The 144,179-nt window shown below is 37.3% G+C and overlaps 1 protein-coding gene across 1 annotated transcript; it reads right to left on the bottom strand.

The window, feature by feature from the left end:
- Positions 1-4,973: 4,973 nt before the first annotated feature.
- KLHL4 (kelch like family member 4) lies at positions 4,974-99,919 on the bottom strand. Its single transcript, XM_080653355.1, has 11 exons — positions 99,032-99,919; positions 52,142-52,309; positions 49,468-49,604; positions 45,915-46,111; positions 35,208-35,420; positions 32,113-32,299; positions 21,224-21,448; positions 19,489-19,651; positions 16,397-16,609; positions 8,301-8,472; positions 4,974-6,708 (listed from the first exon to the last, which is right to left on the bottom strand). The coding sequence occupies exons 1-11, from the start codon at positions 99,451-99,453 to the stop codon at positions 6,649-6,651; spliced, it is 2,157 nt and encodes a 718-aa protein (XP_080509481.1). The 5' UTR covers positions 99,454-99,919; the 3' UTR covers positions 4,974-6,648.
- Positions 99,920-144,179: the final 44,260 nt, after the last annotated feature.

Consider the following 144,179-nt stretch of genomic DNA (forward strand, 5'->3'; position numbering starts at 1 on the left):
TGAGTTGAACTCCATCTATCTTATGGTGTGGCTCCACTCATGCTGTTATAACAAAATACCACAAACTGAGCAGCATCTAAGGAACAAAAATTTATTTTTCACAGTTTTGAAGGCTAGGAAGTCAGAGGTCAGGTTGCCAGCATAGTTAGGTAAGGGCTGTCTTCCAGATCACAGATATCTTGTATCCTCGCATGGCAGAGTGAGGCAAGGGAGCTTTCTGGGTTTTCTCTTACAAAGATATTAATCTTTGCTCTCATGATCTAATTGATGGGGAACATAAAAATACATTTTTGGGAGGGAGTTAGCAATCTGACTCTATACCTAGCTAATCAGTACCTTAATGCACATTCTTGTTAGCCAATAATTAATTCACTGCCCCTTCCTTAATTATCTGGTCTTGCAAGACCTATTTACCTAAATACTCACATTTTACAGAGTTCATAAACCATGAACAATACACAACCCCCGGAGGGGGTTAGTGCTGGCACCAGGCCAGGCCTTTAGGTGTGGTCTCACACCTGATCAGAGAACCAACACATGGGGCTTTTTGCAAAGCCTGTGAAAGGTCCGGAATCTGATCCATATTTGGGGGACAAAGAAACCAAAGGGTATAAAGATAAAGCTTCTTCCATATTGGCTTGCTCAGGATTTGGAAACAGGCTCCCCTGAGTCATGGTACTAGTACATCTGGAAACAAATGGGTTTTTCCTGTATCTCCGAGTACTCCTGTGTGTATTTTCCCAGTTTCCTGGTAAATTCTGTAACATAATAACCTTCAAAAAGCCCCACATAATAATATCATCACATTGAGCATTAGGATTTCAACACATACATTTGAAAGGAACTAATCATTCAGAACATAGAATCATCCAAAATGCTGAGTTTGGAATATCGATTTTTTTCAACCCATTCACTCCCCTGCTTAAAGCCCAGCCAATACCCCGTGCCCCTACTCGGTCCAAGTGAAAAATCTCTTCCACTCCCAGCTACAAAACATATATTATCTACCAGTTGAGTGTTATAGGTCTTCATGTAATTTAGTTAAGTTGTTTCTTCTATATTAAGTCTGCCTAGAGCCACATGAATCATCCAAAAGTGCCCTGATGTGATCAGAATTGGTTCTACTGTTCCCAAAATGAGGAGACATATTAGTGTGACTTGGTAAGATTTTGATTTGTTTACTGATCCTTTATCATTCAATTTCCCTCTTCCCTTCTCCTAATACATGAAAGCAAGTTAGCTTTCACTGCCTTAAGAGAAAGATGTGGCAGGGAACAAAGCAGATACAAATTGAATTTTTTTCTGATCTTGGGATTCTCAAATTGTAAATTCTTAGGGCAGTAAGCTGGAAGCTGGAGTAGGTGAGGAAGATGCTTGCTGCCCAATAGCTGAGTATGCTTTAAGGACCATGGCTGCTATATATGCCTGAAGCAAATGAAATGCAAATTTGGAGAAACTGCTATCTCAATGCTTGGCTGAATTAAGCACGTAATTAGGATGGTTTGACAATAGGTTAGAGTAAGCAATTGGTACTTTGATCTAGGAAGCCACATGGTTCATCTCAAAGTATCCTAAGGAAACTCCGCATTACTTTATCTCTGACCTAGTCCAAGAGTTCAGTTTCAGATTACCAGCCCTATAACAGAATGGAGCTCCAGTAACCCAGGAGAAGCTATAATAACATATTTTGCTGTTGTTGGATTGTTGGATGGGTAGCCAAAGAAGAATGTGCTCAATAAAACGAAGGACACAGGTCAGGTCAAGGCAACCCCTTTAGGATGACCTTTCTTTCTTTGAGAAGCTCCCAAGCAGGAAGTTTTCCTTACCAAACCTATCTCTAGAAGAGCCTCAAGTGAAGACACCACTGGCAAATGAGGAAGCACTACAGAAAATAAGTGCTCCTGAAAATGAACTTGTTGCTCTCCGAGCTCTCAGATTGCCCTGCAAGAATATTGACCCTGCAAGAATGGGCAAAATCTCACTGTAATAGATATATTTTTAAATTTTTAAATTAAATTTATTGGGGTGACATTGGTTAATCAAATCATAGGTTTCACCCTAGCTGGGTACTCATTTGGAGCATGGTCCCCATACACCAAGGTTTCGGGTTTGATCTGGGATCAGAACACATACAAGAATCAACCAATAAATGCATAAATAAGTGGAACATTAAATTAACATTTCTTTCTCTTTCTATCTGTCTCTCTAAAATCAATAAATACATTTAAAAAACTGATAGATTTTAAGTTCAATGCAGTTGATTTAGATTCTACCACATCTGTTACTATAGTGCCACCCTCTGTCCTGCAACCTCCATTTCCTCAGCATTCCACTGAAGTATATCAGCCATTGATATGATCAGAGAGCCAAGAGAGAAAAACAGGGATGGAAAGACTTTATTTATTTACTTTTTTTCTTATGTCCCTTACAGGGGTGGGGAACATCCGGCCTGTGGGCTGTATAATCATTTGGTCTGGCCCTGCCAAGGCATTAGGAGTGAGGTAATTAAATGTTTGACCAAATATAGCAGGTTAATTTTTAAGTTGATAACTTTGTATGGCCTGAGAATCATATTATGAGTATCCAAATGGCCGTTGGCAGAAAAGGGTTCCCCACCCCTGGTCTCTCTCTGCCCCCCTCTCCCTTCCACTATCTCTCTCTCTAAAAAATGTTCAGAACAATATATAAAGCCCAAGCCTGTGGATGCTACTGACACTACTGCCCTCATAGAAGAGGCTCTGAAAAATAAATTTGCTTACAAGTATTGTAATGATAACCAAGGAGAGGCTGAAAAAGGAATTCCAAAGTCTGCATCAGAGGCCACTTCAGAAACTGTTGTTTGGGCTACACATGTTGAAGTCCACAGGAAAAATAAAAGCTTTAATTGAAAATGTTTCAAATTCCTAATATACAAGGAGCTGAGAAAGACTATCCTGGTTCAGCTGTTGGTTTGTTAGGACTGTTTGACTAGTAGAAATCACACTACTTATCAAATACCTGAATTTAGTATTCATTAGTCTCCTTTTAACTCTCATTAGAGGATTAAGCAATAGCAAAAGTGCTCTAAGTTTGTGTTTGCGTTTTTGAGGCCAGTTCTGAAGTTTTCCAGAACTCACATGTATTCTGACACACTATGTTTATTTAAAACAAACATATTTTTATTGATTTCAGAGAGGAAGGGAGAGATAGAAACATCAATGATGAAAGAGAATCATTGATTGGCCACCTCCTGCACGCCCCCTACCAGGGATTGAGCCCGCAACCCCGGCAAGTGTCCCAACAGGGAATCAAACTGCATTTGATTTCCTGGTTCATAGGTTGATGCTCCACCACTGAGCCACCACAGCCAGGCTGACATACCATGTTTTTAATGTGTAGTCAGGATGTTTAGGTTTCCCGTCTTCAAATAATTATATGCATTTCAGAATGAAGAAAGGACATTTGTAGAGGTAATTTTTGTTAACACTAATTTATCTGTATAAATGTTCTCTGCGATATATTTAGATATAAAGCAGTTTATGTAAATTACATAATGAGGTACTGTTATCATTTTTTTTCACTGATCATTTACTGGTCAATGATGGAAGAGCTGGCACAACAGTTTTTTGGAGTGAATTGAGATTGGAGTCTTCTCACCTTGAATAGGACTTTTAGATTTTCTCTCACATTTCTTTGAGATGGGGTCTGAGAAGGAACTGAAAAATGCTCACTGCTGAGACTCCATAATGCTTTCCTTTAAAAAGGACAGTCAAGGATCATGAAAGCTGCTTTCACCTCAGAGCCATCTAGTGCTGAGTAAGAAAATGTAGTTTGCAAATAGGGAGGACTCAAATCATAGATTTAAATCTATTTTTAAGTGAAAACCAGAATGTACAATGTAGGTTTTCTTTCAGTTTAATAAATGGCATTATAAAGATGACATGTTGATAAGTTAATACTTCTAGAAATTGTTGGCATAATGAAGTTTAAATTTTTTTAATACTGGACAAATTACTAGCTTTGTAATGGAACATTGAATAGGCAAAATAATTTCTTGTAAGTTGTTCATCATTGGTCAGAATGCTGTTCTGCTGAATTACATTATGCAGCATAAACCTTAGGTGTTATTAGAAAGTGGAGAACTGCTCTTCTCATCTAGGGATTATAATGAATTGCTATAAGTGATCATTTTTAAATACGTAAGAAATCTTCATGATTTTTAAAATTTCTGGTAAACGTAGCTACAGTTAGTTCCAAATCTCCTACTATGAGTAAATAGTTGAATTTATTATTTAAATCAGTTTTAAAAAATTGTATTACCTGAGGTGGGGTGGGAGATGAGAAGAGTTGATAATCAATTTTAAGGTATTGAAAATATATGCAATGTTCTAGCTGTTAGCAAGTAGTAGTTGGGGTAATTTTACATGGTTTGGTTATTCAGCTTAATTCTGAACTTTGGTTTATTTTACATATACTGTTGATGTATATAGTTTCTAACTGTTTTATATGGTTTAAACATTCTGCCTGGTTATTCCTGGATTATTAACACTTCAATGTAGATACATAATCATAATTTAAAATATGTTGATCTACAAACCACTGGATAACTGGAAAATAATTGTACTTACTCATATTCAGTTCCAATTTCCTTCCTAGATAAACATGAAGACTATTCTCCCTTACCACTTTCTCATTAATGGGTGAAACATGACTGGTTGTATTTAATGAAATATGAGTGTATGTTTCTTCTCGGCTAAGGAATTTGAAAGTCACTATGCTGCTCCACACTCTCTCTTCTCTGGTTTTAGTGGTCTTGGAGGTCACATTTTGGGATATTGGTGTCACAGGATGTAGAGAACTCAAATCTCTAAGTCACAATATGAAGGAAAGTCCATTTCTATCTTCAACCCATGCTAACACCCCCTTTTCCCCACACACACAACCTGAATCAGACTTTACATGAGTGATAAACATTTGCTCTGCTAAGTCAATAAAATTTTGAGGTTTCTTTATTGGCACAGCCTTGTTTCAGCCTATTTTGATGACTGTAAATATTGTTACAACTTCATCCTCCAGTGGCTGATGAACCAGATTCTGCAAATTCCTTGGGCATACTACCTTTTTTTGTCCAGAACATTTTTATGATGCTGGATATTAAATTAAAAGCCTCCAGAGGAAACAATAATATGTGACCAATCATGAGCTTTACTAATTAATGCTTGTGTCTCATTCTCTATTTCTCCACAGTCACATTAAGATAATGAATCTCTTTCAGGAAGAGGATTATGATATTCATGTATCACGTTTATGTGCTTTGGATTCAAACAAATATGGCTTTACAGTAGTAGCTGTGTGGTTTAAGACAAGTCACTTCACCTTATTTTTCCAGTTGTCTCATTGTTGGTTTCACATACTACAATACAAAACCTGTTTAAAAGAATATATTGCAGAAATTCTAAAATTGTACATTTACTTGAAAAGTTGCTTTCATAAAGAAGTTTTTTCAACATTTTATCTTAAATATTTTTATAATGGGATAAATGCAATAAAAATTTAAAGGTAAAGTACAACCCAACTAACGGTTTTGTGTTTTTTTTTTAAATTTAAAAATGTTTATTGTAGTATGCATATCCTTAACATTTTCTACAGGATTAATATAACATTAACAGAAAAGCATGTATTGCTACATAAAAGATAAATACAGAATTTGCCAAGGATATCAAACATTTTTGTGTTTCCATGTGTTGATATTATAGAACATTTTCTCAGTTTTATTGTACTTCAAAATTGTTTTTAAAAACTTGTTAAAATTAATGGTAGTTGTTGGCAGAGTTCACAGAAATGTTTGAGGGGAATATTACTTTCTAAACAAGTGAGACCCTGACATTTTACAGCAGAAGTCACAGGTAATGTCCATATGATAAATATTCACTATTTTATTGTATAGATTTTGTATATAAAATTACCGTAATATTTCACTGGCAACAAATCCAACATGTTAAGTAATACCAAATTTATATGTATGTTCTGGAAGATGGTACTGGAAAAGAGTAAGTTTGTGAAAATTTTAATATATTGTGATCACCATAACAAATTATGCCAATGAGTTTTTCATGTTTTTTTTTTTTTCCTTGTCAACACAGTAAAAGCTTCCCATTAATATATGTAAGGTATTATTTATTTATTTGGGGGTATTGTTTGAATAAGAGAAGGATGTCCTACTGAAAATCAGACTATATTTTAAGCTTTAGAGGTTCTGTTTATATTAGTTGTGGTCCAGATAATAGAGTACCTTTATTTGAAATAGAAAACATTTTTAATTTCTCAGACTTTTAACTTAAAAATTAACAATGCTTTTAAAGCCTTTCATACTTTGGCCACTATCAATTTCTTTTAAACATCTTAAAGTAATGAGGCTAAATCTAGATGAGCAGATTTCCATGTATATTATCAGCTGTAACACCACACAATCTTAACACCTACTTGTAATTCATGTTTAAAAGTTGATTTGGTTTCGCAAATGAGAGCAATCATAACTACATATTAAAACGATGCAAGAATTTTTATGTTTGATTACTAATTGAAGGAAAGAATACGTTTCTTCCTCCTCTCTTCTTTCTACTTCATTTCTTAAAATTATCCAGTTTTTCCCCATTTGATGAGATAGCTTTATGGTAGCTTCACCACCACAACGCATGCACCAGCTCTTCCAATGTTAACAGGAACTTCCTAACACAGGAAACAAAAACAGGAAAAGAACTGATGTTCAAGTGAATTCTGTATTTAGCATAGTATAGCATATTAGATTTGATAAAGTCCTTAGCTATTCTGGTCTAACCTTCACCTTGCATAAAGACAAGGGAAAATGTAGCTCAGATAACAGTCCAGTGTGGTAGAAAAAAAAACATAGTGTTTAGAAAGATGTACATATGAGATTGAGGAGCAGGAGATATTGAGTAAATTTCACCTCTCTGGTAATTTTCCTGCTTGAAAAATTACAGCAAATAATACTTATCCTTCAAGGTTTTTGTTAGAGTTAAGTGAGATAATAAATGAAAATAATTTGTCATATAGAAGTTATAACTCCATTATTTGTTCTCTTTCACTCTTTCTGACATCACACAATGAAAGAGTGAAAATCCAGGACAGAATCTAGGCATCTTAAGTACTGGCATACAATTTTCAGAAAAGTAAATTCCATCACCTAGACAATCATTTTGATTATTGTATTTGACCTAACTTCTTTGCTAAAATATTTTTCCATTTCTAGTTGGTCTTAAGCATTGATACAACCAACATGGAATGATTTGAATATTTTCAAGGGTCTTAATGAATCAAGTTGTTGAAGGAACGAGATAGAGACCCATTATCAGGTATCATTGCATTAACATATATTTAGAACCGTAACCAACACACTATGTAGAGTACAGAGCAGCAGGAAATCAGTATAAGGAAAGGTGAAATTAGATACCAAATACAAGGTTTGCATGTTTGTGGAAATGGTGAAGAGTTAATCATATTTCATTTTTATTAACCAATTATTTAATTAACAAACCACCATTAGGTATTTTGGAATAAATCTAGAGCTATCCCTAGAAAAGCTGTCACAAGCATCAAGTTTGCCTTGAGCATCCTCGAGATGTCCTTTCAGTGCCCCAGCTTATATACTGTCCTTATAATTTCTTTTGTTAAATGCCCAGAACTTTTGAGAGGATTTAATTCCAGTCTCTTACTATGCACTAAATTTCTTGAGTGACTGATTAAAAGTTACGACTATTGCAGTTTATGAATTTCTATAAGGAGGAGATTGAAATATTTTCCTTCTTGGGCACCAGTGATAAGAAGGGGCAGATATTTATGGATGAGGACGTTGCTCTTTGGTTCTCAAGTCATAATATATACATAGGAAATTGGCCAAATAGTAAAGCTCTTGAATTCTGTATTTAGCATAATATAGCATATTAGAGTTGATAAAGTCCTTAGCTATTCTGGTCTAACCTTCACCTTGCATAAAGACAAGGGAAAATGTAGCCCAGGTAACAGTCCAGTGTGGTTGAATCTGATTCACTATAATGTGAAAGAAATAATTACATAATGTCAAGTGACTGACTTTCATATAAATACTGATGGATCCTACTAATGATCAATTAGATCATCTAGTAGTTTTCTATAGCTTAGATAAAGCATGTTTTACAAATTTCATGAAATGAATCTGGTTAGACCCTAAAGATGAAGAGAATGAAACTAATTTCAAACATATTTTAAAATATATTTTATTAAAACTTGAAATATACCAATTTGAATACTTTTAATAAGAGTACCTGTTTCCATTCATCTTTCTGTGCATCATATGACTCAACGGTATTCAAATAAGAATGTCCATCATATCCTCCAACCACAAAGAGTTTGTCTCCTAGAGTACACACAGCGACAGCATCTCGAGGAACACTCAGAGGCGCCACAGTTGACCATGAATCATGTTTTGGATCATACCTTAAGAGGTTTAGGAATACAATTGAGAAGGAAAGTCCAATATAGTATTAAAATAAAAAATAATAGGCTTTAATAAAACGTATACTTATCTAATATAACAAATTAACATACCTTATAAATATCAAGTGTGGTCTAACTAGTAAATGTGAAAGATAAGTACATGACAAAACTCTCTTCAGCCACCAGAGGACACTCAAAGCATATAAAAATGTATTTTCTTTCCAAAAAGAGCATGCATTTCTTTGGTTGGTACTTAGATTTTCTATGAGGAAATTTCACTTATTAGTGTCTTAAAGTGTGAAAACTGTTCCCTCTCTCATTTATTATGCTGGTCTCATTTTTCTCTTATTCTTTGTATATCAAAGTTATAAATGAGATGCCTGATCTTGCTTATATGAGAGTTCACATTTTAAGTAAATCTGAATATAATTGTTTATTTAATTTAAATATATTTTTATTGATTTTAGAGAGGAAAGGAGAGGGAAAGATAGAAACATCAATGATGATATTCATTGATCAGCAGCCTCCTTCATGCCCCCTACTGGGGATCAAGCCAGCATCCCCGGGCATGTGCCCTGACCTGGAATCAGACTCATGACCTCCTGGTTCATACGTTGATGCTCAAACACTGAATCACACTGGAAGGACTGAATATAATTGTTTTTTAGTTTAATAGAATGTCGTACCATGGTTTTAATACTATTTTTGGCAAGAGTGGCCACAGCCTTATTCTATATTTTTCCCCTTTGAGAGTTCCTGTTTATCTTTGCAGGAGCCTAGGATTATTTCCATTTTAATTTGAAGTTCACTTTTTATCCCAAACCTTCCTCTAAGCAAAATGAAAGATAATTCAGTAAGTAATATCAATTAAAATCTTCACCAGGAATTCTCTCCTAAAATTTGAAGTCTATATTTTAAAAATACATAATACAAAAATCTAAAAGAAGTGAACAGTAAAAGAAAACTCCTATAATTATACATGAAAATGCTCTTTGATTTTATATTGGTTTATTTGTAAAATTTAATAATAAAGATATATTTTACAAAGAGACATTAATTAATTAGCTTCCACTAATTTCCTTATATTTCTATTACCCCTCTTATTAGTTTTTAATCTCTTTAATCATATTCTAAACCATCTTATTCCAGCTTCTATTTGATCTGACCTTATGTCCAATAATATTTTTACTAATGTCTGAGATTTTCAATAATTAAGATCACCTCAATGTCCAGAGCATATTTTTTAGTATCACGTAGCATATCACCTTAAATTCTGATGTTATAAACCCAGAACCAGATAATCCATAGCTGTGAGGTTTAGCTAAGCTGCATCTTCAACACAATTGCTGTTGTTATACTCTGAGGCTGCAGTCAGCATAAGAGTACACACATGTATGAATGGTGAACCAGGAATCATAAAAAGATTTCCTTAGAGATTTGCAACCAAAACCCGAGTGTCATGCATATGCATGATAATTAATACTAAAAATATGGCTAATGTTAATATTATCTGGATACTTCTTAATTAAATAGAGAAATTTGGGGAATGTTGAATCTTTCGAAGAAAAAAAATTGTAATATGGTTACTATCTGTAAAGACACACAGGAGATATTATTAAACCCTAGAGGCCTGGTGCATTAAATTCATGCACTCAGGGAGGGGGTGGGGGGGTCCCTCAGCCCGGCCTGCACCCTCTTGCAGTCCGGGAGTCCTTGGGGGATATCTGACTGACAGCTTAGGCCTGCTCCCCATATTCTTAGTGCTGCCACGGAGGTGGGAAAGGTTCCTGCCAGCGCCGCTGCACCCATCAGCTGTGAGCCCACCTTCTGGCTGAGTGGTGCTCCCCCTATAGGAGCACACTGACCACCAGGAGGCAGCACCTGCATTGAGCGTCTGCCCCCTTGTGGTCAGTGCCTGTCAGAGTGACCAGTCATTCTGCTGTTTGGTAGATTTGCATATTAGCCTTTTATTATATAGGATAAAGTTAGTCATGGCATCTCTTTCAAATTAAAATAGCATAATGTCTTTCCCTTTTGTTTTTCCATCTCTCCTTGTAGTGGAACTAAAATGGATACTGAAGTGAAGAGAAATAGTTATAAACTTATTCCTCCACTAGGATAAATGATGTTGGGAAGTTGGGCAGATACATGCAAAAAATGAAACTAGACCACGAACTTACACCATACACAAGAATAAACTCAAAATGGATAAAAGAGTTAAATGTAAGATATGAAACCATAAAAATTTTAGAAGAAACTACAGGCAGCAAAATCTTAGACATCTCTCATAGCAATATGTTTGGGAGTACATCTAGGGCAAAGAAAATGAAGGAGAAAATAAACAAATGGGACTATATCAAAGTAAAAAGCTTCTGCACAGCAAAAGAAACCATCAACAAAAAAACAAGAAAGCACACTGCATGTGAGAACATATTTGCCAATGATATATCTGGTAAGGGTCTAATTTCCAAAATATATAAGAAACTCATACAACTTAACAAAAGGAAGACAATCCAATTTAAAAAAATAATGGGCAAAGAACCTAAAAAGACACTTCTCCAAAGTGGACATACAGATGGCCAAGAGGAATATGAAAAAAATGTTTAAAGTCACTAATCATCAGAGAAATGCAAATTAAAACAACACCTCACACCTGTCAGAATGGCTGTCATCAATACATCAACAAATGACATGTGCTGGTGAGGATGAAGAGAAAAGGGAGTCCTAGTACACTGGAGGTAGAAATGTAGACTGGTGCAGCCACTATGGAAAACAGTATAGAGTTTCCTCAAAATACTAAAAATGGAACTGCCATTTGACCCAGTGATCCCACTTCTAAGAATATATACTAACAAACCCAAAACACCAATCAGAAAGAATGTATACACCCCTATGATCATAGCAGCAAAATTTATAATAGCTAAAATCTGGAAACAGTCCAAGTGCCCTTCTGCGAATGAGTGGGTAAAAAAGTCGTGGCACATTTACACCATGGAATACTATCCAGGAGTAAAAAGAAGGATCTGTTATCCTTTTAGACAGCATGGAGGGACCTTCAGAGTGCTATGCTAAGCAAAATAAGCCAGTCAGAGAAATACAAGTATCTCATGATCTTACTTATATGTGGAATATAATGAACAAAATGAACTGATGAACAAAACAGATCTAGAGACATAGAAGCATACAACAGACTGGAATCTCAGCTGGAAGGTGGTGGAGGAGATCATCTAAGGAACTTGTATGCATATATGCATAACATATGGACACAGACAATAGTGTGCTGAAGGCTTAGGGCAGGGGGTGGGGTGGGCTAGAAAGGGTCAATGGAGGAAAAAAGGAACATATATAATACTTTAAATAATAACAAGATATATAATTAAATTAATTAAATTTTAAAAAAGATAATTAGCAAATTTATCAGCAGAGGACAGAAGGCAATGGTATAATATATATATATATTTAAATTCCTGAAAGAAAAATCCTGTCAACTGAGAATTATATAACCAGCAAATCTGTCCTTCAAAAAGAAGGGAAAAATTAAAGCATTCCCAGGTGAACAATAGTCAAAAGAGTTCATTACTAGTAGATCTATTTTACAAAATATTCTAAACGAAGTCCTTTAAGTTGTAATATACAAATATTAGACAGTAACTCAAAGTCACACAAATGCAATAAATTTCTCTGCTAAAGATAAATACATAGAGAAATATAAAATGAACTAGTTATTTTGGGTTTGCATTTACATTTTTTATTCTTCTATATGTCTTAAAAACAAAATCATGAAAATAATTATAAAAGCATGCAAATGGTTACACAATATATAAAGATACAATTTGTGATGTCAATAACATAAAGAAGGGGAGAGGGCAGAGCTGTAAGAATAGAATGATTTTATGCAATTAAATTAATTTGATACTAATTTAAAATATATTGGTAAACTTTTAGGATGTTATATGTAATCCTCATGATAACCACAAAAGAAATAATTATAGAATACACAAAAAATAAATTGAGAAAGGAATCAAAGCTTGTCACAAATAAAAATAAACCAAACACAATGAAGGCAAGAAGAGAGGACTAAAATACAAAACAGGTATGACATGTGAATATAAATTAAAATATGGCAATATAAGTCCTTCTAAATAATTAATATCTATCAAAGGCATACCTTGGCAGAAAAGACTCTTTTTATAAGAGATTGTCTACAAGAGACTCACTTTTGATATTAGGAAATGTATAGGTAAAAAAGTAAATGGATGAAAAAAGATATTCCACACAAATTGTAATCAAACGTGAGCAGGAGTGACTCTACTGATATTATACACAAATAGAGGCCCAGTGCACCAAATTCGTGCACGGGGGTGTGTGTCCCTGAGCCCAGCCTGCACCCGCTCCAATCTGGGACCCCTCAAGGGATGTCCGATTGCCCGTTTCGGCCCGATCCCTCTCACAATCCAGGACTGCTGGCTCCCAACTGCTCTCCTGCCTGCCTTCCTGATTGCCCTTAACCGCCCGCTTCTGCCTGCCAGCCTGATCACACCCTAACCACTCCCCTGCCAGCCTGATTGATGCCTAACTGTTCCGGTGCCAGCCTGTTTGCCCCTAACTGCCCTCCCCTGCAGGCCTGGTCACCCCTAACTGCCCTCCCCTGCAGGCCTGGTCCCCCCCAACTGCTCTTCCCTGCAGGCCTGGGTCCCCCCCAACTGCCCTTCCCTGCAGGCCCGGTCGCCCCCAACTTACCTCCTCTGCTGGCCTGGTCACCCCTAACTGCCCTTCCCTGCAGGCTTGATCGCTCCCAACTGCCCTCCTTTGCAGGCCTGGTCCCTCCCCACTGCCCTCCCCTGCAGGCCATCTTTTGGTGGCCATCTTGTGTCCACATGGGGGTAGGATCTTTGACCACATGGGGGCAGCCATCTTGTGTGCTGGAGTGATGGTCAATTTGCATATTACTCTTTATTAGATAGGATAGAGGCCTGGTGCACGGGTGGGGGCAGGCTGGTTTGCCCTGAAGGGTGTCCTTGATCAGGGTGGGGGTTCACTTGGGGCATGGGGTGGCCTGGGTGAGGGGCCTGTGGTGGTTTGCAGGCCGGCCACGCCCCCCGGCGATCCAAGCAGAGGCCCTGGCATCTGGGATTTATTTATCTTCTATAATTGAAACTTTATAGCCTTAAGCAGAGGCCAAGGCAGGCCAGGGCTATGGAAAGCTTGGCTTCCTCCATCACCAGGGCAACTCAAGCCTCCTGCTCTCTACAGTTCTGTGGCTGCCGCCATTTTTGTTGAGATTTATTTATCTTCTATAATTGAAACTTTGTAGCCTTGAGTGGAGGCCTCGGCCTGCCAGGGTGTGCGGAAGGCTTGGCTTCCTCCATTACCAGGGAAACCCAAGCCTCCTGATCGCTTTGTGGCCACAGCCATCTTGGTTGGGTTAATTTGCATACTCGCTCCTGATTGGCTGGTGGACGTCGTGGCTTGTGGGTGTAGCAGAGTGATGGTTAATTTGCATATTACTCTTTTATTAGATAGGATTAGTGGCCCAGTGCAGGAATTTGTGCATGGGGGGCGGGGAAGGGACCGCAGGAGGTTGGCCCAATCTAGTTGTGTAGATGTGCTGAGGTGGCAGCAAGCAAAGACCACAGAAAGAGCATCCCAAAATGGCCTGAACACCAGCTACGTTCTGAGGTGGAAATACAGCTCTGCTTCATTGCCTGCACTCAGGCCACCTCACTCTCCCCAGGGTGGAGTTGCTGACAGACAGAGAGGTTTTCTCTCCTACCTCAGCAGCACAATTTCTCGGGGTTCCACCCCCAAGCATGATAGGTAGCTGACTTCGGCCAATGGTGGCACACTGCCATAGGAGCGCTAGCCAATCAGCAGTTGGGAGCCTGGAAAGGCACCGGGCTGAGCTAGAAGTGGCTGATGGGTGGCAGAAAGGTGAGCGGCGCTGTGCGGTAGCAGAGGTAGGATGGCAGTGGTGCTTACTTTACATCTTTGTAGTTAGGCTGCTGCCTTGCCCCTTCTGCCCCCTCCAAGCATCTGCTCTCTCTCTATCAGTGTCACAGTCGCTCTCCTCCTACAGGCTTCCCAGACCCAGATTCTCCAGTGCCCAGAGCCTTAGCTGGGGGGAGGGACCAGCCAGGGGGGGAGGGACTGTGGGTGGTTGGCTGGCTGTCAGGGAAAGGGACTGTGGGTGGTTGGCTGGCTGTCAGTGGTAGGGACCAGGGGAGGTTGGCTGGCATGGGAGGTTGGCTGTGGGAGCGCACTGACCACCAGGGGGCAGCTCCTGTGTTGAGCATTTGCCCCTGGTGGTCAGTTAGCATCATAGCGACTGGTTGACCGGTTGTTCTGGTTGTTCAGTCACTTAGGATTTTGTATATATAGATAGGCTTTAAAACGAAAACTGTTACAAGAGAAAAGAAACACATCATATAATGATAAAAAGGTTAATTGATAGAGAATGTGTAACAATTATAGACATAAGAACACCAAACAGCACAGCTCCTAAATATATGAAGCAAACACTGAAAAAATGGAGGGAGAAATCACTATAGTAACAATGAAAGTGCTCAGTTCTCCACCTTTAATAATGGATAGAATAAACAGACAGATCAGTAGGTACATGGGAGACTTGAACAGCATTATTGATTAATTGAACCTAAAAATATAGATATAAAATATTCTACTCCCAAAAAACAGAATACACATTTTTCTGAAGTAAACAAGGAAAATTATCCAGGAGAGACCACATGCTGGGCCACAAAACAAGTATGAATAAATTTAAAAGAGTTTGAAAACATGCAATGTGAAATTAAACTATAAATCAACAGCAGAGGAAGACTGGAATATCTAAAAATATATGTAAAGAATATAACACATATTTAAACAACCAATAGTTTTGGTTGTATTTTTCCCTATACTTGCAATCCCATCCATTCTTTTGTATGCTTACAAACTATAAATTCTAATTACTCCATGAATTTCTTTAGAGGACACCATCCCATACTGATCTCTGTCTTGTGAATTATGATAACTTTAGTGACTATAAGTTTTTCATTTGGTCTTATGTTAATATTAGAGGCCCGATGCACAAAATTTGTGCAAGAGTAGGCTTCCTTCCCCAGGCTGACGGCACTGGCTTCCCTCTGGCACCCGGGACCCAGGCTTGCCTCCGGCACTCGGGCTTCCCTCTGGCCGCTGGCACCTAGGACCCGGGCTTCCCTCCGGCCACTGGCAGGCACCCGGGACCCGGGATTCCCTCACAGTCCTGGCTTCATCTGGAAGGTTGTCTGATCTAATTAGCATATTAAGCTTTTATTATTATACATTATTTTACTATTATGTTTGCATATAGGTACTCTGTCTTTAAGGAGAATGTAAATGATATAACTACAGTCATGTGACTGATTTTAACAAACATATATTTTATTCATTTAAATAAATGTCTCCCATTCAAAGAAGTTACCTTTGGGAAAATAAATACTTAAATACTCATTGTTCAGAACATTATTAACAACACCATTAGGAAATTCTTTCTGTATGTTATATGGTGGTAAGTCTTTTTCTTTTGATAATTGATTTTTTAAACAGTAAAGTTATTTTGATTTGAGCTGGTGAATAGTTTGAGTGATATAGCTTGGTGTAAAATTAATTTATTCTTACATTCCTTTTGTCTCACTATTTTATAGGGTGACTATCAAATAATAAAACAGCATATTCTCTTTATATATTTTTTTCGTGGGTCTAAAACACATAACGAGGAGGATTTCTTCAAAATATTTTAAGCCTAAAAGTAAGTATGCAATTTTAAAATTGACTGATCCTCTGAAATGATTAATACTTATTTGGAAAACTATATTCTGGCAGACTATTTTTTTCTAAAAAAAAATAACCAAATAAATACATATATAAATAAATATAAATATTTTACCGTTCCACACAGTCAGAAAGCCTGGAGCAATGGTTAGAAGCCGGGGCATCATGACCCCCAACAGCATATAAGAATCCGTTGTATGTTGTAACTCCCACACCTCCACGTCTTTTGGACATTGGAGCACACAGACTCCACTTGTTAGTGTGTGGGTCAAAGTATTCCACTGATTTGAGGCAGGAACTTCCATCACGTCCACCAATAGCATACAGCCTAGAAAGAAAAAATACAGAAATTTGTGTTTTTCCAATTCATGCATAGAATGAAAGTGAAAGAACCTTGCACAAACCATTTTAAGTTTCTGACTATACAGGGTAGGCAAAAGCAGGTGTACAGTTGCTCATATGGAAAATAACAATAATATAATAATAAATAACAATACAAGAATAAACTCTGTTTTGCGTACTCACAACTGTAAACCTACTTTTTCCTCATTCTGTGTATTCTGATATCCTAAGATTTTCTAGCAGACAGTCTGAGTTTTTGAATGGAAGGCACAATAAGGTCTACCACTCCAAAATTGTGGAAGTTACTTTGAAATAATAGATCTACCCTACTCCAAACTTGTGAAAGTTACTTAGATGTAATAGATTAAAAGATCCCATGGGAAATTATGTACAGAGAAAGAAGGGAGATAGTAAAAATATTCTTAATATTTGTCAATTATACCTCATTAAATACAACCTTACAATTTTACCTAGGTTCAATTGCCTAGCATTAAAATCCCTGTTGTTTTTATTAACTACTTTATTTAGTAAAAATATATATAATTGTCACTAGAAATATGTTAGCTTGATAAATGACTAAGTGAATAGAATAGAACCAAGAAAAAAAACTTTTTTCCCCCATAAAGATATAGTGGCTTTAACATTTCTTCCATAAACTTTACTAAGCCTTATGTCTATAACTGCCATTCATGTTCAGTTGTGATAGGTGGTAATAAGTAGGAGATTGTTACTGAGTCACCTGATAATCATTCAGGTCAGTCCAGGATAAACAGATTTCAGAGTATTTTAAGCTCTAAGACACTCTAAGGCTAGGTCTCCCCTTAACTATAGACATTCCCTACGTTTTCTTGCATAAGGTTCTAAAATCCATCTACTGAGCCCATTTATGTGAGGTATTGGCTTGACGCATGGTCAGTACAAACACACAAGGCTGTCTCCTGCCACTTGTTCCAGCCTGATGTTTAAATTTCTCTTCATTCAAGTCCCTCCTCTATGCTGGTCATTGTCTCCAAAGGTCTCTTGTCAAAAATCACATATGATTAATTGAAATAAATAATAAATTCAAGCTCTTAGCAACCTCTAACATCATTGGATTTTAATATATTAACTTGTCCTTATAGGCAAGTAATCAGGAAGTAGGAAAGATTTAGAAAGATGGAACCAGATGTAATTCTAGAGTTGGGAAACCTAAATACTCAAGACAGTATATGGTAAAGAACAAAAAATAAAACTTGCCCTATTACAAAGACAACAAAGTATTGATAAGTCAAGAATAAGTTATTATGTAATAAATGGAGGCTTCTTGAAGGTAAAGCTGGGATTGGTTTGAATGGAATGCAGAAGTGCTTCTCAAATTTAATGAGCACACAGAGTCACTTGATGATCTTGTTAAAATGCCTATTATGATTTGAAAGGTCCAAAGAGGGATTAGGATTCAGCATTTCTAAATAGATCTTAGGTGATGCTGACACTCCTAGTTCCAGGACCACATTTGAATAGCAAGGGATTAAAGAATATTTAATTAAATTTTCATTTTAGACAAGTATTTCCATCATAATGAAGGCAGAATTCCAACAAAGGCCTGTTATTATTCTTTTTCTCTTTATTGTTGAAAGTATTACAGATGTCCCTTTAGTTTATTTGTTTGTTTTTCCCATTGATCCATCCCACACCTGCCCCTCCCAGGCCTTCACCACTCTATTGTTTGTGTCCATATATGCATATAAGTTCCCTGGTTAATCACTCCCGACCCATCCCCTATCCTCACCTTCCCTCTGAAATCAGTCAGTCTGTTCAATGCTTCTGTGTCTCTGGATCTATTTTGTTCATCAGTTCATTAGATTCCACATATGAGTGGGATCATGTGATACTCATCTTTCTCTGATGGGCTTATTTCACTTAGCATAATACTCTTCAGGTCCATCCAAGCTGTTGCCAATGGTAAAGTTCTTTTTTTATAGCTGCATAGTATTCCATTGTGTAAATATACCATAGATTTTTATCCACTTATCTGATAATGGGCACTTGGGCTGTTTCCAAATATTAGCTATTGTAAATTGTGCTGCTATGAACATAGGGGTGCATATATTCTTTCTGATTGATGTTTCTGATTTCTTAGGATATATTCCTAGAAGTAGGTTCATTCTGTCAAATGGGAGTTCCATTTTTTATTCTTTTGAGGAAACTCCATATTGTTTTCCACAGTGGCTGTACCAGTCTGCCTTCCCACCAGCAGTGTTCCAGGGTTCTCTTTTCTCCACATCTTTGCCACTACCTGTCATTTGTTGATTATTGATGGTAGCCATTCTGACAGGTGTGAGGTGACACCTCATTGTCATTTTAATTTCCATCTCTTAGATCAGTGGTCGGCAAACTCATTAGTCAACAGAGCGGCAAACCACGGCTCGCGAGCCGTGGTTTGCTGACCACTGTCTTAGATGATAAATGACTTTGAGTATTTTTTCATATGTCTCTTGGAAAAGCCTGTTATAATTGATAACTAGGATATTCTGGTCATTTGTAATGCTTTTTTTTTTTAAATACTCACCTGAGGATATTTTTTCCATTGATTTTTAGAGAGTGGAAGGGAGAGGGAGAGACAGAGAGAAACACTGATATAAGAGAGACACCTCAATTGGTTGCCTTCCGTATGCCCCCAACCAGGGCCAGGAGCCTGCAACCGAGATGAGATACGTGCCCTCGACCAGAATCGAACCCAGGACCCTTCAGTCTACAGGCTGATGCTCTATACACTGAGCCAAACCGTCTAGGGTCTGGGAATGTTTTTGATTGATGGATCACATCAATGAAGTGCTGTAGCACATGACCTAGGAGCAAAGACCATGCACGTTTTGGGTTACTCACTTGTTGTTTAATGCAGCGACAGCAACTGTGCTTCTAGGAATTGACATACTAGCCACGTAATTCCACTGACGTCCCTCAGGGTCCCATCTCTCTACAGTATTTAGATAACTCCATCCATCATGACCACCAACAGCATACATTGGTCCTTCAAGTGTGGCTACACCTAAAGAATAAAAACAGCATGAGGACTCACCTAGGTATAATACATATAATGGCTATTATATGCAAGCAACAAACTGCTTAAAATTTGTTTTTGTTTCTTAAATGTTTATGTGCACACATGAATAATTACTGATCTTGATATGAAACTAAATATGGTATTTTAACCCAATAAAATTTTCAGGCATAGTTACCATTATCAAGGGAACATATCATTGTTGTCATACTGAAGCCAAAGGAGGTAGTGGAACACATCATTTCTGAGGATGTGATAGATAAGGGAAATCAATTTTTCTGGCATAATTTCAATGCCATTTTTAAAGTAAGACGTAGATGAGATATGACTGAATCTTAGATAAATCTTAGAAATGTAGCTAACTGTTGTCTTTCTAATGCCTGTTCTTGATTATAGGGATGAAAAAGGTTCTCATCAGATAACTAAATAGGGTTTTTGAGGAGTATTTAAAATTGTGTTATATTAGATACTATAAATACTCCCTTTCTAACTGCTTCTCAACTGCTCTGGGTATACATGAATTCCCTCCACACCCATCTTCTTTACCATCTCAATGAGCTCTCAGGTATATCCGCATCACCTAATCTATCTCTTTAGTAACATCAATATATTTTAAAACTTGCTCTGATTTCTCTGTAACATATATTTTCTAAGCTGTGTTTTTGAATCACTGACACAACTGAGCTGAATATAATTAATATAATTGAACATTTGAAATAGACTATTTATCAGATAATTTGGGGGCAAATGATACCAGACCTGGATCTGCCACTTTTTAGCTGTGTAAAACTAGATCTGGAAGGTAGGGGAGGGTGGGGGTAAGGGGGAGAGATCAACCAAAGGACTTGTATGCATGCATATAAGCATAACCAATGGACAAGGACACCAGGGGGTGAGGGCATGAGCGGGGTGTGGGCAATAGGGGGATAAGGACACATATGTAATACCTTAATCAATAAAAAAAGTAACAAAGAAATTATTATGTTTAATTTTTTCAAAAGACTTTATGATATTGAAAATGTATGAAGACTAGTATGAACAAAGATGTACCCTAACAGATATTTAGGAGAATCAAAGTTCTCCACTGTTCTAGATGTCTCCACTGCATCTTTCCTAAACTTTTTTATAAACTCTGGATTACATATAACTTAGAGCTGCTCTCAACTGAAGTGGATTTTCCCTGCCTTGGATCTGCATCATTGGCTTTTTGCTGAAATATAGATTTGCCTATTATAGAAAGGAACATGATTCATCTAGCTAGAAACACATCTCTCCATTATCAAGTGCTCTTTCCTCTAAATTGAGTTTGGAACAAAACTCTATTGTAGGTTTGTGTTCCTTAATAATATAATCCTTCTCAAAGTTTTTATCCATTGTAATAAGTATGACATCTGAAATAAGAAAAAAGTTTTAAAGGCTTTGACTATTTGCTTAAGCTTTTAAGCATTTTGGAGACATTTTGACTACGGGATTTGCTATCCCAATAATATGCAGCTGAATTTAATTTTTAAATAGTCTGTGAACTATACATTCTTTATAAACCATATAACAAATTCTTACCTAAGCCATGCCTATGTGTTGACATGGGAGGCATCACACTCCAGATTTTGCCAATTGGATTAAAACATTCCACAGTATTCAAAGTCTTTAAACCATCTCTTCCTCCCACGATATAGAGCTTATTATCAATAACTGAAACTCCAAACTGAAGCCTACGGCCATTCATGGTGCCAATATGTAACCAGGTATTGGTCCTGAGGTCATATTTTTCTATTGTAGTGGTACCTGTCAGAGGGATATTGAACAATGGTTAAAACCAATTATATAGACACCTATACTCTTCAAATTACTCCAAAAAATTCAAGAAGAGGGAAGACTTCCAAGCTCTTTTTACAAGGCCAAAATTATCCTAATACCAAAACAAGGTAAAGACACTATAAAGAAAGAGAGTTATATGCCAATATTCCTGGTGGACATAAGATGCTAAAACCCTCAACAAAATATTAGCAAATCAAATCCAGCAATAAATTTAACAAAATCAAATACCATCATCAAGTAGAATTTATTCTGAGGATCAAGTTTGGCACAATATTTGCAAATCAATAGATGTGATATATTACATAAATAAAATGAAAGATAAAAATCACATGACCATATCAATAGATGTAGAAAAATCATTCAATAAAATCCAGCACCAATTTATGATAAAAACTCTCAGCAAAGTGCGAATAAAAGGATCATATCTCAACATAATAAAGGCCATATGTGAAAAACAGCCAACATCATACTCAAAGGACAAAAACTAAAAGTGTTTCCCTTAAGATCAGGAAGGGATGTCTGCTTTCACAACTCTTATTCAACATAGTACTGGAAGTTCTAGTCTTAGCGATCAGGCAAGAAGAAGAAATAAAAGTCGTCCAAATCAGAAAGGAGGAAGTAAAGCTGACATTATCTGAACATGACATGATATTGTATATAGAAAACTACTAGATCTAATAAATGAATTCCACAAAGATGCAGGATACAAAATCAACATCCAAATATTGATGGCATTTTTATACACTGATAATGGAATATCAGAAAGATAAACTAAAAAATCAACCCCATTTACTATTGCAATAAAAAATAGGGTTCCTAGGGTACCTAGGAATAAATTTATCCAAGGAGGTAAAAGACCTATACTGTGAAAATTATATGACATTGAAGAAATAAATTTAGGAATATTATGCTGAGTGAAATAAGCCAGTCAGAGAAAGACGAATATCACATGATCTCACTTAAAATGGAATCTAATGAACATAATAAACTAAGAAACAAAATAGGTCCAGAGGCATGGAAGTTTGGAACAGATTGACATATCTCAGAGGGGAGGGAGGCTTATGGATGGAAAGAGCTTAACCGAAGAACTTATATACAGATATGAATAACCAATGGACATAGACAATAGTGACTTAAAAGCCTGGGGTAGGACAGGGGCTTGGAGGAGGGGGATTAAAGTGGGCAAGGAAATTGGGGGATATCTATAATACTGTCAACAACAACAGATCATAATAATAAAATATATAGACATGCATTATTCACAATGAAAAAAATTAAGAAATATACAAATAAGTGGAAGGATATCCAAGTTCACGGAGTGGAAGAATTAACATCATTCTCAGAGTCATAAAAGCATGAACAGACTGTTGAACCTCAGAGGGAAGTCAGGGGAGAGTGGATGGGAAGAGATCAACCAATTAACCTGTATATATATATGCATAATCCGTGAACACAGACAATGGGGTGGTAAGGGCCTGGGTGGGGGGTGAGATGGAAGTGGGCTGGAAGAGGTTAATGGGAGGAAAAGGAGGACCTATGTAATAATTTCAACAATAAATATTTAAAAAAAGAAAAAAAAGAATTCACCTCATTAAAATGTCCATACTACCCAAAGCAATCCATAGATTCAATGCAATTCCTATTAAAATACCAAGGACATATTTCACAGGTATAGAAAAATATTCCAAAAATTTATATGGAACCAAAGTAGACCCAAATAGCCTTTGCAATCTTGAGAGAGAAGAACAAAGTTGGAGGTATTACAATATCAAATATCAAACTATACTGCAAGGCCATTGTAATGAAAATAGCCTAGTTCTGACATAAGAATAGGCACATAAACAGTGAAACACAACAGAGAGTCCAGAAATCAACCCACATCTTAATAGTCAATAAATATTTGACAAAGGAGGAAATAGCATACACTGGGGTAAAGGTAGTCTCTTCAATAAATGGTGCTAGGAAAATTGGACAGATACGTGCAAAAAAAAAAAAAAAAAAAAAAAAAAAAAAAAAAAAAAAAAAAACACCAAAAAACAAAACAGATCACCAACTGACACCATACACAAGAATATAATGAAAATGGATAAAAGATTTAAATTTAAGTTGTGAAGCCACAAAAATCCTAGAAGAAAACATAACAGCAAAGTCTCAGACATCTCTGGCAGCAATATTTTTGCTGAAATATCTCAGAGGGCAAGGGAAACTCAGGAAAAGATAAACAATTGGGAGTACATAAAGCTAAAAAGCTTCTGACCAGCAAAGGAAACCATTAACAAAATGAAAAGAGAACACACTATGTGGGGGAACATATTCACCAATGATACATCTGGTAAGGTGTTAATTTACAAAATATATAACTCAACTCAACACCAGGAAGACAATCCAATTTAAAAATCAGCAAAGGACCTGAATAGACACTTCTCCAAAGAGGACATACAGATACCCAATAGACATATGAAAAATTTATCAAGGTCACTAATCATCAGAGAGATGCGAATAATTAAAAGAACAATGATGTATCACCTCACACCTGTCAGAATGGCTATCATCAACAAATCAACAAATGACAAGTGCTGGCAAAGATGTGGAGAAAAAGGAACCCTCTTGTACTGCTGGTGGGAATGCAGGCTGGTGCAGTCACTGTGAAATACAGTATGGAGTTTCTTCAAAAAACTAAAAATGGAACTCCCATTAAACTGAGTGATCACACTTCTAAAAATATATCATAAGAAACCCCAAACTGCAATTACAAAGTACATATGCATCCCTGTGTTCATAGCAGCACAATTTACAATACCCAAGATTTGGAAATAGTGCAAGTTCTCATGAGCAGATGAGTGGATAAAAATATGTGGTACACTTGCATAATGGAATATGCAAGTGTACCACAAGGCTGTAAAAAAGACGGAACTCATACCATTGGCAACAGCATGGATGGACCTGGAATGTATTATGCTAAGTGAAATAAGACAGAGAAAGACAAGTATCACATGATCTCACTCATATGTAGAATCTAATGAACAAAATAAACGGATGAACAAAATAGACCCATAGACATAGAAGCATGGAATACACTGAAGAATTTCAGAGGGAAGGTGAAGGTGGGTGGGTGAAGAGAGATTAACCAGGGAACTTATATGCATGTATGCATAGCCCATGGACACAGGTAATAGTGTGGCGAAGGCCTGGAAGGGATAGTTGCTGGGTGGAACGGTTCAATGGGGAAAAAAATCAAAGGGGATATCTATAATTCTTTCAATAATAAAGGTAAATTTAAAAAATAAACAAGATGCGTGCATCTTCTGGAGGTGCTTGCAGCATTGCAGGAGTGGAGACCTACTTATATCAGTTAGTAAACAGTAGAATCTTGTCATCTACTGAGATAATTAAGAGACGGGAAGTTTTACATGTAGATGGAGAAATCCAAGGACTTCAGAGAAGTTGCATTTTGAACAATGCTTTGAAGAATACTTTATCCCGGTCGGCGGTTGAGTGTCAACCTATGAACCAGTAGGTCAAGGTACAATTTCTAGTCAGGGAACATACCCAGTTTGCGGGTGTGATCCCTGGTGTGGGGTGTGCAGGAGGCAGCCCATCAATGATTCTCTCTCATCATTGATGTTTCTATCTCTCTCTCTCTCCCTCTCCTTTCCTTCTGAAATCAATAAAAATATATTAAATAAAGAATACTTTAGACTTAAAAAAAAAATGGACTAGTGGGAGATTTAGAGTGAGGTTGTTACAGTAAGAGAAAGTGGCAGGCATGGTAATTAGTAATTGTGCTTCCATATCAATCAAGTTATGGTAATTAACATTTAATTTATTCATACATATGTATATATCTAAGTAACATGGTGTACTTGCCAAATTTAATATAAATTTTATTTTTCTCTTATCTCCTGGTACATGACATTTCAGAATAAAGTTTTATGTTAAAAATTATCTTAAGAGTCTATTATTGATGGTCTACACATCCATTATGATTTTAATTATCTATGACCATTCAGTATATTAATTTATGCCCTTTTATTCAGTTTGGTGTGTGTGTTTCTGTATGCTGATTCAAAGTAGAAATGACTAAAGAAACAAGAAGAAAAAATTCCTTTAAATGGGTCTTTGTTGTTCATTCACACAATTTTCATGGTGTTAACACAAAGGATTATAAGAATATTATTATTTATTATAATTAAATATATTTCTGATGTACTATCTCCTTAATGCATTAATATATGTACTATCTCCTTAATACATTCATTTTCTACTCAATTACTGGAATATCAAAATTACTACCATAGTATACTGTCACTACTATGATAAACTGTCACTATTTCATAATAAAGTGTCATTTTTGTGAGCAATGCGTTTTACCAGTCATTCACAATAGCTGCTGCTGTTTTTTTTTAGTAAAAGTTGATGTTGCACAACAGGGAAGTTTTTGACTAAAAACCAAGATGCTAAATAAAATAATTATTATTTAGATATGTGGTGTACTTGTTATAAGACAGCTTATAACAGGCTTTGGAGATTTCATCCCAGTTTTACAGTCAACCATAAGAATAAATACAAAAACAAACACTTTCAGTTTTGTTCTTCTAATGAGAGATTTGTGGAGAAAATAAAATCAATTAGTTACACTGAAAATACAGTTAGCACATGAAACATTCAGTGGCCAATTATAAATCAGCTAGAGGTCCAGTGCATGAATCTGTGCATGGGTGCAGTCTCTTGGCCTGGCTGGCAATTGGGGATGATCATGGCTGGCTGGCTGCGGGGAGGTAGAGTGGGAGATTGGCTGGCTGGCCCCAATCAGGGCTGGCTGGCTGGGGGGAGGGACTGTGGGAGGTTGGCCAGCTGTGGGAGGTTGGCTGTGGGAGCATACTGACCACCAGGGAGCAGCTCCTGCATTGAGCATCTGCCCCCTTGTGGTCAATGTGTATCATAGCAACTGGTCGACCGGTCATTCGGTCGTTCAGTTGCTTAGGCTATTATATATATAGATGGTATGAGTTCATATCATGTCAAAATGTAAGCAGAGTTTTTCTGTGTATATTGCATTCGTGGAAACAGTGTTTCTTTTCTCTAATTTTGAGTATTTTCTGGTGAATAGTAAATGGTAAGTATTTCTGTCTAAAGAGTTTTTTTTTAAAATATATTTCTTTATTGATTTCAGAGAGGAAGGAAGAGGGAGAGATAGAAACATCAACAATGAGAGAGGATCATTGATCAGCTGCCTCCTGCATGCCCCTTACTGGGGATCGAGCCCGCAACCTGGGCTTCTGCTTCTGACTGGAATCGAACCTGGGACACTTCAGGCCACAGGCCGATGTTCTATCCACTGAGCCAAAACAGCTTGGGCTATCTCAAGAGTTTTAATTTTTATAATAAAAGCTTATGAATATACAGGTACGGATTTACTCTTTCACTTTAATCCCTGCATCTTTTAATGAAAACAGATTATTTGGCTAAATACTGATTTACAGATCAGCAATTGCTCTACTAACTATACAGAATGCTGAGAACTCAAATAACACACCTAGCAGACTATCAGTTTATACTAAATATTGCTGGATTATACTGTTAACATGGGAATATCTACAAACTCACAACTACTTTCACTCTGTCAACTAATTTTCTCTGAATATTTTTATCTTTCCACTTCCTCATTCCAATTTTCCTAAATCTGGCTTCCTATCCTCTTTTTTTTTTTTTTTTTTTTTTTTATATATTTTATTGATATTTTTACAGAGAGGAAGGGAGAGGGATAGAAAGCTAGAAACATCGATGAGAGAGAAACATCGATCAGCTGCCTCCTGCACACCCCCCACTGGGGATGTGCCCGCAGCCAAGGTACATGCCCTTGACCGGAATCGAACCCGGGACCCTTCAGTCCGCAGGCCGACGCTCTATCCACTGAGCCAAACCGGTTTCGGCTGGCTTCCTATCCTCTTATTCCTATTTTAGTTTTTTTATTTCAAACTCTTCATCATTGGAATTTACTAAAGAGCCAATTTAAATTATAAAATGAAGGCTAGGCTGCACTAATTGTTAATATTACATATACTAGAGGCCTGGTGCATGAAATCCGTGCATGGAGGGAGGTTCCCTCAGCCCAGCCTGCACCCTCTCCCCTTGGGGGATCAGGCCTAAACCTGCAGTCGAACATCCCTCTCACAATCTGGGACCACTGGCTCCTAACTGCTCACCTATCTGCCTGCCTGCCTGATTGCCCCTCACTGCCCTCCCCTGCCAACCTGGTTGCCCCCAACTGCCCTTCCCTGCCAGCCTGATCTCACCCCCAATGGCCCTCCCCTGCCAGCCTGATCTCGCCCCCAACTGCCCTCCTCTGCTAGCCAATTTGGTTATGATTGGTCAGTGTCTATGCCAGTCAGCGTCAGAAGCTCTGCCTCCTAGGCAGCCATTGGTTCTTCACAGCACCCAGATTTGGTTCTGATTGGTCGGTTCCTATGTCAGTCAGCATCTCTGGGCCTATCAACAGGACCTGATAAGAAAGGCAGGGCTGATCAGCAGCCCTGGTGGAGGCCTGGAGAGAAATGGAGGCGTGGCTGCTGGCCAGACTGGGAGAGAAAGAGAGAGGCAAGTGCTGATCAAAAGCTGCCACAGAGGCAACAGATCAGTCCCTGCTTCTCTCTTCAGGCCTCTCTCTGGTCCTGATTCGCAGCCCCCTCAGCAGTCAGTGCAACACAGCGCTGACTGCAGGACTGACTTCCGGTTGGTCGAGCCTCGGTTGTTACTGGTTGTTACAACCCAGGGTTTTTATATATTAGGATGTTAATAATAGTGAAGTAATTAGTCAGGACATTGTACAAGCTACATTAATCAGCTATATATAGAATATTTAAATTGAAAGGAATAGAAAAATCTGCTTTATGTCATGGTAATCTTTTTGGCATTAGATTAAATATAGCAGATATATTTATCCCACATCTCTTATTTGCATTTGCAAGCATATATGACTGGTAATTCTGTATTTTGAATTTTGAAGATTTCTTCAACACATTTCCCCACCTCCACTATTGCTCCAAGTAATCAAAATGTAAGTCCTCTAGCTAGCTTAGTATGGCAGGTCTATATTTAATGGGACCACTAAGATTTTTTTACTGATCTCTCTCTTAAGGAAGCACTTTATAATTTTTCTGTATAAATTAAGCTTCTACCCTAAAACATTACAAGTATTATTTCTCAATTCATTTCTAAGCTCCTAGTCAACCCTCATTATGATTCATTCAAGAGGGAACAAACCAATCAAAACTTGTAGTATTGTTGGGAACAGGATAGTTCCTGTAGTTGTGAATATATCCTATTTAGTAATTTCCTCCATCTATTTTTAAAATAATCTAAAAATGGCTATAGTAGACTTTAATGTGTCCCCTGTTTTACTCTCAGAATTCATTGTTTTAATAAACAAAATATTACTGAATACCTTGTATGTACAAAAGCCCAAAGTTTACTGTTTGACAATTTTTAAATATTTATTCTCTGCTCATACAACTTTCTGATGATTCTTTTGATATACATGGTAGGAGTTATAGTTAACCTGAGCCACTTGTGTGATATCTATTTTTAACAACTAATTTCAAGTCAATTGTAGGAATCAGAGAGGAAATTAAAGACCGAGGAAGTACTGTATTGAGGAAGTACTGTATTTCCTAAACATCAAAAGGTGAAAGTTCAAAGAGTATCTTTAAAAAAATAAATGAAGCAAGACATTGTAAGAGAAAAAAACATAATATAAAAATTATTTTTATAGTTATATGAAATAATGTGAACAGGTACATTTTCTAGATGTAATGCTGATTTACATAAATAAATGCTACCCCTTAATGTTTTTGCTATACTTAGTTTTTTTCTTTTTTTTCTCCCTTTCTTTAATTTTTCCCCTTAAGTGCTCACCCTGGTTTTCCAATAGATTCTAAGACCTGCAAAGAGAGGGGTCAATTTTGTTGTTGTCATTCCTCATTCTTCTAAAATAGTGGCAGTATGGCAAATAGGGACATACTAATAGAATTTGAGTAAGAATTCCATTTCCAATATTCCTAAGTATTTGTCCTTGAGTTGTCTGTATAACCTTAAAGAGCCTTAGTTTCATCATATGCAAAATTGGGGTAATAAAATCTATCTTGTAGCATTGTTGTGAGGATTACAAATGATGTTTATAAAATCCTAATCAAGAATCTGGTACTCAAAAATAGTAGTTTTTACTATAATTATAGTTGTCTGCAACTTCCCATACATAAAGCCTATTATATCTCCATATACTAGGTACTTAAAGAATCTCAAAATGATGGCCTTACTTCCTTCCATATGAAAACATGTTAATGGAGTTATGAGATTATAGGCATACATTTCACTCATTTTTAATGTTTTTTAGTTTATTGATTTGAGAGAGAGAGAAATATCTATTTGTTGTTCCACTTATTTATGCATTCATTGGTTGATTCTTGTATGTGCCGTGATTAAACTAACAACCTTGGCATAATGGAATGGGACTCTTAACCAACTGAATTGCCCAGCCAGGGCTTCTCCATAATTCTTATAAAAACAGTTTTATTGAGATAGAATTCAAACAACATACAATTCACCTATTTAAAATGTGCAAGTCAATGGTGTTTAATATATTTACAGATACAAGCAACAATTAACACAGTCAATTTAGAACACTTCATCACTTTGAAAAGAAACCCTGTGTCTTTTAGCTACCACTCTCCATGAACTCCCATCCCATCAGAGCTAAGAAATCACTAATCTATTTTCTGTCTCAATGTATTTCCCTATTATGGACATTTAATATGAAAAGTAACATAATATATGGCCTTTTGGACTGACCTTTTAAAAATTTATTTTAGAGAGAAAGAGGAAGAGACAATAACATTTATTTGCTGTACCACTTATTTATGCAATTATTGATTGATTCTATTATGTGCTCTGACCTGGAATGGAACCTGAAAGCTTGATGTATTGGAAGGATGCTCTAAACAACTGAGCTACCTGGTCAGGGCCAATTTCACTCATTTTTAGAAACTAAGAAGGATTTATAGATACTACTATTTATTTTTTAAATTTTAGTATAGTTTGTATACAATATTATATTTGTTATATTAGTTTCAGGTGCACAATATAGTGATCTGATATTTTTATACCTTAAAGTGTGAGCATCCACTAATTCTAGTTATCATCTGTCACCCTGTAAATTTATCACAATATTATTGACTATTTTCCCCTTTACCTTCTTTATCTATCACCCTACTCCCTCCTTTCTGGTAAGCATCCTTTTGGTCTGTTTCTATGAGTCTGTTTTTGTTTTGCTTTGTTTGCTAATTTGTTTTATATTCCACATGTAAGTGAAACCATATAGTATTTGTCATTCTCTGTCTGACTTATTACCATTTTTTGTAACACATTCACTTATGAAATGTTAACTTAAACAGGATCCTGAAGAAGTAACAAAAATAGAATATAAACAAAGAAATAAACCCCAAATTTTCCATTTCTCACTTTGCAGGTTAGTTGTGTTTTTTTTAATCAGAAACTAAGGACAATTATGCTTGTATTTTATATTTAGTACCCTTTTAATTTAAACATGAAACAAGACACATTTTAAAAGGTGGCTATTATTCATTCTATTCAACAAAATGCAATAAAATATCAAGTTGTCAGACTTGAAATTAAATATAGGATCTCATTGTATTTGTTATTTTCTGATGTAGTTTAGTTCTGTGAAGATATTGTACTACTTTATAAATAATTGCAAGCTCTTGTTTTATAGTTTTATGATTAACTATTGTATTTCCTATATAGTCTTCCAATTTCCAGTTGTGAGCATGATTTTATATATATATAATCCGTTTCAGTAACACAGAACTTTGATCACAGAACTTCGATTCTTGAATCATTTCCTACAGGCATCAAACATATATATGTGTGATTGGCAAATTTTAAGTGGATTGGTTTTATTTCCTACACAATCAACTTTTAATTACAAAACCCTTGCCTCATTGTTTTGGTAACATGGGGCTACTACAGACTGAAAAATCAAGTGCAAAAAGGTAGGACTATAGAAAAATTGGTTCTAAGAAGGGTTCTTGGTAGATATGTTGGCTTCAGAAACTGTTCCCTATTCTGTTTGATAAAATTCTTATGTAAAACCATTCCTTTATTCCAGGTTTGAATTTCTGATCTTGCTATCATTACATCAAGGTTCTTTAACTTATCTTTGAGCATATAACAAGAAATTGACAGCAAAGAGTTAGGGACCAATCTTCTATTTCTTTCAGAAAAGAAATTTGGAGTAACTCAACCCTTTTATAATACACTTTAAACAAGTTTTCCCTGACAATGTCTTATATTGCAAAGCGAGTACTTAAATTAAAAAATTTTCCGCCATCAAAGTTTCTATTAAGAATTTAGCCAACACTAATTAAAGGGTTTTATCCCATAAGGTAAGAAAAGTAAGTTATAAAATTACATAAAGTACCCTATTTATGAAAATTAGCTTTAGATGCATACATTTAAATATGACTTTAATATTACCCTCATAATTTGGAGGGTGTTGCAAATATATCTGCTTTTTTGACTGATACTTCCTAAATTAATTAATTTATTTCTGTTACCTTTCATAGCATCCATGCCTCCCACAGCATAAAGTGCCCCCACAGTTGATTTTCTAGGCTTTGTCCGAGGGCTTTGCATCATAGGTCTTCTTTCAGGTAAGAGATGATATTTCATAGCTTCTATCAGAAGTTTCTGACATTCAAGGTCACCAGTAAGTATGGAACTATTTTCAAGATCTGCCAGTAACTGAAAAGTAATGATACATGGTATATGAGGTGAAGAACCCACCATTAGAAAGGACATATTTTTGTTTATATAATTTTGGAGAAAACTCAAGCTAATTCAAATGTAGATCTGTTATTATTTAACATTTTAACTTATTTAATAACATATTTTATGTTCACTTATTATTTAAAATGATTTAAAGCCTCATGGTATTATCTAATGATCTATGAAGATTTATTTGACATATTCATCTTTTAAGTATATATGCACATAATCTCAAGGAGTGAAAGAGCACTCATAAAATGTGTTATTGAAAAGCAATCAAAGAGAATGGCTTTGTATGCACAAAGCAAGCATCTCTCAGTCTACGGCATGTAGCTAGAGAAGCAGTCATGTTTTTGGTGGATTTAAGGGAGGTGGTACAAACATGCCCAGTTAAAATAAAATAATATTACCCATAGGAGGTTGCATCTTTATCATTAAATCACTTTTCTAAAGTATTCTGAAAGTAGATCTTTTTTAAAAATTATTTACACGTATATGTATAACATCAGTAAGGTATTCGTGTTAGTAATGTCAATAGCTAATACATTAGCACTATTAGGTGAGTAATACTTCTAAACATTACTCCCTGGCAGTAAATAAAACACTTATTGAATGGGATAAGAGCTAAGTAAATTATTTTTCCTGAAATTAGATGAGAAGTTAAGCTTTGTTTCATTGAATTTTGCCAAGGGTTATTTAGATTAATTTCTTTGAGTTTTGGGTCCACAGTGTCATAGGGAGGAATAACAAGAAGATAGTTGGAGTGGAAGTGCTAACCTCACTCCATAAAACTTCACAGAAGTTTCCTGTTCTGTACTGGTTAACCCTAGCTCTGTTCTTGCTCCACCTGTCATCTCTGATGGATCCCTGTTTTGACTTAGTTAGTGAGACCCCAGGCATTTCCTCAATTCATACACTTCTGAAAATAGGTTTGAAAATTGGGCTATATAGTTGTTGCTTTTTTCAAAAATATTCTTCAGAGATTTATGACCATTTAAAAATATATTTAATTTCTAGGGTACTTGTTTAAGGACACTTTTAAACTTGTTTTGGAAGTTTATATTCTGTATGCTATTGCCCACCACTACCATCATCAGGAAATGTTTTCAACGACCATATTTTAGGCATAAAGCCTACTCAGGGGCGGGAGGCCAAGGCACCACTGGTTTTGTGTTTGGGCTGGAAATTTTCCCACTCCAATAAAGTAAGGGAAGTTCAAACTAAGCATCTTGCTGAAAGAATATCATATAGACTTACAGCATTGTACAGTTAAAGGGTTCTGATCCTTTATACCAGTGCATCTTAAATTTTTGCATGTTTTAAAATCATCTGGAGAACTTATTAAAACAGATTCCTTGGCATCACCCCCCCAGAAATTATTTTGGTAGGCCTGTTGTAGTGGACTTGAGCGACTGAGTTTCTAACAAGCTCCCGGGCAAGGCTATGTTTCTGATTCAGGGACATTTTGAGCAGCACTGCTTTAGAGAATCTCGTAAGTCAAATAGACCATATCATGAGAATAACACACACACAAGTGTATATACAATTACAAGAACACATAAAATTTCTATAGTTTCTTTTTTTTTAAATATATTTTATTGATTTTTTACAGAGAGGAAGAGAGAGGGATAGAGAGTTAGAAACATCGATGAGAGAGAAACATCGATCAGCTGCCTCCTGCACACCTCCTACTGGGGATGTGCCCACAACCAAGGTACATGCCCTTGACCGGAATCGAACCTGGGACCCTTCAGTCCACAGGCCGACGCTCTATCCACTGAGCCAAACCGGTTTCGGCAAATTTCTATAGTTTCTGAACCTTGGGTCTAACATGAAATATATATTTTAATGTTTCTCTTTTTGATGTTACTATTGCCTTGCCCTTTGGATAATGTTGCTATACCCAGGAGGGTAGTCAATGTTCTTTCATTAAATACAGACAGATTCTTAAGAATAAATATGTAGTTCCATAGGATTTAGTTAACAACTAAAAGTTAACAAGCTAGAGAAACCATAAGTTCAATATTAACATTTAATTAGTAATTTTTTGAAAATAAATTAATTTTAATATTTATGAAACTACTGTCTCACTTAGTAACGATAAGGTCCCTGTTTCCAAAGTGGATGATATTTGAGGACTTTAGCCACAGTCTATACAGTATATGAAGTGTATATATGTGTAATATATTCATGAATATATAATATGTAAATGATATATACTATTGGCCAATTTGCTACACAGAAATAATTGTGATTATCACCAATGGTAGAATTATGTAGAGAGAACTGCACTCTAACATCATTGGATTTCACATACTAAAATTCAATATGAGGTGGGTCAATCCTGAATCTTATCCAAGGGTGTTTGTTTTTAGAATGATTTCTGCTATGAGCCTTCAGCATGCATGTGGAGATGTCATCATTATAATATTGTTTTAGTGCATCTGATACTACTATATAGTACTCTTTCGATCCTTGTAGCTAATTATCCATGTTAGTAGAATCTAACTCCTTTCTACAATCCCCTCTGGTATGATCTTGCACTGATTATTATCACCTTGCCTAGAAGGTAGGCAGGGAAAGAAAAAGTTAGCCTAGTCATTTTTCCTGCTTGTTATAAGTTCTGTTTGGTGAGAGGAAATTGAAACTGATGAGGATGCTCATTAGATAATGTTGATTATCTGTAGTTTTTAAAAATCTTTGTTTCCTCTCTCTTCAACATTAATATTTCTCATTGAAGACTGGGTATGTCCTTCTGCCAAACAAATCCTGCACTTTACAATTACCCAAATTTCTCTGAATAAAATAAAAGGGAAAAATCAGGAATGGATTAATGCCAAGTGGTAGTTTGAACTATAATTATATTACTGGTAAATGTTCATACCTGTGGTGGAAGTAATGGCAGTCTGATGTAAGTAAGCAGCCTGGATAGTTCGTGTTGCCTAGTCTGCACATCATGCCCCACCCAGTCCATCAGAGCATGGAAAATGGTTTCTTCATCAGGCACGTTAATATCGTCACTGCACAGAAGTTTGGAGATTTCATTAGCTGGAAGCAGGAGGAATTCTTGGTTCTTTATTACATCGATGAAGTGTTCCTAGAAAAGAGAGGTCATCTATTGAAACTTTGTTCTTTAGAAACTTCTTTTTTTAATATATTTTTTTAAATTTATTGTTTTCAGAAAGGAAGAGAGAGGGAGAGACAGAAACATCAATGATGAGAGAGAATCATTGACTGGCTTCGTCCTGCATGCCCCCACAACCAAGGCATGTGCCCTTGACCGGAATCAAACCTGGGACCCTTTGGTTCCCAGAACGATGCTCTATATGTGAGCCAAACCAGCTAGGGCTCTTTAGAAACTTCTTAACAAAATAAGCATATCAAAGAATTTCACTTTGAGAAACTTCACAAAAAGCGTGGGTGCTGAGAGAGAGAGAGAGAGAGAGAGAGAGAGAGAGAGAGAGAGGTGCATTTATAACATGCAGGTGCTGTTGCTACCAATGGCAAGGGGCATGCGGGAGGCTTCTGAAGCTGAGGAGGCAAATGCTTCTACTTGAAATTATTTAAGAACCCAGGAACGGCCCTAAGCACTTCAGAGCTCATATGGATAGTGTCCAAGTTGATAAGAGTGCTTTTCTCTTTCAGCTGTTGTAGGTCAATACAGCTTATAACTCCAGATATGACTGATGTCACACTGGCCTGTTGGTCTTTAGCAAAAAACCTTAAGAGAAAGGCTGAAAATTTTCGAGTTGGAGGCATTTTTGGATGCTTGGGAGAAGTAGGTCTGGCTGTCAACACAGAAAACAACACACTGAATTTCTTTGAGATGAAACAAAAGATTGATGAAAAAATATTTTCTCCTATGGAAAAGCATCCTATCTAATAAAAGAGTAATATGCAAATTGACCGTACCTCTGCTACACCTACAAGCCATGCCCACCAGCCAATCAGGAGCGAATATGCAAATAATCCCAACCAAGATGGCTACGGTCACAGAGAGCAGGAGGGTGGCTTGGGTTTCCCTGGTAATGGAGGAAGCCAAGCTTTCCGTCTGCCCTTGCAGGCCTAGGCCTCCACTCAAGGCTACAAAGTTTCAATGATAGAAGATACATAAATCCAAGCAGAAATGGCGGCAACCACGGAGCTGGAAAGAGCAGGAGGCTAAGGTTGCCTGCGGCAATGGAGGAAGCCAAGCTTCTGCAGCCCTGGCTGGCCCAGGCCTCTGCTTAAGGCTGCAAAGTTTCAATTATAGAAGATACATAAATCCCAACAGAAATGGCTGCCACCTCGAAGCAAGCAGAAGGCTTGGCTCCGCTCCAGGCTACAAAGTTTCAATTGTAGAAGATAAATAAACCCCAGATACCAGGGCCTCCACTTGGGTTGCCAGGGGGCGTGGCCGGCCTGCAAACCACCACAAGCCCCTCGCCCAGGCCGCCCCACGCCCCAAGGGAACCCCCACCCTGATCCGGGACACCCTTCAGGGCAAACCAGCTGGCCCCCACCTGTGCACCACGCTTCTATCCTATCTAATAAAAGAGTAATATGCAGATTGACTATCACCCCAACACACAAGATGGCTGCCCCCATGTGGTCAAAGATCCTGCCCCCATGTGGACACAAGATGGCCACCACAAGATGGCCGGCAAAGGAGGACAGTTGGGAGGGACCAGGCCTGCAAGGGAGGGCAGTTGGGGGGGACCAGGCCTGCAGGGGAGGGCAGTTAGGGGTGACCAGGCATGCAGGGGAGGGCAGTTAGGGGCAAACAGGCTGGCAGGGGAGCAGTTAGGCATCAATCAGGCTGGCAGGGGAGTGGTTAGGGGGTGATCAGGCTGGCAGGCAGAAGCGGTTAGGGGCAATCAGGAAGGCAAGCAGGCGAGCAGTTGGGATCCAGCAGTCCTGGATTGTGATAGGGATGTCCGATTGCCCGTTTACACCCGATCTCCGGGATCGGGCGTAAACGGGCAGTCGGACATCCCTCGAGGTGTCCCAGATTGGAGAGGGTGTAGGCTGGGCTGAGGGACACCACCCCCCACCCCGTACACCAATTTCATGCACTGGGCCTCTAGTGGTCATATATTTACCAAGGCAAAGGTAACTTTTAGAATGGATAACAATCTACAGTTTCCAAATAATATAAAAGGGTCTCCCATGTGTTGTTTTTTTTTGAGGGTGTGGGTTATCTTTCAATTTTTATATATTATACCTCAATTTTCTCTTCTGTCAGTGTGTTTTCTTGTATTTTGTCAAGCATCAAATTTTAAGCAGCTGTGTTTCAATTTACTTTTATTGAAACACCACTATATATTTTTTTATGATTCATAATGTTATATATTTTTCTTTGACAACACAATGATTGTTTCCAACTAGTAAAGATCTCAATTTTTAAATGCAATGAAAAATGCTTCTGAAATGAAGATAAACATGTCTAGTTGGTAATTTACATTTTACAATAAATATATACTATTCTGGAAGCAGTTTAAGACAGCTTATGAGTAGCTGGGGGAACTGGATAAATCATATCACTTCCTCAGCTCCACTCTGAGTTTAATCATTGTGGAACTGAGTTAGTCTAATAGCACTCTTATCCATACAACAACCATCAAGTTTGACAGACCCATCAAGAAGCTCTGATACCATAAATGCAAGTTAACTTGCCTATTTAGACAAACTTCTCTCTTGTGACTAAGGCAAGCAATTCAGAGACTCGGGTCCTTATATGTAGCAGATGACCCTGTCTGAAAAATCTTTAACCTATAGCAAAATAATGGAGCTAGTTTTACAACTAATACATTACACATGTATAACACTTCAAACTTAATGGATTTCTTTAAAAAATATTGTCATCACCAATGTGGTCTTCTGGGGAGTGGAATTATTCTGATAGGAAAACAAGCTGTGTGAATTGTTTGGTCTCTGGTGCAGTAAATGTCAAAGTATAGGCATATCTTGGAGATATTGCAGGTTCAATTACAGACCACCACAAAGAATTGAATATCACAATAAAGTGAGTCATAAAAACCTTTTGGTTTCCCAGTGCATATAAAAGTTATATTAAACCACACTGTAGTCTATTAAGTATGCAATAGCATTATGTCTATAAAAACAATGTACATACCTTAATTAAAAATACTTCATTGCTAAAAGATGGTAATCATCATCTGAGCCTTCTTTGAGAAATAATATGTTTGCTGGTACAGGGTCTTGCCTTGATTTTGATGGCTGCTGACTGATGAGGCTGGTAACTGCTAAAGGCTAAGTGGTTATGGAAATTTCTTAAAATAAAAAAAACACTGAAGTTTGATGCATTAATTGACTCTTCTTTTTACAAATGGTTTTTCTGTAGTGTGCAATACTATTTGATAGCAGTTTACCCACAGACCTTCCTTCCAAATTATAATCATTTCTCTCAATCCCTGCTGCTGCTTCATCCACTAAGTTTAGGTACTATTCTAAATCATTTGTTGTCACATCAACATTCTTCAGTCTTCACAGCATCTTCACCAGGAGTCGATTCCATCTCACAAAACCACTTTTTTTTTTCTCACTCATAAGAAGCAATTCCTCATTTATTAAAGTCTTGTCATAAGACTGCAGCAATTCAGTCACATCTTCAGGCTCCACTTCTAATTCTAGTTCTCTTGCTTTTTCACCACTTCCCCAACTACTTCCTCCAATGAAGTCTTGAACCCCTCAGCGTTATTCCATGAGGGTTGGAATCAACTTCTTTCAAAGACTTAATTTGATAATTTGACGTCTTCCCATGAATTGGCTCATGGTGTAAAACCCACTCAATGGTTAATGTGGGTCATATACAGTCAATAAAATTGAATTATGCCTTGAGAAAGTTAAGAAATGATTAAAATGGTTTATATGGTGGTCATATTTAAATATATCTAGAAATTAGATTTTTTGATAGACTTTGTTATGGCTTCAGAGTGGCTGCCTGATGCGATTATTAAAAATAGCCTGGTGATATTGAAGCATCCATCTTATATAAAAACTGCTGTTTGAAATTTTAACCCTGCTATTTTGGCTTCTGTAAACCCTTGCTTACTTAAATAATAAGGAAAATAAGACTACTCCCATTCCAGAGAGGCCGTGGACTATGCCCCAGACAGAGTTGTCAGTGCTGACACCAGGCCAGGCCTTGAGATATGGTCTCATGGCCCCTTCCCAGCATGCAGGCCTTCTTTCCCAGAAGGCCCAGAAGTTTCATTCCAAATTTGGGAGACAAAAGAGCTAGGAAAAGTATAAATAGAAAAGGTTTCCTCCATGTAGGAGGGCCCAAAATTTGAAAGGCACATTTCTCTCTGGCCCTGCCCTTAATAAAATGTAACTCCCTTTCTCTAAGCATGGCTTGTTTTTTCTCTGGTCTTCGGTGGCCTGACTGAAAAGAAGGCTAAACATGCTGGTCTTTTGGCCTCCGGTGAGTGGACTGGGTTTGGGGCCTGGGGGAGCTGGACAGGCCTCTGGGAGGCACCGCTCTGCTGATTTAGCAGAATTGAACCAGGAGACTCTCTGCACTCTCGGACCTCAGCCTAAGACCCTGCCGGCAGCTGCAGAGAGTGGACGGACACTTCTGGACCTGTCAACAGAATCGGTAAGGTAGGGGCCCTATCAGTCAGGCCCACTCAGAGTGAGTGGAATGGGGAGCTTGATCACCTCTCCAGAAGTCAAGGACTTCCTCAGGCAATTAATCAGGAATCAGGTGGACTGTTTAAACTCTGAGTAAATATCTGGTAGAAGTCAAAAACTCAGACTGTCTGGTGTATAAATGTAAGTGTGAGAGTCTGTGTGAAAGATAGTGCAAACCCTGCTTTAGGGGGAAGACAGTAGAGAACTTTTAATTGCTTTTCCTTGGTTTATAATTTTGCTATGTTAGTTTAAAATTTTGGAATTCTAGGGTTAATTTAAAGGTATAAAATTTGTGAAGGTTGCCAACCCAGAGAAGTTTAAACAAAGGCTTGTTGGGTTAAGATTAGTCATAATTAACTGCTTTGTAGGCTGCCTTTTTCAGCCCTGCTAGCAAACAGAGAATCACATGGTCCTGAGAACTGCAACCTGCCTGCCCTTCCTGATAGATTTACAGTGGGTCTCTGGGGGAGGAAAAGAGCCGAAAACTGCTCTGGAGCAGGTGTGAGAAAGGGTAGAGGCGGTAGAATTCACTCTCAGCCTTCTGAGATAGATAAGCCCTAAGCTGGGGGACAAGGGGATGGTTGGAGATATCAGAAGTGGTGAGGTTGAGATCTTCTAGGGCCTTGAAGTAAAGAAGGAAAATCTAGTAGGGAGAGCAGCTGTTCCTTAAGTGTAAAAAGCCTGTTTATACAGGATCTTAGACCGCTTGCCTTATTTCCCCTGCTAAGGGCAGAGTAAATGGTTAATGCAGAAAAGGGGGGAGCGTCGGTGGGGAGAGCAGGGAGAGATAGGTTTTTGTTGATTTTGCTGGCTACAACCCGCTCTGCTGGCATCCTTGGTTTCTTACTTATCTGAACTATGCTAGATTCAAGGCTTTCTACAAAACACAGTGGATCTTCCTCTGCACAGTTTTCTTCTTTTTATCCCTTCCAATACACATGAAGAAAATCTCATTGTCCGAGCCTGTCAGGGTGGGGTTACTGGGTACTTCTTGGGTGGTGGTGGAATATTCAGCAAAGGAACTTTAAGATATAATATCTTTAATGTTACAACTAGTTTAAGTTTTAAAAATCTCTGTCTCTCAAAAAGAAATATTTTTACCTACTCTTAGTTTTATCACAGAAGGTCTAAGTCATAAATGTTAATCTAAGAAATTCTGGCTGTTTACATTTTAGGAATCATTAAAGGATTGAGGTTTCAAAGAATAAGGAATACTGAGTAGAAGGTCTGAGGCATGGTTATGCATTTTTAAAGGACATAGAAAGAAGGTTTGAAGGCTAATTTGGAAGTGTAAAATTTATAAAGGTTGTGTATATAATAAGAAGGAGAAGAGAAATGTTGAAAGGAAATCAAATAATACAGGCCAGTAAGCCAGGAAGAGTAAATAATTTACATTCTGCCTCCCTAAACAGAGGGTAAATAGTTGTGCCAAAGTACTTAGGGAGGGACTGATAAAAGAAATCTAACAGTTACTGTTTTGTTATAATACATTCAGAAAATATTACTTTGGAAAGTCCATAAAAAGGACTGGCAAGGAAAATTCTATCTTAAAGCAGGTCAGTATATTTTTCTTCTTATACAATTCCTCCAAAATTTGGCAATACTTGATAAATAAATCATGGCAATACATTTCTTTGCATAAATTCAATAAGACCAGTTTCCAATAGTGGTTTTATTAACCAGAAACTTTGACTGGAGTATCATGTTTTAAAGAGCCCTGCCTGAACTCTGAAGACTTGAAGCCAATAAGAGTGCCATGGAGAAAGTCTGGTATCCTGCTTGGTAGCCCTGAAAATAGCTGGTGCTGGAGCATCAGGCCCATGCCCTACCATCACTGGCAGTTGGTCAGAGTACAAGGGGAGCAATAAGGGCGCCTCTGCATGCCTGCGGGACCCCCACGCACTCTAAGTTGCGACGAGTAGGAGGGCTGAGATGGGCCTTGAAGCCTAGGGCATGGGCCCGGGTAGAGCCACTACAGGTGAGGACTTCCCCTAACTCAGCAGATACTTCAGGCAGGCCTGACGGCAGCTGGATGGCTTGACTTCCTGGCCCTACGGGGCACATTAAGATTCAATCATGAAATTCTGGCAAAGGTAGTCAGTTACCATTCTTGTTATGTTTATGCAAACAATCAGGCCAAATTAAATACAATAGATAAATTAGTCTTGATTTGGCTCTTTTGATAAACATGGGGCTAATTTTAAGGAGAAAAATTCTATTTCAACAGAAGTTATTAAAACTGAAAGGTTTTCTTTCCCTTCCACCAGACCATTTGTTACAGTTTGTCTCCGCCAGGTCACAAGCCCACCTCCTTCTGTTCCCAGGCCTCATTGTCCCTCTGACAGAAAGCAAGGATCTCTTGGCTCTGAGAGAAACCTCTGACCCGCCTCAGCAGGAAGTAGCTAGAAGAGCCCACCGACGTCCATTTTCCCTAAAAGAATTCAGAGCCAGGATCCTTGAGGTAATATATTAGGTAGTTAGACAGATATGAGCAGAGCAAGGATGATGGGCCAACTAGCACTACCAGATGTAATTAAGTCTTTCCATCTCTACCTATGTGAGACAAGGGGACTCCCCAGGAGCAAGAGGGAACAAGGCTGCAGATGAAGCAGCCCGGGAGGCTGCCCTAAAACCAGTGGGGCCTCTACAGATTCTAGTGACTCTTCCAAACCCTGACCTACCCACCTCACCAGCTTACATGGAAACCCAATCTAGAAAAGCTGAAATCCATAACCAATCTTTACTCAAGTTCTTACAGGCTTTACAGTCTACCCAGAAAGCAGTCCAGAAGCATGTCCAAGGTACTCTGCCTATACCAACTTCTGATCCGGTCTATCCTTCCACCCTGGTGACTCTGTTTGCCACACAACCACACAAAGACTGACTCTTACCTGGAAAGGGCCACCCCCACAGCAGTCAAGGTCGATGGGATCCCGACGTGGCTTCAACACACCTGGCTTAAGACAGCCCAGGCAAAATAGAGAGTCCAGGACACTTCGGACCCTCTAAAGATTAGTCCTGGCTCTCATTCCAGGCCCTTATCTTATAAACAGGCCCACTGACTTTATTCAGCAGAGAATTAATTCTATCAAGCTTATAGTCCTTATGGGTCAATATAACTCCCTCACCAACAATGACCCAAAAGAGTCAATGATTTGACTCATGTACATAAAACCAGTGGGGAATGAAGCATCCATCTTATATAAAAACTGCTGTTTGAAATTTTAACCCTGCTATTTTGGCTTCTGTAAACGCTTGCTTACCTAAATAATAAGGAAAATAAGACTACTCCCATTCTAGAGAGGCCGTGGACTATGCCCCAGACAGAGTTGTCAGTGCTGACACCAGGCCAGGCCTTGAGATATGGTCTCACGGCCCCTTTCCAGCATGCAGGCCTTCTTTCCCAGAAGGCCCGGAAGTCTCATTCCAAATTTGCGAGACCAAAGAGCTAGGAAAAGTATGAATAGGAAAGGTTTCCTCCATGTAGGGGGTCCCAGAATTTGAAAGGCACATTTTTCTCTGGCCCTGCCCTTAATAAAATGTAACTCCCTTTCTCTAAGCATGGCTTGGTTTTTCTCCGGTCTTCTGTAACAATATAGGTAATTAGGGTAAATAAAAAATAAATTTACTGGTTTGAATTATCTAGATGTGGCATTGGAATATACAGTACTATAGAGAACATCTAGTTAAGCTTAAAGATTAATTTTATATTGTTTTATGTTGGAATTATTTGCTCCTAATTTCAAGGTAATACTTTCTTCTGTGCTCATTCTTAAGAATATTTTTGTACATTTGGTTTGATATTCATTTTTTAAATCTACATTTATATTGTTGAAAACTTATTAAATAAATTTAGCATACTTGCTGAATGTTTCATAAATGTAGATTACTGTTTATATGATTGTGGTGGTTAATTTATGCATCAACATGACTGAACCAGGGAATTTCTAGACTTTCGGCTAAACATTCTGGATGTGTCTATGATGGTATTTCTGGGTTGGGCCCATACACATTAGGGAGATTAATCTGTTTTACGTAGTCTGATACAAACAAATGTAATCAAATCGTTATAATCACTTTTGTTTTTATACTATTAATACAGTATTATAAAAGCATTATTATAACAAGAGCTTTACCTATTTTACTCCACTTATAATATATACTAAAATAGCTAAAGAAGAGGAATTAAAGAAGAGAACAATATTGTTTTTATGCACATCCTGTTTTAAAAATCACATAATAAGAAAAGGAAGAGAAGTTGGTTTTGAGCAACAAAAATAATTCAAGCTGTTTATCGGCATGTGTTTTGTCTGCAAAAGTAAGATACCAGCCAGGAAGCTGCTAATATTAATTCAAGAATTTAAGTAATTTATCAGGAAGTTTTCCATGTTTGGTTTTTAAGGTAGGATTAACCTTTAAACTACATAATTGCTGTTCTTAAATTTATGTTGTATCTATATCTATGATATAGTAATATAAATAGCATAACTAAATGACATATGTTAAAACACCAATCCATTATAATTATCCACATAATGTCATTGCTTCAGGAATATGTTTGAAACTTCATATTTTCAAAATTGACCAGAGATGGAAAGATGAGGGGGAGAATTTTACAATAATTTTTTAGAGGATTCAAATATTAGAACTTTGGAAATTTTAAGGTCCTTATAAAACTGTAGAAAAATAATCTTTATTTATATGCATCTCAATCCTCTCAATCCTAAATTTTAATGTTAATGTTAATTTTATCTTATTCTTAGGCATAATTTTCTCTACTGTTCACTTTTATGTACGTGTCTTTTAGTACTGAATCTTTGCGTGTTTTTTTTTTTTCACTGTAGCAATTTCCTTAGCCTGAAATATTTATCTTTTGATTGTCACAGAAAGATCCATCTCTTGTGTTGTTTCCTGCTTCAGAGGTTAAAAAGTTGATTTTCTTTTTTACATTAGGCAATTTGTATCCTGATAATGGTAAAAGTATGTTTACCTCATGTCTACTTTTTCTTGCCTTGCTACAGATGATCAATCTTTCATGTCACTGTCACTTGTCTGAATAAACATAGTCTTATGCCATGCAACTTTCAAAGAATTAGCATATAAGAATGTGTTTATTCAATTTATTATGATTAGTAATAGAATTTAGAGGTGGTTTAAATTAATTAAGTTAAGGGATTGGACTACAAATTGCTTTTAACCAAAATATGTTTTCATTAAGACATAAAAAGTCCATACAATAGAATTGTCTGAGTTACTAATTTTATAGTTCTTAAGCATTCCAATCAGTATTAATCCATTAATTTTTTTCTTTATTGAATATTTTAATTACAAATCATAATTTGCACAAACTTAAAAATTAAAGTTCTAACAGTGCAAAATATTGGGAAAATTATATTTTCTTAATAATGTGGATTTGAATTGAAATATACTTGTAGAATTTAATTTGGGGCAATATTTTCATTTCTTCAGGCTTTGAGATTCCAGTAAACCTTTTTTAGTTTCAAGAATGAGAAACTTGATTGAGTACAACTCAACCAGTCACATATTTTAATCTAATGTCTATTATTTGAAAGTCAGGGTTAGTGAGGGACGGCCAAATGACAGAACAAGCAGGCTGCGTGGGGCAACCAGGCTGGCAGGGGGGTTGGTGAGGGACAACCAAACGACTAAATAGCAGGCTGTGTGGGGCAATCAGGCCAGCAGGGGGGGCAGTTAGGGGTGACCAGGCAGGCAGGCAGGTGAGCGATTAGGAGCCAGTGGTCCCGGATTGGATTGGAGAGGGTGCAGGCTGGGTTGAGGGGGACCCCCCCACACCATGCACAAATTTTGTGCACTGGGCCTCTAGTGTATATATATTTATGTACACATATACATAAACATATCAGCAAAAAAAATCAGTAACTTAGATATTGGGTTAATACATTACTATAAATTAATTTGAATCAGTTGATTTTACCATTGTGTATTTATGTGCCACACTCAGGAGCTCTGTACAACCCTGGGCATCTCCAAATGATCGAATCCCTAAGCAGTTTGAAGGATGGAGCTGCTTTATGAGAAAATTGGAGCAGACGTCAATAACTTGAGTCAGTTGCAGGAGACAAGCTGCAGCCAGCAAACTTTCAATAGTATCTTCTTTCAGTTGCAGGACACCTAGATGATTTGAAAAAGTAAAGAATGATTACATGTCACATAAAGTAGGACAGAAATAAGCTAGCTAGTTGAAATTTTCATTTTATCTCATTAGTGAGGCTATATTTTCAAGAGTACAGTAACCACCATTTAAAACCAACATATACTAGTACAAAAGAGTTTGTATAAACGCTAATAAGATGGCTGACGGAGGCCAGACTAGATTATCCAAAACCACTGTAGCAAATGAACATTGAATACTATCATTGCAAAGAATAGAAACTTATTTATTTTAGTCCTGCAACTAAATCTTAAATAAAAAACTGTTCATATTATGACTCAAGGAACATAATGCAATCTTCTATAAGGGTAATACAATTGGCCAAACAGGTATCAGTCATTTGTGTGGAAAAAATCTTGGTACATAAGAACATTGAGCTTATGTGCCATTTTTTCATCTATATTTATTAGCTAAGAAGGATAACTTGGCCCAAATATTAAACCTGGAATTGATACCTGATACTGTCTCAAAAAAAAAAAAAAAAGAAAAAAAGAAAATGTTGCCAATAGTCTTTAAAATAAGAATTGCTTATATTATTATTTCATTAGATATAAGAAATAGGCTCTATTTTAAAAATATATATAAAGAATCTTTAAAAATTAAATCACAGAAATTAAACTGTTTTATTTATATTGATATATCTGTATTATTTTGGATCAAATATTATATGAATTATTACAAATGTTATGTTATTTTGATAAGTTAAATTGCCACTTTTTTTGTTTAAACCAAGCTATAGGTAAGTTATAAATAATGATATTTCATATGGATTTTATAAATTGTATAAACCGGCCTTGTAAAATACCTTAATATTGTTTCTATATGTTGCAAAACCATAAAGAAAAGAGTAATACATACCGTGAGATGCTTTATATTTAGTTTACCCTCTAAAATATGTTATAAAGGAGTCAAGTCCATCAGTAGACTTTCTTGTGTTGTTTCTTGTCCTGGATTTTGAAGGAAGAGCCCTGCCTATATTTCATGAGACCCAGAGAAGTATGAACTATACTCAGTTTCAGACCTAAAGATTCACCTGCTATAGACATTGAAATCTGGCCTAGATATTAGGATATTGATTTATAAATAAGTGAAACTCTTAGGAGAAAGCATAACAAAAAAGTTCCTTGACAGTAGTGTTGGCAATAATTTATTAGATAAGACACCAAAGCATAAGCAAGAAAAGCTAAAATAAACATGAGGAACTACATAGCAATGAAAACAAAAAATAAACTGAAAAAACAACTGATAAAATGAGGTAAACTATTTGCAAAACATATACATGAGAAGGGGTTAATGTCCAAAATATGTAAAGGATTTATACATTTCTATAACACAAAATCAATCCAATTAAAAATGGGCAAAAGGCATGAATTGACTTTTTTTTTTTCAAAGAAGATATACACATTGCCAATAGGAACATGAAAAAGTGCTGGACATCACTAGTCATCAGGGAAATGCAAATCAAAACTACAATGAGATATCATCTCACACCTGTTAGGATGGCTAATATTAAAAACAGAAGGGATGCCAACATTAATGAGGCTTTGGATAAAAGGAAACTGTTGTGTATTGTTTCTGGGAATTTAAATTGATACATCCATTATTGAAAACAGTAAGAAGGTTCCTAAAATATTTAAAAAAAAAATAGAAATATGTATGATCCAGAAACCTCACCCAGGGGTAAATACCTAAAGGAAAGGAAATCAGATCTTGACATATCTACACTCTGATGTTCATTGCAACATTATTCACAGGAGCCAACATATGAAAACAACCCATCTTTTGACAAATGAGTTGATAAAGAAAATGTGTATTTATGTAGATAGGTTTATATATGTAATGGAATATTATTCATCTATGAGAAAGATGGAAATATTGCCATTTGTGACAACATGGATGAACTGGAGGACATTATGTTAAGTGAAGTTAGCCAGACACAATAAGTATAGTATCACTTGTATGTGGAATTAAAAAAATGATGATTTCAAAGAAAAAGCAAGTAAATTGGTTGGTGCCAAAGGGTGAGAGTTGGACAAGGTAAATGTAGGTTAAATGATACACTTTCAGTTATAAAAGTTCTGGGGATATAATGCACAGTATGGTGACTATAGTTTATGCCAAGAGTGAATCTTAGGTGTCCTCATCACACACAAAAAGAGTTAACTATTTGAGATGATATATGCATTAAATATCTTGATCTTCGTAATCATATATACCTCAAATCATCACACTGTAAATTGACAAATTTAAATAAATACAATTTGTCAATTACTCCTCAATAAATTTAGAATGAATGAATGAATGACTACATATATAGATGAACACACATACATACTATTGGGTCCCAAAACACATCCTGTTATATCTGTTTTATAATTTGAATACACATAACTTAAATATTTCAAATGAAGAGACTGTACAAATTTCAAATGTATAATTAAAATATCTGACTTCTAGTCTCATTTTTATAAATGAGAGTATACCCATATTGTGAAAGAGGAGAGAGAGAGAGAGAGAGAGAGAGAGGTAGGTCTATTCTCTTATGGTCATATTTTTTAATATCATATTTCTTACCTCTTGCTCTTTTATAGTATACTAGTGGCCTGGTGCATGAAATTTGTGCACTCGGGGGGGGGGGAATCCCCCAGCCTGGCTTGTGCCCTGTCACAGTGTGGGAGCCCCGTGATCCATCACCCCAAAGAGGTAGGTCCCATCCACACATCTGGGGCTCTTCAATGGATTGCCCCAAAGAGGTAGGCTGGAGCCGGGGGAGACCTGCGGATCCCAGGCTGGGCCATGGCAGAGGCCTGTGGACCCTCGGGGGTGTGCCCGCAGTGGAGGCCTCCCTCTGCGCATGCCTGCCTAACCCCTGGCACAGGCGCGTGGAGACGGAGGCTTCCCTCTGCGTGTGCCTGCCAAACTCCCAATGCAGGCACGCGGAGATGGAGGCCTCTGCCTCCACCTCGCCCCCTGGCCAGGCTTGTGGCAGAGACCTCCTTCTGCGTGTGCCTGCCTAACCCCTGCCACAGCCCCGCCCCTGTCCCTGAGGCTGCAAGGCCCAGCCCAAGTGCGCCTGCTGTGCATGCCGCCTGCTGGGTGGTTGTGACATTGTGGCATCCCGGACAATTTGCATATTCCTCTATTATTATATAGAATTGAATTTAAATCCTGATTCTGCACCTTATTACTTTAGAAAAGTTACTTAACTAGTCTATTCTTAATTTTTCACTTGTAGAATAGGAATAATAATAATGTGGGTTATATAATATGGTATTATTGTAAGGATTAATTGAGTTAATATATGTCAAGCACTTACCTGTGTAAGCATACTGCACCAAGGAATTAAGTGCATTAGGATCAACTCCTTCCATCTTGACCTCTTCTTGCTTAGCTTCAAGCAAATCATTAGTAAACATTGCAGCAAAATAATCAGACATGGCACTGAGAACCAACCTGGAAATAAGAAGGTTTCACAGGAAAATAAATCAGTCCATGATCTTATTGAAAAACATGAAATGCAGTCAGAAAGTTTTTAACACTGGTGAGACTCTTTTTTTCTATAAAACTTACACAGTTCAGTAAAGCTAGTGAAATTAGAAAGGAAAATAGTAATTTGATATTCTTTTAAAGGATTTGTGATGTTTTTCTTCATCAATTTTTCAAGTTTATATCTTTTAAATATCCCACAGGAAACTGAATAATATACGGTAAAGCTTTTGGAAAAAATGTATCTTTATTGTTGAAAGCATTACAGATGTGCTCCTTTTTCCCATTGACCCCCTCCACCTAGCACCTCCCTCCCAGGCCTTCAACACACTATTGTCTGTGTCTATGAGCTATGCATAAATGCATATTAAGTTCCCCAGTTAATCTCTCCCCACCCACACCCACCCACACCTTCCCGCTGAAATGTATCAATCTGTTCCATGCTTCTGTCTCTAGATCAATTTTGTTCATCAGTTAAGTTTGTTCATTAGATTCTACATATAAGTGAGATCATGTGATGCTTATCTTTCTCTGACTGGTTTATTTCACTTAGCATAATATTCTCCAGATCCCTCCATGCTGTCTCAAAGGTAAGAGATCCTTCTTTGGACAGCTGCATACTATTCCATGCTATAGATGTACCACAGATTTTTTATCCACTCATATACTGATGGACACTTAGGCTGTTTCCAAATCTTAGCTACTGTAAATTGTGTTGCTTTGAACATAGGGGTGCATATATTCTTTCTCATTGGTGTTTCGGGTTTCTTAGAAGTGGGATTACTAGGTCAAATAGCAGTTCCTTTTTTAACTTTTTTTTTATTATTTCAGAGAGGAAGGGAGAGGGAGAGAGAGATAGAAACATCAATGATGAGAGAAAGTCATTCATCAGCTGCCTCCTGCATGCCCCCTACTGGGGATCAAGCCCATAACTGGGGCATGTGCCCTTGACTGGAATCAATCCTGGGACACTTCAGTTCGCTCTATTCACTGAGTCAAACTAGCTAGGGCCCTTTTTTAACTTTTTGATGAGACTCCATACTGTTTTCCATAGTGGCTACACCAGTCTTCAATCCCACAAGCAACGCTCTCATTCAACATAGTACTGGAAGTCTTAGCCACAGTGATCAGACAAGAAGAAAAAATAAAAAAGCATCCAAATTTGAAAGGTGGAAGTAAAGCTGTCATTATTCGCAGATGAGATGATATTGTACATAGAAAATCCTAAAGAGTCCACCAAGAAACTACTAAGTTTAATAAATGAGTTTGGCAATGTAGGAAGATACGATGCAAAATTAGCAGGATACAATTATTAATACCCAGAAATTTGTCATTTTTTTCACCAATAATGAACTCTCAGAAAGAGAAACTACAAAAAGCAAACCCATTTACCATTACAACAAAAAATTAAGACACTTAGGAATAAAATTAACCAAGGAGGTAAAATATCTGTAGTTGGAAATCTATAGGGTGTTGAAAAAAGACAGAAAGGAAAATATAAACCAGTGGTCATGGATTGCTAGAATCAACATCATCAAAAGGTTCATACTACCCAAAGCAATCTATAGGTTCAGTGCAATCCCCATTAAAATACCAATGGCATATTTCACAGATCTAGAACATACACTCCAAAAATCTATATGGAACCCAAAAAAGATGCTAAATAGCCTCTGCAATCCTGAGAAAGAACATAGTTGGAGGGATTACAATACCAGATATCAATTTATACTACAGAGCCACTGCAATCAAAACAGCCTGATACTGGCACAGGAACAGGCATATAGATCAATGGAATAGAACAAAGACTCCATAAATCAACCCAAACCATTATGCTCAATTAAAATTTGACAAAGGAGGCAAGAACATAAAATGGAGTAAAGATAGTCTTTTCAATAAATGGTGTTGAGGAAACTGGAGAGATACATGCAAAAAATGAAACTAAACCATCAATTTATACCATACATAAGAATAAATTCAAAATTGACAAAATGACTTAAAGGTAATTCATGAAACCAAAAAATCCTAGAAGAAACCATAGGCAGCAAAATCTCAGACATCTCTTATAGCAATATGTTTGCTGATACATCTCCTAGGGCAAGAGAAACTAAGGAGAAAATAACCAAATGGGAATAAATCAAAATAAAAAGCTTCTGCACAGCAAAAGGAACCACCAACAGAATGAAAAGTGAGTCCCCTGTGTGGGAGAACATGTTTGTCAATGATATATCTGATAAGGGGTTAATTTCCAAAATATTTAAGGAACTCATACAACTTGATAAAAGGAAGACAATCCAATAAAAAATGGGTAAAGGACCTAAATAGACACTTTTCCAATGGGATATACAGATGGCCAAAAGATATATGGTAACGCTTTTTAATATAGGATGATAAAAATCTATTTTCCTCAGTGTCCAATTTGTAATCAATGGACTGATTATTTTTCATTCATGCTTGTTCATTCATACTCTAATCACCAAACATTCTGTCTGCATAAGGATACTTACCTATGAGCTGGGATTCGGAGGTGTCCAACAATGAGGAATACATCACATAGTTGTTTCTCTTTCAGGTAGTTCTGCATTTTATGGAGAGTTTTCTCTGCATGATTTACAGCATGGAACTCCTCCTCAGGTATACTGAGATTCATTTCTTCAGGGTGTTGTGTATGTAATCTGAAAGGGGGATAAGAGTAAATATATGGTTTATTCTCCTAGTGAGTGTGCTAATGTACAGTGGAAATTTAGGCACATCAACTTCTAAAAGAAATATTTTGGAGTACAGGAAACTAAACTTTTCACTTTAAATATTTTACTACGATTGTTGCCTAATCTTCCATTAAAGTAAAGTGTGATGGTTAGTGTTTATATCAGGAATTGAACCATACTATGTATGGTGCAGCTGCAGGGCTAGTATTAATTGTCATATACACAAACATAAACTTCAAAATGCTAGCATATATCTTTAATTTTTGTTGGTATTACGATAATGATAGTAGGCATGACATTGTAGGCAGGATTCACAATATGTTTCAGATTTGTTTATGACTTGAAGCTTCTTCATGGTGTACTCATTTAACATTAGAAGTATTTATTGAATAATCTTAAGCTTTAGAGTTTCATAACATTCTTTATAATATGTTAAACCCCTCAAGAAAATATACATATTTCCATCTTTTATTTTTCTTTACCAGCTTTATTGATATATAATTAATATAAACAGTGTGTAAGTTTATTTTACTTTTTATATACCCTTTTTTAATATTCATGTGAGGACATGCTTAGAGAGGGGGGGGAAGAGAAAGAGAGAGACAGAGAGAAAGAGATGGAGAGAGAGAGAAAGAGAAGATGGGGAGAGAGAGAGAGAGAGAGAGAGAGAGAGAGAGAGAGAGAGAGAGAGAGAGAGACTGATGTGACAAAAACATTGATTGGTTGTCTTCTGTAGGTGCCCCAACTGGGAATCGAATCCAAAAGTCAGGTATGTGCCCTGACCTGAAATCGAACCAGCAACCTTTTGGTGCACAAGATGACAGTCAGCCAACTGAGCCACTCTGGCTGGGCAACATTGTGTAAGTTTAAGGTATACAAAATGATGATTTCATATGCCTAGATAGTGTTAAATGATTACCACAATGAGATTAAAATATCCACAACTTCACATGGTTACCATTTTGTGTACACATGGTAAGAACATTTAAATTCCACTCTTATAGCAATTTTCAAGTATATAATACAATACTGTTAACTAGTCACAATTCTGTACATTGGATTCCCCCAAGTTAAGTTATTCATCTTGTAACTGGAACTTTGTAGCCTTTGGCTATTTAGAACAATATGATAACTGTTGATTTTACAACACTGAAAGAAGTCCATATGTCTTTTCAACATCACAAAATGGTAGATTTAAATACTAACACAAGCACATAGAAATTTACAATCAGCGGGATCTGAGAAATTTGATGGTTGGGTGAGCATGCTTACATACTTTGCTTGTCACCTTTCTTGCTTCCATGCATCACTTTCCAACCACCAGACAGGATTAGTTTTAGGTTCCTTCACCAACAACTTGGCCTGTGTTGTTGGTTGTTTTTTTGTTTTGTTTTGTTTTTTTAAGACAATTGGTCCAGGGTGGCATTATTCTTTTTGTCTTTTTAATTCAAATAAAAAATTCAGCTCTGAATCTTCTTAACCTTTAAAGACTCTGAGATATTCAGCCACAATATTGACTAATAAGGGTAGGGTGATATAAATTTTCTTTAAAAATGCTTACTACAAAATGCACTTGTTTATTTTCTATGTCTCTCTTTTTGTGCTATCTGTCCCTTATTGTTCCCCAAATGCCCTATGGCTTCACACTGCTCCATGGTGACCCAATATCCCATACTTTGACCCTCTCCATCAAATAAGAAGGGCCCTGGACTTCCCTATGAACTAAAATTTGCCCTGCTGTGTCTCCTGATCATCATAATACTCAGCCATCAAATGGTTCCATGGATCTGGAAGTACACTGGAGAGGCTAAGAACTTACAACAGCATGAATTAGTTACCTCTTCCAAGAAGTTCAGTATGTTAACAAAAAATAACTAAATCCAAAAGTTTGTACCTCTAATGGTGGTAGATTTGTCAGGCACACCAGAAAGCTAGGAGTATGATTTTCCCTTTTATAGCCACATAACTTAAATCAACAAAGGAGAAGTGCTGGTGAGGATGTAGAGAGAAAGGAACCCTCGTGCACTGGTGGTGGGAATGCAGACTGGTGCAGCCACTGTGGAGAACAGTATGGAGTTTCCTCAAAACACTAAAAATGGAACTGCCATTTGACCCAGTGATCCCACTTCTAGGAATATATCCCAAGAAACTAGAAACACCAATCAGAAAGGATATATGCACCCCTATGTTCATAGCAGCACAATTTACAATAGCTAAGTTCTGGAAACAGCCTAGGTGCCCATCAGCAGATGAGTGGATTAAAAAACTGTGGTACATCTACACAATGGAATACTAAGCTGCAGTAAAAAAGAAGGAATTCTTAGCATTTGCAACAGCATGGATGGACCTGGAGAGCATTATGCTAAGCGAAATAAGCCAGTCAGAGAAAGAGAAATATCACATGTTCTCACTCATTTGTGGAATATAATGAACAACATAAACTGATGAATAAAAACCGATCCAGAGACAGAGAAGCATTGATCAGACCGTCAAACCTCAGAGGGAAGGTAGTGGAGGGTGGAGGTAAGGGGGAGAGATCAACCAAAGGACTTGTATGCATGCATATAAGCCTAACCAATGGGCACAGACACCAGGGGGTGAGGGCATGAGTGGAGGGTGGGGGCAATGGGAGGATAAAGACACATATGTAATACCTTAATCAATAAAGAAAAAAAAATAAAAATCCAAAAACTGAGAAAAAAATATAAAGCCAAATAACTTAAAATAAAAATATGAGTCCCATTGCAGGCTCTGCTGCTAGTTGACTTTGTCATTTTGTACAAGTCACCTATTTTCTATGAGCATAGTTTTTCCTTTCTTAAAACCTGAATGGATTCCAGATCTTACAGACCAAGTGCCCATCAGTAGATGAGTGTATAAAAAGCTGTGGTACATTTACACAATGGAATACTATGCAGCTGTCCAAAAGAAGGATCTCTTACCCTTTGAGATAGCATGGAGAGACCTGGAGAGCATTATGCTAAGTGAAATAAGCCAGTCAGAGAAAGATAAGTATCACATGATCTCACTCATATTTGGAATCTAATGAACAAAACAAACTGATGAACAAAATAGATCCAGAGACATAGTGGTAGAAGCATGAAACAGAATGATGAATCTCAGAGGGAAGGGGGAAATGGGGAGGGAAGAGATTAAGCAAAGAACTTATACTTATGCATATATGCATAGCCTATGCACACAGACAATACTGCAGTTCTCTGAAGGCTATGGGGGGTGCAGGTATGGGCTGGAGAGGATCAATGGGGAAAAAAGAAGGCATCTGCAATACTTTCAACAATAAAGATAAATTTTAAAAAAGAATAAACACAAAATGGATTACATTCTTAAATGTAAGACCTAAAACCATATGCTCATAGAAGAAATCATAGGCAGTAAACTGACATCACTTTTAGTAATATTTTTTGACAAATAACCTTGAGCAAGGGAAACAAAAGAATACATAAACAACTGGGACATCAAACTAAAAATTTCTTGCACAGCAAAGAAAAACATCAAGAAAATGTAAAGAGCATACTTAATGTGAGAACATATTAGCCAATGATACATCTGATAATGGGTTAATATCCAAAATTTATAAAGAGCTCATACAACTCAATACCAAACCCCCACCCCTAAAATCCAACTTGAAAATTGAATAGATGCTTTCCCAAAGAGGACATACAGATGGCTAAAAGACATATGAAAAAATGCTCAATGTCAATAATCATCAGAGAAATGCAAACTAAAACCACAATTAAATATCACTTCAAACCTGTCAGAATGGCTACCATCAATAAATCAACAAGCATCAATGTTGCAGAGGATGTGGAGAAAAGTAAACCCTACTGCACTGTTGGTAGTATTACAAATTGGTCTAGCTACTATGGAAAACGGTATGGAGGTTATGAGAAAAATTAATTATAGAACGACCTTATGACCCAGCAATTCCACTCTGGGTATATATCCAAATAAATCCAAAAAGAGTATGAGTTTTTTGTTTGTTTGTTTGTTTTTTGTTTTGTTTTTTTTTTACCCTTGGAGGGAGTCTTTTTTTTAAAATTTTATTTTATTGTTTAAAGTATTACGAATAGTAGTACATATGTCTCCTTTTTTTTCCCCATTGACATTCCCTCGGCCTCCCCTACCCACTCCCTGGCACATGCCACCCCCCCCCAGTGTCTTGGGTCCATTGGTTATGCTTATATACATGCATACAAGTCCTTCGTTGATCTCTTACCCTCCCCTCCAACCCGCCCCAGCCTTCCCACTGTAGTTTGACAGTCTGTTCGATGCTGATGCTGCTCTGCCTCTGTATCTATTTTTGTTCATCAGTGTATAATGTTCTTTATTACCCATAAATGAGTGAGATCATGTGCTATTTTTCTTTCACTGGCTGGCTTATTTCACTTAGCATAATGCTCTCCAGTTACATCCATGCTGTTGCAAATGGTAAGAATTCCTTCTTTTTTATAGCAGCATAGCATTCCATTGTGTAGATGTACCACAGTTTTCTAATCCATTCATCTGCTGATGGGCATTTAGGCTGTTTCCAAATCTTAGCTATTGTAAATTGTGCTGCTATGAACACAGGGATGCATATATCCTTTCTAATTGGGCAGAAGACCTAAATAGACACTTTTAGAGAGAGGATATTCAGAAAGCCAAGAGACATATGAAAACATGCTGAAAGTCACTAATCATCCGAGAGATGCAAATCAAAACAACAATGAGGTACCACCTCACACCTGTCAGAATGGCTATCATCAACATATCAACAAACTACAAGTGCTGGAGAGGATTTGGAGAAAAAGGAACCCTCCTGCACTGCTGGTGGGAATGTAGACTGGTGCAGCCACTGTGGAAAACAGTATGGCGTTTCCTCAAAAAACTAAAAATGGAACTCCCATTTGACTTAGTGATCCTACTTCTAGGAATATATCCCAAGAAACTAGAAGCATCAATCAGAAAGAATATAAGCACTCCTATAATCATAGCAACACAATTTACAATTGCTAAGATTTGGAAACAGCCTAAGTGCCCATCAGCAGATGAGTGGATTAAAAAACTTCGGTACACTTCAACGCCTTGCCACACTAGCAGTCAGCAGCTGTGCGACGCAGCAGGGTACCTAGGACCAAACCAGAGAGGGTCGGACCTGCATTGCCACCATGTGCCCACCATCCAGATATCATTGCTGACATGTACACTTAAGGAACTGTTTGACATTGAAACGGGGACTCAGAACTGTTGGACATTGAAATTGGGACTCAAACATTTTTTGTTATTATATGTTTATTTCTAGTCTGCAGAGGCAAGATTTTTTAAAGGAAAGAAATGGGGAAAAAGTAGATATGGAGGCAAAGAAGCATTGAACAGACTGTCAAACTACAGCGGGAAGGCAGAGGAGGTTTGGGGGGGGGGGGGCTGTAAGAGATCAACCGAAGGACTTGTACGCATGCATATAAGCATAACCAGTGGATAAAAGACACTGGGTGTGGGGCGGCAGGTAAAGGCATGTACTGGGGGGAAGGGGAGGCTGGGGGGAGGTCAATGGGAAAAAAAAAAGGAGACATATGTACTACTCTTTGTAATACTTCAAACAATTAAAAAAAAATCCTTCATTTAGTCTGCAAAAAAAGAAAAAAAAATCAATGGAAAAAGATATCCTCAGGTGATGGTTAACAAAAATTAAAAAAAGAAACATACTAAGTAACAATCATACATTAGGTAATATTAAATTATTATATGAGAAACTCTTGTGTCTCACACACTGTCTTGGCCCAGGATGGTATTCTACAAAGCTCTTTCTCTGGTTTGTTCCAATATGAAATAAGAGACTTTTTTTTTAATATATTTTTATTGATTTTTTACAGAGAGGAAGGAAGAGGGATAGATAGTCAGAAACATCAATGAGAGAGAAACATCGATCAGTTGCCTCTTGCACACCTCCCACTGGGGATGTGCCCGCAACCAAGTTACATGCCCTTGACCGGAATCGAACCTGGGACCTTTCAGTCCGCAGGCTGACGCTCTATCCACTGAGCCAAACCGGTTTTGGCGAAATAAGAGACTTTTTAAACCATAATAATAACAGGATGTAAGCTAAGAATCTTCAAACTCCAAAACAACTATTTACAATACAGGGTCTTTTTAGTTTCCCAGCACATGCTGTTTATCATTATTATTTGAGAATATATTTATATTGTCTATTGTTTTGAGTTTTAAAAATTGTGGTAAAATATACATAACATAAAATGTACCATTTTAAAGTATACAGTTCATTGACATTAAGTACTTCCACACTGTTTTGCAATCAACACCATTCCTCTTCAGAACATTTTTTTTATTTTCCCAAACTGAAACTGTGCTCATTAAATAATAACTTCACATTTCCTTCTGCCTCAGCCTCTCACAATCACCATTCTACATTCTGTCTTTATGAGTTTGACTACAGTAAGTACTTCATATGAGAGGAATAATGCAGTATTTTTTTCTGTGACCAGTTTATTTCACATAGCATAATGTCTTCAAATTGCATCTTTGTTGTAGTATATGTCAGAAATTCTTTTTTAAGACTAAATAATATTCCATTGTAGGCACATATACCACATTATGTTTATCTGCTCATCTGTTGATGGACACTTGAGTTGTTTTAGCTTTTTGACTATTGTGAATAATATTGCTTTCAGTTTTGGGGGTTATATACCCAACAAGGACAATTGCTGTATAATATGGTAATTATATTTTTAATTTTTTGAGAAAACATCATACTATTTCCATAATGGCTGAATAACTTTATATTCCCAACATCAGTGCACAGGATTCTAATTCCTTAACATACTCACCAACACTGGCTATTTTGGGGGTTTTTGTTTGTTTTTATTTTGCTTCTTTTCTTATAGTACCATCCTAATAGATACAAAGTGATATCTGTCATTTTGATTTGTATTTTCTGATTTGTTAGTGATGTTGATCAACTTTTCATGTGCTTATCTGCCATTTGTGTATCTTCTTTAAAGAAATGTCAAGTCCTCTGTCCATTTAAAAAAATATTTTTTGTTGTTTTTGTTTACTTATAGGGGTTATTTTTATATTCTTGGTATTAACCCCTTATTAGATATATAATTCACAAATAGTTTCTGTCATTGCAGGAGTTGTCTTTTTCAGTCTGTTGATAATGACTGTTAATGCATTGATTTTAATTTGATAAAATATAATTTATCTATTTGTACTTTTGTTGCCTGTGCTTTTTAGTGTCATATCTAATAAATAATTTCCCAATTTAATGTCATTAAATTATTTCCCTATGCTTTCTATGAGTTTTATAGTTCTAGGTCTTACCTTTAGATCTTTGATTCATTTTTAGATATTTTTTATATAGTATTCAGGTACAATCTCATTCTTTGGCATGTGGATATCCAATTTTCCCAACACAACTTAATAAAATAATTTTCTTTTGCCCTATTAAATAAGCACTCTTGTTGAAAGTTATTATACTGTATATGAAAAAGTTTATTTCTGGGCTCTGTATTCTATTCTGTCTGTTTACATATTTGTCTGTATGCCGTTGCCATACATTTCTGAATATAGCTTTGAGGTTAGATTTGAATTTAGGCAGTGTGAGAACTCCAACTTTGTTCTTTCTCAAGACTTTAAAATCTATTCAGGGTCCCTTAAGATTCCATATAAATTTATGTGGATTACTTGGGGTGTACTGACATTTACCAATAATAAATTTCCAATCTATGGACACTGGATGTCTTTTTATTTGTTAATTTCTTCCTGCAACGTTTTGTTGTTTTCAGTATAAATTTGTTTCTTTTATTCACTTAGGTTTAATTCTAGGTATCTATTATTTTTGAAGCTATTGTAAAGTAAATTATTTTCTTAATTATTTTGATTGTTCATTTTTAGTGTATAGAAAGCAACTTATTGTTGCATATTGATTACATACTGCCACTTTGCTAAATTAGTTTATTAGTTATAAATAATTTTTGTGGAATTTTTAGTTTTCTCCTTATATGACTATAGCACTATAAACAGAGATTATAGTTCTTTTGTTTTCCTATGTGGATGGATGTCTGTGTGTTTGTGTGTTTGTGTGTGTGTGGACTTCCAGTCCTTTGTTGAATAGAAGTGGCAAAAGTGGGAATCCTTGTCTTTTTCCTGGTCTTATAAGAAAAACTTTCAGTAACCATTGATATGATGCTAGCTGTAAGATTAAGGATTATTCCCCTCTTTTCTTAGTTTGTGGAATGCTTTTCCCACATGATCATGGTGTATAATTATTTTAATGTGCTATTTAATTCTGTTTGCTAGTATCCTGTTGAACTATTTTTCATCAATATTTACAGGAAATATTGGTCTGAGGATTTATTTTCTTGTAGTGTCTTTGTCTGACTTTAGAATCAGGGTAATGCTGGCTTAATGGAATGAGTTTGCAAGTGTTCTCTCCTCTTCTGTATATGTCTATTAGGCCTAATTATTCTATATTGATGTTGAAATCCTCTATTTCCTTATGGAAGTTACGTCTTATTATTGTATGGGTTACTGATGTTGGGATATTGACATCTCTTCATATTATTGTACAGCCACCTAATTATCCTTTCAATTTTGTCAATGTTTGCTTCATATATGTAGAAGCCTGGGTGTTTGTGGCTTGTATCTTTATAATTATACTATCTTGTTGGTAGATTGACCCTTTTATCAGTATAACTTCCTTTGTCTTTTGTAACAGAAAGTTGTTTTTGTTTTGTTTTACTTGAAGTCTATTATGTTTGATACAATATACCTACCCCTGCTTTCATTTGGTTGCTATTTACATGAAATGTCTTTTTTCATCCTTGAATGTTCTTAATCTGAAGTGAGTTTCTTGTAGACAGCATATATTCTAAACTTTAAAAAACATCTATTCTGCTAATCCATGTCATTCGATTAAAGAGTTTAATCCATTTATATTTAAAGCGATTAATGCTTGGGAAGGACTTAAAACTGCCATTATGTATTCTGTTTTCTATATGACTCATTAAGATGTTATTCTTTGTCCCTCATTTACTCAATTGTTGTCTTTCTGTTTTGTTTATATTTTGGATTCATGTTTTGATTCCCTCTTCATTTCTATTTTGTTCATATTCTATAGATATTTTCTTTGTGGTTACCATGAAGGATACATATTACATCTTAAATCATAACCTATTATAATCTGACTAGAGGCCCGGTGCATGAAATTTGTGCACGGGGTGTGGGGGGGTGTCCCTCAGCCCAGCCTGCACCCTCTCCAATATGGGACCCCTCGAGGGATGTCCGACTGCCCGTTTAGGCCCGATCCTACCTGGATCGAGCCTAAACAGGCAGTCGGACATCCCTCTCACAATCCAGGACTGCTGGCTCCCAATTGCTCGCCTGCCTGCCTTCCTGATTGCCCCTAACCACTTCTGCCTGCCATCCTGATCATCGCCTAACCACTCCTCTGCCAGCCTGATTGATGCCTAACTGCTGCCCTGCCAGCCTGTTTCCCCTAACTGCCCTTCCCTGCAGGCCTGGTCACCCCTAACTGCCCTCCCCTGCTGTCCTGGTCCCCCCCAACTGCTCTCCCTTGCAGGTCTGGGTTCCCACCCCCAACTGCCCTCCCCTGCAGGCTTAATCGCCCCCAACTGCCCTCCCTTGCAGGCCTGGTCCCTCCCAACTGCCCTCCCCTGCCGGCCATCTTGTGGTGGCCATCTTGTGTCCACATGTGGTCAGTCATCTTTGAACACATGGGGGCAACCATCTTGTGTGTTGGAGTGACAGTCAATTTGCATATTACTCTTTTATTAGATAGGATGATTAGATAGGATAGAGGCCTGGTGCATGGGTGGGGGCCAGCTAGTTTGCCCTGAAGGGTGTCCTGGATCAGGGTGGGGGTTCCCTTGGGGCATGGGTCAGCCTGGGTGAGGGGCCTGTGGTGGTTTGCAGCCCGGCCACGCCCCCTGGCGACCCAAGCAGAGGCCTTGGTATCTGGGATTTATTTATCTTCTATAATTGAAACTTTGTAGCCTTAAGTAGAGGTCAAGGCAGGCCTGGGCAGGCTAAAAGCTTGGCTTCCTCCATTGCCAGGGAAACGTAAGCCTCCTGCTCTCTCTGTGGCCGCAGCCATCTTGGTTGGGTTAATTTGCATACTCACTCCTGATTGGCTGGTGGGCGTGGTTTGTGAGTGTAGTGGAAGTACAGTCAATTTGCATATTACTCTTTTATTAGATAGGACTAGAGGCCCAGTGCATGAAATCGTGCAAGGGTGGGGTCCGGCTGGCCGGCTAGGGGGAAGGGACCACTGGCGGTTGGCTGGCTGGTCCACCCCCAATCGGGGTGGAAGGGGGCTGTGGGCAGTTGACCGGCTGGCCCCACCCTCAATAAGGGTAGGGGAGGCCAATCAGGAGCAGTTGGCCAGCCGGCCCCGCCCCCTGGCAGAACTCTTGGTTGAACTCCCGGTGGAGGGGACAGTTTGCACATTAGCCTTTTATTATATAGGATACCAACTTGACTACAATCACATAGAAAATCTTACTCTTTTATAGCTATGCTACTTCCTTTTTGTTATTGACATCTCAAATTACAATTTTATATAATGTAAACCCATTGTCATAGATTTATGATCATTTTTATGGTGTTGAATTTTAAATCCTGTAAAATAATAAAATGTAGAGTTATGATACAATATTATGATAATACTGTTTTTTAAATATTTTTCTGTATCTTCCTTTATCTGAGAACTTTATATTTTTGTTTGGCTTAAAGTTACTGTCTAATATCCTTTATTTCAACTTGAAGTACTCCCTTTAACTTTTCTTGTTGAGCAGGTTTAGTGCTAATAAATTCTGTCAGTATTTGTTTATCTGGGAATATCTTACTTTATTTCCCTTTTTTGAAAGAAAGTTTTACCAAATGTAGAATTCTCAGTTGATAGTATTTTTTTCCTCTTTCAGTACTTTAAATATATCATCCCACTGTTGAACCACTAATAATCTTACTGATAATTATTTGTATGTGATGAATTACTTGTTTCTTGATACTTTTAAGATGCTCTTTCTTTTACTTTGTACAGTTTAATTACAGTGTGTCTTGTGTTGGTCTTTTTGGGTTTATACTTCTTGGAGTTCATTTAGATATTTGTATTTCAAATCTATATTGTTCCTCAAATTTGAAAAGTTGTCTACCATTATTTTTTCAAGGAAGTTCTCTGTTCCGTTTTCTCTTTGTTCTCCTGGGATTTCAGTTATGCATATACTGCCCTCTAAGGCTCCATTTGTTGTTTTACATTATTTTTTCTTTCAGTTTCTCAGATTTGATAATTTCACATAACCTATCTTCAGGTTCACAGATTTTCTTCTTCTCCTGGTTAGAGGCTGCTGATAAAGCCTTCTAGTGAATTTTTCAATTAAATATTGTATTTTTAATCTCCACAATTTTTTTTAAGTAATTGGTATCTCTGTTTATATGCTTATTTTGTCCATGTATTGTTTTTCTGATTTCATTTAGTTATTTTACTGTGTTCTCTTTTAGTTATTTGAGGATATTAAATAAAATTATTTAAATTTTTGTCTAGAACATCTGAAACATATGGTTCATTATGGCTAGTTTCTGTATATTTATACTGTTTCTTTGAAAGAGCAATATTTCCATGTTTCTTTGTATGCTTTGTAATCTTTTGTTAAAATTGGGCAGTTGGGAAGACAGCCACCTTTCTTATTTTTTGCATAATGACTGTATGGAAAAAGTCTTTGAAACAAAGCTCAGCATAAAGATTTGAGGTCTTCTCAGGCCTTTTCTGGGTATGGATCTTCTGTGGGCTTACATGTGTGTTTTACCCCCCTATCTCTCATATACATGGCTGGAGATATATATATATATATATATATATATATATATATATATATATATACACTTAATTTCTTTAAACCTCACTTCTATTTCTTCTGTGGATCCTAGATATTCTATTGTATTCCTTTACCCATACTATCTTGTCACCAGATGTTCACAAATCTGTATTCCCATTGCAATTTTTATGTGTTTGGTGCCTGCCATTGGATTCTGTGGCTTCCAATCTGAGATACAAGCTATATGGTCATTCTCATCTGAACTCTAATTTAGGTAAATCAATGGTGCCCCTCCCTTATAAGCAGGGGATACATTCCAACATCCCCAGTGTATGCCAGAAACTGTGCATAGTAGCAAAACCTATGCATACTATTTTTCCTATACATACATACATATGATACATTTAATATTTAAACTAGGCACAGTAAGAGATACACAACAAAAATTAATAGTAAATTATAAGGGTAAACTTTAATAAAACTTATGTGAATATGGACTCTGTGTCCCAAAATATCTTATTGTACTGCACTCATACTTCTTCTTCTTGTGCTGATATGAGATGGCAAAATGCCAAACTTATTCATGAATCTGCATAATCTTTCCTTACTTACAGTAAATGGCTTGATATATTTTGTTTTAAGGGATCCTCTGCTGAATTCTTTGCATAGGATCAATGCTTCCTGCCATCAGAGGTTGCTGTCAATCACAGCACATTTTCTGTTCATGTCTTCCATCCACACATTTAACTTTTGTAATTTGAAGTATAATAGCAAACTAGCATAACCTTATTTTTCTTTTTTAACAATTTCATTGATAGAAGATTTGTTCTTATCATAGATCTTAGCAACCTCATTATACCATTTGTCCTTTCCTCTGTAAGTTGAGAATTTTTACTTAAAGAAAAGATCAACCGAAGGACTTGTATGCATGCATATAAGCATAACCAATGGATGCAAGAGACCGGGGGGGGGGGGTGCGGTGAGGGAAGATACGGGGGGGCCGGTAGGGCAGGCCTGGGGAAGGTCAATAGGGAAAAAGGGAGACATATGTACTACTATTTGTATTACTTTAAACAATAAAATAAAATTAAAACAACACAAAACACTATGTGGCTTCTCTTTAGCATATCTAAACTACCAACATCATTACTCTTGCTCTTTGAGGCCATTATTAAGTAAAATAAGAGTACCTTGGTCACAAGCACTGCAATACCACAACAGTCAATCTGATAACTGAACAGGCTACTAAGTGACTAATGGGCAGGCAGTGTATACAGTGTGGATTTATTAGACAAAGGGACATTTCAAGTTCTGGAGTGGAATGACATGAGATTTCAAAACACTACTCAGAATAGTGTGCAATTTAAAACCACTTAACTGTTTATTTTGGAAACTTTCCCATTTAGTATTTTTGGACCGTAGTTGACTTTGGGTAACTGAAACCATAGAAAGCAAACCTATGGATAAGGAAGGCTACTGTACTGAAATTAGTTTCTTGACTAACCCACAGTGAGACCAGAAAATGTTTCAAACAAGCTCCACTTTTTTTCCTTGTATCCTAAAGAGAAACTAAAAAGAGAGCATGCCTTCCACCAAATATCCCATGCCACACTTGGAAGGGGATGGTACAAGAGAAAGCATAAATGCTATGAAATTTCCTCCCAATTTGAATGTGGCTTTTTCTTAGTTGGTCATTTGCTTGGTTGTTGTATATGTTTCTAGAATTCTAACAAAGTTATTTTTATCAGTCTGTAGTTGTTTACTTGATGTTCCCATGGAGGAATGGGGGTCTGGAGCTTCTTAATCTGCCCTTGTGCTGACATAACAGAAGCTACTGTTTTCTGGATTTATTTAATTTTAAATAAAATATTTGAGGATCCTGTGTTTTTCTGAGTAGTAGTTTTGCTGCAAAACTATTTTGTAACAATTTTACTTTGAGAAATAATGAAATGCATTATCTCAATAAATTGGTGAGATTATTAATTTTAACAGCCTCTTTGGAAGGCTATTTGGCAATATAAGTTAAAATAAGCGTACTCTGAGTTATGCATACATGAACATGAATTCTTTAGTTAATCTCTCCCCTTTCCCTCTGAGATTCCTCAGTTTGTTGCATGCTTCCATGCCTCCATGAGTGAGGAGGAGGGAGTCAATGGGGGAAAATAAAAGGAGGATATCTGGAATACTTTCAGCAAAAAAATAAAAAACAAAACAAATAAATAAATAAATAAATAAAATTTACAATAAAAATATATACATACTCTATATTCTTGGAGATCCTCAGAAATGATTTCAAATTTGAAATTGACAATATGAAAACAGTTATATTACAGAGCATGCCTTTGAACAAAGTTCAAATGTAAAGGCCTAGAACAGATGTTGATAATATAGACTGCTTCAATTTATATTTAGGCATTTATGTTCTCAAGTAGCTTCATAATATTTTTTCTGGTTTTCTTTTGTCAGCCATTTGTTCCATCTTTCAAGAGAGCCATGGAAGATTAAATAGAAACTAAAAATTCTTTTAATGGTGTTGCCTAAGTTCCCAAAACTCATTATAGCAAAAATTATATTCTTATCGAGGGAATGTAAAGCTACCCCCCCTAAATTAATGTCTATATTTTTGCTTGACTATATAAATATTGCTTTCTGAAATCTAGGGGATAACTTTATTGCTTAAATAAAATTTTTATACTTGACTCTCTTTTGGAGGGCTGTTTAAGATTAATTCATATGCTTTTCCTGACAAAGAGAAGGCATTCAGTAAATGTCCAATGAATGTATTAGTTTATGCACATAATTTAATACTATTGCAGTTTAAGCTTTATTACATTTGGAGTCATGGAAACGGATGACTTATATCTCAAAAACAGATCACAAACTTAAAGTTTTCTCTCTCCATGATAGCTATATGTATTACATATTGAAAAATTTGATTTCATGTAGATAATATTTTGATTCTGAGTGACATAAATTAAGCCATTATTCTAAACCTTTCTAAACTTACAGTAAATAGATAATTTTCTCCAAAGAAATGATGCATCCCATTTTGTTAAATAAGTATTGTAATATATCAGATGTGATTCTATTTTAAGATGTTATTTTAAAATATTTAAATTGTTATTTGAAAGTAAATATACTGGTATATGAATAGTATAAAGCAAGAGCATACAATGTTTTCATTGAATTCAAAGCATATGGCCATCCATGCAATTATAACTGTTATTAATATTTAGAATAATATGCTTTAAGTGCCATGAGAGAGAGGAATGCTAGTGTGAGAGATCCTCTTGGTCTCTCCCCTTGAAGTTTTAACCATTTGAACAGCTATAATTCAACAGATGATTCCCTGATCAGCACACAAACACATCTGAGAGATTCGCACAGTGAAACATCTAAACCTGGGCAAGTGGGAGTGAACCGGGAGGTGAGAAGGGAGAAGAGATCAAAGAAGCCATGGACTCAGCCATGAAGCCCATAGCTCACTGCAGAGCTCAGCCCAAAGAGCAGAGAAATCAGGTTATAGCTGGCACTACCTTCAGACAGGAGAAGCAAAGATATTTAGTAAACATTCATGTAGGAATGGGCAGTATAAGCTACAGCTGAGCCCAGTGACCTGGGCAGGGATGAAGAACAGAGGTGTGGCCATGGTTCTGGCAATCAGCATTCCAGACAGATAAATGAATCCACAGAGCCTGACTGCCTTCCTTAATCTCCCAGAACTAGCCTCCCCTCATCCTTAGTATCAGTTTGCAAAGCACATTATCTGCAAATTCGAGGACTAGTATTACAGAAACACCTTTTCTCTGAGTTAAAGGTGCACTCTGAGACTCTCCAAGGGTCTGGTGGAAACTCAAGGGGGATGCAACAGCATCCACTGGTTACCATTGTTATCAGGGAAAAGCAACATAGGAGGTGGCCAGGTATCCCCACCTCACATTTAGGCTGAACTTCTGGCGGCATCTGGCTGCAAAGGGCAGCACTGGGATTTCATGGATTTGGAACCCTGAGCAGTTGGTCTTCTAGGACTTGGATGACCAGATCACAGGGGAACCACCCACTTTCTAAGGTAACAGAAGCCATTTTCTACCATCATGCAAAGATGTGCAAAATAATTTGAAAACATGTGATTCAGCACCTCCTACTGGAAACAATATAAAGACTTATCAATCTACTAGAGAAATGGAACTCATACACAGATGCCTAGACAGAGAAGGAATCCATCAAATACCATGAATAACCAAGGTAATGAGACAGCTAAAAAAATGAATAATATCTAGAAAATAAACTTAGAAACATGTAAATATGTGATATAAATGATGGAGAATTCAAGATTGAAATTCTGAAAAAAAACAAGATGCAAGAAAACTCAGATAGGCAGTTCAATGAACTCAGAAACAAAATCAATGAACAAAACAAGTACTTTATCAAAGAGACTGAAACTGAAAAAAAAACACAAATGTAAATTGTGGAGATGAAAAACTCATTAAAAGATATCAAGAATGATCCCTGTCTGGATAGCTCAGTTGATTAGAATATCAACCCGATGTGCCAGGATTTCAGGTTTGATCCTTGGTCAGGGCAGATGCAGAAATCAAAGAAATCAACCTATGAATGCATAGGTGGGTGGAACAGTAGGTTGATGTTTCTCTCTCTTACTTCTTTCTGCAAAAAATAATAAAAATTGTAACTAACAAGCATAGAAAATAGAATTGACAAAGTGGGGGATAGAATTAGTGATAGCAAAGATAGAAATCTAGAAATGCTGTAGAAGGAAGCAGAGTGAGACTTCAGCATAAAAAAATAAAGAATTCTACAAGAACTATATCATTCAATCAGAAAGAGTAATATAAATTGACAAGAACTTCCCAAACCTATAAGAAGAGCTACATCCTTGAATACAAGAAGCAAACAGAACACATAATTACCTCGATTCAAAAGGTCTTCGCCAAGGCACATTATATAAAAAATGTCAAAAAACAATGACACAAAAAGGATCCTTAAGGCAGCCAGAGAAAAGAAGAAAATAATGTATATAGGAAAATCAATTAAGCTATCATTAGACTTTCAGCAGGAATTCTAAAAGCTAGAAGAGAGGGGACCCAAATATTCAAACTTCTGAGGGAGAAATTACCAACCAAGAATAATGAATTCAAAAAGTTATGCTTTAGATATGGAGGAGAAATAGACTTTTCCAGACATACAGAAGCTAAAGGAATTTATCACCAGAAGAACCATTGCAGGAAATACTCAAGGGGATTATTCTACCTGAAACAAAGAACAAAGGGTCACAAAACTGTCAATAAGATCACCAACAAACTTACAGCATAAACAGGGATACTTTGTGACAACAAAAACATAAATGGGGAAGGGGCAAAGGTCTAAATTTGCAAAGGAGGATTGAGATCAGATGCATTCAAAAGAAAAGGACTACTTTATATATGAAACTTTCTTTTTCATAAACCTAATGGCAATCACACATAAAAAAACAAAAACTGAGACACATAACTTTAAAAAAGAGGAAAGAGAGGAGAAAAGTATGAAATACCACCAAACAAAAACAACAGACAGAAACACAAGGAAAATAACCAATGAAGGCTCTGTGTTCCCAGAAAACAAAAGATAAAATGACTATAGAAAATCCTCATACATTAATAAGTATCATAAATTTAAATGGACTGAATTCAGCAATAAAAAGGCACAGAGTAGCAGATTGGATCAAAATAAAATCCAAATGCATGCTGCCTTTAGGAGATGCATCTGACCTGCAGAGACAGAGATAGATTCTAAGTGAAAGGGTGGAAAATGATTCTCCAGGCAAATAGCATCCACAGAAAAACAGGTATATCTGACAAAATAGATTTTAAGATAAAAAGTTAAAAAGAGACAAAGATGGACATTTTATATTGATAAAGGGAACACTACATCAATAAGACATAACACTTCTCAATATACATGCACCCAATCGGGGAGCACTGAAATATATAAAACAACCACTAACAGAAGTAATGGAAGAAACTGACAAAAACACACTCATAATAGGTGAGCTAAATACTCAATGACAGCTGTAGATAGATCATTTAAATAGAAAATCAATAAAGAAATATGGGCCTTAAATGACACAACAGAAAAAAATGGACATAATTGACATTTACAGAGCATTTCATCACAGGATATCAGATTATACATTCTTCCATAGTGCACATGGAACATTCTTAAGCATAGACCATATTTTGGGTCACAAAACTAGCCTCAACAAATTTAAGAAGATTGATATTATACCAAGCAAATTCTTTGTCCACAGTGCTTTGAAATTAGAAATTGACTGCAAAAAGGAAGTAAACAACCCCACAAACATGTGGATATTAAATAATATACTACTAAGAGTGACTGAGACAAAGAAGAAATAAAATAGAGAAAAATGAGTAGGATAAATTACAATAAGACATATCAACATTTCTGATGCCCAGCCTGCGTGGCTCTGTGGTTGAGCATTGATCCATAAACCAGGAGGTCATGGTTCGATTCCTGGTCAGGGCATATGCCTGGTTGTAGGCTCAATACCCAGTGTGAGGCATGCAGGAGGCAGCCAATCATGATTCTCTCTCATCACTGATGTTTCTATCTCTCTCTCTCCCTCTCCCTTCCTCTCTGAAATCAATAAAAACATTTTTTTTAAAAAAACTTCTGGGATATAGCAAAAACAGTAATAAGAAGCAAGTTTATGTCATTATAGACCTCTCAAGAAACAAGAAAAATCTCAAGTAAACAACTTAACATTACATCATAAAGAACTAGAGCCCTAGCTGGTTTGGCTCACTGGATAAAGTGTTGGCCTGCAGACTGAAGGGTCCCAGGTTCGATTCAGGTCAAGGGCACATGCCTGGGTTGCAGGTTCAATCTCCAGTAGGAGGCGTGCAGGAGGCAGCCAATCAATGATTCTCATCTTGATGTTTCTATCTCTCTCTCCCTCTCTCTTCCTCTCTGAAATCAATAAAAATATATTTTAAAAAAAGGACTAGTAAAAGAATAAAAGCAGCCCAAAGTCAGTAGAAGCCAGAAAATAATAAAAATTGGAGCATAACTGAATGAAGTAGAGAACAAAGAGACTATACAACAATTAATATAACAAAGAGCTGGTTCTTTGAAATGATTAACAAAATTGACAAACCCCTGGCTAGACACACTAAGGAAAAGGGAGAAAAGAATCAAACAAAATCAGAAATGAGAGAGGAAAAATTCACACAGACATCACAGAAATACAAAGACTCATACTAAAATACTATGTGGCACCAAATTTAATAATCTGGAAGATATGAATAAATTCCTAGAAACACATAACCTTCCTAGACTGAATCGTGATGAATTAGAAAATCTAAACAGACCTATCAACAGTGAGCAAATTGAAACAACCATTAAAAACCTCCTAAAAAAATGTCCAGGACCAGATGGCTTCATTAGTTAATTCTACCAAACGTTCAAAAATATTTGATACCTATCCTTCTTAAGCTCTTAAAGTATCCCAACATAATCAAGGTGATATGTTACAAACCTTCAGCTAATATCATACTCAATGGTGAAAAACTGAAAACATTTCCTCTAAGATAAGGAACAAGACAAGATGTCTACTCGAACCACTCTAATCTAGTCATAGCATTGGAAGTCCTAGCCAGAGCAAATTTAAGGCATCCAAATTGGGAATGAAGAAGTAGAAGTGTTACCTTTTGCAGATTACATGATTTTTTACATAGAAAACCCTAAAGACTCCACACCAAAACTCATAGAATCAATGAGCAAAAACAATAAACATTTAGGATACAAAATCACTGTACAAAAAAAAAAAATTGACTGCATTCCTATATACTAACAATGAAATTTCAGAAAAAAAATTAAAAAATGACTTTTGCAATTGGAACAAAAAGAAAAAAAAATACCTAGAAATAAATTTAACAAAGGATGTGAAGAACCTGTATACTGAAAACTACAAAACACATTGAAAAAGACACAATGAAATGGAAAGATATTCCTTGCTTGTGTATTGGAAAAAATCAAAATAGTTAAAATGACCATATTACCAAAAGCAATATAGAGATTTCATGAAATCCCCATTAAAAATCCCAATAATGTTTTTAAAACAATAGAATAAAAATCATCAGATTTGTGTAGAGCCACAAAAGACCCTTAATAGCCAAAGCAATGATGAGAAAAAAGAAAACAGGCAGAGATATCATACTAGCTGACTTCAAGTTATATTACAGAGCAATGATAATCAAAATAGCATGGTATTAGCATAAAAACACACACAGACCAATGGAACAGAATTGAGAGCCCAGAAAAGAACCCAGATGTATACAGGCGACTAATTTTTGACAAAGGAGCCAAAAACATACCATGGAGAAAAGGAAGTCTCTTCAATAAATGGTGCTGGGAAAATTGAAAAGCCACATAATGGCAGGGGGTGGGGATGAGGGTGAGGGTGAGGTGGAAGAGGGCATAGAGGGGATAAATGATGATGGCAAAAATAACATTAAATAAATAAATAAATAAATAAATAAATAAATAAATAAATAGACAAACATCAGCTCTTCCCTCACAGAGAGGCATGTGTGTCCACTTAAGAAAACATAAGGAATGAGATTAGACTAAAGCTTGTCCCCATGTACAAATTTAATTCAAAATGCATCAGAGACCTAAATATTAAGAGCTGAAACAATAAATTATATAGAAGAAAACATAGGTAATAATCTTATAAACCTTGGGGACTTAGGAAAGATTTTATGAATTTGATCCCAAAGACAAAGTAAGTGAAGGCAAAACATTTTTAAAAAGGTAACCCAGTACACTACTGCTAGGAATGCAGACTGGTGCAACCATTATAGAAAATAGTGTGGAGTTTCCTCAAAATATTAAACATGCAACTGCCATTTGACCCAGTGATCTCACTTCTAGGAATATATCCTGAGAATCATGAAGCATGAACCAGAAAGAATATATGCACCCATATGTTCACAGCAGTGTTATGTACAACTAGAAGCCCGGTGCACAAAATTCATGCATGGGTAGGGTCCCTAGGCCTGGCCAGCGATCAGGGCTGATGGGGGCCTACCAGCTGCCGACTGGGGCCTTCATTTTGGCTGCTGGCTGGGGCCTTCCTTCTCGCTGCCAGCCTGAGCCTTCCTTCCCCAGCTGCCAGCTGCGGGCCGGGGCCTTCCTTCATTCCGTGCCACCCTGTGGTCATCAGCACACATCATAGCAAGTGATCAAACTCGCGATATCCTGGTCGAACTCCCAAGGGGGAAATTTGCATATTAGGCTTTTATATATATATACTAGAGGCCTAGTATATATATATAAAAGCCTAATTGGTGCATGTAGGGATGTCCCTCAGCCCATCCTGCACCATCTCCAATCTGGGACCCCTTGAGGGATGTCTGACTGCCCTCTCACAATCCAAGACTGCTGGCACCCAACCGCTCGCCTGCCTGCCTGCCTGATTGCCCCTAACCTCTCTGCCTGCCAGCCTGATCACCCCCCTAACCACTCCCCTGCCAGCCTGATTGACACCTAACTGCTCCCCTATGGGCCTGATTGCCCCTAACTGCCCACCCCTGCTGGCCTGGTCACCCCTAACTGTCCTCCCCTGCAGGCCTGACCACTCGCAACTGTCCAACTCTGCAGGCCTGGTCAACCCTAAATGCTAACCCCTACTGACCTGGTTGCCCCCAACTGCCCTCTCCTTGCAAGCCTGGTTCCCCTAAAATGCCCTCCCTTGAAAACATGGTCGCTCCCAATGGTCCTCCCCAGCAGGCCTGGTCGCCCCTAACTGCCCTCCCCTGCTGGCCCGGTCACCCCAAACTGCTCTCCCCTGCTGGCCTGGTCGCCCCCAACTGTCCTCACCTGCAGGCATGGTCACCCCAAACTGCTCTCCCCTGCTGGCCCAGTCGCCCCCAACTGCTCTCACCTGCAGACCTGGGTGCCCCCCAACAGCCCTCCTATGCAAGCCTGGTTCCCCCCAACTGCCATCCCCTGCATGCCTGGTCTCCCCCAACTGCTCTCCCCTTGCAGGCCTGGTCCCTCCCAAGTGCCCTCCCCTGCTGGCCTGGTCCCCCCCAACTGCCCTCCCTTGCAGGCTTGGTCCCTCCCATCTGCCCTCCACTGCTAGCTTGATCATCCACAACTGCCCTCCCCTGCAGGCCATCTTGTGGCAGCCATCTTGTGTCCACATGGATGCGGCCATCTTGTGTGTTGGAGTGATGGTCAATTTGCATATTACCTCTTTATTATGTAGGATTATATAGGATAGAAGATAGCTAAGATCTGGCAAAAGCCCAAATGCCCATCAGTAGTTGAATGGATAAAAAAGCTGTGGTATATTTGCACAATGGAATACTATTCAGCTGTAAAAAAGAAGGAAATATTACCCTTTGAGATGGCATGGAGGGACCTGGGGAGTATTGTGCTAGTGAAATAAGCCCATCAGAGAAAGACAAGTATCAGATTATCTCACTTATATGTGGAATCTAATGAACAAAATAAACTGACGAACACAATAGATCAAGAGACATAGATGCATGAAACAGATTGATGAATGTCAGGGGGAAGGGGCAGGGGTGGGAAGAGCTTAACCAAATAACTTATATACATACGGTATATGCATAACCCATGGGCACCGACAATAATACGGTGAAGGTGTGAGGGTTCTTGGGGCAGGTTGGTGGGGGTTAACAGGGGGGGTGGTGTGAGGGGATATCTGTAATACTTTCAACAATGAAGATAACATTTAAAAAGAAAACGGTGCTTGGAGGCCCTAGCTGGTTTTCTCAGTGGTTAGTGTCAGTCTGCAGACTAAAGGGTCCCAGTTTTTATTCCAGTCAAGGGCATGTACTTCAGTGGCAACCTCAATCCCTGGCCCTGGTCAGGCATGTGCAGGAGGCAACCAATCAATGTGTTTCTCTCACATCTATGTTTCTCTCTGTCTCTCCCCCTCCCTCCCCCTCTCTCTAAAAATCAATGGAAAAACATCCTTGTGTGAGGATTAACTAACTAAAACATTAAATACTAGAGGCCCAATGCACAAAGATTTGTGCAAGAATGGGCCTTCCTTCCCCTGGCTGCTGGCACCGCCTTTGCTCTGGCCAGAGCTGCCTTTCCACCTTCCCATGCTGCCCCGAGGCCTGGAACAGCTGGGGCAGTGCAGAATGCCTGTGTCATTGCCATGGTGATGACACAAGCGTTCTGCCCTGCCCCCGGCCCCTCGGTGCCTAGCCAGTTTTGGCCCAATCCCTGCAGGCCAGGCAGAGGGACCCCACCGGTGCATGAATCCATGCACCAGGCCTCTAGTTATAAAATAATTAACTGAATGATTAAGCAATGGCTAATTAGAAGGCAATTTTTATCACTGACTTACAAGAAACTCTAGTATGCTTATTCCATATGGTGAATGAGTTATGACAATTGTTCATAAATATTAACATTTATTGAACACTTACATGTTAGGTATTGTCCAAGTGACTTTATATTTATTGTTTCATTTATTGTTCCACACAGCCATATGATATAGATGCATATATTTTCCTCCTTTTCAAAACTAGAGGAAAAGACCTACTGACCATCATGGTGGAGAGAGATGGCACTTTGGTATCTCCCCATACATCAACAACTAGCTGGACAGCTATAACCCAACAAAGATTCCTCAGCTCAACACCCTTGGATGCCTGAGAAATCCAAACATCAATACAAATGGAGGTGAGCATATTGAAACACATTGAGGAGGCAGAATGGGGTGAATAACAGAGAGAGTGCCCCAGACATGGGTCTCCAGACAATTGTGGCTGAGCCTGCAATCCCAAAAAATGTGTTAGGAGTGAAGGAGTTGAAGTGCAGTTCCCACACCATGGCGGGTGAAGGATAAGAGGGACACAAGCAGCAATGGCACCCCGGAATCTGGCTTTCTTCTCCAATTCCTGTGAAGCCTGGTAGCAGCAACAGAGACATAAATATGGCCTCCCAGGGCAGCCATAGAAAATCAGGCAGCAGTGATGCATGCTTGCAAACACTTCTCTCCTCAAACTGTCACAACCCCTCACCATGGTGGCTGTGTCCCAACCCATCTGACAAAGATGGAGCAACTTGAACAACTACAGTGATGCCCACAACGCCATCCCACACCATGGCCCTGAAGACACAAGTAGTGCATGTAAGGGAAAAGAAAAACTTGTGCTATAGCACCATATACCAGAAAACAAAAGAAAGACCCCTATTTATCAACCTTCTGAAATGTTAAAATCAAAATGATACCAAAATAAAAAGAATGTTCACTACTTCCAATCGCTACTACAAAAAAGAAAGCTGGAAAAAAATCACAAATATGTAGAGATATAGAAACAATTTGTATCCATCAGTAGATGAATGATAAGATGTGGTATGTATACATATGCATGCACACACAATGGAATACACACACAATGTAAAATATGAAATACTGCCATTTGCAACAACATGGGTGCATCTTGAGGATATTATCCTAGGTGAAACAAGTCAGATGGAAAAGAACAAAAATTGTATGATTTCACTCATATGTAGAATATAAAACAAACAAACAAAACAAAAACCCACTCAGATGCAGACAACAAATTGGTGGTTACCAAAGGGGAAGGGCTATGAGGGGGAAAGTGAAATGGATAAAGGGAGTCAAATATATGATAACACATGGAAACTAGACTTTTGGTGGGAGACTACAAGAGTATTCTGATATTGAATTATAATGTTGTACACCTGAAATTTATAAAATGTTATTAGCCAATGTCACTTCAATCAAAAATGACATTGATATTTTAATTAAAAAGAAAGAAAGTGAGGCACAGAGAGGTTAAATAGCTCACCTGAGGTCATAAAACAAATAAGTAGTATAACTGGCCTTTAATTCTAATAATCTGACTTCAGAGTGCATTCTCTTGTGCCTTTTTATATAGGACTAGTGCTCTATAGCTCGAAATCGCCTGAGACCTGGGACTCCTCCCTCCCCCCTCAACCCCGCACCATGGAACAGCCCCGAGTCCTGGAGTGCTGCCCCGATGCCCCGTCTCCGCCTCCGGTGCGCACATGGGGCAGCAGAAACCCCAGCAGAAGCCCCATGGAGCGGCTGCCTGTCCCTGTTGTACGTGCTGTCATCTTGTGATGGCATTATGGTGTGAGGGTCAATTTGCATATTGCCTATTTATTATATGGGATGTGGTAGAAAAGCACCCAAACACAAACACACATTACTTGTGTTGGCTGAGGAGCCATAAGTAGCTTCCACCCTCTCCCCATAACACAATGGGCATTTTAGGTGGTTAGCATGACTGGAAGATAAATTATATTGCTCATATTTATTCATTACTTTTCCTTAGCATATTATCCATCTGAATGGGTGTTTTTCAATCCAATTAGTTTTATAAAATACATGATGCCTGATATTTTAAAAAAAGTGAATACAACCTGAGGTAGACTATGAAAATAATGATTTTTCTAGGGGAAAAGAAAACATAAACTACAGTCACACTTTGTCTGCTGTCCATAACAATTACCAATTATTCTCTATGTTTGCAGGCAGCAACATAGAGCAGATCAAGGGACAGGCGGAAAACTGGTTTGTATTTGGAACAGCAGCAAGAGAGTACTGTTACAAGCTCAGTTCTGACCTTTTAGGTATGCCTGTTTAAAATTCATAAATATTGATTCATGAAATTAATATTGCCAAATTTCCATTGCTCCTTTGTGGTCACAACTTACTTTGAAAAGCACTTAGGAATATTTTCATAATGTCATGTTATTTTAGGTGTTTTGTAGAGAAATGCTCAATTACAAAAAAAAAAAAATATGTTAACATCAGAGCGTGTAGTACTGCTAAACCAAAAAAAAAAAAAAAAAAAAAAAAAAAGTGTAAGAATCAGGTACAGCCATCAAAACAAAGATAAAGAAATTGCCCTGAATATAATGTTTTAACAGAATAGATAAAGCTACTTTCCAGATAGACAGGAGACAAAAACAAAAAACAAAAAACTAGAAACTCAGGGGTGAGGGGGAGAAACAAAGAATAGTTATATTTAAACAAAAATTATGATAAAAAGTTTGTATTTTTATGTCCTCCTTACTACACTCCAATAAATGCAGCAGATACTGGACAATAAAGAGAAGCTTTCAGGAATAGATTCAACAGAAACCAGTAGGAAAACAGTATAAATTAAAAATGACTAAGATGGCCCTAGCTGGTTTGGCTCAATGGATAGAGCATCAGCCTTCAGACTAAAGGGTCCCTGGGTCAATTCCAGTCAAGGGCAAATGCCCGGTTGTGATCTTGATGCCCAGTAGAGGGTGTACAGGAGGCAGCCAATCAATGATTCTCTCTCATCATTGATGTTTCTCTCTCTCCCTTCTTCTCTGAAATAAATAAAAATATATTTAAAAAAATACTAAAATGACTCAAAGTAGTAATATCACTAAGAATATATATAAATATATGTATCTAAGAATATGTATAGGTATATAGTGTACATATTTTGTATATTTTATATATTCTATATACTTTACTATATATGAATCTGTATATTTTTTTAATGTTAATCTTATTAAAATAGCATATTCCTGTGTCTACTGGGCAGTACTTTCTTCTCAAATGTTAATGTATATTTTAGCCATAATTATTTATAAACTAGGAAAATAAAATGAAAAATCTCATGTGATTTGTTTTAATTTAGTGCTTGAAGTGCCTGTACTCTTTAATGAATTCTCAGAAAGTCAAAGGTTTTGGCAACAATAAACAGTAAGAGAAGCAACTCAACAAGATAAGATGCAGCTTTGAGATATGTGGTGTCTTTCTTCTTTCCAAGTTTTCTCACACAAATCCTTGTAATTTAAGAAGACTGGGGGTGAAGGATGTAGAACTAGGTGAAGCTCATACTCAAAACAATGTGAGTGATATACTGGTACTATGGCAGAATCTGGGGTTTCCCTTTTATTTATTTTACCATGGGTCTCCAGCAAGATACCACAAAACGAACCTCTTCCTTAAAGAAATAAAATAAAGTGCATTCAAAGTTTTACCTCAAAGGTGATCAGCATGGGTTGAATTTATTAAATAGAAACCTTAAAAATAATTTTCTCTTTCAATTAGATGTTCTGTATTCTAACTATAGTAGTAGTCCTCCAAAAAATTAGTTGCCATTTTTGTCAAGGCCAATTGTCATCTTAGCTTAAGATTTTTCTAATTAAATCACAAAAAGTTAGTGTGATATATATTTCCAGATATAAATATCAATAATCTTCATACCCAGTTACGTTGGCATGATATTATGACATACTTGGTGCCTGTGCAAATCTGACCTTATAATATAATCAACCAGAACATGTTTTGTGCTGCAATTAGGATCTTATTTTTATTTATTTATTTAATTTTTTAATCCTCCATCCGAGGATATTTTCTCATTGAATTTTAGAGAGAGTCAAAGAGAGAGGGAAAGACAGAGAGAAATATCAATGTGAGAGAAACACATCGATTGGTTGCCTCCTGCATGAGCCCTGAACAAGGGCCTGGGCCTGGGAGGAGCCTGCAACTGAGGTATGTGTGCTTGACTGAAATCAAACCCAGGATCCTTCAAGTCAGTAGGCCAACACTCTATCCACTGAGCCAAACCGGCTAGGGCTAGAATATTATTTTAATTCGTGTTGACTTCTGTAACACCTCAAATAACTTCATTGAAGCAAAATACCACAGATATTACTCTCCCTACATCTATCCCTCTCATGTTCATCCTCTTTCAGGAATCAAAATAGTAATGAAAGGAAAAGAAAACAGAAAAGGAAGAAAGAGAAAAGCTCAAACATTAGAAAAGAGTTGAGATATAATCTATACCTGATGTACAATGGAGAACTGTAGTGAGACTTCAAACTTTTTATTTCCTATATTTGGTGTTAAGTACAGAACTGTTACTTTCCAACACACAAGACTCACCTACAGTTAAGTGTCTCCCCAATAAACATTTCTTAATGAAATAGCAAATAATTGATTCGGGGTAGTCTCCTATTCAATTTTTAGAATACCTGACATTAATTACAAGAGCCCAGTCAGTATGAGGGTTCCCCAATGTCTCTCTTTTTTTGGGATGTACTCTTAGTTTTCATTAAATGACAAGAATAATATTATTGACAAAAATAATTTAGTTATTGACAAAAATAATTATATAAATATTAACAATTTAAAAAAATACTTAAGTGAAATCTGAAGGGCATGCATGATATTTGAGATAGTTAAGTTATCTTTAAGTTATTCATCAGTAAAACAAATCATACTTAGTTAAGAGGACATCGTTTTTGAAAACTTGACCTTTTCTAGGAAGTGTGTGTATCTCTGTGGTATATAGGTATATAGCATTATGGAGCCTTTAAGATGAAAGTCATAGAGACATACTTTTAATTTCCATTTAGAGTTGAAAAGCTAGAAAATCACATAAAATATAAAATAATTTGAATAAAACACTTTAGAATTCAAATAAATATTATAAGCAAAAACCATCTTGTGTCTTATAGCTCACTGATGTAGTCAAAGAGATGTTTTTAAAGGATATGTTGCTTCAAGTCAATGATTTCTTGGTTCTCACATATCAACTAAAGTTAAAAAGGTTAGAAAAATATCTAGATATCTTCAGTTTACTCTTTTACACATATATTCACTTGATTATATTGTTTTATTTTTTCAATCACACACAACTGTCAAAGCATGCTTCAAAAAAAACACTATAATATAGTGGTAACAAAAATGAGTGATTAAGATGGTTTTCAACATAAATATATTTTATAAATCAAACAAATTAAATAAGAGGCTTGAATTAAATAGGCTGTGTCCTCATGTTTCAATGTATTCACTCTCACTACTATTAATAAACCATTTTATGTATTCTGTGCTTTAGAGCCCTCAGTGTAGTTCACTAATGGTACTGCATGGATCAGTGAAAAATAAGGACAGCCTTAAAAATACTAGTAATGAAAATGGTGTAATCATTGAAAATACTTAATAGTCCATTAGCTTACAAGTGCTTCTTAGGTACACTTTCAGAATTAAGCAGTTACCATTCAACAAACAATAACAATTCTACTCATTTCATTTATTAATAAAATAGTATTTTAATTTAGTGTAATGTTTAAAAAGTAGACAAACATGCTTAAATTCTAACTTTTACAAACACCTGTATATTATTTTTTAAAACTCACAGACACAGACAACAGTAATGGTGGTTACCAGAGCGAAGGGGGTAAAAGGGTAGTAAAGATGTAAAGGGAGCCAAATATACAGTAATTAAAGATGATTTGACTTTGGGGGGGGGTGGGCACACAATGCAATATACAGATCATGTATCATAGAAATGTACACTTGAAATTGATATAATCTTATTAACCAATGTCACCCAAATAAATTTAATTAAAAGAGAATAAAAGACTTTCATCTTAAATATTAAAGAACTAAAGATAAATATAAAAACAGAGTATGTGATGACCAAGCTATTTTAGAATGCATTTATCAACTATCTATACAGTATTGTGTGTGTTTTTTGAGTAACTTTGTTGAAGCAAAATACAGCAGATATCCCCCCCACCCTTAAATCTATCCTTCTCCTGTTCATTCTCCCTTAGTAAAGGCATCCCCCACTCCCACCTTCCCTCTGAAATTCGTCATTCTGTTCCATGGTTCTATGTTAAACGCTAGGAGATCTGAACTGAGTTGGCGACCTGTAGTTGCTCTTAAAATTTTTATTGGAGGTGATTTTCCATTTCAACAAAATTATGAGCTTCTTAAGGATAGGATCTGTGTTTTTAATCTCTTGTCATACTTTCACACATGGGGAGGGAGTATAAGGCTAAATTACTACTGACAAGTGTTTTATTAATTTTCCTTGTCAACATTTGAGAATTTAATTTAAATAACAGATTAAAGTGTATTTTCAACTCTTTATATAAAATATAATTGGTTATTATATTTTATTATCAATTATTCTTTATATACAGTCTTGGTATTTTATTAATTGCATTCTTATCTTTTTCAAATATTGGAATCCTGTAGGGATCCTGACAAATTGGGCTTGAGGAAGCTGATCAACTGTTCTTTTAAAATTTGGTTCAGAAGTTTGTTAAAAATTCACATTTGTAAATCCCACCTCAAAACTAATGAATTAAATTCTCTAGTGGTGAGTACTGTATTACTACATTTTTAATAAGCTCTCCAGATGGTTCTTGGGCACTGAAGTCCAAGATCCTGTTTATCACTATCAGAAAAGAGAATTGCCCCAAGAGTAGCTCATTCAACTAGCATATCTGAAAATGATCTGCTTTGTTCACTCTGTAACAACCTTTATAACCTTAGTGACTTAACAGGTATATTTTTCCTCCTATTCCTGTTAAATTTCTAATCTTGGCTTCACATTCTTGTGTTTTGTGTCACCTTTATTTCAGACCCAGACCTCCACTGACAATAGCTCCTAATTGAAACTCCTTTATTTAATGACCTTTGACTATATGCATATTTTAGTTAATTAATTCATCATGACTCATGAGAAGCTCTTGAGTTACTTTCACTCTTGAAAAGCTTTTGCTGATACATTTTGGAGGTGAAAATAATGAGGGTTTATCACTAGTAATAGGAAAATTAATTCTATTTTAACTTCTAAGTTGCATTTTTAAGGAGATTGGTATTATCACACTGGACTGGCACTTGTGATAATTTTTCGCTTATACTTGGTGAAATTTTTCATGTAGTATCCTGGATGCCTAATTAACCCAGACTAGAAAGTGTTTCAGGATTATGGTATTTAAATTATAGGGTGAACATGGCAGGCCCCTCCTGCCTGGGCACTGAGGCATTGTAGATCCAGGGATTTTCTGATGAAGGACAATCAACAGTGTATGTTCCAGGAGCTTCCACAGAATGAAATATCAGAGCTAGACACAGGTTGATGATTCTAAAAGCTAATGTTAAACTTATGACTTACAGGGTGACTGCTGCTTCAATCTCCATGGAGTGTTTAAAAGGTGCAGAAGATTCTGTAAATGAACAGAATTTCTGCAAGGGAAGAATAAAGAATTTATCATTGAAGGATATAGGTCTTGTAGACAAAAGATGCATTGCAAATTTATTTAAAGAAGTGGCCAGATAAGTGAGGAAAAGGAAGTGACAGAAAGACTCAAAACTGAACAGGAATCACTTGAGATCAGGCAGGGAAGAACAGAATGAACTGGTCATCAAAGAAAGGGAAGATACCTTTTCTGTTGCTTCCTTTTGTGCTTGGTATGGCTATCTAGCTGTTCTGCTGCTATTATAATGTAGAGCACATATTCGTTAACCAAAAAAAGACAATAAGAAATTTGAGCATTTAAATGTAGTGCTGGAACTTTATTACATTCTGTTCCACTACTGTAATTGAGCCTGAAATCTCTTTGCATTTGGTATTTTTTCTAGCTAAACCTTTGACAGTGTTAACTAATTCTACTTCTGAAATAATAATTTTTTAAAAAATATGCTTTTATTGATTTGAGAGAGAGAGGAAGGGAGAGGGGAAAACATCCATGAGAGAGAAGCATCAGCTGCCCCCTACTGGGGATCAAGCATGTGCCCTGACCAGGAATTGTACCAGTAACTTCTCAGTGCACTGGACAATGCTCAACCAACTTAGCCACACCAGCCAGGGCTGAAATCATTTTAAAAAATTAATATATTGTAATGTATAGATATTGTAACTGATAAGTGTTTTACACTGCAGCATAATGGCACCAAACTATTTTCATGGAGGAGAAAACTGTTGGGGTTAGAACTAAGGAAGTGTGTGTGTGTGTGTGTGTGTGTGTGTGTGTATGTGTGTGTGTGTGTGTTTATACAGTCATGTGCCACATAACATTTTGGTCAATGATATACTAAATAAACAAACATATCCCCAAAAGATTATAATGGGCCTGAAAAATTCCTGTCATCTAGTGATGTCACATCCATCTTAATGTCATAGTGCAATGCATTACTCATGTGTTTGTGGTGATGCTGGTGTAGACAAATCTGCGCTGCTAGTTGTATAAAAGTATAGCACCTACAATTATGGACTGTACATAATACTTGAAAATGATAATAAACAAATATGTTATAGGTTTTAAAATAAATTATATTGACCTATAGCTTTTATAGCTGGACTTTACTTCCCCAAGGAAAATGAACAAACACCTCTATTGTCTTACCAAGTTGTTTTGCAATTTTATATTATTGACTTTATTTTTATTCAAATTAAATTTGGTATTCTTAATACCAAATTTGATAAGCTTGAAAGGGTGTGGTTTAATGTCTCTGAGTGTTTTATAAGATTATCTACTATATGTACCCTTTTTATATAATAATGCTGACTATCATGACTGTTCTGAAAAATAAAATTTTCTCATGCATATATAGTTCATATTGTATTCTTCATGTGCATTGAATCTAATTTAAAAAGCTCAAGATTGAAGGTAACTCCTAAGGAAATACAACAAGATTTCAATACACTACATATAGAAGGAATTTACCTCAACATAGTAAAGACCATATGTGAAAATCTCACAGATATCTTCAGACTTAAGAGTGAAAAAAATGAATGTGAGTATTTTTCCTCAAAGATGGGGAACAAGGCAAGAATGCCCACTTTCATCACATCTAGTCACATAGTACTAGAAATACTATCCAGAAAAATTAGCATAAAAAGAAACACAAGTCATCTAAATCAAAAAGGAAGAAAAATTATCTAGGTTTGCAGATAGCATGATTTTAATATGTAGAAAAAACCCTAAATATGTCACAAAAAAAAGACAAAGCCAGGTAGAGTTACTCAACAAACTCGGTTAAGTTGCAGTATACAAAATAAACATATAAAAATCAGTTATGTTTCTATACAGTAACAACAACATATTTGAAAAGAAAATTAAGAAAACAACACCATTTAGAAAATTGTCAAAAAAGAATAAAACACCTAGGAACAAACTTAACAAGAATGTGAAAGACTTGTTTGGTGAAAATTACAAAGCATTAATAAAAGAAATTAAAGATGACACAAATAAATTGAAATACATACCATATTTGTGGACTGAAAAAATCAATATTGTTAAAATGCTCAGAATACCCAAAGGTATCTATAGACTCAGTGAAACCTCTAAAAAACTCAATGATATTTTTAAAGAAACAAAAAAATCCTAAAATTCATATGTAATTATAAAAAAAAAAACAAAAACACCTAAATAGCAAAAGCAATCTTGAGAAACAAGAAGGTTGGAGGCATCTCACTTCTTAATTTCAAAAAATATATTACAAAGCTACAATAATTAAAACAGTATAGTGCTGGCACAAACAGACAAATGGACCAACGGAAAATAATTGAGAGCCCAGGGGTGGGACAGAAATACACACGTATATGGTTAAACTATCTTTGACAAGGATGCCAAATATAAACAATGGGGGAAGGATTCCCTCTTTAAAAATGATGTTGGAAAGCCTGAATATCTACATGCAAAATAATGAGTTAGACTTGATCTTACTCCATACACAAAAATGAACTCACAGCAGAATAAAGATTTAAATGTAATACCTGAAATTCCAACATCTCTAGCAGAAAACATAAGGGGGAAGCTTTATTACATTGGTCTTGGCAATGATTTCACAACAAAAGCATGAGCACTAAAGGCAAAAATAGATCAGTGATAATATATCAAACTAAAAGCTTCTGCACAGAAAATGAACTAAAGAGTGAAAAGGCAACCTATGAAATGAGAGAACATATTTGCAAACTATCTATGGATAAAGGGGTAATATACAAACTATGCAAGAAGCTCATACAACTCAACAGCAAAGGAACAAATAACCTGATTAAAAATGAGCTAAGAACTTGAATAGACACTTTTCCAAAGAAATAAAAATGGTGAACAGGTATATGGAAAGCTGTTCAACATCACTAATCATCAAGGAAATACAAATTAAACCACAATGAGATATCACCTCAAACATCTTATCTAATAAAAGAGTAATATGCAAATTGACCATACCTCCACTACACCCACAAGCCACGCCCACCAGCCAATCAGGAGCAAGTATGCAAATTAACCCAGACAAGATGGCTGCGGCCATGGAGAGAGCAGGAGGCTTGGGTTTCCCTGGCAATGGAGGAAGCCAAGCTTCCCCAGCCCTGGCCTGCCTTGGCTCCGCTCAAGGCTACAAAGTTTCCGTTATAGAAGATAAATAAATCCCAGATACCAGGGCCTCTGCTTGCGTCACCGGGGAATGTGGCCAGCCTGCAAACCACCACAGGCCCCTCACCCAGGCCGCCTCATGCCCCAAGGGAACCTCCACCCTGATCTGGCACACGCTTCAGGGCAAACCAGCTGGCCCCCACCCATGCACCAGGCCTCTATCCTATCTAATCCTCCTATCTAATAAAAGAATAATATGCAAATTGACCATCACTCCAACACACAAGATGGCTTCCCCCATGTGGTCAAAGATGACTAACCCCATGTGGACACAAGATGGCCGGCAGGGGAGGTCAGTTGGGAGGGACCAGACCTGCAAGGGAGGAAAGTTGGAGGCGATCAAGCCTGCAGGGGAGGGCTGTTAAGGGTGACCAGGCCAGCAGAGGAGGGAAGTTGGGGGCGACCAGGCCTGCAGGCAAGGGTAGTTGGGGGGAACCCAGGTCTGCAGGGGGAGGGCAGTTAGGGGTGACCAGGCCTGCAGGGGAGGGCAGTTAGGAGTGACCAGGCCTGCAGGGGAGGGCAATTAGGGGCAATCAGGCTGTCAGGGGAGTTGGGTGATCAGCCTGGCAGGCAGAAGTGGTTAGGGGCAATCAGGACGGCAGGCAGGTGAGCAGTTGGGAGCCAGAAGTCCTGGATTGTAAGAGGGATGTCTGACTGCCCTTTTAGGCCCAATCCTACCTGGATCAGACCTAAAAGGGCAGTCGGACATCCCTCAAGGGGTCCCAAATTGGAGAAGGTGCAGGCTCGGCTGAGGGAACAACCCTCCTCATGCACAAATTTCATGCACCGGGCCTCAAGTATGTAAGATTTTGCATGGAGAATGTAATAGCTCACTGATTTTAATTTAGTATCCTTTTAATCAATTGCCAAAGAACAAATATAAACAAAAGCAACAAACAGCAAGTTGTCAGTTTTTAAAATGGAATGGTCTTGCCCAGCTGATGTGCTTCAGTGGTTGAGCAATGACCTATGAACCAGGAGGTCCTGGTTAGATTCCCAGTCAGGGCACATGCCTGGGCTTCGGGCTCAGTCCCCAGCAGGGGTGCAGGAGGCAGCTGATTGATGATTCTCTGTCATCATTGATGTTTCTATCTCTTTCTCCCCCTCCCTTGCTCTCTCTCTGAAATCAATAAGAACATATTAAAAAAAAAAACTGGATGGTCTTTTAGTATAGATTTATGAAATATATTTACTAGGATATCACTTGCTAAAAATATTGCACATTTTTACAGAAAAAAAAATGTGATAGTATAGCAATAGTATAGAAAGTCCCCATAAAACCCACACCCAGTTTCACCTATTATTAGTATCTTATATTATCACAGTATATTTGTTACGATTAATTAACCAATATTGATACATTATTGCTAACTACAGTCCATTATATTTATTCATATTTCTTCAGTTTTTGCCTAAGGTCCTTTTTCTGTTTCATAGCTCATTTATTCATTGTGTCTTCAAGAAAGAAGACATACAAGTTTAAGAAATAGTCTTAAAGTACTAAGTGACTGAACACTCACACAATGTGTAATAGGCCAATATAATTAACATGTTGCTCTTGAAGTCACATATTATATAGTATCATTCATTTTGAGTCCTTTATTTCTATTTCCAAATGCAGAAATAAAATGATACTTCTCTTTCAAATATTGGAAATGACAATTATAGATGTTTAATCATAACATTTAAAGGAGTATGACCCTAACATATTACCAGTTACTAGATAAAAAGGAGTCACACATTTAAAAATATTAAACATATTTTAATTAATATTAACTTAAATATATAGGCAATATCACACTAATTATTTGTTCAAATGCTCTAAAGTTAGTAAAGCAGTTGAATGACCTATGTATTTATATGCATATATGCATATCCCATGATGCCGGGAGCCATAAAAGCAGTTCGGTCTTACTTCCTGGTCAGCCCTACTTCCTGATTGAGCAAGGACAAAGAGCAAGGACAAAGAAAGCCCGCGCGCCCAAGGGCCAGAAGAACCCCCCACATCAGAATAACCAATCAGCTAGGACAGATACCCAGTCCCCAACCAATCATCCCATGGCAACTCCTTATCCTACCCCTCCCCTCCTGAGTGCTTATATACCGCAACACTCGAATAAAAAAATGAGGCTTGATCAGAACCTTGTCTTGCCTCCGTTCTTCGCGTTCCTTGTTTGTTTCATTCTCTTAGGTGGTTCCTGCGTGCCCTTGTTGCTGCCCCGCAGGCCGGGGCACCATAGACACAGACAGACAGTGTGGTATATTTGAGGAATGAGACACGAGGCCCATGCTACCTCACTCTCAGGACTGAGGCTCTATCAAGGGTTTCAAACCAGCCAATAGAAGTTTCATCTTTAGTGATTCCACTTCTGGGAACCTATTTGGAAAAAAAAAACCTGATACAATTGGAAAGAATACATGCACCCTTATGTTCATTGCAGAATTATTTACAATAGCCAAGATCTGGAAGCAGCCCAAATGCCCATCAGTAGATGAGTGGATAAAAAAGCTGTGATACATTTACACAATGGAATATTATTCAGCTGTAAAAAAGAAGGAAATCTGCCCTGGCTGTGTGGCTCAGCTGGTTGGAGCGTCATCCTGTACACCATAGGGTTATGGGTTCAATCCCTAGTAGGGGCATGTACAAAAGGCAACTGATTAATCTTTCTCTCTCATTTCTGTCTGTCTCTCCCTGTATATTCTCTCTCTCCCCCTCTCACTCTCTCTCTCTTTCTCACTCTCTCTCTCTCTCTCTCTCTGTCTTTCAAAAAAAATAATGAAAGCATATATTTGAATGAGGAATACAAAAAGGGAAATCTTACCTTTTGTGACAGTATGGATAGACCTGGAGAGTATTATGTTAAGTGAAATAACCCAGTCAGAGAAAGATAAGTAGCATGTGATTTCACTTATATGTGGAATCTAATGAACAAAATAGACTAGCAAACAAAATAAAAACAGACTCATAAATTCAGATAACATACTGACAGCTGTCAGAGGGAAGGGGAGTTGGGGGGCTGGATGAAAAAGATGAAGGGATTAAATAAAAAAAATCAAAACTCATAGACACAGACAAAAATAGGATGGTGATCACCAGAGGGAAAGGGGGATTGGGGGAGGTAGAAGAGAGTAAAAGAGGGACAAATTACTTGGGATGGTGAACACACAATGCAATATAAAAATCTACTATAGAATTGTACACCTGAAACCTATATAATTTTATTAACTAATAGCATCTCAATAAATTCAATAAAAAACATGTAAAATAGAAAAAAATAAAAAGGAATCATTGTATTAAGATTAAATTATTTGTTCAAATGCTCTATAGTTAGTAAAGCAGTTGAATAGCCTATGTATTTTTGTATGGTATATTTTAAAGTATAGGCAAAGGAATTTAACCTTAAACTTCTATAAACAACAATATAATTGTAGATTCTTCTTTATTCTTTCCTTTAAACTAATAGTTTCTACTGAATAATGCAGTGTAAATGAAATAAAGCTGTTCTAGCAATAAACTTGAGAAAAGCACATTATTTTTGCCCTGTATGAAGATAAGCAACAACAACAGAAATCCTATAAAATAATACCCAGAGAAATATCATTTATAGATGTGAACACTATATTCACATTCAAATATTTTTCTTGCAAATATGAGAAAACATATGTAATAAGTACATAGTGTCTACAAAAGAAACATTATTTTCCACTGTTATATTTTTTTAATAAATCTTCATTGTTGAAAGTATTACATATAGCCCCCTTTCCACCCATTGCCCTCTCCCCCCTCACCCCCCCCCAGCCTTCACCACTCTATTGGTCTGTCTGTGTCTATGGGATATGCATATATGCATATAAGTTCATTGGTTGACCTCTCCTCCCCCTTCCCTGCCTTCCCTCTGAGGTTTGACAGTCTGTTCCATGTGGTCTATTTTTGTCCATCAGTTTATATTGTTCATTAGATTCCACATATGAATGAGATCATGAGATACTTCTCATTCTCTGACTGGCTATTTCGCTTAGCACAATGCTCTCCAGGAGGAGAAACCAAGATGGCGGCATAGGTAAGCACCTAAACTGCTGCCTCGCACAACAATTGCAAAACTACAACTAAAAGACAGAACGGACATCATCCAGAACCACAGGAAAGCTGGCTGAGTGGAAATTCTACAACTAGAAGGAAAGAGAAAAGCTCACAGAGAATTGGAGGTATGGCAAAGGGGCTTTGTGCGCGCAAAGAGGAAGGACGGCTGATAGCCTGGCTGAAGGAAGCCTCTGACTGCACTGAACCCCAGTTCCGACTGCACTGAACCCCAGTTCCGGGCAAAACCCCATGGACCCAGGCTCATACAGGGGGAGTCTGGACTGTCAGGCAGAGAGAAAGGCACCCGGAGACTCTGAGGCCCGGGTGAGACCCGGGGGAGCCCCAGCGGGCAGGGGTCTGGAGGCGCGCGTGCCAGTGTGCACAAAGACTGTGGAGGTTGCCACAGGCTTTCCCTAGCAGAAGGGAGTCAGAAGCTCCTGACTGCACTGAACCCCAGTTCTGACTGCACTGAACCCCAGTTCCAGGTGAGCCCCTGGGGACCCACGCTCTTGCAGGCGGAATCTGGACTCACAGGTGGAAACTCAGGAGCCGGGGAAGGCAGAGGTCTGGAGGTGCACACGTGCAAGGGCAAGGCTGACAGGAAGCCAAGACTGTCTGTTCCGCCCTGAGACGCCACCCCATCCAAGCTGAGAACAGAGGCTTTTGCAATTTGGCAAGTCTAATCCTATAAGGCTGTCTCCAGCACCGAACTTCTCCCAGTGTAGACACAGCTGATCCTCACAGCCAACTGGCCTGGAGGTCAATTCCTCCCAGTAATACCAACAACAATCAAGACTTAACTACAACAAGGCTGTACACACAGTCCACAAAGGGTTGCACCAAGAGTATCCACCTCAGGTTAACTGGGGAGGCCGACCCACTGGGCCATATAGGAAACCTAGCACACAAAGCTACCCTACCAACTCAGGGAAGCAGTGAAAATGTGGCAACAAAGAAACAGATCACAAACTAAAGAAATGGAGGAAAACAAATGACTGGATATAGAATTCAAAACCACGGTTATAAGGCTTTTCAAGAATATCCTAGAAAAGGCCAATAAATATAATGAGACCCTCGAAGATATGAAAAAGGACCAACTAGAAATTAAACATACACTGACTGAAATAAAAAATATTATACAGAGACCCAACAACAGACTAGAGAAACACAAGAATCAAGTCAAAGAATTGAAATACAAAGAAGCAAAAAACACTCAACCGAAAAAGGAAAAAGAAAAAAAAATCCAAAAATTTGAAGATAGTGTAAGAAGCCTCTGGGACAACTTCAAGCGTACCAACATCAGAATTATGGGGGTGCCAGAAGAAGAGAGAGAGCAAGATAATGAAAACCTATTTGAAGAAATAATGACTGAAAACTTCCCCCACCTGGTGAAAGAAATAGACTTTCAAGTCCAGGAAGCGCACAGAACCCCAAACAAAAGGAATCCAAAGAGGACCACACCAAGACACATCATAATTAAAATGCCAAGAGCAAAAGACGAAGAGAGAATATTAAAAGCAGCAAGAGAAAAACAGTTAATTACCTGCAAGGGAGCACCCATACAATTGTCAGCTGATTTCTCAACAGAAGCTATGCAGGCCAGACGGGAGTGGCAAGAAATTTTCAAAGTGATGAATAGCAAGAACCTACAACCAAGATTACTCTACCCAGCAAAGCTATCATTCAGAATTGAAGGGCAGATAAAGAGCTTCACAGATAAGAAAAAGCTAAAGGAGTTCATCACCACCAAACCAGTATTATCTGAAATGCTGAAAGGTATTCTTAAAGAAGAGGAAGAAGAAAAAAATAAAGATAAAAATTATGAACAACAAATACATATCTATCAACAAGTGAACCTAAAAATCAAGTGAATTAAAAACCTGAGGAACAGAATAATCTGGTGAATATAATAGAATCAGGGGCATAGAAAGGGAGTGGACTGATAATTCTCAGGGGGAAAGGGGTAGGGGGGCGTTCAGGAAGAGACTGGACAAAAATCATACACCTATGGATGAGGACAGTGGGGGGTTGTAAGGGCAAAGGGTGGGGTGGGAACAGGGTGGAGGGGAGCTATGGGGGGAAAAAGGAGAAACAATTGTAATAATCTGAATAAAGATTTATTAAAAAAATAAATAAAATATAGATAGCACATATAGTCTTTATAGTATACGTAATAAAGGATATACCTATTTAAAAAATAATGTTCTCCAGGTTCATCCATGTTCTTGCAAATGGTCAGAGTTCTTTCTTTTCTATAGCTGCATAGTATTCCATTGTATAGATGTACCACAGTTTTTTAATTTATTTATCTGTTGATGGGCACTCAGGCTGTTTCCAAATCTTAGCAATTATAAATTGCATTGCTATGAACATAAGGGTACATATATTCTTTCTAATGGGTGTTTCTGGATTCTTGGGATATATTCACAGAGGAAGGATCACTACTTAGAAAGCTACAGGACATTGAAAAAAAGAGATAGATGAAGATATACTCAAGTGGAAGAATAGACCGTGTTTATGGATTGGTAGAATCAACATCATTAAAATGGTCATACTACCCAAAGCAATTGAGAGATTCAATGTAATGTCTATTAAAATACCAATGGTATATTTCAAAAATCTAGAACAAACTCTACAAAAATTCATCTGGAATTTAAAAAAAAAACACAAAACCTGAGTAGCTGCAGCAATCTTCAGAAAGAAGAACAAAGTTGGAGGGATCACAGTACTAGATATCAAGCTATACTACAAAACCACTGTTTTCAAAACTGCCTGGTACTGGCACAAGAACAGACATATAGACCAATGGAACAGAACAGAGAACCTAGAAATCGACCCAAGCCGTTATGCTCAATTAATATTTAACAAAGGTGGCAAGAGCATACAGTGGAGTCAAGACAGTCTCTTCAATAAATGGTGTTGGGAAAATTGGACAGATACATGCAAAAAAATGAAATTAGACCACCAACTTACACCATACACAAAAGTAAACTCAAAATGGATAAAAGACTTAAATGAAACCATAAAAATCTTAGAAGAAACCATTGGCAGCAAAATCTCAGACATCTCTTGCAGCAATATATTTATAAATACATCTCCTAGGATAATGGAAATTAAGGAGAAAATAAATAAATGGGACTACATCAAAATAAAGAGCTTCTGCACAGCAAAAGAAACCATCAATAAAATAACAAGCGAGCTCACTCCATGGGAGAACATATTTGCCAATGACACATCCACTAGGGGATTAACCTCCAAAATCTACAAGGAACTCATACAACTTAACAAAAGGAAGATAAACAATCCAATTTTAAAATGGACAAAGGACCTAAATAGACACTTCTCCAAAATGGACATACAGAAGGCTGAAAGTCATATGGAAAAAAGCTCAGTCACTAATCATCCGGGGGATGCAAATCAAAAGGACAGTGAGGTACCACCTCACACCTGTTAGAATGGCTATCATTAACAAATCCACAAACAAGTGCTGGCGAGGATGTAGAGAAAGGGGAACCCTGGTACACTGCTGGTGGGAATGCAAACTAGTGCAGCCTCTGTGAAAAACAGTTTAGAGATTCCTCAAAAAATTAAAAATGGAACTACCATTTGACCCAGTGATCTCACTTCTAGGAATATATTCACTGTTGTATTACTATTGTTTTATCATTGTTACCTTTCTAAAATCATCTCCTACCTCTCTTCCCATTGAGGACTCTACTTCAGCTGCATTGGCTTTGTATTTGAAAATATCAAACACCCTCCTATTTCAGGACTCTTGAAATTGCTGTTGTGTCCTTCTGGAAAACTCTCCCTGTAAATACCAACTCAGCTTACTTCCTATTCCGTGAGAAAGAATGCTTACAATAAGTTTCACTGTTTAAAATCTAGGATTTCCCTTATGCATAAATATTTCTCAATCATATTCCATATCATAGTTAGATTTGTGTGGAGAATAAAGAAGCACAATACATTTGGCCCAGTCTAAATAGCTTTGTTAAGAAAGTAAATACACCATCATGTGTCTGTTTTCAGGAAAGGCACAAGCTTCTGTACCTGAGGCATATGGTCTCTTTGATGAGTAGCCAGATCCTCAAAGGACAAAATGGTACCATAGTTACTGAATGGCCATGGGACCTGCATGTGATCTTAAAATCACAATAATGGCATATTTTTTAGTTCACCAGTTTAGGATGTTTTAGACATTAATAAATGGACTGTGTGGGGGCATGCAGCATTGATTTGCAAAGAAAAAATGGATGGTGGTCACGGGATCCTTTTTGGCACAGCACTATTAACTTCTCACTTGCTTAGAATTCTTGAGTCAGACATCCTTATGTCTTTCCCCCTTCATTTAGATCTGTGCTCAAATGTTATCTCATCAGAAAGACCTTCCCTATCTTAAGGAGTATCCCTTCTTAACTCTCTTCCTTGTGATTTTTTTTTCTTCCTACTACTACTTAACTGTAATATTTTGGATTTTTTAAAATTTCTTTTTCTTAGTCCTCAACCAAGGAAATGTTCATTGATTTTTAGACATAAAAGGAAGGGAGCGAGAGAGATACATAAATGTGAGAGAAACATGGACCAGTTGCCTTCCATATGCACCACGACAGGGGATCAAACCCACAACCTAGGTATGTGCCCTGACCTGACCTGGGATAGAACCTGCAACCAAAGTCAACAACACTTTTTTTCTTTAATCTGAGCTAGTTGAGAGAGAGAGGAATGAAGAGGGATGTGTATATATATATATATATATATATAGAGAGAGAGAGAGAGAGAGAGAGAGAGAGAGAGAGAGAGGGAGAGAGAGAGAGAGAGAGAAACATCTACCTGAGAGTGAAACATAGATGGCTGCCTCCTGCATGCCTCCCACTGGGGATCAAGCCTGCAACCTGGCCATGTGCCCTGGCAGGGAATCGAACTGGCAACCTTTTAATGCACAGGAGGACACCCATCCAACTTAGACGCTTTTTTATATAAGAAACAAACTAAATAAAAAGACACCATTTGTAATAGCAACAAATCTATAAAATCACTAAAAATTAGCAAAAGAAAGAATATATAAGAATTCTACAGAGTAATTCTAAAAACGATTAAAAATTACAAAAGTATTTTATTAATTGGATTTTATGAGAGGAGTTATTATAAAAATACATCTCTTTCAATTACTCTATAACTTCTGTATATTTCTAATGAAATTCAGGTGGATTTTTGGAGAAAATTAGTAAACTTTTTAAAATATTACATAAATTTTACATATCTCTAAAGCATTTTTAAAAGAGAGCAAAAGTTTATTCACAAGGGAATAAAGTCCTGAATACAAAAGTTAACACTAAAAGTTAGTAGCATATAATAATATAGCAAGATACCTTTATGACCTACTAGCGAGAAATTATTTCTTAAACTAAATTCCCATATTAAAAGCTCTAGAATCTTATTTAGAAATGCACTATGGTGGGTTGGTCCCCCATTCTCCATGCACAAGACTTGACTTATTTTTTGTATGTCACTGTGGCTAGACTTTATTTTTTTTTACTTTTTCTTTTTTTAATTCTTTATTGTGTAAAGTATTACATTATATATACACACACACACACACACACACACACACACACACACACATATATATATATGACTTGATTTCCAAGGTCTTGGCCCAACCCAAGGGCCTGTCACTAAGTCAGGTGGGGGGACCTGTTTTTTCCACCCTTTGGAGGACAGAAATGGGCATATCCAGGTTATGGGCAAGCAGCACAAACTGTTCTACTGTTTTGCATATTGTTCTTTCTGTACCACAAACTGTATAAAATTGATGTATTTTTTTGCAAAAAAATAATAAAATTAAAAGTGAAAATTGTTGAATTTTATGTTATAAAATTAAGGCTTTCTCTTTTATAAAAAATGAATGGTTGAAAAATTTAGGGAAGGTTTTGGAATGCTAAAAATAAAATATACACATACACACACAGAGTAATATGGAATGGTCTTTAAAGAGTGCTGAGTAAAACATTAATACATAAAGTATGCATATAGTAAAAAAAAATAAAGGACACCGAGTAAGGTAGTTAGGTGGAAGCAAAAATGCAGTTAGTAGATGAGAAAGACACAAAGAAAATGACAATTGAGTTAAGGTCTCTATGCCATGGATACTGATATATGCATACTGGCAGTGTGGGGTCATGATAGAGAGATGTTCTTAAATGAAGTACATATACTTATAATTCAATTACATAAGAATGTATTTGGGTTTTTAAATCTCCAAATTCGTATATTAATATAACTGTAATAACTTGGCTTTAATATCTATTATAGGAATAACTGCAGATTATCCTGTTATAGTACATGTTAGAAATTTAGTCCATTCTCTATTTATTTCATGCAATATTTGTAGAAAGCAGGATGGCTTAAAGACCATCACTTTGCCCTGAGTGTCAGAGCCCATATTGTACCAGTGTGGTAATTCACACTGACTGCCATTTTTGTTTGTTTGTTTGTTTTTAACTACTACAAGAGTTGTATTTTGGGGATGGAAGGCTGTTGCCAACTAAACAGGATCCTTTCCTCCTGTGCCGTATCTTGTTGAAGACCGGCATTAGAAAAGTTGGACGTAAGAAAGCTCCTTTTCAAACCCTCCTTAACCAAGACATAATTCAGAATGGCCAATGATAAATTAATAAGCCATTATATTTCAGTTAATAAGATACTCAATCCACCCTTCTCTTCTGCTTAAAATATCCCTGGTACATCAGTAAAAGCACTTCCTGTTTATTTTAAGAAAATACTAACTTTCCACTTTAACCATAGGATAATTAACAGACATTTATTTAGAACATGGAAACTATCAGAAATAAAATAAAAGGAGAAATGTTTTTAAAAATGTTATTTGGTAACACTTTATATTTGATATTTTATCCAGCAGTTAATTTTAGCAACTAATTTATTATAAATATATTTTCATGCTGGAAAATGAAATCAGGGATCCTCAAAAAATTTTGTTAGGCCAGAGTGGATAATTTAAATTTTCTACAAGAGAGTCAATTGTATTAAATATTAACCTCCAAATTCTGCAGTTTTTAAAATGGGTATTCATGATGAGGAGAGATAATTTAAAGATCTGCTGAATCTAAAAATGTGGATTATATATTACTTTGAAAGTCCAATTAGTTGTACTAAATACAACCTGCAATCCCAACAATTATATAGCATTTTGGGGGGTAATCACAAAAATAGTTAGGACAATTAGTTAATACACACTTTGTCATTTGCATGTTTACATTTCAACAAGAAGACTGAGTTCCTATAAAAGCACAATTTCACTTACTTGATTTGTCCTTTGTCATATGTTGTAATGTTGCTTTTTCTATTGGTATTATGTTTTGAATTTATAAAAGAAAGAAATTGTCAGGCAGATATATTGGGAAAAATTCTATCTAGAAGCAAATATGCCAGTTCTTCTCTTCTATACTTACATAGAGACACAGTTATCAAATATCCAGATTTCCAAATAAATATAGTTTCATGACAAACCGTTATACATTTTAAAACATACCCCAAATACTTATTTTTCCAAAGCTCTTTTACAATTTCATAATGTTGCCAAGATCATCAATTGGGTCTATAGCATGCTAAGGAAATAAAATCTTACAATAAAAATTTTTAAAAATAAAGATATACTAGGTTAAGTTATATTGGGCAATGTTAGAGGAGGGAACAATTTTCTCCCACTCAAACAATAAAGGTAACGTTAAATATTTTGTAAACTATCCTGAAATTATACTTTTAAAAATCATTTCCTGTTCCATTCAATGTCCTGAAATAATTGACATAATTACATTTCCTACTTTAACATCTCTCTGCTATGAGCAACATTTTATTACCTGCTTTATGTAAAATGTTTTTTTTATGATTACAAACTAGCTATGAAACTAATACAACTTGAGATAAATCTCAAATGCCAAAGGAAGCTGTCCCGTGTTCTCACATAGATAACATTTATAAATCGTCAATATAGCAACTATGTACTACGGAGCCGATAAGAATGTGCTGAGCAGTATGAGGTTTTATTTTGTCAGAGTTGGTTTAACTCCCAAAGTAAAAAGAGTCCTATGTGATTCATTACACTTTTGCAAATAATCACAACTATTTGAACATCCAAGCTCCAAAGGATATTTTCAAAAAATTAGTACTTGTAGTAAACATCTCTTAGAACTGAAACAGAATTCTTAATGAAATCAGAATGATACAGGAGAAGCAAAATCACAACCCTAAAATATATTCCCTATAAATTATGAAAACGTGTTATTCCTGTTTTCTTCATAGACTTAGAAGGGGGGATGTTTCTTGGAGCTCTTGGTTGACTATATATAAATCAGAGATCTTTATAGCCCTTTATTGAAACACTAAATGAGTGTTTTAGAAGATAAGATAACCTAGGCTGGGACTTTCAATTATGCTAATGAAAACTCCTACCTGGCAGTAGACTCTCCTGTACTTTCATCAGCCATCATCTCCAAATCTTGTGAATGTTTCTCACAAGCTCTTTTGAACAAATTCTCCTCTGGAACTGCTTTAGGAGTATCTTCATTTGCTCGAAGATGTTCTATCAGGTTCTGTGGGTGCCAATTCTGAAGCACTCTTTGATGGGCAGGGGCCAGTCCTGGCACTGGTGGCAATATGTTGTGGTGGACAGGACTATTGCTTTTCTTCAGTCCGTTTCTGTCCCGAGAGTGGTTCTTCAACCTGCCCTGAACCTGGGTCCCTCTATGCTCATATCCTTCCTGCTGAAGGCAGTTTCCAGGGTTGGAAGAACCTTGAGAAGGATGACTAAACCACCTCCAGCGTAGCCGTAGGATCTGTTTCACATCAAACTCTTTCTTGCCAGACATTGACATTGTTGCAGGAGGAAAGACAAAAGCCTTCTCTCACAGAAAGGAAACGGAGCCTTTGTTATCTCTGGTTTCTCTGCCTCTTCTGTTGAACTAACAAAAGCACAAGTGCCCAGAGCAGCCTTTTCTTGTTTCCCCCCTCCCCCGCTGCCTGCTGCCTGTGCTACACAGAGAATACTTCTAGCTTTCTAGCTGCGAAGCTGCAGCTAACAGTGTAGGTGGGAACCCATACTGACAGGATGATGAGGTCAGACCTTAAACAAGTAAATCAGCTTAGCACAGGAAAGCAGCTACCACAACACACTCCAGCTGCTAATGTGCATGCTCACTCACACTCTTCCCTCCTGGACTTGCAAATATTGAACCCAGCTTCTTCCTTCCCGAGTTACAGTAGCTGAGGCTTAAAACCAAGCATATGAGCAAAAGCAAAGTGTTTAAACTCACTTCCTTCTAGATTCCCTTCACTCACCCCACCCCCTGCCAGATTCTTTTCCCAGTAGCTCACTTCTAAAACTGTGCCACTTTGTCCTGGGAGAATTTGTAACAGTGAATTCATTATGATCTATTTTGGGGATCTTACAGAAATTTTGAAGGTGGTTTATTAAGGGAAAGCATCTTGCTATCAGTCCCCTCATTCAGGTTTGCCATTATTTTTACAATACATCTGAAAATGTGAATGTCTTTACATAAATATTTGCTTGAAAACCTGAACAGTTTTAAAAATATAAGAAAGTGTTTTCTAATCTCGTTAGCTTAGAAGAGATGTCTTCTCTCAGTGACCAAAGCCTGTAAATAAATAGTCCATTCTGATTCCATGCCTGTATAAACATCTCCCTATCATGGTCTTCATTTTCATAGGTGGTGTTAAAGGTCTATTTTTTAAAGTTCTTATGAGATGATGCAAAACAACATGTTTTGAATTAACTCCAAATTGACACATAACTCAGTAATAGCTGTACACAAAGTACTTTGAGATCTGAATCAGAATTACTAATAGCAGAGATGTAGATGTTTTACAACATGAAATGCATCTACCAATCCCATCTTGAAATTTTGTTTGAATTTTATCCAGATTTCATGTATTGCATGCAGGTGATAAGGGGGCAATTACATCAGTGTATCTTTAGAAAGAATATTGAAACGATAAGGTTTTGGTTTTAATTCTGGCTTTAGGGTTAATGAGATGTATAATCTTGGCCAAGTCACTTACTTCATTGCATCACAGTTCCTTCATACATAATATAAAGAGCCTGAATAGATTTCCAAAGTTTTAACTTGCAATGGATTTTTAAAACTTGGAAATAGAGAATGAAATGAGTATCTTTTTCTGTTTTGGTGGGTGTTTTGCCTTCAGATTTCTATAAATACAATTATACCTTTCTCTTATATCCCCACTTGTTTTGTAGGTGTAATGGAAAATTAATATATCAACCAACATGACTGGCCTACAGGGTGCTCAGATATTTGGTCAAACATTATTTTGGTTGTTTCTGTGTGAGTGTTTTTGGATGTGTTTAACATTTTAATAAATAGACTGAGTAAAGTAGATAGCCCTCCCTACTTTGGGTGGGCTTTAGCCAAGCAATTGAAGGCCTGAATAAACAGAAGGCTGACCCTTCTCTAAATAAGGGAATTCTTCCTGCCTGACTACCTTCAATCTGAGACATCATCTCTTTTTTTTTCCTGACTTCAGACTCAAATTGAAATATTGGTTCTTCCTGGGTTTCAAGCCTCCTGGCTTTTGGAGTTGAATTATACCATCAGCTCTTCTAGGTCTTCAACTTGCTGACAGCAGATCTTGAGACTTGTCTGCCTCCATAATTATGTGATCCAATTTATTATAATAAAACAATCTCTCTTTCTCTTTCCTCTCTTTCTCTGTACTGCACACACATCCTATTGTTTCTATTTCCCCGGAGGACCCTCACTGATACAGTAGGTTTTTTCTACTACTAAAAATTAATAAATGTTGATACATATATAGTTGATTTTTATATCACCTGCAAACAATTTATTGCTATATCCAACTTTCCAACCTATCTACCAACATGTTTCTTTTTTGAAAAAAATATTTTTATTATTCTAGAGAGGAAGGGAGAGGGATAGAGAGAAAGAAACATCAATGATGAGAATCATTGATAAGCTGCCTCTTGCACACCCCCTTCTGGGGATCAAGCCCACAACTCAGGCATGTGCCCTTGGCCGGAATTGAACCAGGGACCCTTCAGTCCTCAGGCCAACCTTCTGTCCACTGAGCCAAACCAGCTAGGGCACCAACATGTTTCTTAAGCCTCAGTGTTAGCATCTATTATCATCACTTCTTGGTGAGTGTCTTTTCCCTTCTTAGTATTTAGCATGTAAATAATTGGAAAGGATCTCAAATAGTTCTTCCGATGAGCCCCAGGCATATCAATAGGTCCTGGTAACAAAATATCAATTGCCTTTCTATTATCTGGGGAGGGGACATTCCAAGTAAACTCCTTGAAGTTAAAATCTGTATTTTAGACCTTTGTGTTCCGCACTGTGCCCAAAACACAATGTGGACATTAAGTAAGCAAACTGTAGAAAGCAGTCAGAATAAATACAATGTTATAATAGATTTGAAAATAATGTGTCCTAGGCACAAGAATAATAACTAAATTGGCTATCTAAGTAGCTCAAAATAATATCTTCTGGGCCACCAAAAGTCTGCATTATTTTTCTATTATATTTCCCTGAGATTATTATGATTAAGATAAAATTGCATATTTCCCTGTGTACCTTTTACAGTAAGATGAATGGCAACTGACACTTGTCAAAATCTAAACCTCGATAGAACAATATGATTCTATCTAGAATGTGCTTTTTAAAAGTATGCAGATTATGGCCCAGCCAGCGTGGCTCAGTGGTTGAGCGTTGACCTATGAACCAGGAGATCAGGGTTGTGGGCTCAGTCCCCAGTAGGGAGCGTGCAAGAGGCAGCCAAGCAATGATTCTCTCATCATTGATGTTTCTATCTCTCTTTCCCTCTCCCTTCCTCTTTGAAATCAATAAAAATATTTTAAAAATACAAAACAGCCCTAACTGGTTTGGCTCAGTGGATAGAGCATCGGCCTGCAGACTGAAGGGTCCCAGGTTCGATTCTGGTCAAGGGCATGTACCTTGGTTGTGGGCACATCCCCAGTGGGGGTTGTGCAGGAGGTAGCTGATCAATGTTTCTCTCTCATCGATGTATCTAACTATCTATCCGTCTCCCTTCCTCTCTATGAAAAATCAATAAAATATGTTAAAAAATAAAAATACAAAACCTAAAAATATGCAGATTATGAACATTTTCCTGGATCTTGGACACAGAATTATAGAATGGCTAAAAAAAAGTATATAGATCTAGAAAATTATTGAAGAGAAATAATATTTTATGAAGCATGAGGGTTTCTCTTATATTTCTGTCTATAAAAGAAAGATTCAAACATATTCAAACAGAAATAAAGACAATGTGAGGGTAGAGCAATATCTTATTTATCTTTTCTTTTCCGTTGCCTTATTATCTACTTGAAATCAAGTAACTAATATATGTAGAGTTAATGAATAACAAATTCTAAAAGAATTTATTGTCACATAAATTTATTGTCTCAATATGTGCTAGAATTTTTTTACATTTTTTTTAAATTAAAGTATAGTGGACATAAAATTATATTTAGTTTCAGGTGTACAACATAATGATTTGACATTTGTATAACTTACTATAATATAACCACAATAAGTCTAGTAACCAACCATCTGTCACCATACAAAGTTATTATGATATTATTGACTATTTTTCATATGCTGTACATTATATCCTTGTAATTTATTTTATAACTGAAAGTGTGTACCTCTTATTCCCCTTTACCTTTTTCACCCATCCTCCCACTACCCTATTATTCGGTAACCATTGGTTTGTTCTCTGTATCTATGAGTCTGTTTCTATTTTTAAATGAAACCACAAAATTTTTATGGGCTAAAATGCCCTTCTAGATAATTAATGATTATACAATTGGGAAACAAACCTGTAAACCAGTTGAAAAATCCTGGCAACTTAGCATCCGTGTGCTCTCTTGATGTATTCTGAGTAAAATGCTGACCAGAAAATTAAATTAGTCACTGCTAGGACACCTCAAAATTTAATATTAGTCAAATGTACCTAGGAATATTTTTTCCCTATAATTATCTGATTACATGACTTAAAGAAAAATAATGCAGTCATAGACATCTGTGTATTAAAAGCTGCACATCAATAACTTATCCTAGTCCGGAGATAGAACTAGTCACTTGGCACAAGCCACACTGGGCAGCACTAAAATTATTTTTTTAAAAAAAGCAGTACAGGCATACCTCAGAGATTTTGTGGATTTTGTTCTTCTCAATAACTTGCTTCAGCTTCTATATCAGCACTTGGTGCTTCACGTTGCACTTTTATTACGTTCTGAAGATGACTTCTTTCCTAAAACCTCAAAAACCAACCTCTGCTAGCTTTAAGCTTTTCTTTTGCATCTTCCTTCCCATTCTGAGCCTTCAAAGAATTGAAGAGATTTAGGGATCTGGCTCTGGATTGGACATTGGCTTATGGCAATATTGTGGCGAGTTTGATCTTTTATCCAAGTCACTAAAACTTTTCCCACATCAGCAATGTCTGTTTCATTTTCTTATCATTTGTGTGTTCACTGAAGTAGCACTTTTCATGTCCTTCAAGAACTTTCTTTTGCAGTCACAATGTGACTAACTGACACAAGAAGCCTAGCTTTTGGCCTATCTCAGCTTTTGACATGTCTTCCGCACTAAATCAATTATAGCTTTTGATTTAAATTCAGAGACCCTTCCTTTCAACTGAATATTTAAAGGCCATTATAGGGTCTCATTTTAATATTGTTTTATCTCAGGTAATAGTGAAGCCCAAGGAGAGTAAGAGAGATGGGGAGATGGGCCCTCAATGGAGCAATCAGAACACACATAACATATATTGATTAAATATGCTGTCATATGAGCATAGTTGTTGGCAGCCAGAAACAATCCTATATAATAAAGAGGTATATGCAAATTGACCATCATTCCAACACATAAGATGGCCAGCCCCATGTGGTCTAAAAGATGGCCACCCCCATGGGGACACAAGATGGTTGCCACAAGGTGGCCAGCAGGGGATGGTAATTGGGAGGGACCAGGCCAGCAGGGGAGGGCAGTTGGGAGGGACCAGGCCGGCAGGGGAGGGCAGTTAGGGGTGACCAGGCAGTCAGGGGAGGGCAGTTAGGTGCTGATCAGGCTGGCAGGGGAATGGTTAGGGGGTGATCAGGCTGGCAGGCAGAAGCGGTTAGGGGCAATCAGGCAGGCAGGCAGGTGAGCGGTTGGGAGCCAGCAGTCCTGGATTGTGAGAGGGATGTCCGACTGCTCCCTACTGTTCCCAGATTGGAGAGGGTGTAGGCTGGGCTGAAGGACACATACACCCCCCGTGCACGAATTTCATGCACTGGGCCTCTAGTTACATAATAACATCAGAGATCACTGATCACAGATCACCATGACAAGTATAATAATAATGAAAAAGTTTGAAAATTGTGAGAATTAACCAAATGTGACTTAGATTCACAAAGTGAGAAAACTCTGCTAGAAGAGTGCCACAGGTAGACTTGCTCAATGCAGAGTTTCCACAAACCTTCAATTTATGAAATCCACAATATCTGTAAAGCACAATAAAGCAAAGCAAAATAAAACGAGGTATAGCTGTATCTTATTTAGAGATTTTTGGCTACTAAACAGATGACTTTAAACCAACCCTTGTCCTAAGTAACTACACCCCAAATCACTACCAAATGAAGGAGGTTAAAAAAAAAACACATTAACATTGATTCATAGCCTCAGTAAGTTTTCTTTATTTTTCTTTTTTTTATTCAATCCCTCCACCCACTCAATACCACTACCCACTCCCATCTCCCCACTCCCTGCCAGAGCTGTCTACCAGCTCTCTATCTATGAGTTTGTCTCTATTTTGCTTGGTAAATTTTCTGCCTCTTGCCAAAGGAGATCAAATAATTGAATGACAGTGTTATAACCAAACTCCTTCCATTTGCATCCATTTATTTAAGTGAACAGATTTTTCATTGCTCACATCTGCAAAGACAGTGGACAAAAATAAATGATGCTGACTCCTATCTCATTCTAGCAAAAAGTAATATTCATTGTAGATACATGATCTTAGTACAAAAACAGTCCCACGTGACTCTACTAATAACTAATTCTCAATAACATGTTAATATTTGTTTAACATATTTTACAAATAAAAAAATGTGACTGTCATTTTGTTTAATTACTATACTAATAATTATAATGATCCCTTATTGAAAAAAATCACAAAAATATTTAAAACACAAAATTCAATTTATATATGTATTTTTACAGAAATTATGATCAAACAATCAATATAATATTTTAAGCAAAAATATATTTCATAAGGAAACTGAAATAAAAATGTAGTTTATTTTTTTCAATAAATGGAAAAAAGTTAATTCTATTAAGTAGAAATACTTATTACATTAAATAAGTATTTTTAATTGAATTCATTGGGGTGACATTAGTTAATAAAAGTATATAGGTTTCCAGATGGACAATTCTATAATACATCATCTGTATATTATATTGTGCATTATAGTCAAGTCTCCTTTCATCATCATTCATCCACCTTTAACCTTCTACCTCCCCACAAACCCTTTCTCTCTTGTAATTATCATGCTATTGTCTGTGTCTATGAGTTGTTTTTTGTTTTGTTTTTAATATATTATTCTTGATTTCAGAGAGGAAGGGAGAGGGAGAAAGATATATAAACATCAATGATGAGAGTGAATCATTGATTGGCTGCCTCCTGCACACCCCACACTGGGGATTGAGCCAACAACTTGGGCATATACCCTGACTGGGAATTGAATCATGACCTTCTGGCTCATAGGTCAATGCTCAACCACTGAGCCACGCCGGCTGGGCAAGGATTTCATAGAACCATTGAAATATTTTAATTTAATCACATCATTTTGTAGATGAAGTAACTGGATCTCAGAGAATAAGTTTATAATAAAATCCTGAAGTCATTTTCATACTAACTTATAAACATCTCATTATATGTTGTACTTACTCAATTTGAACTATATATTAAATCACCTCTTGATAGATTTGGCTAATTTTTCAGCCTATTAACACAATTTGGCATGTTAAATATATCAAACAATGTGTTTGACAACCTTCTCAATTCCACTGCATATGTGGATGACTCTTTTCACCCATGAAGTCTTTCACAAGAACTGTAAAACAGAATAGGGCAAAAGACAGCTCTTATCCACATCATAAGAGATATTCTTCTAGTGAGGCCTTGCGAGATTAATTCTTTGTCTAGTTACTCAACTAGTTACAGTTACTTATCTGTTTTATTGATTTAACAGTATGCATGTTATACCACTAAGCAGGCTAATCTCATTATTGTATTCCATAAGACAGTACCCTCAGCCCGGTGTGATTGAACATTCCATTTGCTTAGCCTGGAATAACTTCACTCATCTATAGAAAGTTTGTTATCCTTTAATAGCTCCAAACTTCAGTCCCCAGTTCCCTTTTTAAGGGAAGTCTCTCTCTTCTTTTCCATCTCTAGGCTGCACTGTAGTACTCAAAACATATTTGTATTGTCTTTTGTCTTTCTCTAAACATTTCATGTAAGTATTGTATCACTAACTTTAATCTTAGCACTGAGTTCACTAACCTTGCATTACAAATTATTATCTCACAACTAAAATCTATTTTTATTTGGAAATTAATTTGTAGTGGGTCAGAGCTGGACATTAAATGTTAATGTCACTTAACACTTAAATGTTAAATGACATCGTTTCATTGTTTTGACGTTAAGAACATGGGCTCTAATCTCTGGTCAGGGCACATACAAGAAGCAACCAATGAAAGCACAACTAAGTGGAAGAAAAAATTGATTCTCTCACTTTCTCTCTCTCTTAAAAAAATAAAAAGGTTTTTAAAGAGAACATGGGCTCTATTTGGGTTTAAATCCTGGCTCTTCCACTTGTATGAACATAGAAATGATTATTCTCTCTGTGCTTTAGTTTCTCCAAAAAAAAAGAGAAAGAAAAAGCCTATCTAATAAAAGAGTAATATGCAAATTGACCATCACTCCAACACACAAGATAGCCACCCCCGTTGGTCAAAGATGGCCACCCCCATGTGGTCAAAGATGGTCACCTCCATGTGGACACAAGATGGCCATCACAAGATGGCCAACAGGGGAGGTCAGTTGTGGGCAACCAGGCCCTCAGGGGAGGGCAGTTGTGGGCGACCAGACCTGCAGGGGAGGGAAGTTGGGGGTAACCAGGCCTGCAGGGGAGGGCAGTTGGGGGGACCAAGCCTGCAGGGGAGGGCAGTTGGAGGGACCAGTTCTGCAGGGGAGGGCCTTTGGGGGCGACCAGGCCAGCAGGGAAGGGCAGTTAGGGGTGACCGTCCAGCAGTGGAGGGCAGTTGGGGGGACCAGGCTGGCAAGGGAGGGCAGTTAGGGGTGACCGGGCCAGCAGGGGAGGGCAGTTAGGGGCAACCAGGACTGCAGGGGAGCAGTTAGGCGTCGATCAGGCTGGCAGGGGAGTGGTTATGGGGTGATCAGGCTGGCAGACAGCAGCTGTTAGGGGCAATCAGGCAGGCAGGCAGGCGAATGGTTGGAAGCCAGCAGTCCTGGATTGTAAGAGGGATGTCCAACTGCCCTTTAAGGCACGACCGGGCCTAAACGGGCAGTTGGACATCCCTTGAGGGGTCCCAGATTGGAGAGGGTGCAGGCTGGGCTGAGAGAACCCCCCCGTGCATGAATTTTGTGCACCAGGCCTCTAGTAAAGAAATAAAAATGTCACCAACCTCATAGAGTTATTTTTCATTGGAATATTTAGTACATTTACTCTAAAGTAATTATTTAAATTATTGAATTTAGATAATTTTATCTTTCTTTTTCCCCTATCTGTTTTTTGTTCTTCTGTTGTTCCTCTCCTCTCTTGTTTCTGTTAATCTTGACACTTTAATTAAAATACAAAGACCTTGAACTATATATGTTAACTTACCAATCCCATACATTGTTATAGTTGCCATATGTCTTGCCACTACATACATTATAAATACTACAGTAGAATGTTGCATAGAATTTTTTTCAAAGTCATATGTAACATAGAGCTATTAAATTTAATTCAGACATTTACCATTCCTGATGTTCTTCATTCCTCCTGAAGATTTCAGCTCCTGTCTGATATCATATTCCTTTAGCCAGGAGATGTCCTATAGTTTTTGTGTTTGTTTTTTGGTAGTACAGTTCTATTAGAGAATAAACAATACTCTATATTTTTCTGGCCTTCATTCTGGTAGGATATTTTCTCTAAATATAGACTTCTATGTTGCCTTTTTCCCAGCATTTTAAATATCCTATTTTCTTTGGGCCTCTACTTTTTTTTCCTGATGAGAACTCAGTGGTCATGATTTTCTGTCTACTTTCAGAAATTTAATTATGATATGCTTATAGTGTGGTTATCTTTTTATTTATCTTTGTTTTTGAGGTGTTCTGATCTTTAATCTGTAACAATGTCTTTCATCAATTTTAGGAAATTTTTGGCATTGTTTCTTCAATGTTTTTTGTTGGTCCATTTAATTGCTTCTATTCTTCTGGAATTTTAATTACACACATATTAAACATTTTCATATTGTCACACAGATCAATGTAGCTTTTTAAAATTCTTTTTGCTTTATGTTTTTCAGATTGGACACTTCCTAGAATTCTATTTTCGAATTCTCTAATCATTTCTTCTCTTATCCTTTTCTTTTTTTACACCCATCTAGTGAATTGTGAATTTCAGATATTGTACTGTTTTCAACTTCAAACTTTTCATTTAGTTCTACTTTATGGCTTCTATTTCTCTCACTCTCTCCCTTCTCCCCCGCCCCATAGTTGTAATAGCTATTTAAAATTACTATCTGCTAATTGTTTACATGTCTACTTCATGTTGGGGTGGATCATTATTGGTTACCTTTTTACTTCAATATGGATCACATTTATTTGTTTACTCATGACTAGTAAATTGGAATTTATCTTGAACATTGTGATTATACATCCATACAGATTCTGAATTATTATAGCCCTTCAGAGAGTACCATTTTCCCCTTTGGTTTAATAGTCATTATTGGCTGAAATCAAACTTTAAACTCTATCTCACTTGCAGTTGTAAACAGCTTAAATCTTTGTTGAGTCATTTTAGCCTTAGCTAGTTTGCTGTAATCAGTACCACAGATGAATAAGTCAGCAAAAACATTGGTAGAGTTTATACACAAAATTTGTGGGACCATCTTTGTCTCTCTCTTGATGAGATTTTCTCCCTTCTTATCTATCTTTTAAGGTAACCATAAACATACCCTGGTTCTTCAATAAGACTGTAGGTTTATATCCAAGTTGTAGCTATCCCACAAATGTGTCCTGCACTCAGGCTCAATGACATAAAAAGTAAAACCTTACTCAGTGCAATACTTTTTCCCAAATATGTACTTCTCTTCAGTTTCAGCTTTTTTTTTTTTTTTTTTTTTTTTTTGTAACACTGTAGTAAGTTTAAAGGTTTTTAAAATATGTTTTTATTTTGGAGTTTAAACCCTTATCTAAGATAGCATTGGCAAATATGTTCTCCCATGCAGTGGACTTCCTTGTTGTTTTGTTGATTGTTTCTTTTGCTGTGCAGAAGCTTTTTATTTTGATGTAGTCCCATTTGTTTATTTTCTTCTTAGTTTCCATTGCCCTAGGAGCTGTATCGATAAAGATATTACTATGACATATGTCTGATATTTAGCTGCCTATGGAGTCTTCTAATATATTTATTGTTTCCCATCTTACATTTAAGTCCTTTAACCATTTTTATTTTATTTTGTGTATAGTGTAAGCTGGTGATCTAGTTTCATTATTTTTTTTTTTTTGCATGTATCTGGTTGGTATTTTCCCAACACCATTTATTGAGGAGACGTCTTGACTCCATTGTATGCTCTGGCATCCTTTGTCAAATATTAATTGAGCATAATGGCTTGGGTCGATTTCTGGGTTCTCTGTTCCATTCCATTGGTCTATATGTTTGTTCTTGTGCCAGTACAAGGCAGTTTTGAGAACAGTGGTTTTGTAATATATCTTGATATCTGGTATTGTGATCCCTCCAACTTTGTTCTTCTTTCTCAGGATTGCTGTGGCTATTTGGGGATTTTTTTTTATTCCAGATGAATTTTTGGAGAGTTTGTTCTAGTTCTGTGAAATATGTTGTTGGTATTTTAATGGGGATTGCATTGAATCTATAAATTTATTTGGGAAGTTTGGATGTTTTAATGATATTGATTCTACCAATCCATGAACATAGTATGTTCTTCCATTTGTTTATGTCTTCCTCTATCTCTTTTTTCAATGTTCTGTAGTTTTCTTTTTTATTTTTTTTATTTTATTGTTTAAAGTCTTAGAAATGGTAGTACATGTCACTTTTTTCCCCCCACTGATCTCCCCCAGCTTCCCCTACCCCCCGGCACTTGCCCTCTTACCTCCTTAGTAAAGTTTATTCCTAGATATCTTAATTTTTTTGGTGCCAGGGTAAATGGAATTTTTTTTAGTTTGTTTTTTTGTGTGTGATTTCATTATTGGTGTATAAAAAAGCCATAAATTTTTGGGTATCAATTTTGTATCCTGCTACATTGCCAAATTCATTCATTTATTTTTTTCTTTATTGATTAAGTATTACATATGTGTCCTTATCCCCCATTGCCACCCACCCCACGTCCCCACTCATGCCCTCACCCCCTGGTGTCTGTGTCCATTGGTTAGGCTAATATGCATGCATACAAGTCCTTTTGTTGATCTCTCACCCTTACTCCCACCCTCCCCAGAATTCCCTCTGAGGTCTGATCAATGCGACTGATTCTGCATCTGTTTTTGTTCATCAGTTTGTTGTTCATTATATTCCACAAATGAGTGAGATCATGTGATATTTACCTGTCTCTGACTGACTTGTTTCACTTAGCATAATGCTCTGCAGGATCATCCATGCTGTTGCAAAAGGTAGGAATTCCTTCCTTTTCACAGCAGCATAGTATTTCATTGTGTAGATGTACCACAGTTTTTTTAATCCACTCATCTGTTGATGGGCACTTAGGCTGTTTCCAAATCTTAGCAATTGTAAATTGTGTTGCTATGATTATAGGAGTGCTTATATTCTTTCTGATTGATGCTTCTAGTTTCTTGGTATATATTCCTAGAAGTAGGATCACTAAGTCAAATGAGAGTTCCATTTTTAGTTTTTTGAGGAAACGCCATTCTGTTCTCCACAGTAGCTGCACCAGTCTGCATTCCCACCAGTAGTGTACCAGGGATCCTTTTTCTCTGCATCCTAACCAGCACTTGTCATTTGTTGATATGTTGACGATAGCTATTCTGACAGGTGTGAGAGGGTACCACATTGTCGTTTTGATTTGCATCTCTCAGATGATTAGTGACTTTGAGCATGTTTTCATATGTCTCTTGGCCTTCCTTATGTCCTCTTTCAAAAAGTATCTATTTAGGTCCATTGCCCATTTTCTGACTGGGTTGTTTATCTTCCTTTTGTTAAGTTATATGAGTTCCCTGAAATGTTGGAGATTTAACCTTTATTGGTGATAACATTGGCAAATATGTTCTCCCATACAGTGGGTTTTCTTGTTGTTTTGTTGATGGTTTCATTTGCTGTACAGAAACTTTTAATTTTAGTGTAGTACCATTTGTATATTTTCTCTTTTGTTTCCATTTCCCTTGGAGCTGTATCGGTGAAGATATTGCTTCAGGATATGTCTGAGATTTTGCTGCCTGTGGATTCCTCTAGTATTTTTTGGTTTCCCATCTTATGTTTAAGTCCTTTATCGATTTGAGTTTATTTTTGTGTATGGTGTAAGTTCGTGGTCTAGTTTCATTTTTCTGCATGTATCTGTCCAATTTTCCCAACACCATTTATTGAAGAGACATTCTTTTTTCATTGTTTTTTTACTGTTTAAAATATTACATATATTAGTACATATATCTCCTTTTTTTTCCAAAATTGACCTTCCCCCAGCCTCCCCTAACCGCTGTTGCATGCCCTCATCCCACACCCCCAGTGTCTTGTGTCCATTGGTGTGCTTCTATGCATGCATACAAGAACTTTGGTTGATCTATTTCCCTCCCTCCCCAACACTCCCCAGCCTTCCCGCTGTAATTTGACAGTCTGTTCGGTGCTTTACAGACTCTGTATCTATCTTTTTATTCATCAGGTTATAATGTTCTTTATTATCCATAAATGAGTGAGATCATGTGGTATTTTTCTTTCATTGCCTGGCTTATTTCACTTAACATAATGTTCTCCAGGTCCATCCATCCTGCTGCAAATGGTAAGAATTCCTTCTTCTTTATAGCAGCGTATTATTTCATTGTGTAGATGTACCATAGTTCTCTAATCCACTCATCTGCTGATGGGCATTTAGGCTGTTTCCAAATCTTAGCTATGGTGAATTGTGCTGCTATGAACATAGGGGTGCTTATATCCTTTCTAATTAGTGTTTCTAGTTTCTTGGGATATAATCCCAGAAGTGGGATTACTGGGTCAAATGGAAGTTCCATTTTTAGTTTTGTGAAGAAACTCCATACTGTTCTCCACAGTGGCTCCACCAGTCTGCATTCCAATCAGCAGTGCACAAAGGTCCTTTTTCTCCGCATCCTCACCAGCACTTGTCGTTTGTTGATTTGTTGATGGTTGCCATTCTAACAGGTGTGAGATGGTACCTCATAGTCATTTTGATTTGCATCTCTCAGATAATTAGTAACTTTGAGCATGTTTTTATATGTCTCTTGGCCTTCCTTCTGTCTTCTTTCCAACAGATTCTATTTAGGTACGTTGTCCATTTTTTTATTGGATCATTTATCTTCCTTTTATTAAGTTGTATAAGTTCCCTGTAGATATTGGAGATTAAACCTTTATCAGTGATAACATTTTCAAATATATTCTCGCATACAGTGGGCTTTCTTGTTGTTTTGTTGATGTTTTTTTTTTTTTTTTTGCTGTGCAAAAGCTTTTTATTTTGATGTTTATTTGTTTATTTTCTCTTTAGCTTCCATTGCACAGTAGCAGTATTGGTGAAGAAATTGCTTCGGCATATGTCTGAGATTTCTCTGCCTGTGGATTCCCCTAGTATTTTTATGATTTCCTGTCTTATGTTTAAGTCCTGCATACATTTTGAGTTTATTTTTGTGTATGGTGTAAGTTGGTGGTCTAGTTTCATTTTTTTGCATGTATCTGTCCAATTTTCCCAACACCATTTATTGAAAAAACTGTCTTGACACCATTGTATGTTCATGACTTCTTTGTCAAATATTAATTGAGCATATTGGTTTGGGTCAATTTCTGGGTTCTCTATTCTATTCCATTGGTCTATACGTCCGTTCTTCTGCCAGTATCAGGCTGTTTTGAGAATAGTGGCTTTGTAGTACAGCTTGAAATCTGGTATTGAGATCCCACCTACTTTGTTCTTCTTTCTCAGGATTACTGTGGCTTTTTGGGGTCTTTTTTTCTTCCAGATGAATTTTTGGAACGTTCTTTCTAGGTCTGTGAAATATTCCGTTGGTATTTTAATGGGGAGTGCATTGAATCTATAGATTGCTTTGGATTGTATGGACATTTTAATGATGTTGATTCTACCAATCCATGAACATGGTATGTTCTTCCATCTGTTTACGTCTTCCTCTATCTCTTTTTTCAGTGTCCTGTAGTTTTTCACGTATACGTCTTTTACCTCCTTTGTTAAGTTTATTCCTAGGTATCTTAATTTTTTTGGTACGATGGTAAAGGAGATTGTTTTTTTAGTCTCACTTTATGTAAGTTCACTCTTGGTGTATAGAAATGCCATAGATTTCTTGGCATTAATTTTGTATCCTGCTACATTGCTGAATTCATTTATTAAGTCTAGTAGTTTTTTGATGGAGTCTTTCAGGTTTTTTATGTACAATATCATGTCATCTGCAAATAAGGACAGCTTTACTTCTTCTATTTCAATTTGGAGGCCTTTTATTTCTTCTTCTTGTCTAATTGCAATGGCTAATACTTCCAGTACTATGTCGACCAGGAGTGGTGAGAGTGAACATCCTGTCTTGTTCCTCTTCTTAGGGGAAATGGTTTTAGTTTTGGCCCATCTAGTATGATGTTGGCTGTGGGTTTATCATATATGGCTTTTATTATGTTGAGGTATGATCCTTCTATTCCCACCTTTTTGAGAGTTTTTATCAAGAAAGGGTGTTGGATTTTGTCAAATGCTTTTTCTGCATCAATTAATATAACTATGTGATTTTTATTTCTCAATTTGTTTATGAGATGTATTATGTTTATTGATTTGCGGATATTGTACCATCCTTGCATTCCTGGGATAAATCCTACTTGGTCATGGTGTATGATCTTTCTGATATACTGCTGGATCTGATTTGCTAGAATTTTGTTGAGCGTTTTGGCATCTATGTTCATGAGGGATATTGGCCTGAAATTCTCTTTCATTGTGTTGTCTTTATCTGGTTTTTGTTTTAGGGTGACGCTGCCTTCATAGAATGAGCTTGGAAGTGTTCCTTCCTCTTGAATTTTTTGGAATAGTCTGAGGAGGATAGGTGTTAGTTCTTCCTTGAATGTTTGGCAACACTCCCCTGTGAAGCCATTTGGCCTCTGACTTTTGTTTGCTGGAAGCTTTTTGATGTCTGCTTCAATTACTTCCATAGTTATTGACCTACTGAGATTTTTAGATTCTTCCTGATTGAGTTTTGGAAGGTTATATTTTTCTAGGAATATGTCCATTTCCTCCAGGTTGTCCAGTTTGTTGGAATAGAGTTGTTCATAGTATTTTTTAACAATCCTTTGTATTTCTGTGGGGTCTGTTGTTATTTCTCCTCCTTCATTTCTGATTTTGTTTATTTGGGTCCTCTCTCTTTGCTTCTTGGTGAGCCTGGCTAGAGGTTCATCAATCTTGTTTATCCTTTCAAAGAACCAGCTCTTGGTTTTGTTGATCTTTTGTATTGTTTTTTTGGTCTCAATGTCATTTATCTCCGCTCTGAACTTTATTATTTCCCTCCTTTTGCTTACACTGTGCTTTTCTTGTGTTTTTTTTCTTTTTCTAACTCTTTGAGTTGTATGGTTAGGTAATTTATTACCATTATTTCTTGATTTTTTGCAGTAGGCTTGTAGAGCTATGAACTTCCCTCTCAAGACTGCTTTCACTGTGTCCCATTGATTTTGGATTGTTGTGTTTTCACTGTCATTTGTTGCCATGATGTTTTTTATTTCCTCTTTGATTTCTCTGGTAACCCAGTCATTGTTTAATAGAATGCTGTTTAGTCTCTATGTGTTTGATTTTTTGGGATTGTTTTTATTGTAATTTATTTCCAGTTTTATGCCAATGTGATCTGAAAAGATGCTTGATATGATTTATATCTTCTTGAATTTGAAGAGACTTTGCCTATAACCCAACATATGATCTATCTTTGAAAATGACCCATGTGCACTTGGGAAGAATGTATATTCTGTGGCTTTGGGGTGAAATGTTCTGAAGATGTCAATTAATTCCATCTGGTCTTGTGAGTCATTTAGGATTGATTTTTCTTTGCTGATTTTTTGTTTAGAGGATTTGTCCAATGGTGATAGTGGGGTATTAAAGTCTCCTACTATGATTGTATTGCTTTGAATCTCTCCCTTGATATATTCCAGGAGTTTTTTTTATGTATTTGGGTGCTCCTGTATTGGGTGCATATATATTTACCAGAGTTATTTCTTCTTGTTGGATTGCTCCCGTTAGTATTATGAAGTTGCCTTCCTTATCTCCTGTTATGTCCTTCACTTTGAGATCTAATTTTTCAGATATAAGTATTGCTACCCCAGTTTTTTTTTTATTTCCATTCACCTGAAAAATCTTTTTCCATCCCTTCACCCTCAGTCTGTGTGCATCTTTTTTTCTGAGGTGGGTTTTTGTAGACAGCAGATATATGGGTCATGTTTTCTTATCCAATCTGTTATCCTATGTCTTTTGATTGGTACATTTAATCCATTTACATTTAAAGTTATTATTGATAAGTGCTTATTTTTCACCATTTTTATTCTTTACCCCTGTGTTCCTTCTTTGCTTCCTATTTCTTTTTTTTACAGAAAACCCTTTTGCATTTCTTGCATTGCTGGTTTGGTGGTAATAAATTCCCTTAGTCCTTTTTTGTCTGTGAAGCTCCTGATTTCACCTTCAATTTTGATTGGTAGCCTTGCTGGGTACAGTATTCTTGGATTCAGACCCTTCCTTTGCATGACCTTGTATATTTCATTCCATTCCCTTCTGGCCTGATGAGTTTCTGTTGAGAAATCTGTGGCTAGCCTGATAAGGGTTCCTTTGTAGGTAACTTTCTGTCTCTCTCTGGCCGTTTTTAAGATTCTTACTTTGTTGTTGGTGTTTTCCAATTTAATTATAATGTGCCTTGGTGTCGGTCTTTTGGGGTTCATTTTGCTTGGGACTCTGTGAGCTTCTTGGATTTGTGTGGGTTTTTTCTTCCCTATATCAGGGAAGTTTTCTGTCATTATTTCTTCAAACAGGTTTTCTATTCCTTGCTCAGTTTCCTATCCTTCTGGAACCCCTATTATGCAGATGTTGTTTTGTTTTGTGTTGTCCCAAAGTTCCCTTTGGCTCTCCTGATTTTTAATTTTTTTTTCTAGAAGCTGCTCTACTTGGGTATTTTTTCCTACCTGTCTTCTAACTCACTGATATGGTCCTCTGCTTCTTCTAGTCTACTCTTGATGCTTTCTATTGAGTTCTTTCCAGCAGCAATGTCATTTTTCATTTCTTCTTGGTTCTTCTTCATTTCCTCTTGGTTCTTACTCATATTGTCGAATTTGTCTTCCATTCTTTTCAGCCACCTCATGACATTTTTTCTGAATTCTTTCTCTGACAGGTTGCTTGCCTCCATTTCGTTTACTTCCTTTTCTGGTGATGCCTGCTTTTCTTTCATATGCAGCCTGTTTCTTTGTCTCCCCATGGTCTCTCTTCTCTGGGTGTCTGGTTATATAGTTCTCTCTCTCCTGCATTGATTTCAAGGCACCAAATACAACACAACCAGGTACAATGCACAAGGCTCTGAACAGAAATGTATTCACGATATTAATAATCCCAAATAAAGGTGACCACCAGAGAAAGGCAAATTAGAGGATATGAGAGAACGAACAAGAGAAAAAAAAGAAAGAAAGAAAGCAGTGTAAAAATGAATTTGGGAAAAGAAAAATAAAGTAAGAGAGAAAAGAAAGAGAATACGAAAGAAGAGGGTAACAAACTATATATGGGGAGAAAACTCCAATAGAAGAGCCACTAATCCCAACAAATGCCAGCAACAAGTACCTGGAGATGAATACAAACTATAAACAACAACTAATATCATGCAAGGCGAGGAAAAACAGAAGCAAAAAACAAAAACAAAAAGAATAAGCAAAACAATCTCACAAATAAGCATAAAAATCAATATAATTAACAATCAAGCAAACAACAACAAAAGAACAGAGAGAAAAACAATTTTTTGGGTATTAAAGACAGAGAAGAGAGAGGTGTGTATGGACTTGGAGCAGGGGATTGGAAATTAGATATATAAGTAGGGTGAAATTTTAACAGGGGGTAAAAAGAAAGTATATGGAAAATATAAAGCAGGAAAAGGGTAAGAGAAGCAAGACAACAAAAGGGGAAAAGTTAGGAAGAGAATGCTGGCATAAAGGTAAAGTTGAGATAGAGTAAAATGATGCTAAAGGGAAGATGAAAATAGAATGTAGAACACTAATCCCAAAGTAAAATAAAGAGAAAATAAAATACTTTTTTTTAAAAAAAAAAGGTAAAATGGTAGTAGTAATAATACTGATTGAAAATAAAAATGTAATAATTAAAAAGGTAAATCAAGTGAGGAAAAAAGAAAAAAATTAGTTTCTTAATTAAAAGATGAAAAAAATAAAAATAAAATGTGCAGTAGTGAAGGTCATTCATTTCCTCTACTGTTCTGTTTGGCACGCCTGTTTCCTAGTCAGGAAAATATTGCAATTCCCTGAGTTCCACTGCTCCTCAGTGTTGTAGCCAGTCCTGATTTTTAAGCAGGCAGTGTGTCTTAATTTCTTGTATTCCTTTATTTGTGTTTACACAAGACTCATTTTGTGATTCAGCCCCTGGGTGGCAGTGTTTCTAGATTGACCTCCGTGTCTATAGGTCCTCTCTAGACAGTGCTTAGATCCTGCTTTCCCTGTGGCATTCAATACTGGTTTGTGGGAGTGGGTTGCCCCAGAGCTGGTTCTCTGATGGTTATTCCCCGCTCTGATCCCCAGGTTTCAGAAAAACAACTTTCCCCTGCAGTCTCTTAGGGTGTCCCCAATTGGGTGATCCTATGTATTGGGCTTAGTAATCAGAAGCAAGGATTTAAAGGAAAAAGAAAAACAAACAAACAAACAAACAAAAAAGAGCCAGCGTGATAGTGCGAACTCTGGGGCTGCGTGCAAGTCTGTGCAGTTCTTTTTTCTCCCTTGGGTCTAAGCAGCCGGCACACTTGTAAAATGTTTAGGCTGTCCTTTTGCGTCAGATCAAAATGGGTTGCTTTGAAGAGTTGCTTTCTGTTAGCAGCTCTGAGGACCCCCTTCCACATTCACGGATCACGCCAGCCTCAACAGCCACAGATTTTTCTAGGCGCAGACTTCCCCCAGTCCTCCAACTCCCACAGTGTGCGCATATCTCTCTCCTGCCAGGAGCAGAGACCTCACCTTATCCCAGGTGTAATCTGACCTTTCCTTGGTGGAATGTAGAGCTTCTCTGAATCCGTGTGTTTGAGCCAATTCGGGACCAGTGCTCTGGGTTTCACAACTGTTTGGTGCCACAGTTGTAGATTTTCAGGCTCCTGATAATATCCAATTTCCCCTTCAAGATGGTGTGGTCTCTGTGTCAGCCCAGCTCGCTCCAGGAGGAAACCCAGGAGCAGTGGGGGCTGCCTGGTCAGGGGAGCCTCCTCCAGCTGTCCCCCACCATCTCCTGGAGTATAGCTGTCCCTCAACTCACCAACAAACACTCCCTGTGCAACCCTCAGCTGTTCTTTCTATCTGCTCTGGGACAAGGCTCAGGACACGTTTGTCTATTCCGCCGCCATTTTTTCCTCTCTCTGAAGAGACTTTCTTGATTCCATTCAATGTAGTTGCCTCCTTTGTCGAATATTAATTGAGCATAGTGGTTTGGGTTGATTTCTGGGTTCTCTATTCTATTCCAGTGGTCTATATGTCTGTTCTTTTGCCAGTACCAGGCTGTTTTGACAGCAGTGGCTTTGTAATGCAGCTTGATATCTGGTATTGAGATCCCTACTACTTTGTTCTTCTTTCCCAGGATTGTTGCAGCTATTGGGGGTCTTTTTATATTGATGAATTTTTGGAAAGTTTCTTCTAGTTCTGTGAAATATGCTGTTGGAATTTTAATGGAGAGTGCATTGAATCTATAGATTGCTTTGGGTAGTATGGACATTTCAATGATGTTGATTCTAACAATCCATGAACATGGTATGTTCTTCCATCTGTTTACATCTTTCTCTATCTCTTCTTTCACTATCCTATAGTTTTCTGAGTACAGGTCTTTACCTCCTTAGTTAAGTTTATTCCTAGGCATCTTAATTTTTTTGGTGTGATGGTAAATGGGATTGCTTTTTTATTCTCTCTTTCTGTAAGTTCATTATTGGTGTATAGTAATGCCATAGATTTCTTGGCATTAATTTTGTGTCCAGCTACATTGCCAAATTCATTTACTAAGTCTAATAATTTTTTGATTGAGTCTTTAGGGTTTTCTATGTACAATATCATGTCATCTGCAAATAAGGACAGTTTTACTTCTTCTTTTCCAATTTGGATGCTTTTTATTTTTTCTTCTTCTTGTCTGATATCAATGGCTAGTACTTGCTGTGCTATGTTAAACAGGAGTGGTGAGAGTGGGCATCCTGTCTTGTTCCTATTTTTAGTGGAAATGGTTTTAGTTTTTTCCCATTGAATATGATGTTGCCTGTAGGTTTATCAGATAATGCTTTTATTATGTTGAGGTATGATCCCACTATTCCCACCTTGCTGTGAGTTTTTATCAAGAAAGGGTGTTGGATTTTGTCAAATGCTTTTTCGTTATCAATTGCTATGGCAATGTGATTTTTACCTCTCAATTGGTATATGTGATGTATTACGTTTATTGATTTGTGGACATTGTACTATCCTTGCATCAACCAGATAAATCCTACTTGGTCATAGTGTATGATCTTTCTGATGTAATGCTGGATCCAATTTGTCAGAATTTTGTTGAGGATTTCAGCATCTATATTCATGAGGAATATTGGCCTATAATTCTCTTTCATTGTGTTGTCTTTATCTGGTTTTGGTACTAGGGTCATGCTGGCTTCATATAAAGAGCTAGGAAGTGTTCCTTTCTCTTGAATTTTTTGTAATAATCTGAGGAGGATAGGTTTTAGTTCTTCTTTGAATGTTTGGTAAAACTCCGCTGTGAAGCCATCTGGCCCTGGGCTTTTGATTGCTGGAAGTTTTTTGATGACTGCTTCCATTTCCTTCATAGTTATTGGCCTATTGAGATTTTTAGATTCTTCCTGATTGAGTTTTGGAGGGTTGTATTTTTCTAGGAATATGTCCATTTCCTCTAGGTCAGTGGTTGGCAAACAGTGGCTCACGATCTGTGGTTTGCCACTCTGTTGACTATATGAGTTTGTTGACCACTGACCTAGATTCTCAATTCCAATAATTATAGGCTGTTGTTGTTCCTTGTGATTAAGCCCCGATCTCAGTGGTCTGCAAACTCATTAGTCAACAGAGCGGCAAACTGCAGCTCATGAGCCACATGTGGCTCACGAGCCGCAGTTTGCAGACCACTGCTCTGGGTTGTTAAATTTGTTGGAATCGAGTTGTTCATAGTATTTTATAACAATCCTTTGTATTTCTGTGGGGTCTGTTGTCATTTCACCTCTTTCATTTGTTATTTTCTTTATTTGGGTCCTCTCTCTTTGCTTCTTGGTGAGCCTGGCTAGAGGTTCATCAATCTTGTTTATCCTTTCAAAGAACCAGCTCTTGGTTTCATTGATCTTTTATGTTTTGTGGTTTTTGTTTGTTTGTTTGTTGGTTGGTTGGTTGGTTTTTTGTCTCTGTATCATTTATTTCTGCTCTGTTCTTTATTATCTCCTTCCTTCTGCTCACTTTGAGCTGTTCTTGTTGCTCTCTTTCTAATTCTTTAAGTTATAGAGTTAGATGATTTATTACCATTTTTTCTTTTTTTTTTCTTTTTTTTTTTTTTTTTTTTTTTTTAGTTATGCCTGTAGAGCTATAAACTTCCCTCTCAGGACTGCTTTCACTGTGTCCTATAGATTTTGGATTGCTGTGTTTTCATTGTCATTCCTTTCAAGGATGTTTTAAATTTCTTCTTTGATCTCTTTGGTAACCCAATCATTGTTTAATACCATGCTATCCAGCTTCCAAGTTTTTGAATTTTTTGGATTATTTTTATTATAGTTTATTTCTACTATCATGCCAGTGTGGTCTGAGAAGTTGCTTGATATTATTTCAATCTTCTTGAATTTGGAGAGACTTTGTCTATGACTCAATATGTGGTCTATCTTTGAAAATGTCCCATGTGCACTTGAGAAGAGTGCATATTTCGTGGCTTTGGGGTGAAATATTCTGAAGATGTCAATTAAGTCCATATAATCTAGTGAGTCATTTAGGATTGTTGTTTGTTTGCTGATTTTTTGTCTAGAGGATTTAACCAGTGATGTCAGTGGGGTATTAAAGTCCCCTACTATAATTGTATTATTTTTGATGTCTCCCTTGATATCTTCCAGAATTTTTTTTTTTGTATTTGTGTGCTCTTCCATTGAGTGCATATATGTTTATCAGGGTTATATCCTCTTGTTGTATTGATCTGTTTAGAATTATGAAGTGACCTTCCTTATCTCTTATTATGGCCTTCACTTTGAGGTCTATTTTGTCAATTTTAAATAGTGCTACCCTAGCTTTTTTTTTTCATTTCATTTGCCTAAAAGATATTTTTCCATACCTTCACTTTCAGTCTGTGTGAGTCCCTTGTTCTGAGGTGGGTCTCTTGTAGATAGCATATATACAGGTCATGTTTTTTTTTTTTTTTTATCCAATCAGCCACTTGATGTCTTTTGATTGGAGCATTTAGTCCTTTTACTTTTAAAGTTATTATTGATAAGTACTTGTTTGCATCCATTTTTATTTTTTATGCCTGTGTTCCTTCTTCCCTTTTTATTTCTTCCTTTTACACCAGTCCCTTTAGAATTTCTTACATTTCTGGCTTGGTAGTGATAAAATCCCTTAGCCTTTCTTTTTGTCTGTGAAGCTCCTGATTTCCCCTTCAATTTTGAATGATAGCCTTACTCGATAGCATATTCTTGGATTCAGCCCCTTTCTTTGCAATACTTTGTAAATTTCCTTCCATTACTTTCTGGCCTGCTGTGTTTCTGTTGAGAAATCATTTGATAATCCAATGGGAGATCCCTTGAAGTAACTTTCTGTCTCTTGCAGCCTTTAAGATTATCTCTTTGTCCTGAATGTTTGCCATTGTAATTATGACTTGTTTTGGTGTGCGTCTTTTCAGATTCATCTTGTTTGGGACTTTCTGTGCTTGTGTGACTTTTTTCTTCCCCACATCAGGAAAATTTTCTGACATTATTTCTTCAAATAGGTTTTCTTAGCCTTGTTCCTCTTCCTGTCTTTCTGGCACCCTTATTATTCATATGTTGTTTCATTTCAAGTTTTCCCAAATCTGCCTTAGGCTCTCCTCCTGTCTTTTAATTTTTTTCTCCAATTGCAGTTCAGTTTGGGTATGTTTGCTTCCCTTTCTTCTAATTCACTAATTTGGCCCTCCACTTCTCTTAGTCTACTCTAGAAACTTTCCATAGTGTTTTTTATTGCAGCTATATCACTCTTTATTTCTTCTTGATTCTTACCTAAGTTGTTGATTTTTTAATCCATCTGATTTATGAACTGTATGACCCTTATTCTGAATTCTTTTTCTGACATATTGCATGCCTCCATTTCACTTAGGTGCTTTTCTGGAGATTCCTTCTTTTCTTTCTTTATGGGGTTTCTTTGTCTCCCAATTTTTGGTCTTACCAAAGGATCTTGGTGTTGAGTTGTGCAGGGGCTGCTCGTTGGGCAGCAGCAACTCCTTGATCGGCGGCTGCTCCTTGGGTGGTCGTGGCAGCAGCTGCTCCTCAGTTGGCGGTGGCTCCTCTGGTGGGTGATGCTCACAGCAGTGGTGGCTCCTCTGGCTAGTGGGCGCAGGCTGCTCTCACAGCTGCTGCTTTTTGGATGGGGTCAAGCTGTTCACAAGGCTGCTCCTCCTCAGATGGGGATGGGCATTGTACGGCTGCTGCTCCTTGGACAGGGGTGGGCTCCTCATGCAGCTGCTGGTCCTAAGATGGGGGAGGGCTGCTCGCGGGTCTTCTCCTCCTCATACGATGGTGGGTCAGTTGTGGGGCTGCTGCCACTCAGATGGGGTCGGGTTGCTCACAGGGCTGCTGCTTTTTGGATGGGGGTGAGCTTCTGGCATGGCTGCTGCTCCTCCAACAGGGGCAGGCCTCGTGAGGCTCCTGCTCTTTGGACTGGGGCGTGCTGCTCACAGGGCTGCTGCTCCTCAGGAAGGGCAGGCTGATCACATAGCTGTTGCTCAGGTCACCGCATTGCCCTGGGCTAAAGCACTGTGCTGGCCAGAGGAGAGTGTGCTTTGGAACTCACAGGAGCGCATGCAGAGGTGGCTAGAGTCTCGGTGATCATGGGACCGCAGTCAAGGCAGCAGGTCCCTGGTGGTGGTGGTTGTAGAGTACAATGTGTTATCTGAGGGCACCCTGGGTGGAGGTGAGGCTGGGCTTCCAGTCACAGATGCTCTCTCCTTCAAAAAGGTGCAGCCTCTGTGGAAGAGCTGGCTTCCCTGGGATTGTTTGTAATGGTAGCAGAGGCTGCCTGGTTAGGTGATGCTTTTACTGCATCGATTGATATGATTATGTGATTTATGTCTCTCAATTTGTTTATGTGATGTATCACAGTTATTGATTTGAGGATATTGTACCATCCTCGCATCCCTGGAATAAATCCCATTTGGTCAGGGTGTATGATCTTTCTAATGTAATGCTGGATCCGATTTATAATAATTTTGTTTAGGATTTTAGCATGTCAATAGGGATATTACTCTGTAGTTCTCTTTCTTTGTGGTGTCTTTATCTGGTTTTGGAATTAGGGTAATGCTGGCTTCATAGAAAAAGCTTGGAAGTGTTCTTTCCTCTTAAATTTTCTGAAATTGTCTGAGGAGGATAGGTATTAGTTCTTCTTTGAATGTTTGGTAAAACTCCCCTGTGAAGCCGTCCCACCAGGACTTTGGTTTGCTGGAAGATTTTTAACTCTGGTTCAATTTCCTTGGTAGTTATCGGCCTATTCAGGTTTTTTTATTCTTCCTGATTGAGTTTTGGAAGCTTGTATTTTTCTAAGACTATGTCCATTTTGTCTCTCATACAACTTAACAAAAGGAAGGTATACAATCCAATTAGGAAATGGACAAAGGACCCAAATAGACACTTTTCAAAAGTGGACATATACAAGGCCGAGAGACATATGAAAACATACTCAAAGTCATGCAAATCAAAATAACAATGAGGTACCATTTCACACCTGTCAGAATGGCTATCATCAACAATTCCACAAATGACAAGTGTTGTAGAGGATGTGGAGAAAAAGGGACTCTCATGCACTGCTGGTGGAAATGCAGACTGGTGCAGCCACTGTGGAGAACAGCATGGAGTTGCTTCAAAAAAACTAAAAATGGAACTCCCATTTGACCCAGTAATCACACTTCTAGGAATATATCCCAGGAAACTAGAAACACCAATCAGAAAGGATATATGCACCCCTATGTTCATAGCAGCACAATTCACCATAACTAAGATTTGGAAACAGCCTAAATGCCCATCAGCAGGTGAGTGGATTAGAAAACTATGGTACATCTACACAATGGAATACTATGCTGCTGTAAAAAAGAAGGAATTCCTACCATTTGCAGCAGCATGGATGGAACTGGAGAGCATTATGCTAAGTGAAATAAGCCAGTCAATGAAAGAAAAATATCACATGATCTCACTTATATGTGGGATATAATGAAGAACAGATCCAGAGTCAAAGAAACACTGGACAGACCGTCCAACCTCAGAGAGAAGGCAGGGAAGTGGTGGGGGTGGGGGGAGTTTGCCTAGAGATCAACCAAAGGACTTGTATGCATGCACATTAGCATAACCAATGGACATGGACACAGGGGCCATGGCGGCTTCTCCTGGGAGGCCGGAATGGCAGGAGGAGGGGTCTACTGGGGGAAAAGGAGACATATATAATACTTTAAACAATAAATAAAAAACTGTTACAAAGGTAAGTCTCATGTTAAGTGTTCTTACCATAATAAAATAACATGAAAAAATAAAAATAATTACACACACACACACACACACTTTTTTATTGATTTTTTAGAGAGAAAAGAAAAGAGAGAGAAACATCAATGAGAGAGAGAAACATCAATTGGTTGCCTCCAATATGCACCCCAATGGGGGAACAAACTCAGAACCTGGTATATGCCATGACTGGGTACTGAATTGGTGACCTTTCTGTGCATGGGATGACACTAAACCAACTGAGCCACACAGACCAGGGCCAGAGGGTATTTTTTAATGTTTTGTCTAGAGTCACTGTTATTATCTACAGGACAGTTGCTCCAATAAGACCTATTCTACTAATATTAGAAGTGGAACTACTCCATAGATTATAACATAAAATTCTTAGATAATGTTTAGAAAGAACCTTGCACAGAATTAGGAATCAATAAATGCACATATTATTAATATTTTTAAATTTTAAATCAATCTTGGTCCTGCCCTCATTCTCTAATAATTATTCTGTCTGACTAGTTATTGAATTCAGGCCATTCATCCAACATGTGAGGTGATAGTCTAGTAACAAAGAACTAAACTATATACTTGGTCCAAAATGTTCCTTATTAAATGAACATCGATAGTTTCCTTTTTTAAGTTTGTTTTTTTATTGTTGACACTACTGTAGATTAGTAACATTAAGAATTTTCTCCAAATTTTATTGACCATCTGTATGCCCTCTTTGGAGGAGTGTATATTTAGGACCTTTGCCCATTTTTTAATTGGATTATTTGTCTTCCTTTTTTAAAAAATATTTTTTATTGATTTCAGAGAGGAAGTGAGAGGTAGAGAGAGATAGAAACATCAATGATGAAAGAGAACCATTGATCAGCTGCCTCCTGCAAGCCCCCACTGGGGATGGATCCTGCAACCCGGGCATGTGCCCTGACCGAGAATGGAACCATGACCTCCTGGTTAATAGGTCGATGCTCAATGACTGAGCCAGGCCAGCCAGGTTTGTCTTCCTTTTTTAAAAAAGTTGTATGAGTTCTTTATATATTTTGGAAATTAGCCCCTTATCAGATGTATCATTGGTAAATATGTTTTCCTATTCAGTGGATTCCCTTTTTCATTTTGGTGATGGTTTATTTTGCTCTGTAGAATCTTTTTCGTTTGATGTAAGTTAATTTTATCATACTCATGCCAATGTAGTACAACAATTCAGCAATATAGTTATTTCAGTTTAATAGTTTGATTCTTTGTAAAAGAGATGTTTACTGCAATGCTTAATTGCATCTATTTTCTTTTCTAAATTTTATTTCATTTTATTTTATCCTAACAAAAAACTCACCCTTTTAATAAATTTTGACTGTATAATACATTACTGTTGATTATAGGCACAATGTTGTACAGAAGATATCTATAGTTTATTCATCTTTCTTGCCTGAAACTTCATGCCCATTGGTTAGTCATCCCCCATTTTCCCAATCTTCAGCCTGAGAAAACCATTATAGTACTCTTTGAATCTATGAATTTGACTATTGAGTTGTATTTTCTAAGCGGTTTCCCTATTCATGTATAACTTCCTAGGTGTTTTGTATTATGGTGATATTTTCTAATTAATTTCATAAATTAAATTATTTATTTTGTAGATTCACATGCTTTTGTTATAAATGATACATATATTCTGTATGTCCTTTGCTAAATCTTCCCCTAGGGTACCATCTTGCAAAACTATAGTATAGCATTACAACCAGAATGTTGTTATAGAAACAAGCGCAATATAAAAACTGTTACATAACTACATGGGAACCTTGTGATGCCCTTTTATTGCCCAACCCACCCCACTTTTGACCCTAACCACTGGTGCAGACTAATCTGTTCATTTATATAATTTTTTCTTATTAGTAAAGTTATATAAATAAAATGATGCATTATGTAATCTTTTGGGAGTGCCTTTTTATGCTCACCACAATTCCCTTGAGATTCAACCAAGTTGTGTGTATCAATAATTCAGTACCTTTGTTGCTGAGTAGAATTTCACGGTATGGATACTTCACAGTATGTTTAACCATTCACCTGTTAAAATATGTCTGGGTTGTTTCCAGTTTTAAGCCATTATAAATAAATTTTCCTAAATATGTGTGTACAGTTTTGTGTGAAAATAAGTTTTATTTTCTCTGGGAAAATGACCAGTAGTGCAATTGGTGCCTAATAAGATAGTCACATATTTTGTTTTACAAGAAACTGTCAAATTGTTTTCCTGAATATCCATACCATTTTGCATTCCCACAAGCTGTATATGAGTGATCTGCTTTCTTGGAGTTGTTACTATTTCTTATTTTAGTCATTTTGATAGGTGTGTAGTCAAATCTCTTAAATTTGAATTTTCCCAGTGGCTAATGATGTTGAACATCTTTTTCATTATTTTGTTTGACATATTGGTATCCATTTTATTTGAATGTATGTTAATGTTTTCTATCCATTTTTAATTGCTTTTTTGTTTTTATATGGTTATTTATATAGGTTCTAATCCTTTGTCAGATAAGTGGTTTTAAATATTTTCTCTGTAGCTTGTTCTTCCATCTTCTTAATAGATTCTTTCACAACAGAAGTTTGTAACTTTTACCAAGTGTAGTTCATAAAATTTTTCTTTTATGGATCAAGTTTTTTGGTGTCAAATCTAAAAACTCTTTATCTAAAACTAGATCTCAAAATTTATTCTATGTTTTTTTCTAAAACTTCTATAGTTTTACATTATATATTTAAGCCCATGATTTATTTTTAGTTACTTTGTGTATCGGGCGTGAGATTTGAGATTTAGGTCAAGGTTTGTTTTTTTAAACTATCGATGTCTAGTTGCTCTCACACTATTTGTTGAAAGAATTATCCTTTCCTTATTTAATTGCTTGTGCAACTTTGTCAATATCAGTTGGGCATGGTTTTGTGTGTCTACTTCTATGTGATGTATTTTGTTTCACTGATTTATGTATAGCTCTCTCTATGCCAATACCACAAAATCTTGATTGCTATAGCTATATAGAAGGCCTAACTATCTGGTATTGGGTAATGTGATTCTTCTTCAAGATTATTTTAGCTATGTGTTAATATCTGTGGGCTGTTATAACAAAATTCATACTACAAAATTAGTGGTTTAAACAACAGACATTTATTTCTCAAAGTTCAGGAATCCAGGAAGTCTAAGATTAGGTTGCCAGCAAGGTCAGGTTTTGCTGACAGCACTCTTCCTGGCATACAGAAAATATTTTCACTATGTCCTCACATTGTGGAGAAAGAGGGTGCACTGGTACCTCTTCCTCTTCTAGGGTAAAGATTCCTCATGACCAGACCTAAACTTAATTACTTTCCAAAGGCCTCACCTTCTAATATAATCACATGGGGGGCTAGGGATTCAACACTTGATTCTGGGGAGACATACTAGTAAATATTCAGTCCATAATTGCTATTACAGGGGATTTGACTTTTTTTGCAAATTTTTTAAAATAATATTTTATTGAATTTTTTACAGAGAGGAAGGGAGAGGGATAGAGAGTTAGAAACATCGATGAGAGAGAAACATTGATCAGCTGCCTCCTGCACACCTCCTACTGGGGATGTTCCTGCAACCAAGGTACATGCCCTTGATTAGAATCGAACCTGGGACCCTTCAGTCCGCAGGCCAATGCTCTATTCACTGAGCCAAACCAGTTATGGCTCCTTGCAAATCTTATAAGAAATACTAGAGGCCCAGTGCATAAAAATTCATGCACTAGATGAGGGGTCCCTCAGCCCAGCCTGCCCCCTCTCACAGTCCAGGAGCCCTCAGGGGCAGTAGGTGACCCAGAAATCAGGGGAAGGCAATGCCCCATCACATCTCTGCTGCTGCCACTGCTGGCAGCCCAAGCCTTGGCCGGCCCTGGTTACCTGAGCCTCGGAGGCTCTGGGTAGCTGGGCAGCTGCCATCTGAGACTTTCCTGTGCCTCGGGCCGGCCCCGGGCGGCTGGGTAGCCAATATCTGAGGCTTGCCTGCACCTCGGGTGTTGGCTGGGCAGTCACCATCTGAGGCTTGCCTGCACCTTGGGCAAGCCCTGGGTGGCTGGGGGGCTGAGGGGACTGGGCGCTGCCATCTTGTGGCTGTGGATGCCGCCATCTTTGAGGATGTGGCAGTCAATTAGCATATCCCCTCCTTACTGGCTGTGGGCGCTGCCATATTTGAGGGTGTGGCAGTCAATTAGCATATTCCTTCCTTATTGGCTGTGGGTGCTGCCATGTTTGTGATGGCGTGAGGGTCAATTAGCACATTCCCTTTTTATTCAATAGGACTAGAGGCCCAGCGCATGAAATCGTGTACAGGTAGGGTCCCTAGGTCTAGCCTGCAATCAGGGCCATCTTCTGCCTGCTCGCCAGTCCCCAGTCCCTCCCCGCCGCCACCCCCGGTTCTCCATGGTTCCCTGTTCTCCATGCTGCAATTGGAGCCTGCGGGCCAGGGGAGGGACCAAAAGGTCGACCATTCCACCCGCTTGCCAGTCCCCAGTCCTTCCCGCTGCCACCCACTCCAGTTCGCCATGGTTCCCCATTTGCCATGCTGCAATCGGAGCCTGTGGACTGGAGGGGAAGGACCGAGAGATGGTCAATGCACCTCATAGTGACTGGTCGAGTGGTCATTCCAGTTGTTATGCTTATGGTCACTGGCCTTTTATTATATAGGTTGTTTATGTTTACAAAAATCTTTGCTAGAGTTGATCACCATTTCATTAAGCCTTTGTTTGTGTGTGTGTTTATGAGACACACACATAAATTTTTCCTGCTTTATACAGCTATGGAGTAAGTCTTAATAAATTTAACCATCATATCTCACTGTCCAGCCTTGTTCTCCCTCTCTGGCTCTCAAAAATCCTACTGTACCAGTCACTGTGCTGCCTTAAAGGAAAATTGTTCCCAGTGCATTAAATTTGTACACACTTTATTGTGAATAAGCACATTATTCTCCTTTTATTAGAATTTTAAATTTATCTCTATAATGATTTTTATCACTTTGTTTAGTTTCCTTTTTGAGTAGTGTTTTATTGTATATCAAAATATTTTTCTGGCCGAAACCGGTTTGGCTCAGTGGATAGAGCATCGGCCTGCGGACTGAAGGGTCCCGGGTTCGATTCCGGTCAGGGGCATGTACCTTGGCTGCGGGCACATCCCCAGTGGGGGGTGTGCAGAAGGCAGCTGATCGATGTTTTTCTCTCATCGATGTTTCTAGCTTTCTATCCCCCTCCCTTCCTCTCTGTAAAAATATCAATAAAATATATTAAAAAAATATTTTTCTGTTCCATCAACAAAATCTTGTTTTTGTTCTAATTTTATTCTATTGCAAATAATTTTGTAAGGAATATTTTGATACATGTCTTCTCATGGACAGGTGTGACAGTTTCTCTTGGTCATATATTTGGAAGTGGAATCCCTGGGATATTGGGTATGTACATCTTCAACTTTATTAAATGTTGGCAAAATGATTTTGCTAATTATTTAAATGTAACTTCTGTTATATAAGCTTACATGCTAGCCAATTTATGGTATGTTAATATCTTTTAATTATGCTAATTTGATTAATATAAATTATTATTTTCATTTCAGTTTTATTAATATTTTATGATCATTCATGATTCTGAGTACTTATTTGAATTTTTATTGGACATTCTGTATTTTTCTTCTTTTTTTTATTGTCTAGTCACAATACATTGCTCCCTTTGCCCACTTGTCATATTTCTTGGCTAAACTAAATATATTTTTGTAAACTTATAAACTGGTTAAAAATGTACCAATTCCTATGCAGGAAACTCTCTCTCTCTCTGTGTGTGTGTGTGTGTGTGTGTGTGTGTGTGTGTGTAGCATTTTATGAGTAAAATGTATCAAAAAACAGTAATTTTAATCCAAATGAAAAAGAAAGAGCACCATTTCATTTATAATTGTAATTGTAACTAATTATGTAATTATAAAAACAGTATAAATGTATATATTCTCTAAACTTATTTTCAAACAGTTATATAAAATTATATCTATATATACACGATGTATTTCAGGCCTGCAAAATAGAGGAATATTTGCCAATAGAAGCAGAATCCAAATATTAACTAAAATCCACAAGAACAAATGAGTAGAACAAGAAATAAGGTTAATATAACAAAAGCTATAAATATACATTTTCCTTTTTTCATTTCTCAGATTTTTCCAAAGATGTACATTAGATAATGTAAAAATTATAAGCATGTATTGCTGGGTTTAGAACTTTTTAGATAGTATATGTATGATAATAGTAACAAAAATGTGAAAAAATAGAACTATGTAGGAAAAATGTTTCTACAGCTCATTGGAATAAAGTTTGTATAAATATGAGGCTAATTCTGACAAGTTTAAATATACATGGTAAGCCTTAGACTAAAAATTAAAAAAAATTACTAAAAATGTGGTTAAAAAATCATCAAAGAAATTAAAGTGCTACAGTAGAAATTATTCATCTAACACAAAAAGGAAATGAGAAATAGAGAAATTGACATGAGACAAATGGGAAATACAATGTATAATGGCAGAAAATAAATCTAAATATATTAATAAAACATTACATGTGAATGGATTAAATAATAAAATCAAAATGTAGAGATTATCAGACAGGTTAAGAAAGCAAGATCCAACTATATACTGTTGGAACATTTTAAATAGAAAGTAAAAGAATGAAAATATCTACTATGCAAACAAGAACTATAAGAAATCTGGTATGGTTATTTCAATATAGGACAAAAGAGACTATAAAAGAAAAATGTTATTAGAGATAAAGACACACATAGATAATGATAAAGGAAGATATAACAAATATAAACATATGCACACATAATAACAGAGCACCAAATACAGAAAGTGAAAAATGACATAAAGGGAGAAACTGACAATTTGATACTAATAATTAGATATTTCAATACCTACTTTATTTTTTGTCTATAGCCATACCACCATGAATGTACTTGATCACATCAATACCTACTTTTTTTTTATTGTCTAAAGTTTTACATATGTCTCCTTTTCCCCCAATTGACCCCCCCATCATTCCCAACCCTGGAAAGGCCCCACCACCCTAGTGTCTGTGTCCATTGGTGATGCTTACATGCATGCATACAAGTCCTTTGGTTGCTCTCTAACCACCCCCTCCCCTGCCATTTGTCTCTAGATCGATCTATTCTTGTTCATCAAATTATGTTGATCATTATATCCCACATATGAGTGAGATCTTGTGATATTTATCTTTCTCCGACTGGCTTATTTCACTTAGCATAATGCTCTCCAGGTCCATCCATGCTGTTGCAAATGGTAAGAGTTCCTTCTTTTTTATAGCGGTATAGTATTTCATTGTGTAGATGTACCACAGGTTTTAAATCCACTCATCTGCTGATGGGCAATACATACTTTTAATATTAGATAGCACATCTATGCATAAAATCAATGGGAACTAGAAGGATTAGAAAACACTGAAAACAAACTAGCCCTAACATAAATCTGAGGAAACTTCTACTCAAAAACCAATATACATTCTTCTCAAGAACACATGAACTATTCTCTAGCTAAAACATATATTAGGTCATAGAAACCTCAGTAAGTTTAAAATAACAACAACTAAACAAACAAGACAAACAAACAAAAGCTCACAGGTATGGACAATAGTACTGTGGTTACCTGGAGAGTTGTAGGTTAATGAAGGGGATCAAAAATATGGTGATGGAAGATTTGACTTTGGATGGTGCGCACACAATGCACTATACAAGCGATGTATCATAGAAATGTACACTTGAAACCTATATGATCTTATTAACCAATGTCACTCTAATAAATTTAATTAAAGATAATTAAAATAAAATAATTTAAATAATATTAAATATGTTTTTCAAAGACAAAGACATGCAATCCTATCTAATAAAGAGGAAATATGCTAATTGACCATCACACCCTCATAAAGATAGCGGTGCTCACAGCCAATAAGGAGGGAATATGCTAATTGACTGTCACACCCACAAAGATGGCGGTGCCAACAGCCACAAGATGGCAGCGCCCAGTCACCTCAGCCCTGCTGGGGCAGCAGGCATGTGGCATGGCTGGCCCGCTCCAAGGCAGGTTCAGCTGCTCTGCGTGACTGCCTACAGAGTCCCCCAGTCCCCTCAGCCCCCCAGCCATGCAGGGCAAGCCCAAGGTGCAGGCAAGCCTCAGATGGTGGCTGCCAAGCTGATGCCCACGGCACAGGCAAGCCTCAGATGGCAGCTGCCCAGCCAGCCCTGGCCGCCCAAGGCTCAGGTAATCAGGGACGGCTGAGGCTAGTGCTGCTGGCAGTGGCAGCAGTAGAGGTGTGATGGGGGCGTCACCTTCCCCTGATTGCAGGGTTGTCTCCTGCCCCTCAGGGCTCCTGGACTGTGAGAGGGGGCAGCCCAGGCTGAGGAACACCCCCTCCAGTGCATGAATTTTCATGCACCAGGCCTCTAGTTAGATATAAACAGCAAAAAGAAAGAAATTTGGGGAACTCACAAATATATGGAAATAATACATGAATAATTAACCAAGAGAAATCACAAAAGGAATTCAAAAAAACATTGAGATAAATGAAAAAACAAGACACAACATACCAAAACATGAAATGCAGCTAAAGCAATGCATAAATGGCAATTTATAGCTGTAAATGTTTATATTCAGAGGACAGATTTCAAACAATAACCCAAATTTTTACCTAAAGACTAGAAAAAGAAAAAGAAAAAAAAAGAAAAAACTACCAAGCAAAACAGAGATAGACTCACAGATAAAAGAGCAGGCAGACATCTATAAAGGAGGGGTGTTGGTGTGTGTGTGTGTGTGTGTGTGTGCGTGTGTGTGTGTGTGTGTGTAGGGATTGAGCACAAAAGAAAAAAAAGGAGAGAACTCATGGACATGGACAACAGTGTAGTGATTGCGAGAAGAGAGGCAGAGTGGGGGAGGAAAGAAGGAGGGGAAAGAGGTGGAAGAGGGAATACATGGTGATGAATAAATAACTAAAGTAAAAAAATAAAATATATTATACAAGAATAGGCAAAACTATCTATCTATATAAAAGCCTAAGCGACCATTGCAACCAAACAGATGACCAGACAGGCTGCATGGGGCAACCAGACCAGCAGGGAGGTTAGTGAGGGGTGACCAAATCACTGAGCAGCAGGCTGGGTGGGGCGACCAGGCTGGCAGGGGGGTTAGTGAGGGGCGACCAAACGACTAAGCATCAGGCTGCGTGGTGCGACCAGGTCAGCAGGGAGGTTAGTGAGGGGTGACCAAATGACTGAGCATCAGGCTGCATGGGGCAACCAGGCCAGCAGGGGGGCAGTTTGGAGTGACCAGGCCAGTGGGGAGGGGGCAGTGAGGGGTGATCAGGCTGGCAGGCAGAGGCACTTAAGGGTGATCAGCCTGGCAGGGGGGCAGTTAGGGGTGATCAGGCAGGCAGGCAGGTGAGCGGTTAGAAGCCAGTTGGACATCCCCCAAGGGGTCCTGGATTGGAGAGGGTGTAGGCTGGGCTGAGGGGTCACTCCCCCCATGCACAAATTTCGTGCACCAGGCTTCTAGTTGAGACAATAAAAAGATCAGTGGTTGCCAGGGACTAGGCTGGAGGGAGGAGTAAATAGGTGGAATTCAATTGATTTTTAGGGTAGTAAAATTATTCTGTGTGACACCATAATATTAGATACATGTCATTATACATTTGTCCAAAGCCATAGAATGTGTAATATCAAGAGTGAACCCTATTGTCCTAATGTACACTATGGTCTTTGGTTGATTATGATGTGTCAATGTAGGTTCATCCATTGTAACAAATGTTTCACTCTGGCTGGAGATAGTGATAATAGGAAGGCTACAACTCTATGGGAGCAGGAAGTATATGGGAAATCTCTGAACCTTTTGTTAAATTTTGCTGTGAACCTAAAACTTCTGTGAAAAATAAAGTCTAAGGAAGTGAAAAAGTACAAAAAAAAAAGGTCGAGAGAAGGACAAAATAACAAATTAGAGCATAATTTAATTAAAGGGAAATAGAAAACTAACAAAATCAATAAAACCACAAGGCAGACTTTGAAATTATCAACACATTTAAAAATCCTTTAGCTAATCTAACAAAGAAAAAAAGGGGAGACTCAAATTGCTAGAATAAGAAATGAAATACAGGAGATTACTACTGACCTTACAGAAATTACAAATATATATAAAGGAATACTATGAATAACTGTATGCCAATCAATTAGAAAGAGTAGATGTAATGAACAAACTCCTAGAAAGACAGTAACTACTGAAACTGACAGAAGAAACAGGTAAAGTGAATATACCTGTTACATGTATGGAGACTAAATTGTTAATAATAATGATAATAATAATGAACTACTAACAAAGAAAATCCCAGAACAATATGGCTTCAGTAATGCAATACCAAATTCTACAAAATATTCAAAGGAAAATTAATACCAACTCTTCATAATCTCTCACAAAAATTAAAACACTTCCCAATCCATTCTAAAAAGTCAGTATTCCCAAATACTTATGACAGACCAAATCATCTCAAGGAAAGAAAATTACTGACAAATATTTCCTACTAGAGGCCTGGTGCATGAAATTCGTACACTGGGGGAGGGGAGGGGGTTCCTCAGCCTGGCCTGCGCCCTCTCGCAATCCGTGAACCCATGAGGGATGCTGGCAGTCAGATATCCCTCTTGCAATCCAGGATCCCTCGCTCCTTACCGCCCACCTGCTTGCTCCTTACTGCTCGGCTCACTGCTCCTTACCACTACTGCGTAGGTGGGAGAGGCTCCTGCCACCGCCATTGCACTCAACAGCATGATCCTACCTTCTGGCTGAGCAGCTGCTCCACCTGTGGGAGTGCACTGACCACCAGGGGGCAGGTCCTGCATTGAGCATCTGCCCCTAGTGGTCAGTGCACATCACAGTGACTGGTCGTTCCTGTCGTTCCGCCGTAAGGGTCGCTTAGGCTTTTATTATATAGATACATATGAATAAACATCCTCAACCAAATAGTAGCAAATCTAATCCAGCACATTTAAAAGGTGTTATGGCCAGGCAGTGTGGGTCAGTGGTTGAGCATCGAGCTATTAACTATGAGGTCACCCTTCAATTATTGGTCAGGGCACATACTCGGTTGCAGGGTTGATCCCCAGGCACGTGGGGGGCAAGCATGAGGCAGCCGATCAATGATTCTCTCTCATCATTGATGTTTCTCTCTTTCTTTCCCTCTCCCTTCCTCTCTGAAATCAATAAAAATATTTTAAAAATAAAAATAAATAAAAGGTATTATGCATAATAAACAAGTTGGATTTACTTTAGTAATGCAAGTTTGTTATAACATCTGAAGATATACTAATACATTACATAAATGGAATAAAAAATGAAACACTCTGCCAGGAACTAGCATGTCTGGTAGGAAGGAGAAGAAACATAAGGCACACAAAATAGAAAGGTAGAAAAGAAACCATTACTACTCATATATCAAAATTCTAAATACAGTAAAAAAATTGTTAACACTCGGTGTTACAAAATAGAAGATGAATATACAAATATCAATTGTATTTCTATATAGTACACAAACAATGGAAATCCAAAATGCAATAAACAGTACCATTTACAACTGCACCTAAAATAGTAAAATACTTAAGAATACATTTCACAAATTAAATATGTGGCTTGTCCTCTCAAAAGCACAACATTATGTTGAAAGAAATTAAAGATCTAAATAAATGGAAAATTACCCATGTTTGGGAATCAAGAGATATCATATTGTTAAGATTACACCATCTCCAAACTGATCTGCTGATTTTCATGAGGTATATGTTAGAGACTTGACAAAAGTAGGTTTTATACTCAAGGTTACTTTACAAAAAACTTTATTGTTCAAAGTATTACAAATGTCCCCTTCTCCCCTCCCCACTATTGACCCCCTTCAACCCACTCGCACCCCCTCCCCAGGCCTTCCCCTCACTATTATTTGTCCATGGGCTATGTATTTACCAGTTGTACCGGTTAATAATGTGGATTTTATAATAAAAGAAAACACGATGATTTCAAGAGGAACATCAAAAGTGCTTAATTCAAAGTAATGTCCATCGCTAGCTACACATTTCCCTCATCTTTCAGGTAATTTGTGGATACCGTCCCAATAGAACTTTTCTTGTTTTGAGGCAAACCATTCAATGACCCAATTTTCCACTTCTTCGTACCTTTTGAAGTGCTGCTCAGAAAGTGCATGTGCCATGGATCGGAACAAATGGTAATCTGAAGGAGCAAGGTCTGGTGAATACTGCAGGTGGGTTAATACTTCCCAAGCAAGATCTTTTAATGTGTCTTTAACTGGTTTTGAAGTGTGTGATGGTACATCATCATGAAGCAAAATTACTTTGCCATGACTTCTGGCCCATTCTGGTTGTTTTACGATCAAAGCATTGTTCAAATCGATTATTTGCTATCAGTAGTGATCAGTATCAACAGTTTCACCTTGTTTTAGAAGCTCATAATACACCACACCTTCCTGATCCTACCAAACGCAGAGCATTGTCTTCTTTCCAAAGCGATTTGGCCTTGCAGTCGATGTTGATGGTTGACCTGGATCAACCCATGATTTTGTGAGTCTGGGATTCTCCAAATAAATTCACTTTTCATTGCCAGTCACAATTCGATGCAAAAAAGACTTTCTTTCGTGCCATTGAAGCAACATTTTACTTATGACTTTTTGGTTTTCCATTTGTCTTTTGTTCAGTTGATGTGGCACCCATTTTCCTTCCTTTAAAATCTTTCCCATTGCTTGTAAATGATTGGAAATTGTTTGCTGAGCAAGGTTTACTATTTCTGCAAGTTGTTTTTGTGTTTGACACATATCTTCATCCAATAATGTTTATAATTGACGGTCTTCAAACATTTTCGGTTGGCCTGGATGCTCTTTGTCTTTCATTAGTCTTAATTCAAGAAAAAAATGTGTGGAGGAAAATTTCCAGATATTCAAATTACCTACCATGTGCTTGGTAAAGTGGAAAAACTTTTCTCCTCCTTTTCTTACCCTTTTTTCTCTCTCCAAACTGTGAGTTATGTGGGGTTGGAGAAGAGAACTATGAACTATACCTGTAACCTACATATAATTGTAAACACAAATACTTTCTTTGAGACTGCCTCTACACAAAAAAGTAGGACAAAGCAAAGTGTTTGGAAATTTTAAACAGGATTTTATGGTTTTGATACCATTAAATAATCAGTTTCAGTTTACCTTTATGCCTGTACACATATTATGTAGACCACTGCTTGATTCATTCATAAAACCAAGAATAGAATAATTTCTTAGCAAGCATTGCTCTACCCCTACAGAATATCAATGGACACACAGAACTGTGTGGATTATTATAACTCCTCAGTGAAGATGTGCTATCTATTAATCATCACCATTTTTTTGAAAGTTCTGGAGAGGTCTCTGTTGCCTAATGATGGCCTATTTTCTAATTTGAGGTTTCTGCTTATTTGTTATATGTATTTTATTTTTGTGAAACTGACAGGGGAAGGACATGTATTAGAAAAATGATTTTCATACAGACTCTGGGAAACTAGAAGACATGTTGCAAGAAGAACCACAGGGCTGTAAAGATAAGGCAACCTTGAAGCCGGGACTGGTCCATTACTCAGAAAAGAAGATACATTTTTTAAGTGCATATCAAGGACAGAACCTATGTGAAGGGAGACAGTGTTCCAGAGCTAATCCTTGCAATATTCTGGGGCTAATATTTACAAGGACAACAACAGAAAGCAGACCCTGGGAAATCACTAGCTTTAGATATTTTCCAAAGCTCTAACCATATATAGGGGTTGACTTGAAATGTCAGAGCAGTCAGAGAGAGAGGAAAAATAGTGGCCCAATAGACAGACCCTTTGCGCACCTCCGCTAAGGGCCAGACTGAATTGGAGAACTTCCATCTGTAATTACCAACTGAGGTCCAGCTGAGGAGGAGACATATCCAGGAAGGACAGGAAAACACCTCAGATTTGTAGAAAGGGCTAGATCATGAGAGGAGCTGACCCAGTTCCAGGGCTGGCAAGCCTGAAGGCTGAGAGTGAGGTGGGAGCTCTGGGCTAAGGGAGAGTCTGCTCCTTCAGATGATAGAGGCCTGGAACCCAGGCTAGGCTCCATAGCCCTGAGCACCAGAGCCCAGACTCACTAACATCCAGCCATGAAAGCAGCAGGACTGCTGGCTGTGGCAGAATCTGGAGCCAAGAGACCAGAGCTGGTTGGAAAGAAAGCTGCAGTTTCTTTTACTGTTGTTGTTGTTGTGTTGTGTATGTGTGGTGTGGTGTGGTGTGTGTGTGTGTGTGCGTGTGTGTGTGTGTGTGTGTGTGTGTGTTTCCTTTCTAAACCCAGAGCACGGGAGTTTTCATTTTTAGCTACTCACTTGAGGCTTTGAGGCTTTGGTGCAGGGAGGGAGGTGCGGAACTGAGGTGTCTAAGGAGAGTGGGGAGGGAAGCATAGCAGGGAGACTTGGAAAATCAGCAGCCAGGAGCATTTGGTCATAGGCACCCAAACCGAAAAGGCCATTTTTCCTGAGAGGAGCTAGCAGCTCCCAGTAGCCACAGTGTAGGTAAAGAAAAAAAAGAAATCCCTGCCCTAGGTGGTACAGCCCACCCCACCCTCAGGAGCACTGCCTGCCACACCATGCATTTTGACCTTTTCAGAGGAAACAAAAGCAGAGGCCAAGCTTGTGGGTTTGAACAGTCACTGGAGCCCTCAGTGACTAGATTAGGGGAGGGGTGGTCTGCCCCACTATCCCATGAACCTGATTGGCACATTCCCAGCAAAGAAGAGCTAATAGAAACTCTAGGTTTCCAGCTGATCCCACTGGATTGCATACAAAGATCTCTGTCCAGCTGAGGGCAGAGTAATATTTTGGGTCACTTGCAGAGGAGTAGCTCTGTGACAGGGTAACACACCCACCACATTCCCTGAAATCTGAACAGCACCTCCCCCACCTAAAGCCCTTTAAGAAACAAACTTCTTAGTGATTAAGATTGACAGCTGGCTAACAGGCAAAGGCAGGCAGAGGCAGAGCCCTGAGAACCAGGGGAAGTTTGCTGGCCCAGCCCTGGGCTCCATGCTACTAACAAACCTACTTTAGAGGGCAGATTGGCCCCACCTGCTGGCAGCCAACTCCTGTGGAGACAGACACAAACCGTGGATCAGTTGGAGTTCCAAGCAGGTTTCTGATAGTGGTTAGCACCTAAATATCTCACGGAAAGCCCAGAATTGGTAAACAGAGAGTCAGCCACAGTCATCAGAAGAATAGGATCCAAAGGGAGTTTCCATGGGGCACTAAACTCAGCAGAAAAGAACACAACTTCTCTTTTTTCTTTTTATTTTCTTTTATCTTTTCCTTTGTTATTTTTAACTCTTCCCTTATTTTTGCTTTTTTAATTTATTTTATTTATCTATCTGATTTATGGCTTTGTTATAATTCTAATCTCTACTGTTTTGTTCATGTATTTATTTTTCCTCTTCCCTTTTCCTACACAATCTTTTTTTCCCTTTATCTTTTTCTCTTTTCCTTTACCCTGCTATCTCAGCATTATTTTTTAACTTTTATTTTTTTTTTACTTTTCTTATTTTGGGTCTATATGCTTTCTCCTCTATTTTCCTTTTTCTTTTTTTGCTTTTGTTTTCTTCCTCCTTTATTTTAAACTGTTTTCCTTCCCCTATTCCCCTAATTCTTTATTTTCAGTTCCTTTTTTTCAGCTCTCCACATACATATTCCATTTTATACATCCCCTTTTTTGCATTTTGTTTGTTGACTTTTTATTTATTTTATTTTTTTTGTTTGTGTGGGTTCCTTTTGTTTGTTTGTTTTGTTATTTTCTTCTCATATTTTGTCTTTCTTTTCTTCTATCATTCTTGCTCTCTTTTCTCTTTCCTAATTTTCCCTTCTCTTGGGGTTACTTTTGTTGTTGCTTAAAGGATCTTTTGTATGTTTTAGTTTTGCTTCTTTTGTGTCGCATTTTGTTGTATTGTGTTTTGTTCTGTTCTGTCAGCACCTCCACAAGAGCTCACCTGACATAGTTGGTGGTGAGCCACATAGCCAGCAGAGGAGGAGATTCCATAAACAAATTGGACAATAACATTCAAGACCCAGCTACAACAGGAGAACACAAATAATTCAAGAAAAAGAACTTCCTAGAGCACCCAGCTCAGGAGATTTAAGAGACTGCACCACTGGGTCCCACAAAACTCTTACTACATAAGACCACCCCAAAAAATGTGGGAGGCAAAACAGTTTGATCTAATACACAGAAACAAATATAAAGGGACATTAAAAATGGGGAGACAAAGAAACAACTTCCAAATGAGAGAAAAGGAGAATTCACCCAAAAAGGAAATAAATGAAATGGAGGCAAGCAATTTATCAAATAAAGAATTCAGAATGATGGTAATAAGAGTGCTCAAACTGCCAAAACCGGTTTGGTTCAGTGGATAGAGCATCGGCCTGCGGACTGAAAGGTCCCAGGTTCGATTCCGGTCAAGGGCATGTACCTTGGTTGTGGGCACATCCCCAGTAGGAGGTGTGCAGGAGGCAACTGATCGATGTCTCTCTCTCATCGATGTTTCTAACTCTCTATCCCTCTCCCCTCCTCTCTGTAAAATATCAATAAAATATATTTAAAAAAAAAAGAGTGCTCAAATAATTCAGTCAGAACTACAAGCAACTTAATGAGAATTATAAGGAACTTATGAAGAATTATAAAGGGACTCAATGAGATCTACAACAACTTGAAAAAACAGGTTGAGAAAATAAATCAGAATCAATTTGAAATGAGGAATGACATAGCTGAAATAAAGAACACCCTGGAAGGATTCAGCAGTTGACTAGAAGAAGCTGAGGACCAAATCAGCAAAATAGAAGACAAAGTAGAAAAAACACCCATCCACAGCAACAAATGGGAAATAAATAAAAAGCAGAAGAATTTAAGGGAGCTTTGAAACAGCATGGTACATAACAACATTTGCATCATAAGGATGCCAGAAGGAGAAGAATCCAAGCAAAGAAAAGAGAACCAGATTGAAGAAATAATGGCAGAAAATTTCCTTAACCTGGTGAAGGAAAAGGTCACTCAAGTTTAGGAAACAGAGAGTCCTAATCAAGATGAACCCCAAAGTACCCACACCTAGGCAGATAATAATTAAAATGGCAAACATTAAAGACAAAGAAAAAAATCTTACATGATGGAAGAGACAGCAAGTTACCTACAAGGAAGCTCCCATTAGACTCATAGCTGATTTCTCAATAGACACACTTCAGCCAGAAGGAAGAGCTCTGAAGTATACAAAGTAATGAAAACCAAGGGACTGAACCCAAGATTATTCAATCCAGCCCAGCAATCATTAAAATTCAAAGGTGAAATAAAGATCTTCACAAACCAAAAAAGTCTAATAGAATTTATTACCACCAAACCAGCAGGGCAAGAAGTGCTAAAGGGACTGGAATAATAAGAAGAAATAGAAAGCGAAGAATATAGGCATAAAGAGTAAGAATGGCAACAAATAAGTACCTAATAATAATAACATTAAATATAAATGGCTTTATAGCTCCAAACAAAAGACATAGAGAAGCTGAATGAATAAGAAAACATGATCTATATATAGGCTGTCTATAAGAGACCCACCTCAGAACAAAGGACTCACACAGAATGAAAGTTAAGGGATGGGGAAATTTTTTCCAGGTAAATGGAAATAAAAAAGATGGGGTAGCAATACTCATATCTGACAAAGTAGACTTCAAAATGAAAGCCATCACAAGTGATAAGGAATGCCATGTAATAATACTAAAGGTATAAATACAACAAGATAATATAACTCTAATAAACATATATGCACACAATACAGGAGCATCCAAATATGTATATTAAAAAAACTTCTGGATGATTTTAAGGGAGAGATAGACAGCAATAAAATAATAGTAGGAATGTTAACACCCCACTGACATCAATGGATAGATTTTCTAGAGAAAAAATCAACAAGGAAACAGAGATCCTAAATGACACACTCGATCAAATGGAATCAATTGATCATTTCAGAACACTTCAGCCCAAAGCTACAGAATATACATTCTTCTCAAATGCACATGGGACATTTTCA

The sequence above is a fragment of the Plecotus auritus genome, assembly GCF_963455305.1.
Source record: "Plecotus auritus genome assembly, chromosome: X".
Lineage (NCBI taxonomy): Eukaryota > Metazoa > Chordata > Mammalia > Chiroptera > Vespertilionidae > Plecotus > Plecotus auritus.

Excerpts from the sequence above, each read along its gene's own strand:
- KLHL4 (XM_080653355.1), bottom strand. The coding sequence starts at position 99,453 with ATGTCAATGTCTGGCAAGAAAGAGTTTGATGTGAAACAGATCCTACGG. Across the intron at positions 32,300-35,207 it reads TGCCATTACTTCCACCACAG|TTACTGGCAGATCTTGAAAA; the intron begins GTATGAACATTT and ends ATTACTTTTCAG. Across the intron at positions 6,709-8,300 it reads AGAAAGATGAATGGAAACAG|GAAGTTCCTGTTAACATTGG; the intron begins GTACTCTTATTA and ends TTCCTGTGTTAG.